This window comes from Psammomys obesus, unplaced genomic scaffold, assembly GCF_907164565.1.
Source record: "Psammomys obesus unplaced genomic scaffold, mPsaObe1.curated_primary_1811, whole genome shotgun sequence".
Lineage (NCBI taxonomy): Eukaryota > Metazoa > Chordata > Mammalia > Rodentia > Muridae > Psammomys > Psammomys obesus.
The window spans coordinates 8,958,312-9,078,258 of record NW_026590062.1 but is presented as its reverse complement, the minus strand read 5'-3'; the positions used below and the strand labels follow the sequence as shown (position 1 = coordinate 9,078,258).

The window sequence follows — 119,947 nt, the reverse complement described above, 5'->3', positions numbered from 1 at the left end:
AACAACAACAAACAAACAAAAAATCACCAAGGGGTACAGCTCCTATGGAATGACCTCTGACCTCTGACATTTATGGGAAGTTTCTCATTACTTTCATCTGGGTAGAACTCCTCCCAAAAGAACCAATGGAAGCCCATATGGGGCTGGTAACCACTAAGCTCCCATCCTAGCAGGCTTCTAGCTCAGCTCTCACACCAGGATAAGAATTTCACACTTTATCCCAGACCCCAATTAACGCATGCACGCACACATGCACTCACACACAAAATCCTGGATGGAAATTAGCTTTTCTTTGAAAGGTGGCTGTTTGATTTAATGGCTGCATGAAGCAGGCAGGATTACCTTGATTGATTAGTAATGCCTGCTCTGGCACAGGCACAGCATTTGCATGTGTGCTGTAGTCTCCTCTGTTGCTCTAGGTACTGTTTTGACAGATCCTTAAAGGTTTAAAGCCCGTTCTTGACCCATCTCTTAAAAGTTGCCCCAAACTGACTGGCTAGGCAAGGACAGCCCCACCAGGAAAAAAAAAAATTCTTAAGGAACAAAGTTTTGGGTAAGGGCCCAGAGGTGAAGAGGAGACAGCAGGGAGAAGCATCAGAATTTGAGACGTCACAGAGGACATCCAGGGCTGGCCTGAGGATCTGATTCTACAGCAGAGGCAGGTGAGCCGGCCCCCCACAGCTCAGGTCTAGATGTGTCTTCTTCACACTTGGTGGTGCACACTGCAGGGTCTGCTGGAGCCTGCAGCTTGTTTCCAGTCGACCAACCACGGAGCTCTGACTAACTCCAAACCACGCTCGATCTGTGCCTTCTACGGAGGGGCTCCAGAAGCTGGGCTTAGTCACTGCCCTGTCCTCCAGAGACACTTTCCCAAATCCACCCAGTAGCTCTGGTAAATGGGACAAGCCATGAGCACACACCTGTAATTCCAGTACTCAGGGAGGCAGAGGCAGCCGGATCTCCGTGAGTTCGAGACCAGCCTGGTCTACAAATCCAGTCCAGGACAGCTGGGGATACACAAAGAACCCCTGTCTCGAAAAAAAAAAAAAAAAGTCAAAAGCCATTCTGTGCAGCTAGGGAAACTGAGGCTAATGGAGGGACACTGACTTCTCCAGCTCAGAACCTGGGGGTGGAGCTCAGACTCAAGCAGGCTGTGCCTGACTCTGAATTCAGACTTTTGTCCCCTGCCTCTCCACCGCTGCTTGGAGCATTTGTGAACTTTCATATACATAAGAAATTGAGGCTCGTGAGAACCCTCCCAGTGTTGGTTTGGTGGGGTTGTGGTGGAGTGAGGATTTGGTTGGCCCCCTGCTGTTTTGTGATTTCTTTGGTGTGTGCATGTGTGGACATTTGTGTGCATGAATGTGGGCTCACCACGCCCCAGTGTGCTTGGAGGAAAGGACAGCCTTGGTGTCAGTTCCCCGTTTCCACTTTGTCTAAGGCTGGCCATTTGTCCTCTGCTGCACACGCTGGGCAAGGGAGCCCAGGAGCACGGGGATTGTTCTGCCTTCCTTCCCCTAAGAATGATAAGCATCCGTTTACAGGTGGGTTCTAGGAATGTGGGCTCTTCAGGTCCCTCGTTTTACTCACTGAGCCATGTGTCTGGCCCCATGAATTTTGATAGTGTGTGTGGGGTATACAGGCATAGCGCTTTTGTGCGTGCGCACAAGATCGGGGGACAACTTGGGGGTCTCTCATTGGCCTGGAGCTTCATCATGTAGGCCAGGCATGCTGGCCCACGACTTCCAGGGATCCGCCTGCCTTCTGCCATTCACCCTCCGAAAGACATCAGGCTCGGGCCACCTGCTCAGCTTCTTTCATGTGGGTTCTGGGGATCTGAATTCAAGTCCTCACACTTGCCAGGCAGGTGCCTTATGGACTGAGTGATCAGCCTGATTTCTGGTGTTTGTCATTTTGCCGTTGAGCAGGAACAACATTGCCAAACACACACTGAACCTGTGAGCTGGGTGGCACTGACAGCTCTATGCTCAGATGTGAGCCTGAGATCCAGCCAAGCTGTGACGTTCTTACGTTCCTGGGGGTGGCACTAGGATCTGACCCTGGCTCCTGCAGGGCCCAAGGCTGCAGGCTTCATCTGTCTGGTGGTTACTCAAGCAGGGCCCTCCCATGCTAGGCAGCCCTACAACAGGAGGGCTCAGGCGGCAAGGGAGCCCATTTCCTCATAAGGGAAACTGAGGCCGGCTGGGAAAATGAGTCAGGACTCACAGGGGACTGGGTCCTGCCTTGAATTGCTTCTTCGCAGCCTCCCTCTGCTCCTCCTCTCCCTCTGAGGCTTCACCCCCACCCCCACCCTGGGGAGACACGAGGAGGACAGTGATGGATTCGGGCTGGGCCTCATTTTCTTTCTCCCTCCCCACTTCCCCTGCAGACGGATGACAAGCGAGAACGCCTGTGACCCGAAGAAATTATCTCCCTTTTCCTTTGCCGCATCATTTTCTGCCCTCGCGTCTGGACAAGCCTGGGTGATTTTTAGCTACAAAAAAAGAGGGAGAAATTATCATTCAGGGGAAAAAAAAAAAATAGAAGTAGGCTCCGAGCTCTCTTCTAGACAGGCTGTCTCGGGGCGAAAATGAGAATCTCCCATCGTGTGAACTCAGGGGGATGCGTGGGGAGGGCACACTTGCAGATGGTGCCGAGCACCCTGGGGGGCCAGGCCTGTGCCTACAGCAGGTTCCAGTGCTTAGAGACACCTGCAGATTTTTCTGGGGACACCACATGTGGGGACACACCTGGCAGGCTTGGGGAGAGGCAACAGACCCGAACCACCAGCCATACCCCAGGATGATTGAGCTCTCCATCCCGCTACACCCCCCAGATTTCTGCCCTGAATCTGGGAACTTTCTGGAAAATTCTCTTCCTTCTCTACACACTGTGCCATATCACAGGGCCCATGCTGCATGTCAGCAGGCAAAATGGTGCTCCCTTGATATATAGCGCAGGCTGGTCTTGAACTCAGGATCCCCCTGCTCCAGTCCTCCGAGCGCTGGAATGACGGGCATTTATCACCCCATCCGGTGCAAGCACTGTGGTTTTAAAAATGCCTCTGTGTACACAGACACAAGAGAGTGCACGCACATGCACACACCCTCGGTTCCTCCTCAGCCTGCCACTTACTGTCTGTCCTTAGGCACGTTTGAGAGTGATGCTCGTGACATTTTAGAATTGATGGCTTAACAGGGAGAATGAGTGGCAGGAAGGGAGATTACCCCGCAGAGAGGTGAGTGGAGAAGTACATAAAGGCTTTGTGAGGGAGGGAGAGGCAGCCAAGAGTCCGGGGAAGGGCTTCCTGGCTGGATGAAAAGATAGTGGGAACCCTTCACACTACGGAGACCAGCCACCTCTGTTCTTCCATGTATTCCATTCCAGCCGGGACTGCTTAGCCTTTCATTCTTCTCAAGCATTTGATTTAAAGCATAGTGTGGTGGTTTGAATAAGAATGCCTCCCCCCCCCCCCCCCCCCATAGGCTCGTGTATTGGAAAGCTTTGTCATCTGGGTGTGGCACCATTTGAGAAGGATTAGGAAGTGTGACCTTGGAGAAAGTATGTGGGGGGGGGTTAAAAGGGAGGTGACTCTAGATTTTAGAAGCCCGAGCCAGCCCCAGTGACTCTCTCTCTTCCTGCTTCCTGCAGATCTAGATGTAGAACTCCCTGCTACTTCTCCAGCAGGGCGTCTGCTTGCGTGTAGCCATGATGAGAATGAGCTAAACCTCTGAAGCTCTAAGCCAGCCCCAGTTATAAATATTTCTTTTATAAGAGTTGCCATGGCCTTGTCATCTCTTCACGGCAACAGAACCTTGACTGAGACACCAGCCTTCAGCACTAAGCCTTTTTTTTCCCTGACATGAGGTCTTTGCTCAGCCACCTCTTTCTTGAGGATTCTTGGAGGTAGAAGTGACCCTAACATTTAATTATTTCTGAGATCTTGTTCCTCCCCCTAGGGAGAGAGAGGAGGCTTATTTAAGAGGAGCAGTCTCGGGGCCCAGGACAGTTTGGGAACCGAGGGCTCCTTAAAGAGCTGTGGGCCAGCTCATCCAAGCAGAGATTCTGGGGTACATGTAGTAGCACACGACCAGCCCTCAGGACACAAAGGAAGAAGGGCTGTGAGTTCAAGGCCAGCCTGGGTTACACAGTGAGACCCTGTCTCAAAACAGAAAAATAAAACACTAAAACCAAGCAAATAAGTGTCCATTCTCTATCCTGGTCACCGCATGAATGTTCATGAGGAGATCACATGTCACTAGCATCCAGCTTGTGGGCTTCTCAGTCTCAAGGGTGAAGCTGAGCTGAGGGTTTGGAAGAGACCCTCCAGATGATGCCCCAAGCACAAGGGGAATCAGTGCCTGCCTGGAGCCAAAGCTATCTACGGAAGCCAAAGCCAAAGCTAAAGCTATCTAGTAAAGACAAAGGTATCTACGGAAGCCAAAATCAATTAGTGAACCAAGGCTATCTACGGAAGCCAAAGTCAAAGCTATCTAGTGGAGACAAAGGTAGTTACTGAAGCCAAAGCCAAGTAGAGAGCAAAGGTCATTTAGTGGAGACCTAAAGCTATGTAGTGAAAGAGTTATCTAGACCCTAAATCATGGGTGATAGATTGTGAGGACGTCCTTTGTTAGAGCATCTGTAAGATATCTTAAGAGAACATCCTTATGGTATCTTGCAGGTACAATAGTTAACCCATGAAAGCACTTTTCCTATTTCCTGCAGCAGTAGATTAACCTTCCCCCTTTTTCTGCCTTCTCCCTATATAAGTTGGGTAAAAATTTCTAATAAACGGAAGCCTTGATCAGACAAACAGACTTGGCTTTCATTCCTGCGTCTCTTGTCCCTACCTCCCCCCATTCCTTCCATTCTCCTACTTTAGGAACCCCGTTGAAGCCCTGAGGGCCAGGGCAAGTGCCTGCTTCTAAGCTGGGCTGCACATCCAGATGCCATCTGTGTCCATCTTGGTTTTGAAACTGAACACAAATTATATAATGTGCATTTCTTTTATTTGTTTGTTTGATGGTTTCTTAGTCAGGATTTTTGTTGATGTGATGAAACACCATGACCAAAAAGCAAGTTGGGGAGGGAAGGGTTTATTGGGCTTACACTTCCACATTCCTGTTCATCACCAAAGGAAGGCAGGACAGGAAGTCAAACAGGGCAGGGACCTGGAGGCAGGAGCTGATGCAGAGGCCATGGAAGGCCCTGCTGCTCACTGGCTTGCTCCCCATGGTTTGCTCAGCCTGCTTTCTTATAGAACCCAGGACCGCCAGCCCTGGGATGGCCCTGCCCACAATGAATTGAACCCTCCCCCATTGATCACTAATTGAGAAGATGCCTTACAGCTGGATCTCATAGAGGCATTCATTTCCTTAACTGAGACTCCTTCCTCTCTGATGACTCCAGCTTGTGTCAAGTTGGCATAAAACCAGCCAGTGCAGTCTTTCTGTGTATCCCATGCTGGCCTAATCCTGCCTCAGTTTCCAAAGGGCTAGGAGCACAAGTGTGTGCAGTGCCTATTCTTTATGATGATATGCCCACCCCCAGCCTGCCTGTGACCCCGGGGATTAGAGCCTGCCGGATGGATCACCACGGTGCTGGAATCTTTTAACTGGAGATGTACATAGCAGAAAGACAGAATTGACTTCTGCAGTTCGTCCTCTGATCTAAGCATGGCTGGGGCGCATAATAAATAAATATAATATTTATATTCAATTTAAAAGAGAGAGCCAGACTTTCAATGACTATAGCAGCTCCCTTATTAGGAGCAGGAGGTGTATGCTTGGATATGGGCATAAAAGGACACACACACACACACACACACACACACACACACACACACACACATGTGTAAAATATGTGCACATTACACTATAAAATAGGTTTGATAGGGGAGGAATCTGGAAATACTGACAAATGGGAAATGAATGAAGATGCTCTCATACCTCAACAGCATCTTTCCTGATTTGATCTCCCATCCTGGGGACATAAAGCTCACAACAATTTGCTAGCCACTGGCTGTCTCCTGTGTGGGCTCTTCTTTCTTCTCATCTTCCTGGCAAGCACCTCTCCCCTGGGTGGATTTAATTCCCCCGGGGGCCACTCGAAGCTCCTTCAAGCACAGGGTCGGTGGCTCTGTCCCTCCATTCAGAGCCTGGGGTATCCTGGCTCTCAGGTGCCTGGCTACCCCTGCCCGGTGGACCTGCAGCATGACCACCTTCTGTTCTTGGTAAGGGTAGTGAGAAAACACCGGGGAGGCAGGTCCAGCTCCCTACTCCACAAGCCTTCTTGTGTTCCATACTCTATGCTATAATATCCTGGTTTGGAGCCATGACAGAAGTGAGTGGGCAGAGACAGAAGTGAGGCCAGGCATCCTCTAGGAAGATGCAATATTAAACTCCCTCCAAGGCCTCCCGGGTCAAACCCATCGCCCTCCTGCATCTCCCTTCTCCATGGTCCACCTTGGGCCATGAGTCTTGTGTGATGACCCTACTGTGTCCATAGCCACGACTGCTTCTGTGCAGTCTGCTTGGCCTTTGGGACCCAGAAAAGGCAACTCATGCCTGGGCCCCAACCAAAGGTCTGCTGGTCACCCAGCTCTATAGAAGCACAGGCCCCAAATCAGCAGGGCTCCCCAGGGAAGCCCATGGAGGGGGCCAGAACAGATCTGAATAGCATCTTCCACTCCGGTACAAGAGGGGACCCTTCAGCCTGGTGGAGCCAGTCAGAAGAGAGAAGTCAGGCCTGCGCTCTCCATCAACGCTGTTATCAAAGAAGGAATTTGAATAGGGAGTAGCAGTCCCCCACCTCCACCCCACGGTTTCCAGGCGACATGATGTCTGTTGCGGTTCGCTGTCATACAAACCCTTTCCCCGTAAGACAGCAGGTCCCACGGGGACAAGGGGCGAGGTGGAATATTTTATCAGCCGTGTACACGTGTAAGAAAAAACAGGCCTGAAAAGCCAAGCCTCGTCGTTCCTGAAAAGGTTGAAGGTGGGAGGGGGTGGTGGGGATGGAAGGGATTTATTTCCACACAAGGTACTGGCTCCCACACTACAAAGTGTCACCAGGGAAGATAGTCACTTGGAGACTGTCTGGGAAGAAAAGGCATTTTGGGGAATATATGCATATATATATATATATATAAATATATATATATATATAAATATATATATATATATATTTATATGTATAAATCAGGTGAAAAGGGAAAAAGAACATTTTGAAGCTGAGGCTAGGTGTGGTGATACATTTCTGCAGCACCAGCAACTCGGGAGGCTGATGCAGGAGAATTGCCACAGGTTCAAGGCCAGCCTGATCCTCATAGGGAGTTCTAGGCTAGTCAGGAATGTAAAGTGAGAACTGAGAGAAGGGGTGGGCAGACTTAAAAGAAAAGAAAAAGCAGATGGAGGGAGAGAGGAAGAAGAAAGACTTGAAAATCACACAATGTTGGGAGACTCTTCTGAGACCTAGGCCATTTTCTCACTCACAGATCGTTTATACCGTTTTTTTGTGTTTGTCTGGTGTGGATGGAGCCTGACCTTGTAGGCCTGGATGTCTTTGAACTAGGAGTTTTCTTGCCTCAGCCTCTGAAGGGATGATGGCCCTGCACCACTTTCCCCCATCTTTCCTGGAAGACTTCCAGGTATTTGGGCTCCTGGATGAGGGAGTATAAGTGGGAGGTGGCTTTCCGCTGGATGGCAGATTTGAGCCCACCCTGCAAACCAGGTTCTGGTGATACTTGTTCTGAGGAAGCAGGGTCAAGCCACTGCAAAAGTACAAGTTTGTAGGCCCAGCTTCAGTTCTGGGCCACCCGACTGGCTAGGCACTATTTTCCGAGGGCCTAAAGGACTCGGGGGACTGGTCACCTTGAGAAATGCTTGCTTTGCCAGCACGTCCTGTGAAGGTGACCACCCTGCACGTGGCCAAGCAGAGCCGCCATTCACACACTCACACCCCATGTCCCCAAGGAGCCTGGCCCATCACCACCCTGCTCGTTAGGTTGGCTGGGCTACGTAGGAGGAGACAGGAGCCCACAGCATGGTTACAGATCAAATCTGGGAGGCTGGAGCGACACCGCACACCCCTCGCCGCTCTGGCATTCTTGGGGTGAGCCCCCTGCTCATCTAGAAGTTGGTGAGGTTTAAAGGAAAATAAGTGAAGCCAGGAGGGTAGGAGGAGAGGAGAGGGGAGGAGTGTGGAGCCCATCTGGGCCAGGCTGCACGTTGAAATTGCCCCGCATTAAAAATTCAGCGGCCAGAGAAGTTTCCAGGGATTTGTAGTAATTAGATGACAGAATGCTGGCGAACCTCAGGCTTGCCAAAGATGTTACACAGGGGTCAAAGACTCCACACTTTCGGCGGGGTAATTTGTAAGTGTCAATCACTTGCAGCCATCAGAGAGAAGCTGATCTGAGGGCTGCATTCTAACGAAGCTACTGCAGCCAGACCCAGGCCTGTGACACTAGCTCAGCGCCCACTGTGGCTGACTCTGCTGGAACTCAGCCCCAGGCCTCCAACTTTTCTGTCTTGAGTTTCCCTCCTTTGTGGAGAGATTCCTGTCAAGCTGGTACCACCCAAGGGTGTGACACAGGCTCTCTGTCTGCATCTGTAATAGGGCGGACACTCGGTGTCAAGGAGGTATGGTTCTGCGCCTGTGATCTGTGTGACAGTCTTCAGGCCTCAACATTGCCATCTCTGAAGTGGGGACAAGAGGAGGGCAATGAAGAATTATCCTCTGCAGACATGCCCATTCAGTCCCCATCTGTGCACCTGCACTGGGCACCACGGTGTCCTTAGTGACCAAGAATGCAGACCCTGTCCTTATGGAGCACAAGAGATGAGGAAGAATCGACAGTAAAGTCTAGCGTGTGTGAGGTTGGTAGGTGCTAGGAGACAATGACCCAGCCAAGGTGATGGGGCATGGGGACCTTGCTTCCTATTCGTGCAGGGAGGACTCCCTTGGAGGGATATTGGAGTGAGGGGCCTTTGACAGAGAGCAGAGAGGCTAAGCCCATGCTGTGTGGGGGACATCGAGATGGCCCAATGGCTAGAACAGAGTGGAGAAACAGGCTGGGATGGGGCTTGGTGGCAAAGCACAGGTCTGGAAGTCATGAGGCCCGGGGTCCTATCCTCAGCATGGCGGCTGTCATGAGCTGGATGATGAGCATCAGCGCTGGCAGAGCCACCGCGGGCCTAGCATCATTGAGAATGTGCGACTCCAAGAAACAGGACCCGGTGAAGCCTGGCATGGATGCCCTGAGCCAAAACAATGAGCCCTGAGCAGAGCAGCGTAGGGGCTGACAGTGCCTGGACTCACCCCACTGTGATCTGTTTGGTCAGCAGATGTGATCCAGCAGAGGCAGGAATGCTCTCTGGCCACACGGACCACACCACAGAGAGCTACATACAAAAAGGCCAGGAGTCCGCATGAAAGTTTGTGACATTGTGGCCTCTTCTCTCCCTCACTTCTCACACCTGACAGAGTTATCTTCTAGGAAAAGCACTGGATGTGGAGTGCAACAGACCCAGGACCCAAAGCCAGACTCTGCCTTTTCTAAGCTGTGTGACCCTTGGCAAAACCATACAGCTCTCTATATGACCCCGTAGGACCCCCACAAAGGAGTCGCAGGCAGGTGCGAGATAGGCTGTGGGCATCAAGTCCTCTAGTGCCAGCCTCTGCCAATGAAAGAAGGATCAGCCTCAGAGGGTTGCCTGAGTGTCCCAAACAGTGAGCTTCTTCTCGACAGTGTCCCTCCCAAAGAGAATCTCGAGACCCAACTTGAGTTTAGGAGAATGAACCAAAATGCTGTGGAAAGAGAAAGGACCAGCGCCCATCTTTTCAGCTGTGTGTAATCATGCAGCATGGCTGTTCCCCAGCAAGCTCCATTTCTGCCCTGCTAAGGGGTTCAGTGGCTTCATCCTGCCTCTGGGGACAGGTCACGGTGAGCCCCTGTAAATTCCTCTCCCAGAACCCTCCCTGACTGTTCAGCCATTTGTCCTGAGGGAGGGGCAAGGCAGAGAGAGGTGGTTTGATCATCCCCTCCCCAGGCCTCAGTCTCCATCCCAGCCGCCTCTGCTTTGGGTCCAGCCAGGCCAAGAAACCACTCAAGGGGAAAATGAGAAACTCCGGGTTTTCACGGGTGGTGGCGGCTGGGCCTGCCGAGCAAGGGCTACCCAGCTGCTAGCCTCAGTGGATGGACAGACAGACATGGTGGTGGGAGGGGAACGCTGTCCCCACCGCATTCCCAAGGCATTGAGGCCACAGTCTCACTGCAGGTGCAGATCAAAGAAAGCCGTGGTGGTCAGCTGGGCCCTGTGGTTGCCTTTATTGAGCACCTGCTGTATTCCTGTGGGCTCCTGATAAACTTTATCTTCAGCTGTCCTCACAGAACCCAGTAAGGTCAGTGTCGCCACGGTCCCATAGCGGTGAGGCCATCACACACAGCCCTGTGGGAAGAAGCCCTGCCATGCAGTGCCTTCCCCTTGCTCCGACCTCCAGTGTGACTCCCAGCCTGACACAATAGTTTCACTTTTAGAAAATCCACCTCCCGCTGGAAGATGCGGGGACTCAGCTCCCTGTCTCCTCTATACTGCATCTCAGAGCTGAGGGGCTTTCAGCACATGTGGTTCACATCAATACCCCCCCCCCCCACACACACACACCTCATTTTGAAGCTTGCTTTGGTTCCCCCACCCTCTGTGAGGAGCACGGGTGGGGCACATGAGCTGTTGCTGGACACAGCCCTCCTCTCAGCAACGAGGCCCAGGGACACCCTTGTAGACCGCACCAGACAGATGAAAGACTTGCTCATCGCTTTCTGCCCAGCATCGCCACACCCTTCCCTATCTGCACAGGCAAGGAAGGTCCCAGCTCCCACAGCCTCGCCACCACTTTCTCAAATAGGCAGGGTGGCATGCCTGGGCCTGAGGGATGCTAGGCAGAGGCTGTCCAGGGTAGGGAAGGGAAGACACAGTGGAAAATTCCACCGCTCAACCTGCCTCCAACCTGGGCTCACGTGTGAGCTGTGCGGTCTTGAGTAGGTCTCCTAGCCTCCCTGGTTTTTCTGAATTCCTCTGGAGCTGGGGATAAAACAATGTGTGGTACCTGCCTTCGGGGGTGTTGCTTATGAAATGAGTTGACCTGTACGTAGGCAGTGAGTGATGTCACTTAAGGATGTGGATGAGCCTTGTCTACAGTGGAAGAGGTAGAGGGAGGTAATATTGTCCAGGGCTCATGATGTGCTGGGGACACACACATCTGTGTGTCGAGCCTGCCCTGCACATGGGGACGAGGCTCAGAGAGGTCTGGCATCTTGCGTGAGACACATAATTTGGTGGCTAACCCCATTCAGGCTCACTGGATGGGTCCCAGGGAAGGTGTTTCTGACCCCCATTTACAGAAAAAAACAGAGGCATGAGATGACCTGGTAACTTTCCTGGGGTCAGAGCTTTGTAAGGAATGGGGCTCAGCCCCTGGGGAATCAGATCCCTGAGTCTCCTGGAGTCCTGGCTATGGTGGGAACTTGGACCTCTGGAGTCACAGGAAGTGCTCGAGTAGAGATGGCTAACCCTCAGTCCTCAGGGACCTGGGCTCTGAAGGCAGCCTCCTAGGGCCTTGCCCTCCTCCCTTGGTGAAGGTCCTGCCCTCGGAAGAGCCTGCCCAGACAAGCCACCTCTTTCTCAGGGACACAAGTGGCTGTCATAACTGTGGCCAGGGGCCTTAGACAAAGTGTTCCTGGCTCTCTGTTAGGGCACAGGTGACCTGAGGGGTCTCCCCATGACTGATGCTAGCTGGCTGCTGAGGGTGTGGATTCTATGCGTCCTGAAATGCCACAGTCTCCCTCCCCCTTGGCCTAGACCTAGTTCTTCGAATCTCTAGCTACAAATGGTCTAGGCTGGGGCTTCAAGCCTGCTGCCTGTGAGGGACCCTCCCCCCCACTCCTCAGGCTGCATGGTGAGCCCCCAACCTCACCGACTACAGCTCTGCTTTCTGGCTTTCCAATTCCGGTCACATCATGCCCACACCTGCCCGCTGCTGTAGCTCTGCTTCCCCAGGCCTGGTTCGGGGTGAAAGCATTGCTTATTAGCCAATCTGGACCCCTCTTTCTGTGAATTACCCGGCCTGATTGATATTCATGAGCCGACACATCTGAGGCCTCAGCCAGCTGCCACGTGACTGCTCCCAGCCTCAGGGATGACAGGGGATGTGTGCAGCCCTGAAACACTGCCACGGCCCTCAGATGGGGACAGTGGTGTCTTGGGAGCAGCCCCTGGCTGACGGCGTACAGTCTGCCGTGGCAAGGACCTGGAGGCCACAGCAGGGCTTCCAGCCAGAATGACCAAGAGGGTTGGGCAGCCATGGCCTCTCATCATTGGCCTCTCTTTCTCTGCTTTAGAGGTGTCACATCCTTCTCGCCCTATACAGGTCTTCCATCATTCTTTTTCTTTTCCTGGAGATCTGGGCAGGAATTCAGAATCACGATCTACCACTGAGCTGTCCTCCCCATTACTCATGCATGCCACACTATCCTGGCATGTGTCACATAGGTATCATTTGTCACTTAGTCCCTTGGTCTCTGGGGATGAGGGCATGGGGACCTGGACTTCTTCCCTTGGCTTACTGTCCACTGCCTAGTACTGGCCAGCGATCAACAAAACTCTGTAGAATGGATGGCTGCCACATTTCCTTTGGACCTGATACTTGGTTCTGGCTTGCTAAACATCCTCTGGGTCTCGGAACCATCTGGAAGGAGTGGCCTTCTCCCAGGTCTGAAGTGAGGAAGCAGAAGCAGATTTGGGGACCTTCTGAGCAGGCCTCGCATACGAGGTTTCCAGCCTGTGCTTCTGGGTCAAAAGGTGGCATTTGACTCCTCACCCTGAGGATGGGGATTCTTGAGTGCCGTCTCATCTTGGGAGAGAGGATGACTTTTGCTCCAGAGGCTGAGGCGCTCGGGGCAGAATCAAAGAAAACGCTGGACAGAATGGCGGGGCGGAGGCAGAAGTCTATGCCAACTGCCTCTGCCATAGCATCCACTACCCTCCAAATGCTGCGGGAGCCAGCAGATACAGGGCAGAGGACGGCAGATGGCTCACCTAGCAGGACAGGAGATGGCCGAGTTGAGGCTGCTCTTCAGACTCGACCTGCTTGGGAGCACCAGGGAGATGCTGGCTCCTCCAAAGGTCCCCAAGAAACGAGGCCACAGCATCGGGGAGAGGCAAAGTGGGGCCTGTGTCTCTGATTCGGGCTCCAGAGTGAGGGCGGCCAGGCCTGGGGAATTGCAAAGAAAACCAGAACGCAGAGAAATGAGGCCACATCCCTGATGAAACTTTCTAAATTCAAAGCTTATCCTGGGGGAATTCAGGTCTGAAAGGACAAGTCTGGGGGAAATAAAATGAACTGGATCTGGCTGGTGGGGTCCCTGAGTACCTTCTTAACCAGGGATGGGCACCGTTTGCAATCCCTCAGCTTCCCCAGGGAGGCAAGAACATGGGAGCCACCTGCATTTGCTGGCCACCCTGGCAGGGATAGTGGCTCCCCTCCCCAACTTCTGAGGGAAGACAGAACACAGGCCCTCCCAGTGTCGAGAATTAGCTCTAACGTCTACCCTTAGGGCTTGAGGAGCACCACTGGGGCCCTAACAGTGCTCCTGGGCCTACAGTTGAGAGCAAGCCCCTTGCCTGGGCTGGGCAAGCCTCGGACTGGTAAGAAAGGACTCTGCCTGGGTGCAAGGAGAATGAAGGGGCCCCTCCTGACCTAGCAGGGGGTGGGCAAGAAGACAGCATCTTTGTCCTAAAAGGGCTCGCAGCCAGGTGATGGAATCCCCCGAGCCCCAGTGAGGGGTCCGGTGGGGTCTAGGGGCCAAGTCTTTGGTGGCCTGTGATGACTGCTCTGAGGAAGTGGCATCTAGATGTGAAAGACGAACTGACAGACAACTGGGGAAGGGGTGTGTGTGGGGAGGATAGGAGAGCCATAGAGTGGGTCTGGTTCTAGGGCACTAGCCAGAAAGGGACATGGGTGAAAGATGCCATTAAAACTGGGTGGGAGACTGGGTGCACTTGTTACCCCAATGTCCACATTTTCCTCCCCATATGGACACAGCCCCTTTCACTGACTCTGAATTTTCTTTTAAAAATCTTTTCTTTTCTTTTTAAGCAATGCCGGGGACCGAACCCAGCCTTGTGCATTGGAGGCAAGCACTCTGCCACTGTGTTCTGCCCCGGTTCCCCCCCTGCTGACTTTGAGTCTTCCTGTGGAACTTATGGGCAACAGCAAACGTAACCCAAGAGGCTTTAAAGCAACTGCCACTCTGCCTTCCCCATTAGGAGATGCCCCAGCTGGCCTGCTGGATGGCAGGGGTCACATGAGTCAGCTCAGACAAGCAATGAGCCCTGACCTGGGGTGGGGAAGAGGCCAGCCAAGATCTGCAGAGCTGGCCGAGGAAGCTGCAGCTGAAGGCCAAGGTGCCGTAGACCATGCAGAGATAAGAACAGGCCACCTGCAGCACTTGACTAAGTGCAGTGTCCCCAGCCACCAGGCTCCGCGATCTCTCTGCAATTTCGTGGCAGTGGATAAGTGGCCCAGGAACGGGCTTAGAGCTGATGTCAAGGATTCATAGGGGACTAGACTTCTCTAGACAAAGCTTTTGCTATTCATCTCCAAGGTCAGCTTGCAGGATTTGGACTCTCATAGGAGACACATGTTTGGGTAAATCTCGGAAGGTGTTTCCTCCAGTGTTTGACTCAGATGGGAAGGCCCGCCCCTGAATGTGGAGGGCACCACTCCATGGGCTTCGGGCCTGGACTGAATAAAAAGGGAAAAAGGAGAAAGTGAGTTGAGTACTAACACCCATCTCTCTACTTCCTGACTGTGGATGCCACGTGGTCAGCTGCTTCTTCTTCCCCGACACCATGCTTTCTCCACTTCAATGGACTGTCCCCTCAAAACATGAGCCCCAAACAAACAAACAGACGAGAAAATATGCTCTCAAACAATGAAAAAAAAACAATCCATTCCTGTAGTTGCTTGTGCGTCAGGCATTTAAAAAAAAAAAAAAAACCAAACAAACAGTAATGAGAAAAGCAACCTATCAACTCAAGACTTCCTCTCAACCTTGTTAATACACATTTATCTGGTCCAGTTAATATTATAATCAGAATTTAGAATGCCATCCCCTTGCCAGATTCCACAGGGATACTGACAGCTCTTTGAGTGACAGCACTCTTTAACTTTTATGTCTGCTCAGCTGTGGGCAGAGAAAGAGAAGCTGCGGTCTCCTGTCCCATCCTGCTAACAGCCACTGACCCTGGCCAAGGCTCTCTACCTGTCTGAGCCTTGGTTTCCTTATCTATCAGGTGGGGACCACAGCCTCATCTCTTCCTGTTGCTGTGAAGGCCACTTGGCTTGGAAGGCTTCACCCTGAAGGTGGTCTTGCCATTAGCTGAACAGCCCAACACCTACAGGGAACCCACCTTCCTTCCACTGGGGCCACTGGTTTGATGGGAAAGGTCTTCCAGCATTTGAACATGTAGTTCCAGGAAGTGGTCCTGTTTTGGGAAGCTGGGAAACATTTGGGATATTCGGACTATCTGGAGAAAGTAGGCTTTGAATGTGATAGCCTGGTCACATGACATGACTAGCAGTCTCCTGCTGCCAGGCTGGGCTAAAATCTCTTAAGTGGTCATAACTATGAGGAAAGTAACTAATACTGGCTTGTGGGGGGCTTCCCAGGCCACCTAGGGGGACATCAGAGGGTGGCTTTCTAGGAGATGGTGGGCACATTCTTTCTGAGAGATGGCTGAGCACCCCACAGGGCATAAGAAGGGAACCAAGAGAGGTGCCATGGTAGTTCCTGCCCCTGGAGTGTGTGGTGCGAGTCACGTCCCTGGGTGTTAGAGTTGGGCTGGGATTGGTCTGTAGGCACACTGACTACACGTGGGGCTTCCTGCTATCCTTGGGTTTCCACCCTTGATCTGATGGGCTCATGTGTTTGAACACCTCCTTCCCCTTCAGGTGTTACTGTTTGGGGAGGTAGTAGAACCTTGGGGTGGCATCACGTTCCCACATCCGTTGCCACACCTGCCAGCCATTACCTAAAATGGTGGCCTTCTCCCTCCAACCATGAACCAAAATGAAACCGTCTTCTCCTAAGTTGTTCTTGTCAGGTGTTTCCCAGGATCCCTTGCAGCTAGGTTACCATATCCTGGCCAAAGGAACATGGCAGGGGCCACATGAGGACTCCAGGCTGTGTGCCTGAGGGGCAGGAGTTCTTCCTCCACCAAGCTGATGGAGTGGGCATCCTCTGGACTGTATGAGCACACATAGATCCCTGTGGGCAGCACCTGTTAGACCAGGCACGCTCACCTTTCCACAGCCACTCTGGAGACTTGTCTCTGTTGTATTGAAAGCCCCCATGGCCAGGGCTCGTCACAATAGCCAGAATACAACTTCAGCTGTGCATAGTCTCTCAGAAACCAGTGCAGCTGGAGGCCCCTGACTCTGCAAGATTCTCTTTTACTGAGCACTGAGTTATGTGGGTAGCTTGCATTTGAGGTTCTGCAAACCAAACCAAACCAAACCAAACCAAACCAAACCAAACCAAACCAAAAACAAAACAAAACAAAAAAAACCCCACCTCACAGTGAATCATTACCAAAAGAAGCTCATACTGGGAGCTGCAGCGCTTGGGGGTCTGGATCCCATCTCTCTAGACCCATATACCCAGCACCTCTGGAGAGTGCAGTTTAAGACCACATAACTGAAACAGGTGTTTTCTCTCTGCTATTTGTGATGGTCCCGTGCTCATTAAGATTTCTTTCCTCCCACAAGGCAAAGGGGAAAGAGAGGCCCGGTCTTTAGTCAACCATGAGGTGGGACCTGAGGAGGACAGGGTCCCCCTCCTTCCCTTCACCTTCCTGGAATATTCCTCATGAGCGGCTTGGCTCATTTCTCCAGCCTCAGTTTCCCCTTGTGTGATAATCCCAGCCTGATGCTAGTGAGTCATTCTGAACTGCAGGTGTCCAGGGTAGTGGTGAAGGGAGGGCCCTCAGCTGCTTCCAGGAGGAGGCAGGAGCTGCTGCCCACGGATCTGCACAGATGGATGTGTTTGGTGTTGGCTCCTGCCCAGGGCAGGGGCACCACGGCCCCTGTGGATCACTGTCAGGAAGGCTGCAATTAAGGGGAAGTGGGGTCTATTAGAGAAGCTGGAGGTGGGGGCATCCTGGGTGCCTGGCAATGCTAGAATGAACCTGAAGGTCCATTTTTATTTTGTCACTCACAGAGACAACCCCAGCCCAGGGCTGGTGCTGGAATATGCTGGCCTCCAGGGCAGCTGCTGGTGGGGGAGGGGAGGAGGACAGGAAGCCTGCCAGGTGTGGAGGATAAGAACACTGTCCTTGCATGGGGATGGGATAACAACAGAAGGGGGTTTATACTGTATGTGTTGGGGGTCTTTCCCAACTCTCGGCATGTCCCGACTTAAGCATCTGTGCTGGGTAATTTTATGTCATCATGACACAAGCTAGAGTCATCTGAAGGGAGGGGGCCTCAATTGAAGAAATGTCTCCATAAGATCAGGTTGCAGGCAAGCCTGTAGGATATTTTCTTAGTGATTGAGGGCCCAGCCCACTGTGGGTGGCGCCAACTCTGGGCTGGTGGTCCTGGATTTTTATAAGAGAGCACACTGAGCAAGCCAGGGGGAACAAGCCAGCAAGCAGCCCCACCTCCATGGCCTCTGTATCAGCTCCTGCCTCCAGGTTCCTGCCCCGACTTCCTCCAGTGATGGACAATGGTATGAAAGTGTAAGCCAACTGGATCCTTTCCTCCTTTGGTCATGGGGTTTAATGGAAGCAACCGAAACTATTAACTAAGATGGCTTCCTACCAATCTGTGTGTCTGTCATTGCCTTGAAGGACACTGATGCACAGGGAAACCAAAGAGCCAGTGCCATGTCCTACAATCCGTATTCAATGGAGCTGAGACTCAGCCCGGATTGTCTGTGCCGGAGACTAGGCAAGAGTGGCCATGAAATCTGTGGTGATGACTCAGCTCTAGCAAGCACCGTAGCAATCTGTGGTGAAGATACGTGATCTCAGCTGGTGCAGTAGGGTTTGGATAGGACTTTGAACAGTGTCTGGCCCTGGCCCTTGGCTTGTTGTTGTTTTAATATGCTGAATTAGAACTTCCACATTTATTCTGTGTATGTGGGTTAGGGGACAGCGTGTGGGGGCTTGTTCTCTCCTTCTACCATGGGAGTCTCAGGGGTCCAACTTGGGCTGTCGGCCTTCTCAGCAAGCCCCTTTAGCCAAGGAGCTGTCTTGCTAACCCCTCCTTAGTATGCTGGAGAGCCTTGAAAAAAAAACCTGTGGATCTTTTTGTGGCAACCCCCTGAGAATGAATTCATGAGGTAAGTGTGGACTCCTGATGTCCTCCCCTTGCCTGGGGCCCACGTTTCTTGTTTCTGAGCTGGCTGGCTGGTGGTCCCGAAGCCACCAGCTTAAGCATCCTGCTTGTCTGCACTGCCAAGATGGAGTTGGTGGGTACCAACCCTCTGTGCAGCCTTGTTTCCTGGAGGATGCCATCTACCTCTAGGAGGCCCTGAGAAAGAAACCAGGGGTGGGGGGGGCTCTCTTCTCCATTTCAAATACTATGTCCCCAGGACCTTCCAGGCCAGAGGGACACTGTCCTGCTGGGACTCACAGTCAGGATGGGGCTGACCCCACATAACCCACTGCAACATGAACAAAGAGTGTGGCACAGGGCCTTGTGCTTGGAGGCTGGGGTCACTTGAGCCCAGGAGTGCGGGACCAGCCTGGGCAGTGTAGCCAGATCTAGAACCAGTAGGAACAAGGAGGGACACAGGACACAAAAAGCTCTGATGGGGCTGATGTCTCCCGAAGGGGGTAGAGTATGTAGGATAGATGGAGACGCTCATGTCAACAAGCTCCAGCAGCAGGGGTAAGCACATTACCGGGAAGCAAGGGGAGCCCACCAAGCTTTAAAAAGCGATTCTGCAAGGTGAAAAAAAAAAAAAAAGTCTAGCTATTCCTGGGGAGGCAGAGCCCTGGAGGCTTCATTCCCAGGACCTGAGCACGGGTTCCATTTCCTCCAGGCCTTACCGAAGGGTTAAAGTCATTTTCATTAAAATTTAAATTCCAGCAGACGCTCTCTCCCTCCTTCCCCGTCCTTTGAACGTTTTGACTGGCAACCATTTCATATTTCAATCTCAGCAGAACAAATTGAATTAGATGTTGAGCCTGAGCTCGGCTCTGTTCGGCAAAGCCTGAGTGCGTGCATGCGCAGCCCCAGCCATCCTGAGTGGAGGCTGAGGCTGCAGACAGTGGGGAGGGGAGATCGCCTGCATCAGGGCAGGACAGTGGCAGAGGTGAGGGGGACACACGAGGCAAGGGGACTGTCTTGCACCTGATATGAGCATCTTTAAAAAATATTTTTATTGACATGTGTGTCTGTGTGTGCCATATGGATGCAATTGCCTGTGGAAGCCAGAAGAGGGCGCTGGATCCTCTGGTGCTGAGAGTTCTGGCAGTTATGGAGCTGCTGGGAACCTAACTTGGGTTCTCTGGAAGAGAGGTACACTCTCTTAAAGGCTGAATCACTTCTCCAGCACACCATGTGTGCATCTCAAGGCCTGGGACAGCCTCTGGAGTCCATTCAGCAAGGAATGCCATATCTCAAGGAAGACACACACAGAGGCACCTGGGTTTGTCCTCAGGTCCAGGTTCAGCATGGGTTTGGCACATGAACTCGTGAATGAGGGTCAGGTCTTGCTGACTCTATGTCCAACACCTGGCATTTCCTCCAGCAATAGAATGGCTATTCTGAATATACCTGCCTCTTTCTGGAGTGTGACAGGATGCTGGTACCGTTCCAGTCAGGGAACCTGAGTTCAGGGTTCATGGCCCTTGCTGTAGGGCAGTGGCCAGCAGGAAAAGGCATGCTCCATCTCAGACCTCCATGCTGGCTCAGACTCCACTCCACTCCCTTGATTTCCCTTCCTGGCTGGCCCAGAGTCCCAGCTGGGCTCTCAGAAAAACTCAAAGGCCCAGGGACAGAGCAACATGAGGACATTCACTCCCCAACCACAGCCTGCCCGTGCCAGGAACCACAGGGAGGGTGATGATGAGTCCAGCCTCCTGCCCCTGGCTGCTGGCCAGAAACTATCTCCTCCAGGCCCTTGCTGGACCCACAGGCTCCTGTCTAGTGAGGCTCAGTGAGGTCCTAGGCCTGTTCTACTCACCGCTTCTAGGCTCCTGAGCTGTGTTGTGCACTGGCTACTGACAAACTCCTATTTATGTGTGTGTATGTGGCGGGAAGGGCACATGTGGAAGCCAGAGCTTCACTGTGTCCTCAGCTGCTCTCCACCATTTTTTTTTTTTTTTTTTTTTGACCCAGGTCTCTTGCTCAACCTGGAGCTCACTGATTGGCTATGCTGACTAGCCCTGGGAACCTGTCTGTCTCCACGTCATAAAATCTGGGATTCCAGATAAACTCCACGTTGCCTGGCTTTCGAGTGGTTGCTGGAGACCTAAACCCAGGAGGCCAGAGGACTCAGAAAATGCCATTGCTGAGCTCTAGGGCTTAGAGAGTCACTGGGGGCCAGGCTGGCTGAGCACAGGTCCCCAGGTCCCATGCAAGTGGGTCCCACACCAGGCAGCACAGGTGCTGACCCTGCTCTGGGGAGCTTCTAGCTGCTCCTGTGTCACGCTGGGGAGTTTGCGCTGGTGACAGACTGCAGCTTTCTGCCCTAGGCCATCCTGGCTATGGTGCTGTGACATGTGGGTGGGTGCACCGTGAACGGACGGGCGGGACAGGGAAGATTCCCATTCTGCCTAAGGACTCATAGCAGCATGGCCCTTGGTTCCTGATGGTTCAGCCTGGGTGTGGCAGGCATCACTGTGAACCCTCTGGGCAGCGCCATGGTAGAGGGTGGTGACAGGTGATGTCTGAGGTGTGTGAGGTTGAGGGAGGGAGCCATTCTAGGTTCTGCCATTCTAGGTTTATTGCTTAATTCTCAGCACCCTTGGACTGGAACAAAATGCCTGTCCCACCACAGGGTGAGCTCCCAGCTTTGGTAGCTTGGCCTGGGGTCCAGGCCACTCTGAAAAACAGGACCTCATCTCTACAAAACTGCACGGGCCGAGCTCCTCACACAGAGTCGGAAGGCCTGGAGCTCAGAGTCCTGTCCAGTGCACCTCCAGCCTGTGGTGACAACAGCTCAGAAGTGCGAGTAGGTCTCAGGTCTTCCTGCTTGGATGGTTGAAGTTGGTGTGGCTGGCTGAGGCAGCCATGCCAGTCACTGGCACTGAACGGATACTCCCTGAACTCCAAATGATGTGGGTCTTAAGCCACACGCTTGGAGTGGTGCTGCTGGGGCTGGGCAGTGGTGGAAGGGCTGTGGCCCCTGCTCCCTGCTTGACATCATGTCCTCCTCGGGCTGTTGGTGCACCGGCATTCATGAAGAGGCTGTGCTAGGGTACCCAGCCACAGATGAGCTTTTGAGGCCGCTGGCCCAGGGCGTGGGACTCCCAGTGCCTCCATCTTGAGCTGCAGGCCTGGTGGAGGTAGCAAAGTTCAGCCTGTGAACCTGGCATCAGGGCTTGGAATGCATGCTTCAGGAGGACTGTGAAGGGCCCTGGGTGATGAGGTAGAGTACCCAGCTCCCTCCTTTGACCAGCAGTTCTGTAGAGGGGGAGACAGGGCTGTAGGAGGCTGGCTGAGTGGGGGCCCCGGCGGCTGGTGAACAGGGCTGAGCTGTGGGTCCCACGAAGACAGCAGCTCATTTCTGCCACTGGCCCTACACTGGCTGCGCACACTGCCACCTATCGCAGAGTCTGAGGCCCCATAAGGAGGCACTTCACATGCGTTATCCAGTGCAGGTGCTCAGTCAGCAGTTGCTGAACACGTCACCCACCTACTCGGTGGGGAGCCTGCAGAAAACATGTTCTCACATCCAGGTACTTGCCACAAACTTTTGTGTCCTCTGGCCCTGACCTATGCAGAGCTCCTGTCACGCCCTGCTGGCCCCAGGGCCCCAGAGCCCCAGAGCCACACACCTTGGTGGTGCCAGCTCACAGCTGAAGAGCTTGTTCACTGTCGTCATCGTCCCTGTCTTCCAGCTGCTCCAGGATCCCATCCAACACTGCAGACCGCTTTTTCTTCGGGGGCTCTGTGGCAGATGGCAGAGAGGAGAAAGGACCCGGAGAGGGTTAAACAGCGAGTGCGGGGGGTGGGGGGTTGGAGGGGAGGGGGGAAGGTGTGTGAGGCAGGCACAAGGAGAGTGAGTGAGTTGGGGATGAGCCAGGGAGGGATGAGAGAAGGAAGAGAACAAACATGGTTAGTCCAGCCTCCTGGTTAGTCCAGGTGTGTCTCCTGACTCCCACTGCTGCCAGCCACCCTTGTGTCCTTTCCTACCCTCCCACAGAGCAAAGGACCCACTTTAGGGAGCCAGGAACCCACCTGAGGGCTGCCTCCTCCCCACCAGCCAGAGGACTAGCCAGCTCTGTTTCTATGCCACCATAGACTCAATGTCAGGTGCACAGCTGCAGTGTCCAAGGAATCCAGAGAGGTGTGGGGGCCACAGCACTGAGGACAGCTTTGGAGGAGAGGAGTTATTGGATTTGGGCTTTCATGGGTGCAGAGGAGTTTTCCATGAGGAAGGGACAAAGGGACATTTGGACACACAGCTGCTCTGAATGCCACTGACTATCTACTGTTTGCTATGGCACTAGTGACCTCAATAATCCCACAGACAAGGAACCAGGGAGGCTGGCTCTGGGCCACCTGCCCCACCAGTCCCCCTGCTAGTCTAACCATCCACTTACCACCAGTGAAGGGCAAATTTATAAAGACGCTGCCCACCCAAATCCCTGCCTTCAGGACACTCTAACTCCTTCTGGGTAGCCCTCTGGGTGCACAGTCACCCACCCTTTACCTCACACTTCTACATGACAGATATGTTGGCTCCTTCCTGGGGGGGAGGGGTTGGGGAGGAGGAGTGTGTCCTGAAATCCCTTCCCTTATCTAATTCCTCCCATGCTCACCCCTTCCATGGCAGTTCCCAACCCAGCCACCCTTGACCCCTCCCTATCAACTTTGTCCTTCCAAACTGGTTCTCCCATACACGAGCCCACAGGCATGTGGGCTCTAGCTGCCATGCTGCTTTTTGAATCACCCCCAGGCCTGCAAAAACATCCTGTCTCCCTTGCCCTAGCTCCCCATGTTCTGTGGACAAACAGCCTGTGCCTCCCCTGTCCCACCATGCAACAGGTCCTTCTCTTACGGTCACTCTCCCCAGCTGTATGAGACACCCAAGTGGGAAATACACAGACAGAGGTACAGGGCTGCCACAGAGGTTGCCTGGAGAGGACAAGGGTGGTTGTGGGGGGGTGGGGGCACTGGCTGGGAGCCGAGGTCTGGTAGTTATGCCTATCATGGCCAAAAAGGAGAGGAAGCAGCCTGGCTCCCCGAAGTGTCCTCTCCTCACTCTGCGCCTAATGCCTGCTGTACAATGGCCTCAGGAAATTGGATCCTGGGCAGGTAATAGGGCTGGAAATAGACAACAACAAAGCGGGTTCCCAGCCTGTGTCTGAGGCCCCTCCTCCTGCTACTTGGGTGGGGAACCGGGACAGGCTGGCTGGGAAAAGCGGCAGCTGGCAGGTTTCCCTTAGGTATTCCTGTTCTGTTTCAGAGGAGACACCAACCTCTAGCACAGCCCCCTCTGCCACCATGATGGTCCTCCCAGCATCTCCACCTTGGGGGCAACCAGAGGGACCCCGTCAAACCAACACTAGAACCCATCTACCTCTCTGCAACACCTCTGCAGTGCCCTGTCCCTGGGGAAAGCCAAAGCTATAATATTGTTGGCAACTAGTGCACAGGAGCTGGGCATTTCCTAATCCCGGCACCCACTCCTCTCATCCTATGGCCTTTGCACTGCCATTTCCTGTCTAGAAGGCTCTATTGGGCCACTCAGGGGCTTCATATCTGTGGCCAAGCTTCCCTGGTTCCCCCTCAGCACTTGCATGACCTTTTGACTTCACTGTTTATCTCTTTAGCTGGAAGGCAGGTATGTCTGTCATGTCTATCATTCTGTCCCAATGCCCACAACTGTCAGCCCTGGCAGCCCTCAGATATCTGCTCACTGACTGACTGGAGATGGCCAGGGAACAGCAGGGGTTAAAGGGCTCCAGCTATGGCAGGAGGGGCAGAGAGAACAATGTGGGAGGCCTTGGGGACAAGCTTCATGGGATCCATTGCCCTTAGCCTGGGCTCATGGCACTAGACAGGCTGGGTCTCTAGTCAGAGTAGAGTGTTCTCTAGTCCACATCTTTGTCCACTTTCCAAATGCTGCTTTCTGGAGTGCCCAGATGCAGGGAACATGGCCTCGCTTGTGGTTATTCCCTTAGCCATCGGTCTCCTGCCTGGCAGTGGATGCTCCATGCTCTGCCTCTAGGGGGTGCTAGCTGTCTCTTGAGACATGTGGCCCCCTACCCCAACATCTCCTGGAGCCCATGGGTACAGACTATGCTCTAACTGGGTGCTCCTCTCGCTCCCTCACTGATACCAACCACACTTGGGGAACCCCTGTGCCCGAACCACTCCGCTCACACTCAGACTCCTGTAGGAGGAGGAGGAGGAAGAGGTGGAGGCGGCAGTGTGCGAGGACCCCGCAACAGGGAACCAGCTCTCTCCAAGGCCTGGGCTCCCTGAGGCTGTGGCTGTGACTTCTACTTCTGCCGACTCTGCTTGGCTCAGTGTGACCGTACGCCACCTGCAGAGCCAATAAGAGCAGCCCAGGGCTTGGGGACCAACTAGCCACTCCTTCAATTTTAAGAATTTTGTCCAGGGAGGTGCTGGAGGCCTGAGACACAGGGTCCAGGCAATGACACAACTCCAGGATCCTAGATCAACAGACTCTGCCATCACCAGATGAACCACCCTGAGCAGGTCACTCTTGCTCTCTGCCACCTCCTGGGGTTGGCTATAAGGACAAGAGTCAAAGGATGGGAGAGGGGGTCCACCTTGCTGGTGGGTCTGGCTCAAGTCCACAGCCAGGGATCGGGTGGGAACCCCTATTTTGCCCTGTAGGACATGCTGGGCCCTGTGTCTTCACTACTGGCACTCAGCTCCCCCCACCCCCCAGCTGGCCTGCCCCCCACATGGAGTGCTGGCTCGCCTGGCAGGAACAGCTGTGGAAACCCCGCTTCCCCATGTTGGAGGCCTCCGTGGGCCTTCACCAAACAAACACAAAGCAGAACCCGGGGAAGGTGTGAAATAAATAAACGGAACAAGCCGTGCATTTTCCTTCCACGGCGCAGCTGCTCCTGAAGATAAACAACAAGTGACTGTCACCAAACATCAATACCGAGAAATGAACTTGACAAAAAGCTAGGCCGGCCCCCAACAGCCCCCCAGTCCTGCCCCCTCCCCCCAACCTCCAAACACCACTTCTGCATTTCTCCAGTTCCCACCTAATGGTTTTATTTTTCAATTAATTCCTTGACAGAATGCCAGCCCGCATCTCTCCCTTCCCTGGCTGGCAATGCCGCCTGCGTGGAAGGCGCGGGCGGGGGCCTGTGGGAGGACAAGAGAAAGCGCTTCATGGGAGGAGAGGCAGGCTGGGGATGAGAGCATGGCTGACAGGAAGAAAAGAGGCTGGAAGGGGCCCCTGAAGAGGCAGGCGAGACAGAGGCAGCCCAGGAGAAGCCAGCAGGTCAGGATCAGACTCAGTCTGGGCTCAGTTCCTGAATGAAGCACGAGCTGTGTGCTGGCCATGCCTGCAACCCCAGCACTGGAGGGGCTGGCACAGGAAGAGGGCCTGGGCCTGGTGCGGAGAGCCTGGACAGTGGAGAGATCCCATTTCAGAAAGTGAGAAGTGACTACCCACCAGGTCTTCAAGACTGGCTAGCAGAAGGGTGAACACTCAGCTGCTGAAGGCATGTTTCAAGACAGGCAAGAATTGTTAAAGGAACCATTAAGCATCTCTGATGGCCAGCACCTGGGAAACAAGGGCGTGGACTAGCATGGTAAAGCTGGAACACCCGTAGGTGTTCTCTGGGCACCTGTGGGCTTGCTGCAGCAGGCAGAGTGTGGACTTTTCTTCTGGGAATCTCACAACTTAGGTACACGATCTCCGGCAGAAAGCCTCTCCACATGGGCTGAGCTCATGCTGGAGTCTTTTCCTCATACCTTAGCCACACCCAAGGTTCCATGGTCACTGGCCCTGCTGTGGGAAGTGCCAGCACCACCCTCTGAGGGTCTCAGCAAGAGAAATGGGGGCAGAGTGAGTCACGGGGCAGGATTCACGTCCCAAAGCCCTCCCTCAAAGGGCAGGAACTCGGGCCCCACTCTAGTGGGTTGTATTCAAATGGCCCACATGGGCAGTGGGGCTTATTTCTCACAGCCACATTCCCCACTGTTCTGAGCCCAGAGGGAGGGACCTAGGTGCTGGGAGGTTATGGTTTGGCCACAGGCTAACTTCTCTCCAGGTGCCCATCCTGAGCATCTTCCTGGGTGTAGGTCCAGATAACTGGACTGGCCCTGCACATGGGGAGCTCTGACCTGGGCCAGGCTAGGCTTATCCCAAGGTAAGGAAGGGGTACACATTGGCCTAGGGTCTTCTGTGCTTGGTCGGTATGAGTGTGGGCTACAGGGGCTGGGAACCCTGTGCAGCCTGGGAAGACCAGCAAGTGTTGAGGCGAAGGAGACTTGCTGAAAAGAGAGCAAGCATAGGATGAGGGGAGGCTGGCAGGAGGCTCCTGCAGCCCTGCTTAGCCTGGGAGGCTCGGTTTCCATTATCTTCCTCCTCCTCTTCTTCCATCTTCTATCTTCATCTCTTCTTCTTGGGTCCAAGCAGAGATGACAAGGAGGAATGTGCCATTGTAAGGGCCAGCTGGAGTCATCACAGAGTCACAGTGCAGGGAGGACCATGTGCCGTGGACTGGGCAGCAGGGAGCCCAAATGTCACAAATGCACAGTGGCTCTACAGGCCTAGCCATGGGAGATGGGACTAGGGTGCCCAGACCCGATTTCCTAGGAGTGGCTTGAAACTGATTTCCAGGTCAGATCTTCCAGTGGCCAAACAATGATGAATCCAATACTGTTTTGTGTTCACATGTCACAGGCAAGGCACCGATGTCTCAGCTGGTGGCCTCTGGTCTACGTGCTTCTTGCTGCCTATCTCGGGCACTTGAGGCAGCCTCTGAAGCTGTCTCCCTGGCTTCCTCTGGTTGGGCCAGGCAGTATGTCAGGTACACTGGCCGGCCTGTACCCTCTGGTCTTTGGGCCCTTGGCCCCGCCCAGGATGGTGGCCAGGCCCTGCCCCTCCCACACTGCCCTGCGGTACTCCTGTCAGTTTAATTCTGTGATCGATGAGAAGGAGCAGGCGAGATGGCCCAGCACAGCTGGCTTCCCCGTTAGCCCTAGCAGGGATTCGTGGGCTTGCCGGCGACGGCTGAGTGAAATGTTTGCAGAACGCACAGAACACAAGTCAATAACAATTTAGTGGGATTGGGAGCAGGGCCCTTCCTCGCACGGACAGCAGCTCCCAGGGGAGGGCGGCAGAGTGTGCAGGATATTGTCAAGTCGCTTGGAGTAGGAAGCTGGGCTGTGTGTGTGTGTGTGGGGGGGGGGGGGGGGGGTTGGAGGCAGGGGGTGTGGCTAGGCCACACCTGCCCCAGTGGCCTGAGGACCTGCAGGCTCCCAGGAAACCTTCACTGGGAGACCCTTCCACATGCCCCATCCATCTGTACCCTGGGCAGGAGCTGCCTGGAACCAAATGGTTTCACTTTGTGAGCCTTGGTCTTGATTTTCTTTACCAGCTGAGGCAACCAGAGGTGAGTGAGAAAGTGTCTTGGTGGCTTCTAACCTCACCTGGCATGAGCCATTCACAGAACCAGGAACCAGGATGAGAGCCCTCTTGTGTAACCGCCCATTCCCTCCTGGGTCCCAGAGTGACAGTCTGGGGTGTTGAGAGGAATGGCTGACACAACCAGGTCCTGGGAAGAGTGAGAGGGGCCTGGATGAAGGGCTGAAATGTGAGGCTTACACAAAACCCCCATTCCCAGGGAGCTGGGAGGAAGCATGACCAGGGGATATTTTGAATAATAAATTCTGTGACTTCACATACTTGCTTGAACTTTCTGCCTATGATTTTGAAAGCCTGATGATTATGTGTTCACGGCAAAGATCAAGGAGGCCAATTTGCAGGGGCTGATGGGGGGATAACAAGCTCTCATGGTCCCTGGTCTTTTGAAAGTGTGCCATCCTGCCGACGATGGAGGTGTGGGATGGGGGTGTGTGGGAACGCCGGCAGGCTTTAAATATCATCTGTATGCTGATAACTTCAAATTTAGATCTCGGCTCAGCCTTCGCCCCTGAGCTCTGAACTCATCCATCTATCTGCTGGTATCCCTCAGGGCAGCCTGGCTGATGTCTCAAACATGGCTTGGTCAGGCAAACCCCCTCCCGATTCTGCACCTATTCTTAGCTCCCCAGGCTAGCTCACCACCCGGGGGCCACCTTTTACTCCTTCCATGTCTTTTCTATGCATACCTGGCCAGCACTCCCTTCTCCCCAAGAAATCAGTCTCCTGGCCGCTTTCCACCCTGCAGCCTTTGGCTGTGACCTTGGCCACCATCTCTGGATGGCCACAGTGTAATCCCCAGCCCTGGTTCTAGCAGTACCCACTGTAATCCCAGCAGTGATGTAGGCTGGTGAGGATGGTCTGATGCTGGCTTTCTCCTCTAGTCTTCTAGGGCTTCCCATGGCAACATGAGTGGAAGCTGAGCTAACCAGACCCTGCTGGCTTCCCCTGTCTGTTTTCCACTCTCTATCCTGGAGCTCCAGCATTGAACGCTTCTGCCCCAGGGCCTTTGCACCTGTGGGTCCCTGGGCTTGGACTGTTTCTCCCGTAGGTCTTTGGTGGCTGGTCCCTTACAATCAACAGAAATGCTGACTCCATGGGAAGGCTTTTTTTAGCTGCCACATTAGACGCTTCTCCCTTGGGATATGTTGTACCACCCATTCTAATATTCCTCAGAAAACCTGCTACTGCCAGAACTGCGATCTTCATATTTTTTGATAACCACAAGTACCATCTCCATGCAGGAATGAAGGATGGAGAGACAAAGCCACATGCCTTCCTCCAGGAGAGCTTACTCCGAGGCTACCATCTAGGATATACACACATGCCACGTGGGACTCAGGAACTGTGGGGAACGTAGGGTGCAGGAGGGCACAGGGATATCTGTTCTACACAAGTCCAGAGCTGTGTGTTCTTACGAAAGTCAACAGCCCTCTCTGGGCTTGTCTGTACCTGAACATGGGAACTGTCTCTAAGGGTGCTAGGCTAAAGTGCCACCAGGGTTTTAAATTGCTACTGCACAAAGGCTCTCAACAGCTTGGCTCTCCTTGGCTTCCCTGGGGCTGATCTCATCTTTAGTAAGACTTCATAGGGCTGCGGAGGAACAGGGTGAGGCTATCAGGCTCCAAACAGGGCCTATTTGCAGGTTTCAAGTCTAAAGAACTTTGTGCTGGGCTCACACCCAGCTGTGCTGAGCCTTGGTGCCTAAACCTAATGTGAAGGTGACTGCAATTGGCGCCATGCAGGGCCCAGAATGTGCTAGATGCTCAGTGAACATCAGCCACAACCGTGACTGGTTCTTACGGAGCTCATTCATTACTCTGTGCACAGTTATGAAGACAGCTTTATGCCTGATGCAAGGAAAAGTGAGAGCGTTGGGAGAAGGCTGTGTCCCTTGGAGGGTTAAGCTAATAGGGAAAAAAGACGGTCTTGCACACACACGCATGCACGCGCTTGTTGATGTGTACATGTACGTGTGTGTGCGTGCTTCCGTGCATGCCTGCATTCGTGCATACGTTCGTGTGTGTTCATGTGCATGTGGTCAGGGCACTGGGAGAAAAATGCAGTATGGAAAAGAATGATGCAAGAGGGCTGGAGGTGAGGTGGTAGGCTGATGGGACAGGGGTCTGGCTGGGGCTCCGTCCCTGCCCTGTGGGCTAGGAGGGTGGCTCAGAGTGCCAGGCCAGTGGCTGACTGACCAAGGCTACCCCAACTTATGCCAGAGGGCTCTTACTGCGTGTGCTTTCTGTCTACATTCTGCTCTGGCTGGTGTCACCAGGCCCAGCGGGCAGGGGATAAGGCGGGTGGCGGGTGGAGGGACTGCATCACTGCAGCCACTTGCAATGCTGCTCATGCCTGCACGCCTACTCTGGAGGTGAAAGTTGCAGCCGCTAACCACAGCCCATCAGGCCTCCCCAGCTGGAATAAGACAACAGAGGGAAGCCGAGCCACGCTCCCGGCTAAATAAAAGCCCGTGCGCTGGGCCTCCCTGGCTGTGAGCTCTTAAGATGGGGCTGGGCAGCGGATTGCTTCCAGGCCATTTTATTCTGTCGCCTGTGCTTGTGGTGACTGTGGCCTGCCAGGCCCTGAAAGCTTCAAGATGCTGTGACCCTGCTGGTTTGTAACACGCTCAGGAAGAAAGGGACACAGCTAGAGACAGACTTTCTTCTTTCTTCCCCTCCTGTGCCTTCTTTTCACATCCCACACGCCAGGCAGAGAAGAATACCACTTCACCTACTACAGGGCCAGGGGCTGGAGACCAAATATCTGATTCCTCACCATGGAGGGGGCGGGAGGCGACAGCAAGGGGAGGGCGGGAGTTGGAGGGATGGAAGTCAGGAGAAGATCAGATTGGAATAGTCCGGGGGTGTGTTTTGGGTTGGGGGTGGGATGGTGAGAGGACAGGAGAGAAAAGAATAGAAGCAGGGAACCAAAAGAGAGAACAGCAGTCCCCCCCTTCCAAAGGCACCTGTCTGGCACTGGGGTGTCTGCTGACTCTGACTTTTCCCAGAGGCCTGGCCTGTACTGTGGGCTTGCCAGGTGCCTCCCAAGCACGAGCTAGCAAGGGACACTGTGGTACGCTCCCATCACCCAGGAACTGCGGACAGCACGAGGGATGCCCCATGGAACAGGCAAGGGAGTGGAGGTTAGAGCAAAGCTCCTTTGGACACCAGTAAGTGGAAAGCCTGCAGTGGGCTGAGCCGGGGGCACCTCCTCCTATGTGCCAGGCCCTGTGCCCTGGCTGGAGACTCAAGAGCACCAGGCTCTCCCTCTTCTTTGTCCAATTACAGCCTCTTCAGTCCACTAGCCTGAGCCCAGGAGAGTGGCCAGATGTTATCTCCTCAGTGCCACGGGCCTCTAGGGCGACAGCACCCTATGTCCACTGTACAGAGGGCAAAGCCGAGGCTGCGTCTCATCAGGGCCACAAAGTGGCTAGTAGGAGAGACACACACACATACACATAATGAATCAGACATAAGGGTGCTGACCAGATCAGCCGATGCAAAGGCTTGGTCAGGGGCGTGACTAAAAGCTTAGGCTTGCGTTCCAGCTCTGTCATGGGTCCAGCTGGGCACCCCTCAGTAAGTTACTTGCCTTCTCTGAGCCTCAGTTTTCTGATCTGCTAATTGGGTCAATGAAAGTATCAACCTCCTTGAGTCTTGTAGGATTAAGAACACAACAGTCAGTAGCTCTGCCTGGGTCTTGGCAAGGCCTGACAGGAGAAGAGTGGCACAGTGGTGACAACAGAAGCTATGACCATTAGTTTGAGCTATAGTTAAGCTGTCTACTTTGACCTAGGAATCTCCTGTCTCCAGCATCCCTCCCATATCAGGAGTGGGGCTGTGAGAGAAGCAGAACCCAGGGCAGGAGCAGTGACGCTCCCCTGGCTGTACTGGCTATCACAAGCCTTTGGCCAGCGCTAAAACTCCAGCAAGCTTGTGGCTGGGGCCTAAGTTTGACGGCATGGCCTGCAGCTCTCAGGGAGCCTTTATGCTTCCACCTGAGGTCTGAGTACCTTCCTGGCAGAAGTCAGGGCCCAGGCTGGAGTTGGGCACAAGTCCCATTTGCCTTTGGGCTCTGCCAGGGCCCTGGAGGTTCAGAACAATGCGGACTTGGACACAAATGAGCCAGTGCTTTTCACAGTGGGGAAAAGGGCAGAGGAAAAAGGAGGCCCAGGAAGGCTGCGGGGTCCACAGCCCTGCTCTGAGGACTTCAGCTGCTGTGCACACGTGCAGCACAGGGTGAAGGGGGGGGGCACTGTTCCTGGGGCACCTGCACACCTGGCAACCTTGCACCTGCCCTGGGGCCTGCAGGGCAATGCCTGGCAGGTGTCATAGCCATGCATGGTTAGTACTGGTGGCCATTTTGGGGCTTTCGGGTATCTGAAACTGATAGAGAGGCACTGAGTATCTGCCTAGTGGGGCCCTGTGGCTGTGAGCGGCCATGGAGACAGCCTATACCTATAAAGGCCTGGCGTCTGCTGCATCCTTTTGCCTGGGAGATGATGCAGCCTTTGGAGCTCAATTTATTGAAAGGGCCTCTGTCCACACAACGCAGAAGTGCTGAGCCCACACTCTTGCAGGCCTGGGCTGGTTAGTGGGGTGACCACAGGGGAGGCGGGGGCCCCCCGCCTCGATCCCGGGAGAGCACCTTCCACAAACATTTGCCGACGGGTGCATTTGGGTCTGTCGATGCCTGTCGATGAAGACAGGTTCTGTCTGCCCATCAGGACTTGGGAGCTTATTGAGTTGTGAGTCCGACACCAAGGGTGCCGCAATCTCCTGCTTCTTCCGCTTTTCGCATCTGTTTGGGCTGGAATGCTCCCAGCCCTGGATGGAAAGCCTGGTACTACTTAGGGACTGAGCTAAACAGGGGCATCAGATAGGAACTGACCACTCTAGATACAAGCGCACAGTACACCATGGTTGCCACAAATGGGGGTCGGGGCTGGGCCTGGCCAGAATAACAAGTCATAAGAAGGTTTAAAACAAACAAACAAACAAACAAACAAAAAAAAAAACAAAAAACAACAACCAAACAACCCCCCCAAACCAAACAACAACAACCAAAACCAAAACCAAACAATAACAACAATAACAACAAAGCAAAAAAGTGCAGGGACAGAAGCCCAGAGAAGACAAGTGATGACTGACGTCTGGAGCGCAGGGCAGGGCAGGGCAGGAACGGCTGCATGGAAGCAGCATGGGCACTTTGAACAGTGCGTCCAAGCCACTCAGTACAAGCAGAAACAGAAAGGAAGGTGCTGCATCGATACAGAACAGCATGTGTGAGGGTACAGGGCCCTCTTTAGGCTTGGGGGACAATGAACTCTGTAGGAAGTATGGTAGACAGGAGGCATGGCTCTGGGCAGGCCGGTGGAGGAGCAGGGTCTGGCCATGTTTCACGGCTTTGGCCTGCTGGCTGTGGTCAGCGGCACCATCTGCCTCTGTGTGAGGGGCAGTTTTGCTGGACTGCTCATAACCCTCCAGGACAAGCAATGTACCCTTGTGGTCCTCCCGCTGTCCCTGGCTCCTGATCCCAGCTCTGTAGATAGCTCATGATAAACACCTTCAGGGGACAACAGTGACCCCTCAGAGCTCAGAGCTGGGAGGACACCAGAGGGCCCTGATGCAAGGATGACCAGGTAAGAAAAAACTGCCTACCTCTTAGATCACAGCAGCAGTGGCTGCATACAGAAATGTCCCAGCCCAGCCCAGAACCTGTTTGCTGGCAAGGTGGAGGGGACCTGTTCCCAGCCGGCAACTCTCACGCAACCAATGGACCTAAAGCCAATAGACAATGTAGCTGCTGCATTCTGCTTCCTGGGGTCCATCATGGAGGTACTTTTAAGGAAGCCAGATTCAAGATCAAGCCTTGACCTCCTAGTGAGAGGTCACACTGACTCACAGACCTTTCCAGCTCTCCCTGACATCCTCTATCCATCAGCACTAGGCATAAGGCCCATAAATGTGGGCCTTTTGTTTCTCAGTTTTTGGGGATCCTTGGCCTAGGCTACCCATGAAGGGAAGTGGCTACCCTGTTTACCTGTGTCCATGACCCTGCTTAGTCACTATGGTGTTCCAAGTATGAGGACAGCAAGCTTCAGGAGGAACATAACAGATGATGAGTCAGCTCTGTGAGTACAGAGCTCCAGCAGGAAGTACAGAGCCCTCAAGAAAGGCACATTGACAGTGGTTCCTAGGGCCAGCTGCCAGGACCCATTGGTGGCATTCCTGGGCTTGAGGCAGGTTTTTTGGGAACCTGAATCGAAGACTATAATATAGACAGAAAAGGCCACTGCCTTTCCCTTCTTGCTCGCCTGGCTCCATTGCCCTACCTGCCCGCAAAGCCGACAAGATGAGACCCTGTGCCTGTGGCTGTCCCAGTACAAGGTGGCTTAATGTAGCAGGAGGCCTCGGGGCTGCACCCAAAAGTGAGGGCAGCTATCCAGGTGGTCTCTGTCTCAGCTCCCAATCCCAGAAGCCTCAAATCAACCAGGCCACTCCTACCTTGGAAATGCCTGGCTGTCTTCCTCCGTAGGGACTGCAGGGTCACCTCCGAGTCTGCCCATTCCAGAACCAGCCTCCGTCCATACAAGTGCGTGCTGTGACACAGAGCATTGAAGGCTTTCTGGAAGAGGGAGCAAGAAAGAGCAGGGCGTGAGCTGTGTGGGTGTTCCACACTGCCTCTCTTGCCCCTGTGATTTTGGGTATCTGGCGAGGCTCCGGGGTGCTGCTGGCATAATTAGTGAGTTATATTTCAGGTGAGGGAGCAGCAAGGTGACCGAGCAGTCAAGGCACTGCCTAGGCCGGGCTGGTCACCTGGTTCCCACGTGGCATCTAACCTGTTATCTGTGGAGGGCACCCTCACTGACAGGCTCTCCTCTCACCCAGCTGCACGGTCACAGAGGACAGGTGCATTGTCCCTCATGGTTACCTGGTGCCACTCTCCTTCCCTGGCCCTGTGCCTCATCCGTCCTGGCTCTTTCTGCTGCCTCCTTCCTGGTCCCTGTCCTTTCCACTATGGGCCCCGGTGCCCAGTTCAGCAGCCTGGGCCTCAAACACGCTCTTCCTCCTTACTCTGACTAGCTTCCCACCCCCTTCCTTTTCAACGCTAAACTGAGATATAATTTATACACAGTCAGTGTGTTTAATATGCAACCATCAACATATGGATCCACCTCAAAAGAAAGATGCACTTCAGCTATCACCCCTAAAATTCCCCAATTCTTCTCCTTCTCCCAGCTCAGAAAGACTACAAACCCACTTCCTGCTTTTATGGATGTGCAGGCCTGAGCAGTCATATGATCATTAGATAGCACTGACCAAAGCCCTCTGTAAACATGGCTGGCTTCTAGGCCTTGTGCAGGGACTCTTCCTCCAACTCTTCTGGAAACACCCCATGTCACTAATACAGGACTTTGGTGGCCAAGAAGCCTCTCAACTCTAGAGTCACCATATCTAGGGCATGGCAGACCCTGTGCTTCCATTTTTCAAGACCTTAGGCAGGTTAAGTAAATGGCCTGGGCTCAGCATCCTGAAGTGGAAGGGTAAATACACCCAAATCTGGGACCCGGAAAAGGATAGCTCGCCCATCTCCTGGGTTCTCAAATTCCCTTTGCAGCTCTCTTCTTTCTGCAAAGCTCTATGGCAAGGAGGATGCTCTGAGGGCTCCTGAGCACCCAGGCTGACAGCTGGAGGACAGTGCACTGGACCTGGAGAGAAGCTGGGAGCCAGCTCCTCTCATTGTACCGACACTTAGAAGCACTCCTTAATCAGTACAGTGAGGACTGGAAGCAGCCACCGTCCCTGGCCCATGATGGCTGGAACAGGGGGTGCCGTGGTTGGAATGTGACCCCTAGGAGATACTTTGGGTCCTGACCTTGGGAGGTGACTATGCCTGAAAACAGTGGTCTAAGTACCCAGGTCACACTGGAGTGAGGTGGCCCTAGCTCAAAAGGACCTAGTGTCAGATAGGGCAGCATTGTGTGGGGATGGAGCCAGAGTCCGGCCTGGGCAGTGAGTCTGCAGACCATACATGGGAGGCACTGGCCACACTCTATGCCATGCTCACCTGGTTCTGGGCCACCAAACTGCCGGGTGGTGCACCTCTGCTGTGTAAGCTGCCGGATGAACGTGGGAAGCAGGGCCAGGACCTTGGGCTAGTCACTGTCCCAGGTGGGTCATGCCCCGTCGTGGAGAGGCTTCAGGACTTACGGTAAGCAAGGAAGGCGGCACCCAGTGTCTGCTCTAGACAAACAGAATCTGGAAGGACGGGAGTGCTTGGGGATGGAGGGGTGAGGTGGGAGGGGAGTGTGAAACGGATGCATGGCCAATGGAGGGAAGGTTTCCCTGCTTTGTTCTCTGCTCTGCCTGAGAAGGGCCAGGTGCAGCTCCCCCCACCACTGTTTTTTTTAAGTTTCATTTAGAAGCCTCTCTTGACTGCCGGCAGAGCCCCTACCATTTTTTTTTTTCCAGGCAGATATAAAAATGCATCTGGCCCCCAAGCCGAAATGGCTCATTCTGAGCTCCGACGCGGGAGCGCTCAGCTGTCGAGGCAGAGAGATGGCGGGACTGGGAGAGCTGGGCGTCTTGAGACCGAGAGAGGAACTGGTGGGGAGTCTGGTGAGGGTCCCCGAGGAGTTGCATCCTGGGGACATGGCAGTCTGGGACAGCCAAGGCTGCATCTGGTGGCTGTTCTACCCACACTCACAAAGCAGAGAGCGATCTTGGCAGGGAGGCCCAGGCGAGCAGCCGCAACTCCAGCCTGCCTTTCTTTCTCAGTTTTTGCAATTTTTCTCCTTTCTGCTGCCTCAGAAGACCTGGGTCACTGCAGGAGCTAATCGCCTCTCCTTGGTTCTCCCTCTCTCTCCACCCCTTTGGTACTTTATTAGTCCCTCATCAAAAGGGCTTTCCACGCTCAGAGGTGTGGGGGCTGTGGCTCTGCAGCCACACTACCCCAGTTCAGGTCCTGTTCTATCACTACCAAGCTATGTGATGCTGGCCAAGCTGCTTAATGTCTCTGAACCTAGGCTTCATCACACCTAGAAGTAGCAGCAAAGATGGGGGTGGAGAGACTCAGGGAGCCATTTAGTCCCAGCTCACAGTGCTGCCCTGCGGTAATGCTGTCTGGCACACCGTGTGACACTCCTCAGTCTGCAGGAGCCGCGAGAGAAACAGTGGCAGCTCCTCACGCAAATGCTCTTGGTTTTTTCTAGAACATAATATGGGGTTCTCCAGAAATAGCAGAGCCCTTCCCAGCTCTGACTGCTGAGGGCTGAGGCCATGCTCTCTGTGCCTATTTTCTGAGCTGGAGTGTGGTGTCCTCAAACTTTTCCCCTACGGGGTAGTACAGTGACTAGAGGCTAAAGTCAGCTTTGGGGAATGCAGAGCACACACTTCAAAGAGGTGATAGGCACCTGTCTTCCTGAGGGATGGAGGGAGGAGGGAGGGAAGGCCCACTTCTGAGAGTCTTTTGGGCTGGGGCAAGGGCATACTTGAGGTGCGTGAAGGTTCTAGGTGCCTTAGTGGGAAGAATGCAGGCTGCCAGCAGCTCTTCCCTATGCCAGCCTCACAGAAACCATTCCACCATCTTCCCAGATGAGGCTCAGCTCAGGGAACTTGCTTTGCCAAAAACAGCCTGGGTGTTCGTTTCCTCTGGGGTGTACCATCCTGTGGCTGTTCTCTGTCATCCCTGTGGCTAACAATCTTTTTGGTGTGGCCCAGGGGGGCTCCCAGTTCCATGGGTCTCCAACCCCGTGACCCTAGCCTGCGTGTTCTACTGAAGGGTCACTGGTCTCCCACTTCAACACACTGAGTGTGTTCCAACTCCTTGTGCAGTGAAATTGTGACCTTGTGTGCAAAGGCTCTGCCACCTTGTGCCTGACCCACATGGTCTCAGTACCAGCACCCATTGCCCACCTATTGTCTCCTTGGCTAAACCCCAAATTCTAGAGGAAAGGCGCTTCATCCCTTCCTGAGCAGGCACACTACTCTCAGTAACAACTCAGTAAAGCAATCTCCTTCACTGAAAGTCTTGAGGACAGGTCTCCAAACATGGTGGATGGTCAGTGTGGCTCTGCTTTAAACACCCGTCACAGCTTTTAAAGCTTTCATTTCTGAACACAAAGACACAGTGAGCACAGCTGGGGTCACTACAGATCCAAAGATGACCTGGACTAGGTCACAGCCGGGGTCACTACACACCCGATGGTGACCTGGACCTGGTCTGCCTCTGTACTTAGCACCCATGGCTTTGGGTCCCTGATAAATGGACTGCTGTGTCCATTTGTGGCACAGGAGACACACGTCAACCTTCACGCTGCCCTGCTGGGAAGCCTATGGCCCAGACTACAAATCGAGGGACTCAGAGCTGACACAGAGGATGAGGAAGAAGAGCCAGACCCTGCCACCTCCTGGTAGCCATCGCTAGCCATGCTCAGCTCCATCCTCTGCACTCCAGGAGCCTCCTCCCAAGGCCACAGCCAGCACTGTCTTCCTGTCTCTGCAGAGGGGGTATAGACAGGAGGCTTTGTGGGGGATAAGGGGAGGAGGGGGGAACTCCCTCCCATCCCAACCTCTAGAGGACAGCTTGGGCCTCACCTTTCTTCCTAAGACTCTATCCTGAGGGTGCTGACATTCCCCTACCAGCTGATCCATAGCTGTTCATGGTGAGTCCCCCAGTTTCTGGGGTGTAAATCTCTCTACCTGAAACACTGTGGGTGGACCTGCCCCTGAGGGACCCCAACTCCTGTTGGTGGGGGTCCGTCTCAGGTGGCTCCCTGGGGGATCATCTACCCCAGGTCCAGGGTACTACCATCCATGTCTCCGGCTCAGCTTCCCCGTGACTGATGCCTCAGCCCTCAGGTCCAAGGTCATGGCCTCTAGCCTCCTTGTCCTAATCTCACCTGGAAGCCAGTCTACCAGTGGGGAATCAATACAGAGTACAATGATGCTGGACCTGGTGGCCATCTTGCAGGCCATGGAAGGTCTGGAATGCTGCCAGTGCAGCGCTGGGTCCGACCTTTATGCAGTTTTCCTGAAGACAAAAATTCTCCCAGAAACCAGAACCATTTTGTGTCCTTGGCAGGACTCCAATCCCATGTGGTTACAGAGGACTAGCTGTTCCACGGCTGTGGGCAGAGCCAAGAACGGACCTGACTTTAGAAGCCAGCAGCATCCTGGCTCTGTCAAAGAGCATCCTGCTCTTTGAATCCCCCTGGCACAGCCAGAGGGTTATAGATCCTAGAAGCATCTAACCACTGACAGCATCAACCTGCTGTAAACATCTGTGCCCCAAACCTGAAGGAGAAGGTGATGGGGTGGCTAAGAATGGCTATGTGTGTACAGGTGCCCAGCCACTGAGCACGGAGGACAGAGGAGCCAAGTCCTGCCAGGCTTGGAAGAAACACTGGGTGGTGCCTTCCGAGGCAGGGTCTACCTCAGGTCAGCACACTCTGCCAGTGGCTTCTGGCCTGCCCAGAAGCTGCCACTTAGGTAGGACTGTGTCCTAGCTCTTTGGATAAACAAGGAGTGACTTCCAAAGTGAATGGATGGCACCAGGGTCCATTCTGAGAATTGATACTGTCTTAGTCACTGAACAGTGAAGAGACACTATGACCAAGGCAACTCTTGTAAAAGAAAGCACTGAATTGAGGGCTGGTTTATAGTTTCAGAGGATACACACACACACACACACACACACACACACACACACACACACACACACGCAGGCTGGCAAGAGCTTCTGAAAACTTAAAGTCCACCCCCAGTGACACACTTCCTCCAACAAGGCCACACTTCCTAATCCTTCTAATTCTTTCAAACAGTTTCACTCCCTGGTGACTAATCATTCAAATATATGAGCCTGTGGTGTCCATTCTTATTCAAACCACAACAGACACTGAGGAGCAGAGGGGACCTTCAAGATGAACAGCCACAGGCCTGTTTGTAGACTGACCCCTGACTCTTTGAGACAGACATGCATCCCCAGGAACCCCATCAGCTCAATCCAGTCAAATTAACCTCCAAGGATGGGGGTTGGGGTGGAGTGTGTATGTGTGTGTGTGTGTGTGTGTCCTAGGGAGAGGCTTCACTCCTGCCTCAGCAGGTCTGAAGCATCTCAGAGGGCAGATGTCATGGAAAGAAGTGACAGGCTGCAAGGCCTGAGGCAACTCAGGCTGACACGGTTGAACCCTGCACTTTGCAGTGACCTGTCAGAAGTTTCTCTAAGTTTCACTTTCTCAATTCAGTCTGAGGACCCGAGACCCAGTCAAAGCAGGGGCTGCTCCTTCCCCGGTGCATGTTTCAGAGCTGGGTTTCTGCCTTCCTCTGATTCCCATTTGTACCTGACATATCTGAAAGCCAAGCCTTTGCTCTGGTCTACAATGGCACAATGTAATCCTACTCATGTCTTGGTGGGGAACTGGGCAGCACCTGATCCTCGGTTTTTAGACCACATGTGCTGGCTGAGCCTCAATCCCTGCCTTGAAGTACAAGCTTGGCTAGAATTTGTACTTCAGGGCAGTGGTGACAGAAGCCTGGTAAAGTAGCACCATTCAAAAGCCGGTGTGATCTTGCACATGGTGTGAACGCACACCCAAAGGGAAAGGTGGAGATGGAATCTCAACTCCAGAGCAGGCAGCATTCTGGCAGACACACAACTGATCGATGCAGGTCTCAAGTCGGGTGCCCGAACCTTCAGGGCCGGAAGGACTCAGCTGCCTCCCTGCCCCCAGTACACACACCATGCCATCTGTTCTCTCGAGCTCTGCCACTCCCCAAGGGCAGTGTCACCTGTTGTGGGGCAGGGTCACCTGGGCTCAGGGACACATATTTGGAAAAGAAGGCAGCTCCGACATCATGGGCCACTCTGCCCCCACTTGGCATTGCCTAATTGGAACAGGGGTGTTTCCGTGGCGGGGGGGGGGCATCCTTTGCACACTATACTGACACCTCACGCTTTCCCCTTGCACGCCACCATGCAGATGTGTGGTAAGGACATGTTACCTATCGTCCGATAGATCACGTGCTGCCAGCCACCATTCATCACTGAGCAGGGGTGTTTCGAACTAGCAAGGGAGGTAGGAGGCCCGAGAAGCTCTGTGCTGCCCCTCATCACCAATTTCACAACCCCAGATCTCACTGACATGCCCTCTGCACCTCATGGCATCTCCAGACACCGTGAGCTCAGGCCATGCACCCCATTGCTCCCTGCGTGTCCGCCCACCGTGGTGGGGATGTGGGAAAGAGGAAGGGGATGCATAGGACCCTACAATTAAAGCTGTGGTTGTTTATCACGGCAGACCTCTGCCTGCCAACGCCAGCCGCCATCACATATCCGGCTGCCGGCTCCCCCCAAGTGTTTATTTAAGCCAACACATTGCTCTGCTAATTGGATAACATTCTATGTGAAAATAGGCCTTTTAAAACAACAGTGGCGGTGGCTAAAACAGCTGCAACCGCAAAAGTACAAAGGAGCATGGTTCGGGAGGGAGAATTAAAGGCGCCTCGTGTGGAGAACAATTAAAATTTTGGTTTCCCGGTTTCTGTCTGCTCCTCCCCTCCTTCCCATTATGGGTGGCCCTTTCCTCCTTCCTCTGGGGCCAGCCTGGGCTAGGTAGGGAGAGGAAGGCTGGGCCTGAGTGGAAACCCAGTGCCTATTGGTGGCTACTTAGGGGACCAAATACACCTTGCCCAGGTCCCCCCACTGCCTATTTAGGTGAGAGGGCCCCATGAGCTGGGGTGAGCTGCTGGGAGCTCAGCAGTGTAGAAAGCAGCTGTTCTTCTGGGGCTCAGGGGACCCTCCCAAAAGATGTCCTTGTGGGACCTCTAGGCCTCTCTGTATGAGCCCTTTACCAGGGTGAGGTGCTGAAGCTGGGTAGCAGGAATGGGTACGAGGGGTGGGGTAGCAGGAGAGTCAGCACTTTGGTACGCCAATGCCTGATAGGAGGGAGGAGCCTGGCTTTATTACACTGAGCCAAGTCTAGTCTTTGAGCCATTTCTCCACCTGTTAAGCAGCTTACCACCAACACCCAGGGGTATTCAAAATATGGGCAACCGAAGTCCACAGGCTTTGTCGATTCAGAGATACCCCAGAGAAGGGTGTGGTAGTGATGACAAGACAGGGGCTGGGGCACACAGGTAGGCAGGATGTGTGCTAGCCTGCCTTCCTGCCATGCTACAGTCTCCTACTCAATGCTAGCTTCCCTCTTCTGTGTAGGGCTAGGTTCCCTGAGAACTGTGGAGGCTGAGCTAGCATGGGCACTGTCGGCAGTACTGGTATTTACTGCCTAGAACACTAGGGGCTAATCAAATGTCCTAGATGGGGAAGATTCACCTGCATTTCCTGTGGGCAGGCAGGGCTCAGGTCACTAGTGCCTGTGACTGGGCAAGGAGACCAGTCCCACCTCCCATCTGCTTGAGCAAGTCAGTGTCAACCACAGGTGGGGCCCTGGGGCTGTGCAGATACACAAGGTCAGGAGAGGAAAGTTCCTGTGTTAATCTCCACTGACTCTATGGTGTTGCCCTCAGGGGCCCCTGCCTAACATTGTTGGGTGCCTGGTTCCTCTGGGTTCTGGCATGTGACCTTCATGGAGCCCCTGGCTGGGTCTGCTCTCCTGCATCATTGTGTACTTGATTCGGAGGATGTGTGAGGTACAAGGTGAGGCCCAGAGAGAGAAGCAAATCCTTCATTCCAGGACGAGGAGTGGGCACTTGCCAGGGTTCAGTGGGCCTGTGTGGAAGGGTACACTGTATGCCGAGGGGCCTGGGCTCAGGAGCTAAGGTGCAGTGGGGAGGGCTGAAGTGGGGGCTGGTTGCCCGCCCCTCCAGGCATGAGTCTCAATGGGCTTCTGGTCTCATAGTCTTCCACTAGGCAATGCAACCCTCCCCTTCTATGTCTAAGGATGGTTTGGGGAAGCCTGAGCGTACAAGGTTGCAGGAGCCCAGTGATTAGCTGCTGCTTTGCATGGAGAGGGGACAAAGTAGGAAAAGACATCCAAGAGGGTCAGGGACCATTGAGTGACCCGGATGTTTCTAAAGGTGCCTCTCTTTTCAAAAACATTGGGTGTGAAAAGGAGGCTTGGGAGAACATGTTCTAGGAGGTGGGGTTCCGAGAGCCCTTTCCAGCTTGGTTGGGTTCCACTCTCCCAGCCTCAGGCCATATCTAGTGAGTGACACCACATTCAGGGTGAGCCCACACTGTCTGCAGGGTGCATGTATCTATGGCAGGTGAAAAGTTACCCACAGGGCCACTCAGCAGACAACCAGGTCTGCAGACAGACCAAGGGGCTCAGAGAAGAGAGATGCAGCCGCCCCAAGAAACAAGAAGAGCAAGGGATCATTGTGGGAGGTGGATCACAGCTTACGCCCACTTCCATTAAGATGAGCTTACTGGCACAGTAGGCAGAAAGGGTGTGGGTGTTGGCATGGTAGGCAGGGCAGGGGGACTGCTGCAGGGCTGGGGAGGCCCGAAATAGCACCTGGTGAGGGGAGGGCACAGCCATTCTCCAGGACTGTGGGCTGAGCCCTCGCTGTCCTTAGCTGCCCTTTCTCTTCCGGGAGCCAAGAATGGAAAGGGGTGGAGGGGAGAAGCCGCCAACTCCATTAAGTCACTGCTGAGGGGACTGATGAGGGATTAGGAGCAACACTGCATCTGGCCAACTGGGTGTAGGGTGCCCTGTGCCCCAGGACTCAGGACTGCTCTGCAGCACAGAAGGAAGCCCCATAAGACCTGAGAGGTGCATGGAGGGTGCACTGAGGACAAGAAGCCACACTGGCTTCACAGATGGTGAGCTCAAGCCTGGGGTTGGCTTTGATGAAAAGACCTTTCTTTAGGGGCAGAGAGTTAGGGCCTCCTTTACTTCTCTCCAAAATACAGCCTTGCCTGGGAGTCTGGCTAGGAAACGGACTGTGGTGGTCTCGCTACCGCCACTCCACTGTCCTGTGTTGGGGAACCCCACAGCTCAAGATGCAGTGCACACACTGTCTTGTATTGGTACTCTGCTGACAGGAGGTCACCAGGTGGCTCAGAGGGTCCCTGGGTTATATCAATGAGAAAAATCAGGTAATGCTGAGCATCTGCCATGGGCCAGGAAGCTGGCCTCATAGGTTCATCTGTCACAAATCTGGAATGGGGACACTACTGTCAATTCACTTCACAGATAAGGAAACCGAGGCATAGGGCAAGGCTAGAGGAGGCCAAGCTGCCTTCGGTGACAGTGCTTCTCTGGTTGGGAAGTGCTTGCAGTGTCTTGTCCCTTCTGTCACTGATGGAGGTGACAAGGGAAGGGCTGCCAGCTGGAAGTGGGGACACAGAGATGTAGGTGGCTGCCATGCCGTGGGACTAGTAACTTGTGCCTGTGGGATGCCCAGTCTAGGCAGTGGTGTGTCCCTAAGATGTCTCTTCTGCTCCATGCTGCTCCCCACCCATGGGGCCACTTGCAACACCACAGTTGGCTCTCAGAGCCTCTCTGCTCTTCAGCAGGATTCCCCTTGGGGTGGAGGAGCCCTAGTCATTTGGGAATCATCCTGGATACTGCTTTCCAGGGAGGAGAGTGGAGGCAATGGTGGGCCAAGGCTGATGGGCAGTGCTAGAAAGGGGGTATGGGATGGCCCAGCAGCCCTGGCCTTTGAAGCTTGGGGCTGTGAGAGAGGTTCCTAAACTCAGCTGATGAGGACTCAACTCTGGCAGGATGAGAGCCTGGTCTGCTGTCTTGGGCCTGAAGTCAGAGCAGCGGCCTTGCTTCAAAGCCCAACGGGGGCGGGAGAGGGCATAATGGGGTATGGAAAGTTGGTTCAGTGGGTAAGGCCGCTTGCCTGGTGACTTGAGTTCAATCCCCACTAGCTATGGGTAGGAGAGAGTTACACATTCATGCACACATACCAAATACATATACAATAAATAAGCAAAAATAACCACCCCCCGAAAGGGTGTTCTGCCCTGCATAGCTCGAGAAATATCTGCTTACGTGCATGTCCACTGCAAGGGTGGTCCTTGGTGCCACTAGCATAGAATGGAACTGGCCACAAGTGGAGGCATGAGGAGGGAGCCAGATCCTACTCCATGCACTGTTTTCTGACACCCTTTCCATTCCCACCCAAGCTGTTTCAAACAGCACCCAGCCCCACAGCCTCTTGGATGCGGGTCTTTACAGAGCAGCCTGAGAAATAGGTCCACCTAGTCTCTTGCACAGGTATTATGGACATGTGCATATACCAACACACAGTACCTGGTCCTCCAAATCCCATACCCAGTGTTCTTCCTCCAAGCATACTGGGTAAATTAGCAGTGTCAAGGAAAGAGCCGACGGCACGAGGAAGCAGCGCTCTTTCCTGGCTCAGAGGCCCTGTGCTTCTCTTGGGTAGCACTCACCTTTGCATCCTGCTTGGTGACGAAGTCCACAAAACCGAAGCCCCTGTGTGCGCCTGTCCCCGCCATCTTCTTTGGCAGACGCACAGTCTTCAGTTCCCCAAAGGTGCTAGAGACAAAAGGCCGACATCAGAGATTAAGGACTGAGGCCTGTGAGGGACGTAGGGGTTCTGGCTAGAGAGACCCAGGAGCTGACCCTGCAGGTTACCGGAGATTGCTGGCTGCAGGAACACCCACCGCCCAGGCATGTTCATGTGGCTTCCTACTTCCCCACAGCCAGCCCTCGCTCCTCTGCAGGCGTGGCTTCCTTCTCCCTGCTGGCCACCAAGCAAGGGAGGGAGGGCACCATCAGGCTGGAGGTACTGATGGGAAATTTTCGGTGCCTCTCCTGCCACCTGGGGGACACCTGGACACCTGTCCTTTCCCCACGGGATGTGTCTTGCACACACTGTGCCAGGTCAGGAAGGCACCAGCCAGGGCAAGAAGCTGCTTGGAGAGCCAAGGCTCTGGAGGCGTGGCTGGTGGGGGACCCCACTTTTCCCAGGCAGATTTCACATCTGGGGCCAGGTATATGCTGAGCCTCAGCTGACTCACCCCAATCCACAAAATTTTTTCTGTCAAGCTAGGAGTCTGGAGGTGCCTGAGGGCTCAGGGCCCTGAAGACATACAGCTCCTTCCTCTGAGCCTCATAACCCCCACAGGCTTCCCTTTCGATATCTGCTAAGCCAGTCAAGCAGTGTTCTGGAGCAGAAATCCTGATCAGGGAACTGCCGCCTAGATCACCCTTGGGGTCACCCCTCTCCCCTCCACCAAGGTAACCTTTGAAAGACTCTAGGACAAAAGGAATGAGCTTCCTTGGGGTCCCCTGGCCTCATGCCCCAATCCCAATCCCTTTGTAATGTCCATTTATCAAATGTGTACGTGCACGATGCCACTGATAAATATTTAATGCGCTCGGCATCTGAAGAGAGGTGTTATTTTTATTTGAAAATCTATACTCTCTGGCGGCCTTGGGGTCCACACATCCGCACACGGTGGTCTGGGATGCTTTGGGCCAAGGACCGATTGCGTAAAGAACACGGCGCAGGCCGTAAGCGCTCGCAAAATGATATAAGTTAAATCTGAGGCGTTAACCTGCAGACCTGCCAGCATGAGCAGGCATCTGCTGGCCCCATTTCTGAAGGCAGGACGGTGTGTAAATGCAGCATTATGAAGCTTCAAAATGAATCGGCACGTCCAGCTCTCCCCAGCAGCCACCCCCACCCCCATGCCCTCGCAGGCCACTGGGACTGGAGCTGGTGACAAGGCTGGGAAGGGAAGGAGGCAGAGGGGAGCCTGGCCAGCTTCTCTTAGCTGAATTTGGGGGAGGGGGGTGTCAGATGAGAAGCCTGGAGAGCTGACAGTCATGCAGCCGGCAAACCCTGCTTTATTCTGCCACCTAAAGGCCCGCACATCCCACGACACATGGCCTTTGGTCTTCCTAAGCATTCCCCATGTGTCTGTGGTGTTGCCTGGGAGAGGAACGGCTGGGCATGCACAGGCTTGCTTCCAGGCTGGTCCACAGAAATGGCTCATCGGTCACCTGTTCTCTAGGTCACTGCTGCTGGCGAGGACACCTGTGTGGCCACTGAGAGCCCCAGTCCGAGGGCTTTACACCTTTGTAAGAAGGCTAGAAGGTGTGGGCGTAGACAACAGGGTGTTGTTTCTGCAGAGGAGGCCAACACCTGGCTCTCCAGGCCCACCCACCTCATCTCCAGTACACTTGTCAGTCACCTTCACAACGCCACCAGCCACTGTCTCCCAACAGGTCTCTGGGTGTTTTGTGTGTGTATGCATTTATCTCAACAGCGGAAGAAACCAGACTGATCTCACTTGTGGCTGTGACTGTACCCGGAGGCCAGTGCCAACAGCCTGGGGCCCAGTGCCAAACTTGCACAGGTGTTGATGGAGCCACTTCCGGAATAAACAAACAACAGGAGATGGCTGGAAGAGGGTGACTATGAGGAAGGGAGGGGCTATGAAGTTTATCACTTCCAAGTCTTTCCACCCTATTTCACCAACAACCTGAGTCCAGGGGAAGCAGTGCCAATCTGGGTGGGAAACAGCAGGGGGTAAGGTCCCTTGCTCCCACACGATAGTTCAAGCCTGTCCTGCCCCCTATAGGGTCCCAGTCACTTCCAGAAGTGGGGCTTCTTTCTTCCCCAAACATGGCCAAATCAAGGGTGAAGCAGGAGTATGTGTGTGTGTGTGTGTGTGTGTGTGTGTGTGTGTGTGTGTGTGTAAGACAGAGAGAGAGAGAGAAAGAGAGAGAGAGAGAGTATGTGCATGCAGTGACTGGCCCTGCACACAATCCAGGATCCTAGCAATCCACACAGGATCATGGGGACAAGGGAGGGAAGAGCATGTGCACCTCCTTTCTGCCTGACTCTGTGATGAGGTTGGGGCTGGGGGGTGGGGAAGGGAGACAGAGGAGAGGGAGAAGAGGGCAGGGTAGGGGAAGGCTGTTGGGTTAATTCCTCCCCTCCACAGCATGCTTCGAGCCGTGGATGCTTGGTGCATGGTAAGCAGCTGAGGGGCCGGAGGAAGCGAGGAAAATAATTAAAAGGTGGAGAAAGAAGCTGGTGAGGCGGTGGAAGGGGGTGAGCTGCTGTGGTCTGTGGACGTGCATCTGAGAGTGTGGTGAGTGAGCCGTGACGATTTGGAACCACCATGGAATGGGGGTGGGGATGGGAGCTGGGGGCCTTCAAGGGAACCTGCAACCCTGGCTTGGGGCTTCTAGTCTGCCAATTGGATGGCCAAAGAAACACATGCCTCAAGGCTCCAGGAGCCTCAGGGAAATGGCTCCAGTGAAAAGCAGCTTCTAAGGACAGGGCAAAGAGTCAGGCTGGAAAGGACCTGAAGGCTTAGATCTTAGGAAGAACTTCCCAGTATCTGTGGACACTTGCAGAAATGTTCAGTGAAGGTTTTAGAACAGTCATTGCTGCTGTCACCCCAGCTATAAAGGAGGGCCTGCCAGGTCTCTGACACCCCATTCCCAGATGTAACAATGCTGGGATCAACACAGTCACCACCTCTGGTTGACAGATGAGAAAACCAAGGGGCAGAGGGCAAAGGTGACTCAGGTCTGAGGTGAACTCCTATCCTTGGTGATCATGGACAGGGCTGGCCAGAGACTAGCCCTGGGTGCTTGTGTAATATGGGATCATGGGCGGCCAACACCAAGGATTGCCGAGAGATAGCTGAAGAGAATTAAAATGAAAAAAGAAGGTTGGGGGAGGCAAAAAAAAAAAAAAAAAAAATCAATGTAGTACCTTTCGCTCCAAAGAGATAAGCAACATATAAATACCAGCCATTATGAAGGTTCTTATCTGCTGGCCTGGTCTGCGAGGCCAGTATTTAAAAGAGGCCTTTGAAGGGAGTGCCACGAGAACCCTGCCTCCTGGGAGCCAAGGCCACGGTCATTGGGGCGAGGTTGGGTAGGGCCACCAGGGACCAGGGAGGGAGGGAGGGAAACTGCAGCACCTAGGGATTCATCCCCAGCCCAGCACGCTGGGGGACGGAGCTGTGCACGCTCCCCACTGTGTAGATAATAGAAACCACAAAATAGCAATTACTGTATCCGAAGCTGTGAATAAAGAGGCCAGAGCGGGCTTTTAAACACAGCCCTCCTACCCACCCCCACACGCTCACACTTCCCTAACAAACTCACACCTCACTTTTCCAATTATTTCATTCACCCTGGGTTCACCAATTACTCCTCCCGCACCACGGCCCCACCCCCTCCACCATGCTGCCACCACCAGGATTGGTGGCAGGTCTGCAGGTTTTGGACGACAACTGGAGTTTGTTTTGGGTAGTTCTGATTTCTGCAGGTGTGTGGGTAGGAGGGAGCACCTATGGGCCAATTATATCTGCTCTGAGGTGTGTTTGCCTACACAGGTGAAGGTGTGGGTCCCCTCCCTATACAGGCTGCACCCTGCATTCCCTGTTCAGACTCAACTTACACAAGCCTGGCCAAGAAGGTGGGCTCAGGAAGAGGGGAAGGTGAGAAGAGAGGACCCTGTAAAGATGCTGAACTGAGTGACACAGTTGCTCTGGACCTGGTCCTGGGCCTTGTGGGGAGGCTCACTGTGTGCATGCTGCCACCAAGGGGTGGTTGGGGTGCACCCTGATTCCAACTGTTACCACGGTTGAAGTCCTCACTGCTCACCCCACACACATGAAGAAATCAGAACCATCTACAACCAACTGCAGCTATCCTCGAGAGCCCACAGATTTCCCAAGAGTGTGGAGTCATGTGGAAAATCCACTGGCAGGTCCTTTCCCCACCTGCGCTTAAGGCATTGTTGAGGAGTGGGCCACCACCCAAGGGACCCAGAGAGCAGCCCTGCTATATGAGCAAAATGAAGGGTGGCTTTGTGACAGGGGTAAACTGCAGGCATCTTCTTGCTGTAAAACAGTGCTTCAAATTCGGCCCCAGCTCTAACTTCATGTTACGCGCGTACACACACACACACACACACACACACACACACACACACACACACACCCCACCGAAAGCAGTGACCAGTACATTCAGTCCTGTGTCCCTTGCAGCATGCAGGGCAGCCTGGGCTATGAACTCACATGGCCCTCGAGAGCAGGGCATTGGCATTTCTGCTTTAAAGAGGGAGGAGAGTCAGGCTGGTCACCTGGGAGGCCTTGGTCCTCCTAAGTGACAAAGAACAGAGCTGGACTCATGATGGATGTCTGGTCCCCAGGCCTGCAGCTTGGCTAACAGTGTCTGTGCCTCAACCTGTCTACCAGGGCCAGCAGCCAGAAGCCAGTGGACCCATGCCCTGCTGGGAGAAGCGGCTATTCTTTCTCATTCTACAGACCAGGGCCCAGTGCCCAAAAGGTCTGATCTTTGCTACTCCATCCCCTGATGCCATTGTAAGGGAGGGTGCTGAGTGAGTGATACATGACACGTGTGAGGCCAGCAGCTGCCCTGTTAGGTTTCCTGTCCCTTAGAGTCCTCTTGTGGCTGACAGTCCCACTGGGCAGCCAGAGAGCCAGGCCCACTGTCACCTGGCAGCAAGCCTGATCTCTAGCCTTGCAAACAAGCTAAAGGCCAAGCCTACCCCACAGTGGCTTCAGGAGACACATCTGCCCTGGATCCCGTGTCTGTGTGCCAGACCCACACCCTCAATGCTGATGGGTCTCCGCCTCCCTTGTTGTCCAATCAGTAGGTTCCCTAGCCCCTCTCTCCTGTTAGGGGCCTACAGTGGCTTTCTTTCGAGTCGGCACCAACCCCAGGGCCTTTGCACCAGCTGGTCCGTTACTTAAAAAGAAAAACAAACAAACAAACAAACAAACAAACAAACCCTGACCTGGATGTCTCCTCATTCAACTGTATATCTCTATTACCATCTGAATTCAAATTCTGCCCCTTCCCCTAACACCCCTTCTTCCCTGAGCTACTATGAAGATGGATATCATCTGAATGGCTTATCTGTCTTTCCTTCCCTCAGCCAGAAACAGACAAGGCAGGTTCAGGCCGCTCAGCTGAGTCCAATGAGTTGTGCCCAGCACCCACTCTTCCTAGGTGTGGAGTCAACATGACTTGTGGAGTCAACATGTTCTCTCTGAGTGTAGAGCACAACCCACCCGCTGTCCTCTTTGGCAGTCACAAGTGAGGGCAGAACATTCTTCGGATGATGCCCTTGAGGTAAGGTGGCCCATGAGTTAATGCAAGGACTCACCTCTACTCTCTGAATCTGGTGACAAAGTCACAGCAGGAAGAGAGGGGTCTGTCCCCTACTTGTTGATAGAACTGTCCACCGGATCAGGACCTTCTTAACTATTTCCTGCTTAGCAGGAAAAAGAGGCAGTCCCTCCAAAGATGACCCTGACCAGGCGTGACACTCAGTGGGATTCAGCCACTCCCACAGAACTGTGGACAAGCATGTGTGCGAATGTGGATGGCAGTGCTGGGCCTGCTCCGCAGAAGTGATGGCCCAGGGTTGGTTAATGGCGTCTCTCCCTCTTTGTCCTCGCTGGCTCTTTAAAGAGGGCCTTTTACACTGAGCCCTTCCAATTACTCGGCGCTTCGGCCTGGTGAGAGCCGATGTAAAAGGTTACCCAGTCGCCATCAGCCAACACTTCCTTTCATTTTTGTCTCTTGAAGGCTGAAAAATGGCCTGGTTTCTGAGCAAGCGAGAGGAGCGGAGGGCAGCGTTTAGCGTCTCTCAATAGCCTTTCTCGGGGCCCTTGCCAGGCAGGCTCGGCCTCTGTATTTTCTAGATGAGAGATCTAGGGCTGAGTGGTTAAACGGAGCGTCTGAATCTAAGCTGGGGCTGAGTTCCAGGTGGGGCTCAGGGCCTCTTGTGAGCCGCTCCACAGAGGGGAGACTGGAAGCCGGTCCCTGGCCTCCCTGTACATCCAGGGGGAACTGTGGGCAACTCATTGCCTGGCTGTGCTGATGGACAGAATCAGTGGAAGGCTGGCCATGCCCAAACTCATGACTCCCAGGCCAGGCAGATGGCAGAGTGGGACAAGTTTACTAGGGACCCTGAGGGAGAAGCAGCTGGTGGCCAATGCTCCACTCCACAGGCAGCCTCCGAGTTCCTTGTGAGGCCGTCAAAGACGGGTCCTTCACCACCTTTCTGAACCACCCATGCTGACTGAATGGGAGCCTACACATGTCAAAGGCCATTCCACCAGGCCAGAAAGGGTCCACACAGCCCAGCCTTGGCCTCTAGGTGGACCCATTTCCTTCTAGAAAAGGAAGGTGGTGATCCAGCATCTGAGAGACTTATAGGATACCTGTCAATCAAGCCAAACCCACCATTCACAGAGCATCACTAGATACCTAAGATGCCAGAGCTGCCTCCAAGTTTGAGTTCCAACTTGATTTGGTACAAAGAATCCTTAAAGGCTAGCTCACACCCGGAAGACAGTGGTTCCCACCCCTCCTCATGACCTGGGCCTCGAAGTAGTTCAAGTTCTTGCAAGAGGGATACTTGAGAACTCCACAAGGACACATAGTGTCTGCCTGGCCGCAAGTCCACCTGTAGCCAATCCACTCTTCAAGGCCTCACCACCCTTCAGGCTTCACAGCTGTGTCACTCTGGGGGAATCCTACAGAGCCCTGGGGTTTCCAGTCTGTAGGCCATACAAGCACCTGGTCAACAACCCCCTGTGCCCTCTGGCCAGGCTAGGCTCTGCTTGGACGGCCACCAGGAGCTGGTGGTTAAGTTTGGGATTTGCAGTCTTAGCTCTTCTGGGCAAAAAGGACTTGAATTTGGATCCCAGAACCCAAATAACAGCTGGCATGGAGCTATAATCCCATCCCAGTAGGGAGGCGATCCCTGGACTCCCTGACCAGCCTCCTTGGAGACCCATGTAAAAAGGACAGACCATGTCTAAAAACATAAGGTGGAAAGAGACTGAGGAGGACTGTGGAGGTTAAGCTCTGACCACCACCACCACCACACACACCCCTAAACAGAAACAGATTCTCCTTTGCTGACTATAGCAACAGGTATAGTTTGAGCCACAGAGGCCACAGAGTGGACCCTGGGTACTGCCCTACACAGTCCTTGGAGGCAGGATGTGGGGCCTTCTAAGCTATTTAAAGGACCTGCCAAAACACACACAGCTATTGGATGGTGAGGCAGGGCTCACATGGAGGCCCTGCATGGACTCACTTGCTGTGCACATATAATAGAAAGGGTTTGAAAGTGAGGTGTGCCCCTTTAAACCAGAGCCATTCATAACCATCCCACAGGGACAGAGTAAAAATTCTGCATAAAAGGCTAAGTCAGGAGCTCTCTGTCTAAGCAGAGTGTGGCCAGTGTCTCTGCTACAGGCGCTGGCAGTGCCTTAACACATGAAGGGGACATGAAGGGTATGTCTAGAGGGTGAACGGATGTGGTGCTTCTCAAACTCATTAGACTACCAAGACCTATTTTTTTTTTTTTTCCTTTGCCTGAATCAAAAAGCTCATGAGATATGGTAGCACATCCCTGCAATCCCAGCAGGAAGTGGAAGCAGGAGGAGAACTCCAAGCTAGCCTGGGCAACAAGACAGTCTAAGGCCAGCCTGCACTACTGAGTAAGTCTAAGGCCAGCTGGTGTAGGATGGTGAGACTATGTGTGAGAAGAAGTGGTAAGAAGGCCAGGCACACAGCAGCTGTATATCTGCCTAGGATTCTTGAGGCCTTGGCTTCCAACCCCTGGTACTTTGAGGAGAACACCAGGAGCATCTCTCAGGACACAGGTGCCGCAGACACAGGCTGCTGTGGCAGATGAGAGAGGAGCATCAGCATCATCAGCTCAGGCACAGATGAGACTGGGGAGGGCTTGGTCTTACTCAGGTGACAACTCTGCATCACCAGGAACTACAGTGGGTCACTCTGTGGAGGTCCCGTTCCAATGTGAGAAGTGCCTACACTTTAGGGGGAGAGCTGGAGTCATGACCCAGCCCTGCACCTGCCACCATATTTCTGAGGCTCCATATCTCACAGGGCTGTTGAATCCATGGCTACATCAGAAACTGGGCAAGTGAGAGCTGTGGCTACCTCCACCCACATCCCCTGAAGTCTCTGTGCTGGCACCCAGCAAGAGAGGTCTCCCTGGGGACCAGGCATGCCCAGCAGAGCCAAGACAGCAAAGGGGCTTTGTCAGCGCTGACACTCTGAAACAGGCAGGCCTCCATCTTGGCACATGTCCCACCAAACGTTAAAAGACACTGTGAACAAGTGTCACCATGAAGGTGGCCCAGCACCTCTGCTTCCCATGGGCCACATGAGCCCATCTGGATCACAGGTCCCTCTTCTAGTGAGTGGGATGGAAAGGAAACCTCTGGAGCCCAGGGTGCATACTTAGCCAGTCCCGCCCTCCACCCGGTGCAGTAAAGGAACACATGGGTCCTCTCCCTCTCTGGTCTTCAACTGCCTGGAGAACAGCTAATCCCATTATGAGAAAATAAAGTGGATAATTTAGGTTAATGAAATCGTTACAAGCATGCAGCAGCCAGAGGTGGACGCCCAGAGCCAGTTCAACACCCTCATTGTCATTATCCACAAGACAGGAACGGACAGAAGGGGAGGACAGACATTTAAAGAGACAGTGGTGGTGGTGGTGGGGAGACCAGGCCTTTCTTGCAGCCTGAAACTAGCAAGAGTTTTTCTTTTGTTTGTTTTAGTTTTGTTGTTGTTTCTATCCCAACTCGAGAAGCCTCAGAGATCCAGGCATTCCAGATGTGTTTATAGCCACATGGGACCTGCTCTACAGTGCTCTGCCATCTCTCATCCTGCTCCTTTAGAATGAGCCCAGGACACACCATTGCTGAGCTGGAACTAAACTGTCCCGGGGTCTTTAATAGGAACAGGGGCTGGGAGCCATGGTGGGAAGAGGAGGTGAGTAGCGGCTGGGACCCACAAGGCAAACCCAGGGCACTGAGCAGGAAGATAATCCTGTCCCTGGCCCACAGCTGCGCAGGCCTGCTCCCCACAGCTGGGGTGTGGCTGTCACACTTGCTGGCACCTGGCAAGACTGTCCATGTACCGTCCAATCTGTTCATACCTGCCTGGACCAGGTCACAGTGGGTTTTAGTGGGTCACTCCACCTGAGTGCCTGCCCCTCCATCACTTCTCCACTTGTCTCCCTGTCCCTCTCTCATACAAACAGCTCGTCCAGGCCCTGTCAAACATTTTGAGGATCTGATCCGACACCAAAACATAATGATGGTTGCATGCTGGCAAGCACACCATCATGAAGTTGCTTCACACAGGCCCTACCCTGGTCTCCAGAACGAGAGACTCTCTATCCTAATGTCCTAAGTTTTTTGTTTGTTTTGTTTTTTGAGACAGGGTTTCTCTGTGTAGCCTTGGCTGTCCTGGACTCGCTTTGTAGACCTAATGTTCCAAGTTAAGGGCAAAGGGCCTTCTAGCAGCTGGATCCTGACCAGGGATGGAGGCCAGGAGGATGGGAAGGGGAAAGGTGAGAGGCAGGTCTTCCTGGGAGGTGGAAGATGCCCCACTGACAGTGCTAGATAATCATATCACCTCCATCACCAACACCTGACAGTGATGAAGGAACCAAGGCATGGCAGGAGCATGTACCTACTTGGTGCTGCCTTCCTGCAGGGGCAAAAAGTGATGTACCCCAAGACTCAGAAAGGCCTCTATGGCTCTCAGACATTGTCTCTAGCAAACGGACTCTTGTGGTGGTGGTGGGGACTCCTCCCCACCCCCCTCACCATGTGATGCAGGGAAGAAGAACCTCTGGGGAATGAAATGATTCTGAGTCAGGCCAAGAGAGACTGTGCCAAGGGCAGACTGAAGGACAGTCATGTGATGTCACTGTGGCTTTCCACAGGTGCACAGGGTGGCAGCCTTCCTTCATCTAGAACCCTGAGACTCTACAAGACAGATGCCCAGTTGGACCCTCCCTCCCCTCCTTCCTTTTCCCAGAGTGGCTGACAAGGGCACAGAGTTAACAGTGGCAGATTCCGAAAGGCTTTAGGACGTGACAGCTGGCAGCCACTGTTACAGTGAGGCGCACACACACTTTGTATAAAGGCCAGATGGTAACTGGCTTTGGCGGTGTGAGCGCAAGGCTCTCCCTGTACCTGGAGAGCAGCCAGTGGACAGACATGGCTGGCTGCTGATAAAACTTTATTAAAATACTGGAAAAACCGGCAGCGAGGGGCTCTGTGGTATATAGGTCGTGGTTCCACTGTGCTGTACAGCCCAGGTGTTCTAGGGACATTTGGGAAAGGGTAGAGGGTAGAGTACAGGACAGTCTCTCCCAAAGGCTATTTTCAGACTCTCAGATAGAAGGGACTTCTGAGGAAACCTCTCCTCCCTGAGAGCCTTGAGGGACAAACTGGGATAGGCATGTTATAGGAGTGCTGGTCCCGGGAGCCCTTGTCTAGACAGCTTGCCAACCACCTGGAGATTTTCTGAGCAAACACATGACCTTTAGCCCCAATTGCTGGGCAGCTAAGGCAGTGGAGTGCAGGGTGGGCTACCACCTCAGGGTGGCGTCTGTGAGCATATGCAAGGGGCTGGCACCTGTTGGTCACCTTGCTCAGTTCTCTGACTATACTCTAGGATACTTCCCTTCTATTCATTCATGTTCTGTCTCCCTGTTGAATCCCAGGATGGCTGACGCCTGGACAGTGCCAACTGCACCTAGTACCTTCTGCAGAAAGCATATGCTGACTGCTGAGTAAGTCACACGTTAGCTTACAGTTAGCCTTTCCTCGCTTCTCTGTTTTGTGTCACACCCCTTCCAATCATGACCAGGCCCCTAAAAGGGGAGTTGGCCTGTCCCTCCAGGGCCAGAGTGACCCTCTGGGGTAGCCATGGTGACTCTGCCTGAGGTTTCGATACTTTGCATCAATAAGCTCCTCCCCCACCCCCCACACAGTTGTGACATTCTGACTTTGAATTGCTCCGAGTATCTGAATTGGGCAACAGACCCTGGGGGGCTTCCAGGCAAAGGAGGAAGTGGAGTGAAGAGCTCTGGAGGACAGTGTTTGAGGAGCTCTGGCCTTCTGGATACTTTTTCTAACAACTGACACAGGAGAAATGGACCAGAACCCTACCCCACGTCATGGGAAGTGCTCTAGAACCCCCACCCCACGGCACTGGAAGACTCTAGAACCCCCACCCCCATAATTGGAAGGATCCAGAACTTCTGCTATGTGTCACTGGAATGCTCTAGAACTCAAACTCCATGGCACTGGAATGCTCCCCACACCCACCTAGCCTTGCTTAGGATTGTGAGAAAGCCTTGGTAGGAAGTTCCAGGCATGCCAGGTTGGGAGGCAATGGCTGGGAGGCAGCCACTTTTCCAGACCAATAGGGCACAGCCTGTAGTGTGCTCCTTCAGCATCCAAGAAAGCACCTAGCGACAGCCAAGCCCCTGCAGGAGTGGTGAGGCCAGGAGTGGTGCTGCCCCTGCAGACAGAGGCAATGTCTAGATAGCAGGCTGGGGGGAAGGCCTTGGAAGTTTCAGATGGCGGGCGAGGGAGCAGCAGTGATTCATACCACCGTGCCTGCCAGCTCGCAGGGGAGGGCAACTCGCCTAGGCTGGGATAACTGTTATTTTTAAAAGTCCGGGAAAGAAAACAATAATAAACAACCGTGTACATGATGGCTAGTGAGTTCTGAGAGAAGGGGAGAGCAGAAGATGAATCTGTGAGCTGCACCATTTATTTGGGGCCAAACAACCAACACAGAGAGCTCCATCCAGTTCCACAGGGGAAGCAGCGGTGGGGGCAACTGTGTGGTCCAGCAGTGGCTGAGAGCCAAGGAGTCTGGGGTAGAGTCAGGCCCACAGAGGACCATCTGCCATCAGGTTGGTCCAAGGAGCTAGAGGAGGCAATTATTTTTTTTATTTTTTATTTTTTTTAAATCCAACTAGGGCCAGGTAGGATTTCAAGTGTGGAAAAACTCAGAGGAGTCAGCAGTGGGGTGGGGTGGGGTGGGGGTCGTGGCCACCAGTGTTCACCTCATCGGTGGGTTAGCAGCACTTTTCTCTCAGCCATGGCTGTGGAGAAGCTGGGCTGGGCTCCCTGCACAGGAGCAGGCTGGGCTAGGGGTGCCTGCCTCCCCCACTATCCATCTGTAAGAAGGGAAGAAAGTGTAGGCACAGCTGGGGACTAGGTCTGTAGTGACACGTGCCTTGTGGAGGGGGTCGGAGGTGTGGTCAGAGGGATATAATTAAAGCTTTCCACACCCTTATGGGGCACAACGGAAGATAATTAAAACCAGACTTGGTTTCTCGGCCTGGATTGGAGCCCCCCGAAGAAGCAGAAGTTTTGTTTGGACCAGATGTGGTGCTGGTGGCTCCTGCAGGGAGTGGCTACTTCAAGAACAGCTTCCAATTCAGGCTCAGACGGTCTGGCCAAACTGGGAGGCGATAGGGTAGGGGGCTAGAGGGCGGGGGCTCCTGCCTCTACACAAGGGTCCCCCAACATGTTAACTATTAAATGCAATCATCTGTCTGATGTAGGTGGCCCACAGTGAGCAGACGGTGACGTAGATGAGTGTGAAAGAATAAATGAATGAATGGTTGCACTAGCTCTCCCTAGCTGGGAAGGGTGGCCTGTGCCTATAATCCTAGCATGTGGGAGGCTGAGGCAGGATTGCTGAGTCCAGGGCAAATCTGGGGTACTCAGTGAGGCCATCTCAAAAAACAAACCAACCCACAAAGGCTGTGTTCTCTGATTCAGGGACAGGTACTGAGGTAATGGGTGAACACCAGAAACCTACTCTGCAACGGAAGGAAGGGGGAGGCACTTGTCCCACCTGACTACATGGTGAAACTGGGACACAGACCACAGCAACACTTCAGGTGACCCCGCCAGCCTCACCTCTTCACTCAGGGCATGGAGGCTGGGGCTGTGGGGCTGAGGAGAGGGCTCAGAGGTGAAGGGGCTTGCTGTGCGGCCTGACAAGCTGAGGTCAGGCCTAGAACCCAGGTGAAGGAGAGAACTGACTCCTAAGGGAAGGTCTCCGACATCCAAACTGTGGCGTGTGCGCACCTGCACACACATGTATGAATGTGTTCCCGCACACACATACACATGAGCGAATGTGCTCGCTCACACATGCATATGCATGTATAAATGCACTTACATACATATCTGCTCACATGAGCATGCTTGCATATACATGTATGCACACACACACAGGAATGCAGATGTACTGTGCTCTCTGGTTCACTAAAGATCAGACCTGTTCTTCCTGTGCTTCAAGTCCTCCCAACCCTGATGAAGAAGTCAATTGAGCCATGAGACCAGGCTTGACATATGATGTATGCATGAGCATGAGCCTGACTAGAGACCCAGGGTGCTCCCTTCAAGGCTGGGGCAAAACCCAAGGCTTTGAAGTTCTGTGTGGGCAAGGGCCTCAGGAGGCACAGGAAGGCAGAGCAGAAGCAGCCATCCTTCTGCCTAGACAGGGGCTCTCATTGTAAATGATTGGGAAAGGGGGAGAACTGGCTGGTTCTTTCACACAGGGCCCACCGGCCAGATCTGACACAGTTGTGCCATCTGGGGATCACGTGCTCCACAACACCAAAACTTTCCTCTGGATCCTCACAGAGAGCCTGGCACCCCTTCTCCTCCCGGAGGCTTCGCTTGGACACAGTCTCCTTGAAGCCCTGGTGTCTCTGTCTCTTTCCTGATGTCATTTGTTTTCCTTAATCAGGTACTTATGAGCCCTGATGAGAGGCCAGGGAAGACCCAGTCAACCTGTAATTAGGGAGGTTTGCAGCAAGGCTCATTAGGCCTCCCAACCTTGCCTCGCAGCTTCACCTGAGGGGCCTTAATGAGGTTGTTTCCCTGGTGTGCTGCTGAGAGGGCTGAAGGAGCATGTCCCCAGAAGACCCAGCTGTACTGTACAGTGACCAGAAGGGGAGGAGGCTCCCTTCTCCCCAAACGTACACAGAGCACTGGGATGGAAGGCAGGCACAATGCTAGCGAACCACTCCCCATGGACCATTGCTGAATTGTGCAGTTATGTGAAAAAAAAAAAAAAGGCAAAAAAACCAAACAACATTAACAAACAAACAAACAAACAAATAAACAAACAGGTGTCAGAGTTAAAACAAACCCAAACCACAAAATTGAGGGGATCTGGAGGTGTGGCTCAGTGGTAGAGCCCTTGTCGAGAACCCCCCAGTGAAGGGCTGTGTGGCACTCAGCAGTCTGGGTCCAGCCCCAGCACCACCAAGATCAAGAGTTATTTGTTTATGAAAAGAAGCAGCATGAACACTGCCATAGTGAAGAACCTTACAGACTGATGGCTCATTTTCTGGCCCCAGTCATATTTAGGGCCATGGGGAACATCTTTCGGGTAGCTCCAGGTTCCCTGGTTTACAGGATCAGGGACAGAACCACTGTCCCAGGGCATCTAGTATCCTGTCGGCCTGGTCTTTGCAGGTATAAGGCCAAGGGCACCAATGAGTCTGAAGGCCCCACTCCTTTGCCCAACTTATCTCACACACACACACACACACACACACACACACACACACACACACACACACGCAAGGCTTGTCCAGACAGGGTGCTGATCTAATGAGTTTATGGGGGTAGGAGGGGCTGGAAGCTCTTGTCCTCTGCATCCCCACCCTCTGCCTTCCCCCTCCCCCAGATGATGACTTCTCTTCAGCAAGTTTCTTGCGGCTGTGGCTGCAGAGACAAGGGGCAGAAGCTGAGATGGGGACAGTTGCCATGATACACACTGTGGTAATTTAGCCTCAGAGCTTTCGCTCCTGTGGAATAATTTAACGATCTGGTGGGGAGGGAGGAGGACAGCGGCCATGCGGCTTCACATCCCTACCTCCAAAAAATAATCTAAGTTCCCAGAGCCAGTGGAGGTGCACGGCTGCGGGGAAGGAGGAGAAGAATGAGAATGCTTTCCACCAGGACCCTGAAAGGTGGGGAGTGCCTTCCCCATCATTTTCGTGGGCGGAAAACAACAGGTGAGCTAGAGAAACTGTGGGGACTCCATCTTCCTTGCCCTGGGTTCGTTCCTTCCCATTGAGAGCCTGAGCCTAAAAAGGGACAGTTTGCGGGAGCCTTTGGCCCTATGGTGGTCATCTTCATTGTCAAATGGACAGGATTGTCTCCTGGGAGACGCTTTTGAATGTGTCTGTGAGTGTATTTCCAGAGAAGTCTGACTGAGGTAGGAAGACCCACCCTAAATGTGAGAGGCACCATCCCACATTTAAAAGGAAAAAGTGAGCTGGGTCCTGGATTTACTTTGTCTCTGTCTAGAAGCTCCAGCCTGTGAGCACACAGCCCCGTCCTCCCGTCACCCCACTGGCCACTAAACTAGACTGCAACCTCTCATGGGCAAACAGGTCTCAGCTCCAAGGAAAGCTGGTTGATTCAATGGGAAAGACAGGCCACAGTCCCTGGAGGACGCCGGCCCAGGGGACCCCATGTTACCAAAGTGAGCTCACAGAAGCAGAATGTGGCCAGGAGGCAGGTGGGGTCCTGAGCATTACAGGCCTAGGGGTAGGGGTGGTTGGGAAGGGTGGGAGGGCGAGGGAGGGGTCCTGCCCAACAGGCAGGGAGGGCCAGGATCAGCCAGCTGAGCTGCTGAGGTGCAGGAAACAGCGTCCTCAGCCTGCCTGCCTTCACTAGTCTCCATCCACACAGTCTGACACATGCTCGGTGCTGCCCAGAGCCACGCGGGTAACCATCCACCATGATGCTCATTCCAGAGTGAGGAAACTGAAGCTTGGTGGCACATACCCACCCACGGTCAAAACTGCAGTGAGGGACAGAGCTGGTATCCGAGCAGCCTGATCCTGTCCTCAGGCCTTCAGCCACACACAAATCTCAGACTTTGCCAAACAGAGACTGCGCTGGCCCAGGCTGCCAGAGGCTGCGGAGGGATTTGAACCTGGTTCAAGGAGACATCCACGGAACAAGTGGCTGGTGTGTGTCATAACTGCCTGAGCCGTGCGTGAAAAGCAAGGGAGGAAGTGTCTGTCTTCCTAATCTACAGCCACCCCAGGCTGAGATGAGCAGTGGCATGGGTTCCGCTGGGTCAGGAGATATGAGTCCCTCAGCTGGCAGCTTTTACATTTAGGTTACAGCGCAGGCACAAAGCTATGTCGGAATGGCCTGATTTTGATAACTGTACAAAATAAGGTCATTAAAAACATCTTGTTATTAGAAAGCTCTCTTAAGTAGCTTCGGCGGGGAAAGCAGCGATGCAGTTCACCCTCAAATATCAGAACTTTGGCCTTAGCTGGTCAGAAAAACTAGGATATACATGTATGAACAGAGAATAGACCAAACATGAATTTTTATGGTTTTCTTGTAACTTTTCTATTTCTGAACCAAAACCAAAACCAAAACAAAGCAACCAAAAAACCATGCCTCACACAGCCTCTCAAACCTTCAGCTTTATCATTTGATCCAGGGATAGACCCAGGCTCTAAGATCAACTCTCCTTAAAATATATTAAAAAAACAAACAAACAAAATACTCAAAAAAAAAAAAAAAAAAAACCAACCAACCAACCAACCAAACAAAAAAACCAAAAAACAAACAAATAAAAAAAAAAAAAAAAACAAACACTAAGACTCTTGGCTGCCTGCGACTGGGTCTTTCTCCTGTGCTAGCAGACACGGACAGGCTCTGCATGGCGGTGTAGCATGAAGGACTGGGAGGAAGTGTGGTCTTCCTGAGCTTTGTCAGTGATCATCCCTTGTCCTTGATAAAGGACAGATACCTCTCTCCCTGGTGGGCATGTGACAGGGCACTGCCAAGGGGTTTCAGGGATCTGACTTTCATACCAGTGACTCAATGGTAATGATAAGACGAAGGGGCAGTGGGACCCCACTGTACCCATCTTCTCCTTGCTGTTTGTTTTTCCTTAAGCAAGCATTTCCTGGGTGCCTAAGAGGCAGCCCTGTGATGGGGCAAGCACTGGCGTAGAACTGAGGGCATGGACGCCCATATAGGGGAGGGGGCAAGGGTGGCTGGGCCACACCAGTCAGCCAAGGAAGGCTTCTCTGAGGGGAGGGCCCAGTGTCGCAGATCATGAAGGGCACAAAGAGAAACACAGGTATGTAGAGAAGATGGCTCCAAGCACAGGGAGGCGTGAGCCTGGCACTGGGTGGTGAGGAGGTCACAGTTGGTGACATGGGCAGAGAGGGGATGAATACATGCAGGATGCCCAAGAACAGCCATCCTCTGACATGAAAACACAAGATTCAGAGAAGCTGCCTGTGTCCTTACTGTTCACCTAGACTAGGGGTGGCAGAGACAGCCATAGTGAGCCTAATGCCTGTTTCCACACAGCCCCAGAAAGAACAGTGTTTATACTGGGGGAGGTTTGGGAGGGAAATCTCCCAAAAACATTGTGTGCCATAGGAAAAAGACTTCCCATGCCCTCACCACAGCAAAAGCAGCCACTTCCCATCCCTCCCAGTTCTCCGTGCTTTTGAGCTGTGGCTGTTGCTACCATCTGCCCTTTACAGAGAAAGCCAGCCAGGCGCTGCTCTGGACAAACCCTGGTTAATGCTGGCTTTGCCTGGGAGTTACTGAGTGGAGAGGGTTGGGAGTCAGCACGCTGGTCCTTAGGGAGTGGGGTCGGATGGTGAATATATCTATATGATATATAGAGGAAGATGTGGGCTGGGGATGCAGGGAGAGTCGCTGCCCATGCGTCGGCCGAAGAAAGGGACTTTACTAGGTTGAATGCTGTTGCTATTTGTAAAAACTCAAAAGACTCCGTGACGACGCGGCGGGACCCATCTGTCTAATGGCGGAACGCAGTTCCCAAGAAGCTATAGCCCATCAAAGAGTATTTGATTCTGCTTTGCCAGAGTTCGTATTTTCAGCCCTAATCTAGTCTGGTTTTTCAATCCTGACTGTTTTTAGGAGTGTCCGGGTGGGCCTGGAGCCTCACAGGAGTGCTCTATACTGAACTACACCACAGCCTTTTACATTCGGAGGCACTGTCTCTTAGGCTTTGCAGGTAGGCTTTGAACTTGGGATCCTCCTGCCTCAGCCTTTCAAGTAGCAGGCACAACTGGCTTCTTGCTTTTGTTTGAGACAAGATCTTGTGGCTTCAGCCTGGTTTTAGGTCGCCTCTCTATTGTCTCTGACTGAGCCTAAGGTACAAGGCCTCAAGTAGGCTTATCACTGTCCCAGGATTTGGGCTGTTCCCAAAATGGCTTCCTTCCCCCTTAGTGCATCTTTTGATAGACTCCTTTCCACCCTCCCTGCTGTCCCTCCCCCTTTCCCTCGGTGAAGGCTGACTGGCCCTGGTTTTAGCTGCAGGCTTGGGATATCATCTTGTGCTTTTTATCTTGCCATCTGTGAAGCTGAGGTAAGCTCAGGACTAGCAACAGAGAGAAAGTACCTAAAAGATGGAGGTTTCAATGGGTGGTGTTTTTTTCAGAGGGCCTGTGGACACCTGTGGGGCTGATCTGGGTTGTCACAAAGACTATCAAGACTATCAGCAAGTTGTGCAGAATAACCCCCGGCACAGGGCAAGTTGTCCCTCTGCGCCAATCCCACCTCTATTAGTGTACTGTTGTTGGGTGAGAGGAGGTCAAACCACACCACCGGCCTCCAACCTCCTGTGTCCTCCAACCTCCTATGTCCCACACCCTAGAGGACGCACACAGTACTCTGGCTTCTACTCATTAGTACAAGTAAGTACCTTCCGAGGCATGACAACACCAATGGCTCTGGGCACTGCTAAAGGTCACTCTGAGACCACAGCTCTCAACTCTGTGGTGTTGGCAGTCAAGGAGAAGCTAGCACCAGGCCCCACTGCAGAAGGTGAACCCCGGGGGAAGGGAGGCTTGGCCCCCATGGGGGAAGTCTGAGTGAGGCTGGGGATTTGGGGAAGGAGAAAGGACGTCTGGCTCGCTGAGATTACATTCTTTTGCAGCGCTCTGCCTGGAGCACGGCCCCCACGGGTCTCAATGCAAGGCGGAGCATGCCTGCCTCCCCATCACCACACATCTGCCTTCTGGTGCTGCTGACTTTTTTTTTTTAAGCCTATAAACAAAAACAAACGCAACGACCAAACAAACAGGGAATTTCCAACTGCTTGGGTAAAAGGCAGCGAATGAGAAGCATTATTTATTCCCCTGCCTGGGTGCACAGGGCTTGGAGAGAAACATGCACGGTGCAATTCCCTACCATAGAAGGAGAAAAGCCTGTGAGAGCTGGGAAAGGGCACACATTCTACCGAGCTTCAATTAAGCAGAAGGGGAAGATGAGCAGGCTGTCTGGTGGACCGGCAGGCCTCCCTCTCCAAGGGCACCTCCTTCCCAGGCTTCCTGGTTCCCAGATGCAGGGCTTCTGGTCACCCTCGGGTTGACCGGCTTACAGCCCTGGCAGCTGGAAGCCAGGAGCGGAAACCTCGCTAATTCAATCAATGAGCTCTGACAAGCCTAAATGGTTGTTTGGAAGGAGCCTCTCTCATCCACCTCCCTCGTTGCCCCAAACCTCAAATACAATAAATTAAATAAAACATGAGATACAATCGGGGCCTTTTTGGCCGCTGTTTCTAGTGGGAGTCAGAAACATGTTAATGAAGCCTGCGTTCTCCCTCCTCCTCTGATGTTTGCTCTTCCTCCTCCCTGCCTCTCCTGGTGGGGAGACTGGAGGGGGCTGGGGGCATAATTCAGCGCACTGCCATAGGTGTCTTCAGCCAATCGCAGGCGATGGCAGCCGCTTGCACCTTGCTGACAGCTGCTGTCAAAATACTCTCTCAACCAGCAGCTCGATAATAACTCGAAAATGAGATACAAATGAGTGATTCCTTGCGTGTGACTGTGCTGACGATCCTGAAGCCCACTAGCCCTTGGTGTGGCCGGGAGGACTGCAGGGCAGCTCTGGCCTCTGCAGGGAGGCTGGCAGAAAACAAAACAAAACCAAAAAAACAAAAAACAAAAACAAACAAACAAACAAAAAAACCCAAAAAAACAAAAAACCACAGAAGCCAAATGTCTAGCCCTGGATGAATGTCTGGGGAGGATGCTCAGATCCTTAAAAGGGTCTTGAGAACTGGTCCAAGATCCTCCCAACCATGGGGTGCTGCCTACCCCTTCCCACACCCAGGTATACCTGATGTGTGGCCAGAATCTTCCAGTGCAAGCAACCCATGAGGTACTCTCTGACCACTATGTGGGGAACCGTGTCTGAAACCCCAGGAAGAAAGAGGACTACAGGACTGCAACCCAGGATGAGTATCACCCACCTGCCTCCTCTGTCACCCACAGCCAGGCTGGCCCATTTCTCCCTCAACAATGCTTGCCTCTCACGCCTTGGTAAGAAAGGTACAGGGGAGCCCCTGGGAGGACCAAGTGAGTATGCAGTCAGTCCTTTTCCATGGTTCCCCGGGATGGGCGGAGCTCCCAGCTGTAGGCAGCAGGACCCTGGGGGCCGGGCGGACAACTCTCCCCCAAAGCCAGCGCTGGCTGCTGCTGGAGGCTCTCTGCTTGTCATGAATAGGGATGGAGGGGGCTACAAGGCACCTCTGAAAATGGTCCAGCACCCAGCTCAGGCCTTTAAAAAACCCCGATGCATCGATGATGCTCCTCTCCTATTTAATAAGCTGCTTGATGCTGATGGGGCTGTCTGTCTAGCTAGGAGTTAGGGTGCCTGCCAGGCTGGGCTGGAAAAAAAAAGGTTCTTAGAGAGGCCCTTACTTAAATTTAAAGCAGTAGAGTGCCATGGTCCCAGGGAGGGGCACCTATGAGGCCTGCACTAAGATCTCCTCAGCTTGTTTTCTCCTCCCTCAACAAGCGTTTATTCCCAGCCTGTGCTAGGAAAACACTGAGCTTCTTACCCAGTGTGTGGCTGTGTTCTCCGTCAGCTGCCTGTGTCACCCATCTACTTTACGACGGAGAAGGCGGGATCAGCCTGTGGAGCCTGCGGTGCCAGCGGAGCCACTGTAGGAGGCTTTTAAGCGTACACTCGGAAGGACAAGAGGCTCTCAGCACACATGAGCAGGGGAGATGCTGGTATGGGGGTTACGTCCATCAAACTCGACTACAGAGCCAGGGGAGTGCAGACTGGAACCTGGGCCCCAGGGGCCTTGGTTCTGCCACTTGACGGCTCTGAGACCTCAGGCGAGTCACTTAACCTCTCTGCCTTGCCGTCTCCTCATCTGTGAAGTGAGGATATTAATGCCGATCCCATGACAGAGGTGTGTGGGACAAGCATGGGGCAGTACCATGATATGCTGCAGACGCTTGCAAATGGCTGCTTTGGTGGCTTTTGCTCACTTTCCCACGCTCTTTGGAATGAGACTCACTTAAGAATGGGGAGAAAGCCTTTAAGACCAAAGCTTCGATTTCGTTAGCAGGTAATGATCCTGAAGGTGTTTTAAGTTTTGACAGTGTGTGAAGGGCCGGGAAGAAACCGCAGTGGCCAGTACTGTCCTATCTACATTTATAGCAAGGAAATTCAAACAAGGGGCTGAATTCAAACAAATCAAAGTGGAAGATATGAGAGGACAGAGCCACTGGAAGGAGAACTGGCCATAGGTTTGACCAAAGTCATCTGTGCAAGGCTCTCGAGGTCCTCATCAGCAGCTCTGCCATAGGGAGATGGTCTGAGAGGAAGTGCTCTCCCCTCTGACTCTAAGCATCATAGCAGCAGCACAGGAAGGGAGTCCAGGCCACCTTAAGTGGACCAGCACTGGTTGTTGCTGGGCATGCTTTCTCCTGATCTTTACTCTGCACGTAAGCGAGCACCACGCATGCCTTGGGTGTTTGCTCAGTGGCCCCTTCCACACATACTTCCTTCCCATTCACCACTGGGAAAGCCTTTCCCCACCTAGCACTGCTGAGGTCTCCCTGGCATCCCTCCCTGCTGTCCTTAGCCCCTTTTCATAGAGATGGGCAGAGGGAAAGCCAGCAAGGAGCCGTGTGCACACTGCCACCCCACCCTGGCACCTGAGCAGTCTCCTGATGTCCTACTCCATGGTCTGGAGGGTTAAGCTCTGGGTCCAAGGCTAGTTCCCTGGAGGAGCCACACTCCACCTACATCTGGGGCTGGTCCTTGCTGGGAACAGACAGGCAGGAGCATTCTTTTCTAGGAGAAATACCTTTGGGTCCCCCAAAACTGGGCTCAGAAAACAAGTGTTCTGGAATTTATCTAAAAAAGAGGTGAGCAGAGGGGAGGCAGGGGCAGTGGGGAGGCAGGAGGCACACCAGACACCAAGGAAACTTACAAAGGCAGCGGTGGGAAGGATCTAGGAAGCGACATGCCCTCTGGCACCAGGCATTGCTGTGTACTCCAGGCACGGTTCCTGGACTCCTTTGCTACACAGCACCCCACATGCCCTCAGAACGCCAGTGAGTTCTAATGGAATCCCTCAGACCTTCCCCCTAGTCTGCAGCAGCACTGTACCCCATCACAGCTGACCTAGGCTCCTTCCCAACACTGAGCACCCACAGAGCAGACACAGGCTCACTGTGGCACTCAAGGTTCCTGGGTCCAGTTTGAGAACTGTGGTACCAGTACCAGGGTACCACAGTACTTAGACTGTCATGCTGAGTGCTGGTGAGGACTGGCTGTTGTCCCACAGGGGTGAACCTCTGGGAGGCAGAGACCCATATGACTTCTCTGAAGGAGATTAGCTGCAGAGCCAAGACTCAGCAACCCTGCTCCAGTGCACCCCAGGACAGCCCTGGATGGTTGTGTGGGTTGAACACTACCCAGTTCTTGAGGTGGCCACTCCCACAGCACTGTGCTCATGGCCCCACAGTGCCAGCTTTAATGGATGCTGCCCCTCTCTGAGCCACCTGTCCTCTGACTTCTGCACTGAGGCTCTTGGAGCTCCCCACAAACGGCACCCCCCCCACCATACTCCACTGCCAGCCACCGGACTGATAATGACATGCCATGAAGTGCCCGAGGCACCATCGGCCAGTGACCGGTGTTAACTGGGAAACTGCGCCAAAATTAGAGGCTACACAACCACCAATGAGGCTCACAGAAAAAAGATCTGCAGGCTTAAGTGGGCCCAAGTACGTGGTACTGAACATTGGGACTAAGGTTAAGGGCCGGCCTTCTGCAATGATTCTTTAATCAAAGCTGCTGCCTAGAAAGACCATAGCTAAACAAAAGGCCAGCCAGGACAGTCCTTGTCCCTCTGGGAGCTGACTACCCTGAGATGTACTGGTGAGGGCCTGCCTGCCACCCCCCCATACAGAGGCCAGCAGAGTCCTGTTCACTTGAAAGCTCTGTGACATGGGCGGGGTCTGAAGACACTCTGGAGACATCTCCCAAGCTCGTTGGCTCCCACTGCCTTCTGTACCCAGGATGCTAGGAGATAGACACGTAGAGCCCTGCACTGGTCCCAACAATCAAGCTGCAAGCAGGACCAAACAGAGTGCAGGCTTGTGTGCAGACAGAAAAGCCAGTAGGCCAACTGTCCCCTGAGGACAGGGCGCCCCACTTCAGTCTGGGTTCTTTGTCTTCCCTGCATATAGCGAAAGGCTGCCTGCAGCAGTAAGGAGGACGCATGCCAGTGCTGGCTTTATGAGGAGGGAAAGCAGGCTTCCCCAAAAGCAAGAGACTGTGCTCTGTCATGGAGGCAGGCGGACACACCTTGTAGCAGAGGAACACCACATTGCCACTGCAAACTGTGGCTGCTCATGTGTCAATGCTGCTGTTCCTGCAGTCACAGCAGACATTACTAATCAATTGCAATGCCACGTTCTGCAAAGCCCAAGCAGCCTCCCCACCCCCAATTACAGAATGCTAGGCAGGCACAACCAGTAGGTTTTGCTGCCTTGGAGAGCATAAACTCTGCCATGCCTGAAACAACTGCCTGTGCAGTGCAGGCCCAGAGAGGTCAAGCAGCGGCTGAGTTCAGCCTTCTCATTAGCTCCAGCCAAGCTCATAGCCAACTTCTGATGTCTGAGAAAAGACACACCAGATTGCCCCCAGACTCTCCTCTTAGCAAGGAGCTGGGCCTGGTGGAGCAGCAAGAGGAACCAGGAGCTTACCAGGAGAGGCCCATTTATAACTATGGTTATGCACCTACACTTCAGACCCAATCCTATGTTGGAGGAGGGTCTAGGCTCCCCTCCCCCACCACAGTGCTTGTTCCTTCATACCACAGATAAGGAGGCTTGGTACTTCCAACATTCCAGGGTGCCAGGTTCATATCAACTGTCTTAGATTTAAGTACTAAAGATTACGCAGCATATAGAAATCGGGGTGACTTCTCTCTCCCTGCTTGTCTCCCACTGGTTGTTGATGGATGAAGCAGATTTACTCCTGATCAAAGACCAGAGTGGCAGTGACTGACTGGGGCTTGGTCCTTCTTGGGTCACAGATGGCTGCTGCATGACTCAGTAGCTTCTCAGGTCTTCCTAACAGCTGCCGTAGATGCCACCTGCTTACTCCTGCGACCAGCAGCTCACTACTGCCATCTGTCACGGTATGGGGTATTGATCTTCCAGTTGAAATCTGAAGTCATTTACAGATTTACATGTGGCTAGCCTTGAACATTTTATGCAAGGATGTACCCTGTTCTGCTGTGGGGCTTTCAGACTGCAAGCCTCAGTTACCCAGGGAGGTAGAGAAATGAAGGGGACCCCAGGTACAGACTGCTTCAGGCACAGTAGGGACAGTGGTCAAGAGGCCCTGTCCATTGTACCCTATCCCACGGCGATAGGGATCATGATCATAACAAATGTTAACCTCACGGCTAATGCCCACGGATCCACCAGGAGCACCCACCAGGATCCCAAACCTATGCCAATACTGGATAGAATAATCAAACAGCACAGCTCTGGACTGCGGCCCTGGCCGAGGTTCTCTTTGATGCATATGGAAGCCAGGGTGTGTGTGTGGAGAGACTGAGGGGCACTGCCAACCTAATGGGCTCCACTCCAGGTGCAACACACCATCCTGCTGGCCGCACGGTGCCTCAGTTACTGTCCTAGTTTCCCCCTGTCCTGACCCTCACCAAAGCCATGTGTATGCCCTAAAGTGGCCGGCAATTCCCATCCAGAGCTGATAGCTGCTTCAAGCCACAGGAAACTGAGATATAGGGGGTACAAAAGCTCCTTGTAGCCTCCTTTGGGGAGGCTGTGCTCCCCCCGAAAGGGCCTTAAACAACCTTAGCCAATAAGATCCAGAGACCCGATGAAGAGCAGAGAGCTCCATAGTCTAATGTGTGGTAACCATCACTCCAGACATTTTGGAAGGTCTGCATGGATGGGCCAGGCTAGAGGGGCAGCTGGCAGAGTAGCACCATCAGCCAGGCAGGCTAACTCAACAGTGAGGACGAGGAGAAAGCCTCTACCTCAGCCAGGCACAGCAATGGGTTCCAGAGGGACTGTGCCCCACACAGGAAGTTTCACAGGAGGACAGGGGGAGGAGACAGAGACCCCAGGGAAGGAGGCGACTGAGTGGCAGCTAGGCGTGGGTGCCCCAGGGAAGGAGGCGACCAAGCGACAGCTAGGTGTGAGTGAGCCGCCACAGGACCGGAGAGATGTTGTGGTCCTGTTACCTGGGATGTGGTTCCAGAGTACACAGAATGACAAAGCCAATTAGAAAGTTAATAAGAGAAGTTAGTTTAAAGATCAGACAGCTGGGGCTGGGGGGACATTCAGTTGCTAAGAGAGCTTGCTGCTCTTCCAGAGGATGGGGTTCAGTTCCCAGCACCCACATGGCAGCTCATAACCATCTATAACTCCAGCTCCAGGAGACACAGCAGCTTTTCTGTCTTTGTGGGCAAATGCCCCCCCTCAAGACACATATGCATGCATGTGTCAGACAACTAATCAGACAACTACAATAGAAAACCATAGGGAAACTGAGCAAGAGTCCACAAATGAGATCAGGTAGAAAAGGTGGGCAAGTCATGTGTGCGCTGGCTAGAGATGGGGTATGTGTTGGGGGTGCAAACGCTCACACACTGGCATTGAGTACACACTGGAGAGAGCTACTCTGGAGCCTGTTTAGTGGTGGCACCCAAAAAAGCCAGGAAACAATGTGCCCCGTGAGCAATACGCACAACAGCCAAGACCTACAAGAGGCTAGACTGCCCTGCAGTGAGGTGTACCACAGCACTGCCGCATGCCCCACAGCACTGCCCCATGCACAGCTGCTCCGCCCTGCAGTGAGACCCAGAACAGCACTGTCTCCTGACAGAGTAAGACACAGCATCGAACAAGCAAGCAAGCGATGGCTCACCTAGCCAGCATGGGAACCTCACCGGATGCACACAGCATGCTGTCAAGGGCAGTGGGGGGGGGGGGGGGGGGCTCTCGCTGGGTGGTGGCAGGACCAGGAACCATGTGGAGCTGGCTGTGTCTTGTGTGGGGCACTGGCTAAGGTATAGGCATGAAAGCTTGTGATCCACATACACCTCTGAACCTGGTCACTTCTGTCAATCTTCAGCAGGTCGCTGGATCACATGGTTTCTGCCTTCAGAAACCTTTGCTGACCACCCTGAGATCTAAACATGTTCACCCAGAACCCACGATCCTATTCTGATATGGGATCTCTACAGATCTGAGACAAACAGATGGAGCCATGGGGCCGGCGGCGGGGGGCCCATGTCAGGAGGAGCATACAGACACACACTATGAGGTGCAGATGGGTGCAGGAGAGTCTGGCTGTGAGGCAGGGAACACCACTAGTCCAGGGTGGTATCTTTCCAGACAGCCAGGGGAACCTGAAACCCCCTCTCCTCATCACACCGGCTCTGTGCAGAGCAGATGATGCTTCTAGAAAATACTGCCAGGAACCAGGAGCTGACACAGCAGAAACCCCATCCTGGGCAGGGGAGGGAGGCCACTGGCTGCCCTCTTCCTTCCCTCTACCATCACGGTGCCTATGAGAAGAAATGAGCCGACAGGGACAGACTGAGCTGTCCACTAAGTCAACACAACAGGTGTGCCGGGCACAGGAGACCCAGGCGTGTAATTAAGGGCTCTGGACACCTGTTGTGAATTGCCCATTCACACCCTAGCAGGTGGCTCACACCTTTGAGAAGGAAATGGCGGGGGGGGGGGGGGGGGGGGGGGGAGGGGAAATTAGCTGTGTTCTATCTGGAGCCAGACTCTGGCCAATCTGAGAGGCAGTGGACATCCCTGTCCTTCAGGGACAGTCCCAGGAAGACGGTGGGCTCTAGAGTGAGAGCTAACTACACTGCAGAGCTGTGTTACCCTAGGCAAACTGCTAACCCTCTCTGTGCCTCCCAAGCTTCGTCTTCATCAGCATTCTAGAGTAAGGGTGTGCCCAGTAGGGCTGTGCACAGTAGGGCTGCACACTCTGTGAGCATTTTCTAAGTACCCACCAGGACACTAGGCTCCCGTGCACACTGTATGACTACAATGACATCTGACCTTACAGTCTAGATGGGGTTTTGTTTGATAACAACTACTCGCCAGGGCAGAGGTCAAAGGGGAGCTGCAGGCAGGTTGGGAGAAAGTGGGAGAAGTGAACAAACCAGGTGGAAGGGATCCAGTGAAGGGTGAGCGAGCTGAAGGGCTCAACCTACACAGCCGTAACCGCAGAGATCTGGCACTGGGCACTCTGGATTTCCAATTCCCTGATGAGACTAGGGTACACAGAGGGTGGATAGCATGTCCCAGGTCACACAGCTAGGGATGGTGGCACTGAGCTAGAAGCCCTTTATCTTACTGCCTTGAAGACTGTGACATCATGTTTGACGATTCTAAGATTCACTGTGTGTGTAGCCACACTCAGAGAAGAAGCTGGGAGGAAGAGATGGAAGAAGGAGGGGGAGCCAGGGCGGGCTGTAGGGTCTCAAATCTGGCAGAAGCGCAACCCATGCCTGTGGGTGGGGGTGAGGTGAGCAAGGGGCTGGCCAGAGAGCTTCTCTGGTGAGTGCCATGTAAACCAAGTGGCAGTTGGAAGAGTTGTGTGGGGCCTATAGTTTATCAATGGTACCTTAGCAATAGCCAGGTTTTAGGAAGGACCACAGGCCTCAGGAGCTCAAGGAACACAGACCCTGCCTGTGTGTGTGCGTGTGTGTGTGTGTGTGTGTGGCGGGGGCTCTGTGTCAAAACCGAGGGCAGAGGGACTTGTCTGGGGCTGATAGGGAGTCAACAGCACAGCATTCCTATAGAACAGCCATCCACCTGGGCTCTGCAGTGACTGGCTGGTGCCTAGGAAAAAGCCCTCAGGCCCTCAGGCCGTCCAGGCTTGAGCTCCATATCTTTAAGATGTCCCATTAGTCCCAGTCTTAGCATCAGTGTGCTGTCTTTGAAGATACCTGATCCTTTTTAGGAAGGAGGCACATAGCTTGCAGGCCCAGGGACAGCTCCAGTGAACACCTCTCAGGGCACAAGCATGGGGAGAAGCTTAAGTATGTTCTCACACAGATGGGCACCTGTGCCCATGACTAGGAGGGCAACGGGCAGAGAGTGGAAGCGGAGGAAGCAAACCCAGACTGGACAGGAAAAGGATGGCTTTCATCCTCTTGGAGAAGAGGATGGACACTTCTGAGCAGAAACTGCCTAGGGAATATGTGGAGGCCCAGCAGAGGCTGTGCATTCTCCCTGCCCTCCGCCCAGGCCTTCTCTTCTGCCTTAGACCCCTGATACTAGTCTTCCTAAGTTTCAGGCCAAACAGGGCTTTCTGAAGTCCAATGCGGCCCAAGGGGAGTCTCAGGTTCCACTCTCAGGTCTGTAACCCTGTCGGGCATGCTGCTATCTCCACCCTGAAGTGAGGAAGGCTGGGGCCTTAAGACGCTGCAATCACTTAGGAGAAAGGAACCGTTGGGAAGTGTAATCTGCCCACCAGACTGAGAATGACACTGGTTTCCCTCCTGTCTTTCTGTTCATCCTCCCCCAGGCCATGCCCTTTGCTGCCAGAGTAGGGAGGGAGCAGGAGCCAAGTTGTGGTTCTTCTCCTATGAATGAGGAAACTGAGGCTGGCTGACCGTCAAAACTTCTCTGGCTCCAAACACCCTTATCTTCCTGCCACACACCCGGGAGGTCCCTGAGCCCTGTGAAAACCACACACCAGGTTTCACAATGGGCACCAAACCAGGTGTGGAGCCTTGTGTGACTCTCCAGACCATGTGCCCATGGGGCCAGCCCGGCAAAACCTCCTTCCTGGGAAGAGAGACTCTTGCTTTCCTGAAACCAGGGACTCTAGGCAAGGCTGCCCAAGGAAGACAATGGGGCACTTGGAGCTTTTGCCTGTCATTGCAGTTGTGAGGCCTGAGCTGCACTGTGCACACACGGGCTGGAGCATCCTTGCTGGTCCTACAGGGCAGAGGGACCTGGGCAGGTGAGTCCTTCAGGCATCCTTGTGGGCTGATGAGGCAGGGGGAATAGCAGTGTGGAAGGCACATACCCAGGGAAGGGAAGAGACAACGAGAAAAGTTACAGACCTTCAGGATTCTGCACCTCAGGTAAGGACCCAGCTCTGCCTAGAGCCAGATCCTGGGTTCAGATCTTGCTCCTACTGTCCTCGGGTGATACTGAACCACAGTCACCGCCCCCCCTCCCAACTGTGACTGCTGCCTCTGGGCAACCTCAAGGAACCTGAGAGCCCCTGGGAAAGCCACTTGGAGGAGGGAAGGGCATGACAGCCAGAGGCACTGAACCAGCGAGTGGTTTAGATCTGGGCTGGGGAGTAGTTTCTTCCTGAAAGATGGAGGCTTTTAGAACAATGGCAGACTGAAGCAATGGGATCCTGGGAACTTGAATTGTTCAGCCCCAGTGCCTGGTGCCCCACAACACTGAGTATCATTCCATGTCATGACACAGCACAGCTATTAGATGCACATGACGGGCGTCAGCATAGTTATATGACAGGACACTGAGGCCCACAGCAGGTACACCAGAGAGAGCTATCACTGTCCCTACTGTTGGCTCAAATCACTACTGATGAGGCTCCTACAGGCACAGAGCCCCACAGTGCCTCCTGTGAAGGTACTGAGAACCAGTGGAATCAAGGGGGCAGTGGGACCTCCAGAAAAGGGTCAGTAAATGCTGTCCTGCCCCAGCAGGTGGTGTTAAGACCTGTCACACAGGCCCAGTGTTCTCACGTGCCTCTTCCCTGGCCTCTGCAAGCAGTGGCAGAACAGCAGAGGCTCCTGACACAGCTGCATCTAGCACAGTACCTCATATAAACCACACAATCACCACAGTGTCCCCACCAGGACAACCTGGGGTGACAAGTGCTTCTAAAACTGGGAGGGCAACAGACTGGCATGATTTAACTTGGGTCAGAGCCCTGAAAGCCACATGCCCGCTCAGATGTGCAGTCTTGGGTAGGCTGTGCCCCCAGTTCCCTTTGGGTAGAGCAGAAGCCCTCCCGTGCCTAGGACTGCAAGCTCCAAGCAGATCCAGCATGGCCGCCACCAGGCACAGAGACCAGCACACAGGGACATACACACCTGGAATGTGGGTTGTGAGTTTGGTCAGATCTACCAGGAAAAGCTCCCCAATCCTGCCTGACATAGTAGGTCAACCAGTTCTCCGAAACCCTGAAACCTTCCCTTAGTCAGTGACCTTTTGCTGGCCTGTGGGTGGCTTTGTCTAGAATCAGGCCTGAGGCCCTGGCCTGGGAAGGCTCACAGTGACCCCTGCCGTCCACCACTGCAATCAGCCTCATTTCTCCATCCGCTGGGAGGCTAACAAAAGCAAGGCAGCGCCTGCCTGTCCGGGAGGAGAGGTTCCAGCTTCAGGGTTTCTGACCGCTTAGTCAGAACAATGGCGGAGGGGAAGAGACACCACATGTAAGCACATTCAGCAGACACTAATTCCCTGTCTACTAAAAAGAATATAATACACAGATCAAACAAAGCACCTTCTCTTGCCTTGCAGTCTTTTGTTTCCCCGGATAAATGTCATCCCCAATACGCTGTGGAACCAAGTGACACTGTCATCTTCCAGGGATGTGGTTCCCGATCAACACGCACGGTTCTTAGCAACTCCTTTTGATGTGGCAGCTGTGAGATTGGACTCTTTTTTTTTTTTTAAGAAGCAGAGCCACAGAAGGCAAGCACGGAGCCGGCACTCTCACTCGCCTTTTGGCTGATGCGCCGGATGTGGATACGTGAAAAATGTCCCCTTGCCCCCGACTGTGACCCATCTCACCAGGCACCACAGCTTAGGCATCAACAGGGGATGATATGTGGCGTCAACTGGGCTGATGGTGCCTGTGAATGCCCCCACCCCAGGGAATGGGGAAGAACATGGAGAGAGGGAAGGGTTTTGAAGCTGATTCCCCCAAACAGCGTCCTGCCTCTTAACCTCACAGCGAGAGTAAAGACACAAGTCTCATGAAGATAATTCCCTCTCCAACTTAGCACTCATCACGTAGCCATTGTCTGTCTTGCAAGACACCGTTGGGTCACTACCAGAGACATCACCTGAGAAAGTGACAAGCAGCCGGGTGCTGCTGACGGAGCTCTTCCCTGGGCCTCTCTCTGTAGGCAGTGGCAGAGGAGAGGGGGGGACTCAAGCCCTGGAGTACTCTAAGACTCCAGCTGAGCCTCTGCAATTGGCATGGAGGGGTGAGCTCACACACTGGCTGTGAGAGCACATGCCTTGGGGTGCCTTCAAACCCAGCACCCTCTTCTCATGGGATCACAGAAATGTCTCCTTCAACTTGGGGCTTTGGGTAGAGCCATCTATGCAGCTCTCCAAACCAAAACCCCTCTGTTGTGAAGGTACGTGGCAGCCAGCCTGTGTGGTTAGCTTTTAAAGAGTCCACAAGTCCTTCTGGGATCCCCTATAAGAGTTCAGCTTGATGGGGGGGGAGGGTGATGGAAAGATGGCTCAGTGGGTAAGAGCACTGACAGTTCTTCAAGAGAACCTGGGTTCATTCCTAGCAGCTCTCAAGCATCTGAAATCTCCAGTTCCAGGGGATTTCACACCCTCCTCTGGCCTCTGAGGGCACTGAATGCACACAATATACAAGTGGAAGTAAAACTCTCATACGCATAAAATGAAAACATTGGAAAAAAAAGAACTCCATTTGACGGATCTTTCAAACCATGAGCAGAGTGAGCCTGACTAAATCTAGGCTCCAGCACATCATCATGGCCTGCAGCAATGCCTCTGTCCCTGCCAGTCTGTCTTTGACCATTACCTGCCTGGCCCCCAAGCTGAGGTTGACTCCTGTGCTAACAGACCACGGCCTGTGTTCTGTATGTAGGACATTCACTGTCCTCCCCAAATGGCTTTTCAAAGAGGGCAGCTGACATCAGCAGTCTTAATCCTATGAGGACATTAGGATCCTCTGGGGAGCTGAGGTGAAGGTCCCAGTGTCTGGGCCCCACCCTGAAGGGATGACCCTCCTAGAGCACACACAGTAAATGCCACAGGGGAACCACAGGCTGTAGCCACCAGAACTGCTGTCCCTCCTGATACGTGGTGACAGCCTTGGGGTACCGGCACACACACCCAGCTGTCCTCCTGCCTGAGAGGAACGGCCAGGGCACTCCTGCACTACAGTCCCTGAGATTAAAGGAGACAGACCAAGGGCAGTTTGAAAATCCCCATTGTGAGCTGCAGTGCCATGGTCAGGACCTGGGTGGCCTCTCAGCCTCCAAGGGGCACTGTGCCCACTGCCCAGTGCAGGGACCCACCTGAAAAGCTCCCGGATCTCCCTCTGGTTGGCCTGGAAGGGGATATTCCGCACCAAGATCTTGGAGGTCGTCTGCTTCTTGGGTGCTTGTTTTTTCCGAGTGGGTGTCAAGGCAGGCCTGGGGTGGGGTTGATGAAACAGCAGGTTATTTGAGGTGTCAACTGTTTGTGCCTAGACCACTCCTGTCACCTTCCCACACAAAACATCTCCCTGTCATTTCAAGTAGCCTGCAGAAGGGGCTGTGATGAAAACAGAGGATGTCAGCCTGTCCTCCACTCAGGGTGACAGGGACTGGAGTTACCTTCTCCCCTGAACTGCTGTGGCTCCCTGATCAATGCAGCCCACTGCTGCTGCCTTGTAACAAGGACCACGAGAAGGAACTTTACGAGGGAGGGCCTCCTGCATTTTGGGCCAGCACTTTGCCCCTGAGCTACACTCCCAGGCCCATCTGCTCCTTTTATTATAAAGACATGTCTAAGCTCTGTACCCAGAGGATGGACAAGGGCTGGTCTGATTGGGCAGAGAAGTTTGTATCAAAGTTGGCAAGTGTAACCTTAATTGGGAAGAACCCCAAATGGGTGAGGAATTGGCATTTAAGAACGAGACTCCAGAACAATCAGCACCAAGGTCAGATGGAGAGCTGCCACCCATTCAAGGCCAGAGGAGCCACCTGGGGACTCACTTAGTGGCTCGTTCGGAGATCCGCACTTCCAGTTTATGGCCGTCGATGACGTGACCCTAGAACACAAAATAACCGGGCCTGGTCACTAACCTATCCCTGCCCTTCTCCAGCACCTCGTCCCTGGTTTAAGGACACAAACGGCCTGTCCCAGGCAGAGGGGTTGGTGGGAGCCAAGGACAGAAATGGCTTTAACACAAAACAGTTCCCTGAGCCAAGCAGCAGGTGGCCAGAGAGAGCCAGTCTCCCATGTCCTCCTGACCTCCTGTCCACCCAGAGAGCCATTTCTACCATTAGCAGCATTCTCAGGGAAAGAAGCCTGCAGATCTAGCTTGCAGACAGCTCACTCTAGCTTGCAGGCCCTTTATGGACTGTTCTAGCTCACTGGAAACACGTGTGAGCTAGGCTCTAACTGCAGTCCCCAGTTGCAAAGCTGGTGCATTAGCAAAATGACCCCTGGAAATCCCTCAGATATCCCAGGAAATACAGCACATGGGGATTTGGATGCGCGATCCCTGGCAGTGATGTGTACACACGTTCGCGCATAAAACAGCACATGGCACGCATGCAAATGCTGGGCTAACAACTCTTGAGAAATATAGATCAGCGTTTGCAGACTTGAATTTGAGTCAAATGAAGGCACGGGGGTCCAGGAACGAAGCAGGATTTCTAGTAAACAAAGGACAAAAACCTTACAGGGCACATGCTGAGCTATGCCCTCTGCCCTGCCTGGCCTGAGATGATTGTTGATGTGCAGAGCTCTAGCTATCTTTATTGTTTTTGAGACAGGCTCTACTGTATAGCTCAGGCTAGCCTACAGCCTGCTAATGTAGACTGGTCTGGTCTGGAACTTAGAGGTCCTCCTGAGTGCTAGGATCAAAGGTGTGTACCACCACTCCTGGCCTTGTGGTTGTCTTCTTAAGCAAGATTCAGGTCCCTTGAGGGCTGCCACTGGCTCAGTCCCACTGTTGAGGAGCACAATCTGCCTCTTTGCCTAGACACTTCTCAGCTCCTCTCCCAACTTTCTTATTGGTCCAAGCTAAGGTGATGTCTTGTGAGGGGCACAGGGGTTCCCCATTTATCTCCAGACTATCCATGGTCCTCATAGCAGCTCTGGAAAGTGTCCTAAAGCTCAAGCCAGAGCCACAGTCTTTTACCGAGTTAAAGCCCAATGCTCATTCTCTAAAGGACCCATAAGAAGGTCTCTGCTTCTACACATCTCTCCTCACCTCCTTCCCAGAACCTTACCCCAATCATGCCCACCACACTGGTCTCTCTCTGCTTCCCAAATGTACAAAGTTCACTCCTGCCTCATCCCTGCCACTGGCCTCTGCATTTGCCATCCCACCTCCCAGAACTCTGAGAAGATTTCTCTGTCATGGCAGGTACTGGCTTACCTGCCACCTCCTGAAGAAGGCTTTTTGTGTTTTCTGAAGTATCCTCCCCACCCCTCCAGGGGAGGCATTATTGTCATGGAGCACCTGTGGCTGTGTGCCCTTGCACATCTGTGCAGGTCTGCAGCTGGTCTTTCCCAGCAGAGAGAGGAGTGAGTCTAGTTCACAGTCATGGTCCGATAGACTATCCGATAGACAGACGCATCTCCACGTGCTGTATTTCCTGGGATATCTGAGGATTTCCAGGGGTCATTTTGCTAATGCTCCAGCTTTGCGTCTAGAGCCTAGCTTACTCGTGGCTCGGGTGGTTAGAGTGGTTCATAAAGAGCCTGCGAGCTAGAGCAAACATGTTTGGAATCATGGTAAAAAAATGAATAAACAAAGTTACCACAGACGGGTGAGAAAGGCCCTTAATCTGTCTTGGGCCATGGCCTCACCATGATGGCCCAGAACCCCAGCTTACCTGGAGCTGCTTGAGGGCTTTCTGGGCCTGCTCCGGCTTCTTGTATTCCACAAACCCAAACCCCATTGAAAGTAGCACTCCTGAGAGAAAGAGGGAGGGGGGGTGGAGCTTAGACCAGTCCACGTGTGAAGACTCCATGGATGGATGCCCACTTAATTTCTCTTCCCTTCTCACACTGCTCTTCCTTCAAAACAAGACCCCAGCTCATGCTCAGAGACATAGGACCAGGCATTAAGGTAAATCACCAATGGGGCTACAGGGCTGCTACCTGGGGCCTCTAGGTTATTAACTAGCAGATAACTGACACTATGATCAACCTAATCAGATTCTGCTTTTCAAAGGGAGTGGGTAGTAACAGGGGTGACGACGGCTGCCACAAGTAGGATCTTGGGACCCGCCTGAGGAACAACAAGTAGAACATCATGGCTATCCATTACTACTCAGCAGCATGTTGGGCCAGGCCATGTAGTGTCCCCACCAATCCTGCCTAACCAGAGGAACTCCGAATGGGGATGGCCTGGCCCTGCCCACCCCTTGTGAAGCCAGGAGGAATAGCTAGGACTCTGGACAATCCCTGGGCCCAAAGAAAGACATGAGGCATATGTGCCCACTGGCCAGGGAGACGCAAGATTAATGAATCGGTAGAATGTTCTAGAACTTGTTCCTCTGGGTATTTCCCTTGGAAGACAGGAGGGAAAGCCTATTTCTTGGCATGCCTGGGAAAGTTCCAGAACATGGGGGTAATGGGAGAAAACAGGTTTCTGCTCCACACTGCTGCCCCTGTGGAACTGTTTCAAAGCTGCTCACTGTTAGGGAAAGTTCAAGAGAGAGAAGAGCCCAGTGTGTCAGCTGGGTAGGCCAAGGAGTAGGAGGCCTGAGGCAGGCCAGGTACCAGTTTAGGCAGGAGGTGGTGACACTTGACCTTGGTGAGGATCCTGTCTCCCTCCCTCACACCTTCAAGAAACGCTCCTGCTGAGCCACAGGAATAAATACCTGCTTTATTCTTCTTCTTGGAGATCATGCAGCTCTTTACAGCTCCCACTCTGGAAAACACCTGCAAAAGACAGGTGCCTGTCACTGGGCTGCTTTTTGAACAGAAGTCCGAAGCTACTCCCTTACCTGAGGACCCATCCCTAAGTGTATGAGGAGGCCCAAGAGTTACAGGTAGGGCAGATGCGATGCTATCATCAGGCCACAGCCTGAGGGGTCCCTTCCCTGTCTCCAGTCTCACTCACTTCCTTCAGTGTCTCCTCTGTGGTGCTGAAGTTGAGGTTCTTAATAAACAAAGTACATCCTGGGACACTTTCTTCTTCCTCCTCCTCCTCTTCCTCTTCCTCCTCTTCCATCTTGCCCGTGGAGGCTTCTGTTCCTTCCTCAGAAGCCTTTTCACCTTCTGGGTCAGGTGCTGGCCCTGTCAACAAACAAACCAGTGTGTTACATGAAGTCACTGCAAAGCCCAGTGCACAAAACCTACTAGATTAAAAGGCTCCTGCAGGCACTGGGGGTCTTTAGCAGAGAGAGGTGAGGAGAGGGGAAGGGAGAAAGGAAGGAAGAGACAGGGAAGAAGTAGAGAGAGAGGGAGGAAGAAAGGGAGAGAGTGGGAGAGAAGGAGACAGACAGAGAGGGAAAGAGAGGTGTAAGAAAGGCAGGCAGACACAGATGACCTGCTGTTGGTCCCATTTGAGAGAGGGTAGAATATTGAACACAGATCAAAACTATGAGTGTTAAACAGGCCCAGGCTGCACTAACTTAACTTTAAATTACTACATGAATTATTCTCTTTAATCATGAACCTAAGCAAAATGTTATTTTTCCTCAAAAACAAAACAACCAAACAAACAAATGCAGGGTATTTGACGAACTTCAACTAAAATCCAATTTGAAATTTCTCAAAATTGGTGGTGGTGAAACAGCTCATTCTCAATACCCTGGACCCAAGGGGTTGGGCTTGGTATGCACTGCTGTCAAGAGATTCCAGCAAGGGAAATGGTTGCCCTGGTGGACAGAAACCAGAAAGGTCCTCCGATAGGCCCAGATGACACCTGCTGTTTCTTGGGTCTGGCTTCTCTGTGTGAGTGGGAAGCCAGGTTCCATCTCCCCAACCTTCTGAAAGCCTCAAACTAGTTATAACTGAGTGCCAACCCCATAATTCCACCCCATTAGCTCAATGGAAATGCCGCAGTGACATCAGTGACTTGGTCACCTCTCTGACACAACAAGAAATATAGCTGTGCCCTCAGCTCTTTGGGGCCTAGCCCAGAATCCACACTCACCTGGGAGACAAACAAGTATGTCTCACAGCAATGCTACCCCAGCACAACTGTTGGTACTTAGGGATTAAAATGGAGGAAAATGTGACTCATGACAGGGAGCAGAAACGTCAGGTCCTGGGGAAGATTCAGAAGCAGCATGGCCTTCCACAGGATGATAGTCCCAGCCACTAGCTCACCTTGGCCTCAGACAAGGAGGCTGGTGACATCTTTGACACATGTGACCTTGATGAGGTGCCACACCACAAACCATGAGAGCCCACAGAACATTCTGGAGGCTTCTGCATCTGTTCTGAACTCTAAATCTCAGGCTGCCTGACGTTGGTGCAAGGGTTTGTCAGAGCCGGAAAAGACCTTTTCACAGAGAAGAGGGTGAGAGGGAAGATGGTGGCTCAGCGGGTGTGTGGTCTGCTAGCGAGGGTGTCCCTTCTCAAAATTGGCTGATCTCTGACACTTGGAGGGATCACTTCAGTGTGGTCAGAAAAGTGGAGTTTTCAAGAAGAGGAAAATGTAGCTGTTTTTAAAAGTTGGTTTATCAATTCTTACAACTTAAGTTAGTAGCACTTGGCTTTCATCCTCAGCTGGGGCCAGTGAAGAAACCATTTTGCTCGCCTCACACACTATGCCCTGGCCTATGCAACACTGCTGACCCTGCCCTCCTCCTGTCCCCAGTCTGGACTCTGACAGCCCCTGGCATGTGCATTTGGGACTCTGCCCTGCCCCGGGCCGCACAGAGCATGTTCAGATGGTAGCAGGGAGGTAGGTGCCTCTCAGCTTTAGCAAAGGACTGAGCTAAGAGAGGTTGTGGTCAGTGTCTAAGATGGGCAGGTTTCTCCCTAGCAGGCCAGCTGCTCCTAGTCCCAGCCTCAGGAGGTAGGGGACTTTTAAGAATGGCTGGCACCTATTCCTTGGTGTGAAGCTGGTCTGGCCAGAACAGTCCCAGTGGCCTCCCCAACTTCCAATGAGTTAACCTACACCATCCCTCAACATCAGGAAGAACACCACACCCACTAAAGGTGCAAGACAAGCTTTGGTGAGGCAAGCCTTCCTCCCACAGCCCGGCTACCAGCCTCCCTACACTCATCTTGGCACTGTGGATCCAAAGGAGGAGGGAAAACTGCAGGCACAGAGCTATGACACTCGTGCAGGCCACACTGGTTCTGCTGCAAACTGGCTGTGCCAGGGCCACTGGCTGACCCCTTCCTTCTGCAGTATGGGTATGGTGGTTTGAGAGAAAATGGATTCCATAGGCCCATAAGGAGGGGCACTATTAGGAGGTGCAGCCTTGTTGGGGTAGGTGTGGCCTTGCTGGAAGAAGTGTGTCCCTGTTGGGGCGGGCTTTGAGGTCTCCTATGCTCAGCAAGGCCGTGTGACACACGGTCTTCTGCTGCTGCCTGCAGATCAAGATGCAGAACTCTCAGCTCCTTCTCCAGCTGCCTGCACACCGCCATGTTTCCTGCCATGATGATAATGGACAAAACTCTGAAACTGTAAGCCAGCCGCAACGAAATGTTTTCCTTTTTAAGAGTCTTCACAGCAATAAAACCCCAATGAAGACAACGGCGTTTAATGAGACCAAGCGTGGTGTGCAGGCATGTTACACACACACATACATACACACCCACTCTGTTCATCTCAGAATCTCCACCAGGTCACAGCACTAGCATTTTCCCTGAGGGTTCTTCTTGCCTGCTGTGTTACAAAGGACTCAACTAGTCTCTATTACTTTCCTCTAATTTCCTCTTTTCAGATCCCTGGCCTCACTGTGAAATCACCTTCCCTCCTGGCTCTTGTCTGTGTGTCTCAAATAAGAGGGGAGCTTACCAGGCGTGAACTGCCCTGGGATAGTGACAATTTCCTCATCCATAGCCTCACCCCTCCTGTGCACACTGCCTGGTGGGCCCTTCTGGAGCTGCTGAAGGAAGACCTGTGAATCCCTAACCCTAGAGGTGAGACAGTACAAGGCAGGGAGTGCAGGCCCCAGCCCCTCTCCTTGGGGTTCTGGGAAGGCCTGCCTGCACCATATATCCGGGAGACCTCATCCCAGCCACCTTATATACCTAATCACTAGCTCTGCTGGGGCCTTCATCTGGGTCCAAGGGAGGGCTGGAGGTGGCTAAGTGCCACGGAGACAAAGACAAGGTCTTTTCTTACAAAGTGTTTCTGCTTTAGCCCCAACTGGGGAGACAAAAGAGAGACTAGAAACTGGGTACCATAAAGTCCAAATGGATGACAAGAAAAGCAAGAACCACCAGGGAGAAGGGAAGGAGTTAGAAAGGTGGAGGGCTGGGCAAGGGCCAGGGCTGAGGTGAGGAGCTGGATGCCAGGTGGGCCACAGGGACCGGGAGGAGCACGGAAAAACCACTTCTGCCCCAGTCAGTACAATGACAGCCAGTCACAGATGTCCACAGGGGGCGTCATTATAATCAGGCTGTAGGATTCCCCTGCCCCTCCCCACTCCAGGCTCCTGTGAGGCCTACAGCGACAGCCTGTTATCAGCAGCAGGCAGCTTTGTGGGACCTCCCCTGACTCACAGCCCTTTATCTGGAGGTGAGGGTCTTGGTTGTGGGGAGATAAAACACGCTGTTCCTGTCCCTGGGGACCCATGCAGGGAACAGAAGCTCACTGTAGAAAAGCCTGCCCATCCCCCTCCTTGCCTGTGAAATCCTAGTCTGCGTCCCCAGCGCTCTAGGTCCTCATCCTACAGGAAGGGGAGAGCTGTTGGTACCTCAGGAATAATATGCAGTGGGCAGGAGATGAGGCGGCACAGGATGAAACTCAGAGGAGTGGGAACTATGTAGTCAAAGAGGGACGAAAGAGCCATAGGAGGCCAAGATAGCTCTGGAAAATGGCAGTTAAGGATGATGCCACTTGGCTACCAGCCTGTGGGTGACAACAGTAGCCTTGGGCACCCTGGTGGCTATCACCCATGTTAAAGACAGAAAAACAAAGCTTAGAGAAGAGAGGTGCTCCCCCAAGTCATGACAAGGAGCAGAAGGCTGCTGTGTGCTGGAGAGTGTAAATTTCCCCCCACCCTGGCACAGCACCACTGCTGTAAGTGTAAGTCAAGTTTCCACTGACCACAACACAGGCTCGTGCCATGACCACCTAAAGTCACCATCACACTTCACAGCGTCACCGACCACTCATTGGCTGGGGCCACCAAACCCTGAAGCCACTCTCAAACCTCATGTGTACCAGAGCCTTGGGACACAAGCACCACCAGCCCTCTCTGGAGAGGGATGGTGTCACATCCTCCCCCATGGTCTTTCACGGCCTCGGCATCTGTCTATGCAGCTGTCCTGCCCTGTGCTTAGGGCTGCGTGGGGTGCTGGGCACCTGGGCTGCAGTGACAGCCTGGTCAAGGCAGAAATGAAAAGGAAGAAACAGAGAGTATAAACCTCAGTGTCTACCAGGATCAGAAGGACAGGTGGACAGAGCCACACAAGGTCTTTGTGGATGGCCCAGTGCCTCACAGACACCGATACTGCTGCCCAGCCAGGAGATGGGCCTCCCAGAGTGTGTCTTCAGGAACCCTGGCCCTGGCTAATTTTCATGCCTGACAATGAGTACTTGCTTTTATGCCAAAACATACCTCCCAGGTTCAAGTGTGGTCAACAGCCAAGAAGCAAGGCAGCTGGAGGCCTGGGGTGACATGGGGTAAGAGAAAGGCCCAGTAGAGGTGGGCAGCTCAATGGACAGGTATTGGCAGGACATCTACAGCCTAAGGTACCAACTCCCAATGGTAATGAAAAAACAAATGTGGTACCACAAGAAGAAATGTCTCCTGAGAAGATCATGAGGGGTTGAGGGGTCCTCTGGTCTGACAGACAACCATGTCGCCTCCTAACAGAAGGTAGCGGGGTACCTAGAAAGTCTCATCAGCTACATGAACCTGACGAGCAGAATGTGTGTCAGGGTCACACGCTTGAGACTACCCTGGGCTACGTGACAAAGTCAAAACAAAACAAAGACCAATAAATTCCACACAACACCTTGACCTCCACAATCCTCACACTTGCTGTCTCCACTGCCCAGAGTACACCTGGGATGTTACCCAGATGTTTCAGGTTCTCAAAGTGACAGGTACTCCTGAGTATCAGGAATGGATGATGGAGAGCTGTCCTGCTCTAACATCAGTGATGCATCTGTCCCCTCCCCACAGTGAGGCACCAGCAAAGAGGACCAATGCCTTTTGCTTTCCTGACCACCAGGGGGCACTGTGACACTCAAGCTGCTACAGAGGGTCCATCTCTTCCAGCAGCAACCACCTTGATGCTGGAGACAGGTTCCCACAGCCTCTTTCAAATCCTTGTCAATAGACTAAAGTCCCAGACAATATACTCAGTGAATCCATTCTTGTAACCTTTGGCCAAGAAACTAAAAATTGACCATCTCATGTGACAAGATCCATTGGTCCACTTTTTAAAGGGTGCCTGACACTCCTACACAAATCTATTTGCAGGAAGACCCAAGGGCATCTGCCCAGTGGTCTAATGACAGGCTTGGCTGTCCCCCATCCCGCCCTCCTCCCAACCCTGCCCCCAGCACGGTGACTCCAGATTCTGCACTCACCAGTGTCTTGCTCCTCTTCGGCTTTCTTTGCAGATTGCTCAGGTTGGGAATCTTTCTTCTGGGGAGCTGCGCTGAAGACATCAATTGGAGCCCACTCTAGGTACAGCGGGACATGGTGGAACTGCAGAGACAGGGGTGCCAAGGCTAGGTATGGGTCCCCCCATCAAAGACCTGGCTCCCTCAGTGCCACCTGACTGAAGAGCCAGAAATGACAGAGGCAGGAGAAGCTGGACACAGAGCCCTTCCTGGGTCAGCCGGGCCCAGGGCCTCTCATACAGCCAGGTACCCCGGTACAGGCAGATGTGGTACTGAGGCCATGAAGCATAAAACTCCCAGGACAGACAGACAGACAGACAGACAGACAGACAGACAGACAGAAATTCCTTGTACTGGGCTGAATGGTGGCTCCCCAAGACACGGTCAAGGTCAAGTCTTGACCTTGAGCCCCAGCCTGTAACTGTGACCTTGGCAATAGGAGGCAGATCCTGGGGTGAGACTGTCCTGTGCTATCTGGATGGGTGCTAAGTTGAACAAAGTCCAGGGGGAGGAACAGGACGAGCACAGGTGAAGGTGAGCCTAGGGCCACTGGGACTATCAGAAGCAAGAACGTCAGAAACAGACTCTGCCTTCCGCTGGCAGAGGGAAAGAACCCATTGCTAGGTGGTTTGGGCGTCTAGCTGGCAGCTTTAGAGAAACCAGATGCCACTGTCTTATGCCACCATGCTGGTGGCCACTTGGTATAGCAGACCAGGAAGCTCATGCCTGCTATTTTCTTTTCTTTAGTCAAAAAGTCAGAAGTCAGCCCTGGGGACAGCAGTAATGTCTACCACAGGGCAGCAAGCTCCAAGAGAGAAGGCAGATTTGAAGGGAGTTTCTCTGGGCACTCACCAAGATCGGCGGTCATACCTTAGAATAGGCCAGGTGCCTGAAGGCCTTTCGGGCCTCCAGCGGCTCCAGGAACTCTACGATGGCAGTGATGCCGCCTTCAGGCAGCAGTACGCGACCCAAGCTGCCAAAGCGGCCGAAGATCTCCTGTAGCTCCGCTGCTAGCGTACCGGCGGGGAGGTTCTTAGCCAAGATCACAGTCTTACTTCTCTCTGCTGCGGCCTGAGGATAAGATGAACGTGTGTGGGACAATAGCAGGGTAACCTCAGCATGGCTTCAGCACTGACCATTGCTGGTAGCTCCAGGAGAGAGGTCCCATGAGGGCCCTTGGTGGTCAGGCATGGAAAGCAGAGCTTGGGGGGAAGGGGTAGGCATTCGCTGGCAGTTTCTTGCTTAGTCCTTGTCCCACAGACAGCTCTGCAGAAGGACTGGGGCTCAGAGCTCCAGACCATACTTTCCTCAAATCACCACAAGCCACAGGGCCCAACAGCCCCCAAACACAACCCAGATTGGAGCACCCAGGGTGGCCCCATGGGCTTCCAAAGAACAAGAACCACATCTCAGCGCCCAGGCTCCTTCCTGGCAGTGCAGACCTGCTGACTAGATGCGGAAGGCAGGAAGACGTGGGGACTTTTGTCCCTGGATGCACCCTTCTCCTCTGCAGGAGATGTTCTGAGGAGGCCAGTCCTGCATGATTCCTCTTGCCTCAGGCTCCCATCACCCATAGGATCTATCTTTCCAGCCTTCCTTCCAGGAAACTCTGTCCTGGCTCTGCCCGACCACAGACTTACTGTGTGCAGTAAGGACTCACCTGGCTGAAAGAGTCCAGGCTGACGCCATTGTTGATAAGGAAGCTTCGGACCTCCTGGACCAGCTGGGTCTCCCCGAGAGCCACACGCACAGCCACACTGCCCTTGGTCTCCTGTAGGAGGAAGGGAAGAGGCCCAAGTGCTATCAGGGGGTTCAGCGGGAAATGCGTGTGGCCACACCAGTCATTCTCCAGTCTGGAGGCTCCTGGGACTCAGACTCCTCTGGACTTGCACAGTAAACCTGGGATCCCTTGGTCCCTTTCCAGCTTTGCCTTGATCCATGGCTCAGGATGCCCTTCCCTGTCTTTCCTCAGGTAGATGGCCCTGATGTTCTTCCTTCAGGTCACTGCCTGTAGGGCCTTTGGACTCACACACCTCAGCCTCCAGTGTCACACCTGTCACCCTGCTGAGCAGCCCAGTGTAGCTATGACCTTTCATTTGTGTGTCCCTCCAATACAGGGCACCAGAAAAGCAGGTTCCCTTCTGTCCTGGGCATGGCTAACATCCTAGCCACAGCAACTGTCCCCTTAACTTAGGTCAGGTTGTGGCCTTTGCTTCTCTGAAATAATTATCTCATATGAGGTGTGCTCAGTGTCCAGGGACAGTGCTGACCCTGTGTCTGGGGAAAAAGGTAAATGACAAGGGAGGGTGGAGCTGTGAACAAAAGTCAACAGGTGCCCTCTGCCAACCAGGTGACAAGCATGCTTCCACCCAGGTTTGGCCTAAGATAACTCAGCAGTTGACCAGTGAAAGAGCGGACATGAAGTAAACCACACAGAGGCCCTTCACTCACATGGTCAAACACTTGGCTCTTGGTGGCATTGTACTTCTGGGCGATGGCATCAGCCACAGCATTCGGTCCCATAAACAGCGTGTTCCAGTTGTGAGAGCTGAGGAGGGCAGAACAGAGGTCACACGGTGGCCAAGCAGGTCGATTTCTTTTCAAAAGCCAGCCTGGGCTCCTCCCTCCACGCCCCTGTCATGAGCCAAGTGCACGAGGCCCATGACTCTAGAGACCAGCAAACTGAAGAACCCATGTCATAGCCCCTAGCTCTGGGCTGGGACTCAGTGCTCCACACACACTCTCTCCTGAGATCTACGCTGTGATGTTTTTGCTCTCCACGCAATGTTATTGCTCTCCCCATCCTGCAAGTGGGAAAACTGAGGCCCTTGAAAAGTCATGGACGAGGAGCACCAGGAAGAGTGAAAGATGGGTTCAAGGGCAGCAGACCCTGGGACAGGGATTCAGTGGCCACGGTGGGTGGACAAGAACCTGGAGCTGTTGGCTTTGTCCATGGCTTCCTTCTTCTTCTTGTAAGAGGATCCTGGGGCGTCAGCCTCCTGGGTGGCTTCTTTCTTGATGGTGGAAGGTAGGACGTGGAGCATCCTGCCCTGGAGGGGATGGAAGGATATAACACAGGCTCTACCCTCAAGGATGCCACCTCAGGTCATAAGTGCTCAAGTTCTGTTATCTGACTGGAGGGCGCGGCAGAGGGACCACGTGATTTGTGGTAGAGTGAGTGAGAATGGACCCTCATAGGTTCATGTATTTGAATGTCTAGTCCCCAGTTTGAGGAACTATTTTGGTCTTGGAGGAGTTGCGTCACTGGAGCTGGTTTCAAAAGCCTATTCATTTCCAGTTAGTTCTCTCTGCCTTATGCTTATCAATGGAGATGTAAGCTCTCACCAGGTCTAATGCCATCCCTGTCTGCCTGTTACCATGTTCTCTATCCTCATGGTCATGGCCTCACCCTATGAAACTCTTAAGCTCCCATAAACTACAAATTTAAAACATAGTGTCCATCCATGTGACACAGGGACCTGTCATTGTGGTGAGGCCAGCTGACACAACTGCATGTTGAAAATTTTATTCACATTTTTAAGAAGACTGAATTTTATATATGTGCATGTGTGTATGCCTGAGCCTGAGAATGTGTGTGTATCGTGTGTGTGGTGACTTTGGAGGCCAGAAGAGGGTGCTAGAGTCCCTGGAACTGGAGTGTGTAGAGTTACACATGCTCATATCAGGTCCAACATGGCTTCTGAGAATTGAACTTTGGTCCTCTGGAAGAGCAGTAAATGTTGATTTTTCTTTTCTCTTTTTGTCTTTTGAGACAAGGTCTCACTTCTCCCTATATAACTCTGACTGGCCTGGAATTCCATATGTAGACCAAGCTGGCCTTGAACTCAGAGATCCAGCTGCTTCTGCCTCTTGAGTGCTGTGGGCCCAGGAAGTGCTCCTAAACGCTGAGCCATCTCTCCAGCTCTGGAAACTTCACTCTACAAAGCACAGTTGTAGCTCCCACAGCCCCACAAACCTGCATCCTGTCCTTTTCTGTCCCTATGGTGAGAACATGAGGTCTACAGAAGAGAAGTGCAGGCTGACCTGATAACAGTGACATCCATAAACCACAAACAAATAAATAAGCCAAACTGGCAGTTGTGCTGTACACACTGACGCATAAGCAAGCAACCTGAGGTGCTCGGGCACACCATGGCCACCACACCTCCTGTGTCATCCTCTGCCAAGGAACGGTTTCAGAAGGCAAAGAGCGGCCTTTAGAGATGACACCCTCTAAAAGCTCACAGCAGGCCACCGTGGGATCGAAGGCCTGAAATGCACATGCTCATGCAGACACACACACACACGCACGCACTCCTGCTTCCTCGAGCCCAGCAGCCAGCAGAACTAGCACTGAGCTAACTCACCTGGAATACCTGCCCATCTACCTCCGCATAGGCCTTCACTGCGTGCTCAGGGAACATGAAGGTGACGAAGGCAAAGCCCTTGGGCTTCTTGGTCAGGCTGTCGATGGGGTAGTGGAGTTCTGACAAGGGACCTGGAGATGGGATGAGAAGGTCAGTCTGCTGTGGGCCAGCGCACTGGCTAACAGGAGTCCTGGGACCTCGCCAGGCAATGGGCTGGATTAGTAAAACCAACAAATGGCTGTTCTCGACCAGCCCAGGCTGCTGAGTCCCACAGGAAAGCATAGCAAGTACCAGCAAGCTTACCAGCCCAGGGTTAAAGGCATTCTGTGTGTCCATCCTCAGGAGAGGTGTGGACTTTATATGTGGCTTCATCACTTAACATGCATAAGCTTGTTTCCTCACCTATAAAAAAAACACAAGACCCTTCCTTGGGTCATAGGACAGGTATGGGGTAAGCTGTGCTAACACATGAGGAGTGCAGCCAACAGTGTCCCCTACAGGTGGTGTCATGTAAATGTCATGACAAACTAGGCAATGCTTCCTACTCTGAACAGGGAGCATCATCATGTCCCTACCATGAGCCCCTGTCTTTCTAAATGGACACCCACAGTCTAGACAAACCCTCTCCTTCAAGCCTGGCCACATCAGGCAGCAGGCAGGAAGGTCTCGCTGGCAGGACGCTATGGGCATCCTGGGAGATTTCATCATCTTGCCTTCTCTCAGGTCTCCCTGGAGCCTCCTTCCCCCTCCCAACTCTGAGCCTCCACTCCCACGCTGTCCTTGGAAGAGACACAGAAGTTATTGTAGGCTTCTTGCAAGTGTCAGGACCTCAGCCCCATTATTACGAAGCTTCCCTTTGTGTAAAAATCCCGACCCCATTGACAAACACAGCCCCAAGACCAGGAAACTACAGGCTGGTGAGTTTTCAGTCTAAGAAACTACAACAGCAGCAACACTAAGAATAGTTTCTCTGGGCTGGGGTGTGGCTTGGTGGGTGACCCCGTGCTTGCCTGGCTCATGCGAGGCCCTGGGTCCATCCCCAACACTGCTAGGAGGAAAGTTAGCTCATCAAAAGACCAGCCTTAGGCTGGGCATGGTAGTTCAATGCCTTTAATCCCATCACCTGGAGGCAGGTGGATCTGAGTTCAAAGGTAACCTGGTCTAAAGGGCTAGTTTCAGGACTGCCAGCGCTACACAGAGAAACTGTGTCTGGACTGGGAGGGGGCCAGAGGGCAACAAGACCAGGCTCGTGGTCAGCTGATTGGTTGTCTAGCCTGGACAGAGGACTTTGGATGGTTGGCTGGGCATGGTAGTACATGCATGCAGGAGGCTGAGTTAGGAAATTTTCTGTAAGTTCAAGGCCAGCCAGGGCTATCAAGCAAGATCTTGTTCCTTAAACACAAATAAGAGACTTTTGACAGCCAAGTGCCTCAGTGTCTACTACGGACAGGACAGGCTGAGGCAGATGCTACACTCTCTCCACATTATGAGAGTGAAGAGAGGCCCATGCACAGCGCAGAGGTGCAAAGGACTGTCAGTAGTCAGGGTACGCAGAGTGGCCTCTAGCTGATGGACACAGATGGCACCCAGGACCAAGTGGAGGCAGCACCCACCATAGGCAGAGAAAAGCTTCTCCAGGTCCTCCTCAGAGCTGGTGTAGGACAGGTTCCGCACAAAGAGCCTCCCTGAGTCGGCCAGGTCCTCCTCCTCCTCATGTTCCCCAAGCGTGCGGCCCTGCCAGGGTGCGCTGCTGCTCTTTGGGGGACCGTGCGCTGTAGGTGCCTGCTTCTCCCTGAACACCTCGATATAGCGTCCACCTGCATGAAGACAGGGGTCAGGGCTGTGGGGTGCCTGAGGTTGCCAGAGCCGCCTGAGGTCCCCACAGCCTCCGCTCTGCTGCCATCTAGAGCCTGCCGTCTCTACCTATGACCGTGTCTGCAGCAGACTGTTCCTCAGGCTGGAGCTGGACTTCTGGGACCTCACCCACCTTGGAAGTACAGTCAAAGCCCTGAGGAGCTTTCAGGGCCATCCCAGACAGGGTTCTGGGGCCTCCCTCCTTCCCACTATAGCTGGTCTTTGCTACTTTGTGGGTTCTTTTTTTTTTTTTTTCATTATTTATTTACTTAATGTGAGTTCTTTTTCCCACCCTTTCACCCCCCCACCCCAGTTTCACCCTCTATCACTAGATAGGAAAGGATAAAGCAGAGAAAGAGAGAGAGAGTGGGGGGAGGCTTGAGTCTAATTTCTTCCTTGTTTCTTATTTGAGCACAACTACCAACAAACCACAACCAATCCCTGTGAACAACCAACAACCACTAACCCCACCTATGGGGCTCTAGCATTTATACACCCTCTGAAATAGTCCCAGAATTCCCAATGTCACAATCACAGAAACTATCTGCAGCTGGCAAAACCACACCTCTGCTAGAGCAGGGGGCAAATCACAGCCAACTGCTGCATAGCAGCCCCATGTCCCACCCATGGGATTAAAATGAAAATGTATAATCTTATAATATTTCTGTGTCTTTTAAACACAGAAATTCTGGACACCAAAATTTCAGAATTCTCACTATAACCATGACTGGCTGATCTGCCTTGAGGAGCCTGCACATGACAACTGGACCTGGGACATTGAGCAAGTGAATCACTGAACCACCTCTCACCCCAGTTACCTGTCCCACTGCAGCCAGCACCCATCCTCCCCATCCACTCTGCACTCAGTCAGAGCCCACCAACTGTCCTGCTCACAGGGTTCCCATGCTCACTCAGGGAGATGCCTCACACTTGCATCTGAGCCACTTGTCCATGCCAGGGATAAGTGAGGATGCATCTTCCCCGGGCAGCCAGTGTCATAGGCTGTTCTCCAGACCCAACAAGCGGCTCCAGGGAGCCAGAGCCCAGGTCAACACAGCCTGCCCCACTCCACACACTGCTCAGATGAATGGCATCACCTGCCCACTTTCCCCATGACTTTCCTGTGTTCACTCTGTGGGTGTTCCAGGGGGAGGGACTGTGGACTCCCTGCTGGATCCCCAGGCCTAAGGTATGACGTCAACACAGGGACAACCCTCCCTGATGTCCGACATGCCCTTACCCATGTATTCTCGGTTGCACTTCAGAGCTTTCTTCACTTCTTCTTCACTACTGAGATCCACGAAGACATATCCTGAGAGGACAGTGACAAGGAGTCACAGGCAGAGTTGGGGAAACCTGTCTGTCAATCTCTAGCGCGAGCACGCACACACGCGCGCGCGCGCGCGCACACACACACACACACACCACCCCAATAGCTTCAGATCAGGGGGCCAGCTGTGTGAATGGAGATGTGAGTGAGCAACAGGGCTTTCCTGCCCATGCTAGCCTCACCCTGTTCCTGAACACTGTCTAGAGAACTGTGTTGGTGGAGGCCACGCTGTGACCCAGTTCAGGATGGTCTGGGCCATTGCCATGACCACTGTCCCTGGAGCTCAGATCCAGGTCAGGAATCCTTCCTGAGGGGAGCCTAACCCTATGAGGCAGCACAGCAGGGCCACCCCTTTTTAAGAATAGTTAAGTCACATGTTCCTGGTCACATGGCTATCTGATGGCAACGCTATAACTTGACCCCATGTCCACAGGTTTCCACAAGCAACAGGAAGCTATTCTTTCTGCCTAGCACTCTCTTCTGTCTTCTGTAGGGACATTACCTCCTCACAAATGTACTTCAGCCCCTTCCTCCTCCATGAGTCTCCCAGGGGCACAGCTCTAGGCCTCGCCATTCTCAATTTGTTATATCCTCCCAGGCCCAATCCCCACAAACCTGCACTGAGGCTGGAAAGTGCGCTGACTGACGTGTGGCTGAGTCCCCCTGTTCCAGCCCTTTCACAGCCCTGCTTGCTGCCACAGCTGGCTCTCTTGGCTTTGAGAACTCAGACACACTCTCTCCTGCTCCCTGCCCAGTCTCTAAAGTGTTGTAAATCAGAAGCACCATCCTTAGTCGCAGACTGACACCACCACAGTTCTCACAGAGCAGGCAGCCCTTAGTGTGAGCTCCTTACTCCTGGGTGACAGGCCCACCCCACTGTGTAGTTACTAAGGCTGACCCTGTCTGTGTGTGAGGTCACAGGGCTCCTAAAAGCAGCTAAGCTGGGATGGAGACCCTCTACTCTACACTGCCCTCTTCAGGATTAAAGGTGAAGAGAACTTGGTACAAGATGTGGTAGAGTCAAGATGGGGCGCTGGGAAAGAGACACAGGTGCTTTCTTCCCCAGGTGCTCTACCCCAGCAGCCTCTTCCTGACAAGGACCCTCACAGCCTGCAGGCTGGGATTCCCTGAGCGATGGTGTCTTAGGGTGGCTCTGTGAGATGCAGCTACGCTCTGGCCGCATCTCCCACAGACTCCTGGCCTGGTCAGCAGGTAGGAGGCCCGCAGTCCTCCGCCTCTCCCAGCCCCAACTCATCACCAGACTCTGCCTTTTGACAGCCAAAGCCAGTGCTCTGAGTCCAGGGGACCCTGGCTGACCAGAGTTGAATCCTGCAGAGGCATGGCCCGAGGCTATGCCACACACACATTCAACAAGCTAGAGCTGTCCTTCGTCAGTAGACATGCCCAAGGACAGTGCAGCAAGCTCAGGACCCACTGGCATCTACCAACAGAGGGTGTGAGCCTGTCTGTGCAGAGAAGGTGGGGAGGGAGGGGAGACCTTTGCAGATGAACTATGCTGAACTGAGGGCAACAGATGGCAAGAAAGAAATCAGTGTCAAGGAGGCCCGTGGTTCCTCCTCAGTGCTGCGGTGCAGGGTGTTCTCTCTGCCTCACCTGTTTTGTTCCCGTGAGCATTTCTCACTATTCGAATCGCCACTGGCTTCAGGGGTGCCAGGAATTCCATGACGTTTTTCTGAGAGGAGAAGAAAGGTGTTTTCCCTTCTATCTTTTTTTTTTTTTTTAAAGCTTAATATTTATTGGACCTGTTAACAATTTTCTAGCATTTTCCCTTAGACTTTAAAGCATCTGACAACTGAGCCAGGGATATGGTTCAGTGGTTGAGTTCTTGCCCCCAGTTCCTCAAAAAAGAGAAAGATGTGCCTGCCAACTGGTCTCATGATGTCTGTTAGGTTAGCATTAACAGCATGCATATAGCTCTGTTTTCCTTTCCCTGGGGATTGAACTCAGGCCCTTGGGCTTGCACAGCAAGGGTTCTAGCCACCAAGCTTCCTCTCCAGCCCCATGTCCCCTCCTCTTCTAACAGAGAACCCGCCCATCCTGGCACCATAACCAGTCTTCACACTGCCACCCCTCTGCTTCCCATGGCAGCAGCCACCATGTCCCGCTCCTTCTAGCTCATGAGCTCTTCTGACCCTGGCATCCCCACCCTCTCTGCATCCTGTATTTTCTGAACGCATTACCTCAGTGACATTGAATGGGGCTCCCCGGAGCTTCACGGTGTAAGGGGTGGTGGGTTCCTTCTGGCTGGCTGGCTTCTCTACCTGAGTGATCACGGAGAAAAAACGATTGTGGTGAGTAGCTGACAGCCACGTGGCAGGTGGTAGCTGGCACACCCTGTAGCTGGAAGGGGCACCAACTGCTGGGGAAGATGGTGAACTGCATGAGAATCCTGCTTGCTGTGAGCCGAGCCTGGATGGAAGTGGAGCTGGCAGCTGGAGCATCGTTACTACACCTGAGATGAGGGCTGCCCGCAGAGCCTGGCAAGCCACCAGTACACCAAGAGACCCTGGCCCCAGGAAGGAAGTAGAGGTACCACCGAGCCAGGGCTTGCCTGGTGTCCAGCGTACAATGCCACAGGGATGCTGAGGTCAGGTTCCACAGTTCCGGGGTGCCAATAATTCCTAAGAGCCTCTGCTCTAGGTTTCTCCTTTGAAGCCCAAACCTGCCCTGACTGGAACTCTTTCCCTGTCAAAGTCTGTCTTGGGCTGCTGTGTACCCCCCGACTTCTTTCATCACACGAACCCCAAGGGCTGCCCTGGCTTCGGCTGCAGGATGCATGCTCAATGACTATCATGGTCGCCCTCATGAATCTGAATGACCAAATCCTGCACTGCAGGGACACGTGTCGTGACTAGAGGCCTGTGGGGTGGATGCTTCTCACCCAGGGGTGACAGGTACTGAGGGTCAGTACTGGCATGTGACTTCCATGCTGCCACACATCTTGGACAGGGCATGTTGGTTTGCGGTGGCAGCAAACGAGGAACGGAGGCCTCTCGGCCTCTCACTGTGAAGCAAAGAGCAGGGCAGGAGATGGGATGCTCCCAGGGAGAGGATGCGGTCCCACCAGAGTGTCTAAGTGCCCTGTCTCTGCAGCAGAGAGGATCTACTGCTGAGAGGCTAGGAGCCATCCTCAAGGTCTCAGCTTCAAGTCCTGGCCCCACCATCTCCTAGCCATCACCATGGGTGAGCCACTGTCCCATCCAAGACCTGCTTCTTCACCTGTGCAGAGGACTGTAATGAGAATCACTGATTTGCCAGGGATGTTACCCAGCATGCAGTGAGCCCTCAGTGACCTCATCTATCTGTACCTAGTTTCCTCACATCTGTCCATCTTGCTGCAGGAGCCACCCACTGATATGCCACAACTCTAGCTTCCCGAGGCTCATACAGGGTCCTAAGCTGTGAGGACACCCTGTGAACAGCTGGCCTTCCCTCCTAGTCAGTCCCCTAGGGAAAAGGCTGCAGGCACCCTGGGTGACCCATGCTCATCCTCATCCTCAAAGACACAGACAGATAGACAGACTGACCACACATACCTTGCCAGCAGCTTCCTGAGGCCTCTGGCTTGAAGACAGAGTTCCCCGGCTCACACTTTCCTGCTGGGCTGGGGAGGCAGGCAGGCCCTCCTCTTCCTCAGCCTCGCTGCCTTCCTCACAGTTCACCGCCTCGTCTTCACTGTCCTCTTCGTCCTCGTCCTCAGAGGACACCTCTGCCCGCACCATCTTGGATTTCAGGTACTCCATGTCGGACAGCTCCTTCTGCACGGCTGTCTTTGGCTGCAGGCCTTGTTCCTCTGGGGACACAGAGGTTGGCGGCCTTTGTGAGCAGAGACAATGGGCCCACCAGGGCCAAGGCCCTCACACACATGCAACTCCAGCCAGTTCTCTGATGAGCAACACTTGGTGGTGAACCGGGCCACACTTTGCTTGTCTCTCCACCCAGCCCATGGCACATGGAGATCTGTCACTCCCTTTCACCATCCTGGCCCCTTCCAGCCCTCCCTTCCCTATGAGATTTGATTATGTGTATGTGTCTCTGTGTGTATGTGTGAACATGAGTGCAGTGCCTAAGGCCAGATGAGGGCCCTGGATCCCCTAGGGCTGGAATTATAAGCAACTGTGAGCCACCATGTGGGTGCTAGGCACTGAACTCAGATCACTTGGCAGAGGGGGAAGTGCATTTAATGGCTGAGTCAACCTCCCCAGCACCTCAAGATCCCCTTTTAGGCTCAACTTTATTGAATCTTTAAAGCGTACACACAGCTAGGTGCAGTAGCGAACGCTTGTAATCCCAGCACTCGGGCAGGTAGAGGCAGAAGCAAAGGCAGGTGGATTGCTAGGAGTTTGAGGCCAACCTGGTCTACAAAGTGAGTGTAGGATAGCCAGTGATACACAGAGAAACCCTGTCTCAAAAACAAAACAAAAACAAACAAGAAAGAAAACAAAGAAAAAAGTACACATAACACACTACTCCTTTTGCTTACGGCAGAGGTGCTGTGCTTTACCCATTCAGCAAAAATCCACATGCATGCCGACTACAGTCCTGGCAGGATACTAGGCTTCTAGAGGCGACTGTGCTGAACACCTGCCACCCTATGTCCTTTATTCTTGGTGTCCCTGATGAATTGTATAGTTTGTGCCAAAGTACAAAGGACACGTGGTGTGACAATGACAAGGGTTGGGGGAGAGGAAGCTGGCAAGGGGAGGGGTGTGAGTTTCCAGGGAGGCCTGGCTGGGCAGAAGAGGCATGGCCATTCCTTACACTGCAGCCTGAGTGACCCTCGGAGCACACGGTGGGGCTGTGGCTCTATTCAGCACCCTCCAGGGGTTTCCAGTGCTCAGAGGAAGGGAGGCTGAACTCTCCTCACCCAGCTCCATTTGCTGTGAGTCCTGAGACTAGGCCACGCTTCTTCAGCTACTGTGCTGTCCTTTCTTTGGGCCTCTCCAGTGCTGTTCCCCACTTCTTTGGCCTCTCCACCCTTAGTCCCACAGTCCTCGGCTCGGCAGACTTTACCAGGCTAAGCTGAACTAGTCCCACACCTCACTGTAAACCAGAACACCCGTCACTGTGGACCCCACACAGTCAACGTTCTGCGCTTGGATTGGCCACTTACCAGCACAGGCCCATGAGGGCACGGCCCCACCAGGAAGCTTCAGCCCTTCCAGGAAGCTTTGCCATGCCCCGTCCTGCCTCCTTGGTATACCTGTCAATAAACATGCTCCACCGGGGAACATGGGAACCTGCCTCTGTCCTCTGCTCTCACCAGGATGCCCATTTATAGGTACAGGGATTTTGGGGGTCTTTTCTCACTACTGTGTCTTCAGTCCCCAAAGCTGTGCCTGGCATACTGCCCATACTCAGTGAATACTGGCTGAGTCAGGTGACCAGCTCTGCCTGGGGGAGACATACCAGTGAGTGGGCTGCTCATCTGCCTTGTAGCTGTAGGGCAGCACCTGGCTGGCTCTTTCCTACAGCCCTTGTCACCAGAGAGTGTCACACAAGGTGTCCTTTGTAGGTCTGTGCCAAGTATATTGTACTTGTGCCCATGTACTTGTGCCCATCAGGCCAAGGCCAGGCAAAGGTTCACACAGTCCTAGGAGTGCAAGCTCACCTTCAGGTTCCTCTTGGGCCATCTCCTCCTCACTCTCCTGCCCTGAGTCGGAGTCAGAGTCGAAGTTCAGATAGTCACTTGCCGGCTTGGTCTTCGCTTTCGGGAGCTGGGAGTCCAAAGCATCATTTGCCCACGTGGCCACTTGGGTCCTCTTCTGATGAATCGACAGGAACTCCTGGAACTCGGCATCTTGCTTCAACTGCAGCAGTGCAGCCAGGCAGGAGGTTAGGGGAGGAGGGAGAGGAGGCAGCAGAGGTTTAGGAGGCTCAGTTCTCCAGTCCTCCACCCTCTCAAAGCTCGCAGCCCTCCCCCTTTACCCACAGAACATTCACCTTCTCCAGGTCACTGGGCACCTTTTTCTTCTTCTTGTCCTGAAAGTACAAGGCAGACACGGTCACACTGATGTTGTGGAAGGGAAGACGGAAGTGCACTGCCCCGGGCACACCCACCTTCCAAAACCATCCAATAGATACTCTCAACTCCTCCCCAGCCAGAGCCCACCCTGGCACTGGGCACAGGGCTGGTGATACCACCTACATACTTTTTTAGTGTCTGATGGAACGGAGTCTTGCAATGGCTGCTTGGGCTGGTTTGGCTTCTGAGCATGCTTGCTCCAAGCTCGGGGCTTCGTTGGGTCTCCAAAGGACTTGCAGAATTCTACCTGCATGGGAAGGAGAGCTGGTTTTCACAGCTGCTGAGGCACCCAGGCACGTGTATGTCCCTTCAGCACCGGGAGCATAGGTTTCCCAGAGTGCAGTAGCCACTGACTTGCTAAGTGCTTTAAAGTGAATCACTTTCATCCCCAAATGAAACATTATCCTCCAAAAAGCCATTCTGCTCACTGCCATTTACAGGGGACTAGTTCTGCCTCCTATGCTCACCAGTAGAATGTGACAGGAAATGCTACTGTCCCCTGTGCTCTGACCAAAAAGTTCAAGTGAGATTGGGTGGCCCTGGAAGCAGGTGATGGGGCAGAGACAAGACTCGGGCACATGAGGACTGGGAGCTCACATTCACCTCATAGGCCAACTAAGGATGCCTGGGAAGCAGCACCTGCCAGGGGCAGAGCAACAGGGAGTGATGGCTATCAGTCACATGACTGTTTACCATGAGGCAAGCTCAGTCACAGCAAAAAACAAGCCCAGGGTAACAGGAACAGCAGGGAGACCACAGGAGTGTAGAAGAGCGCCAGGGACCGTGCTTGAACTGATGTATCCCTCAGCCCTGGCACCTCCAACACACTCTGAGAGGCGGCCTCTGGGAAGACACTCCCACAAGCCACATCCAGACATTCCATGATATTATTGGTCAGCAAACCACTTTATCCCGGTGATGTCCCTTTAGAAGTAACTGTGTTCAGGGTTTAAAGGTCAAACAACAGAAAAAGAGTATGATGAAAGTTAAACATATTTTAATTCAATCAGAAACCCTGGAGAGGGTCCAGGGAACAGTTGTCAGACTCTCAGGCAACAACGCTTGGGCACCTTGTGTAGTCCTGAAGAAAGGCGAACTCACTGTGGTGGGCAGGAACTCAGACTCACCGTGATCCGGGATGTGTCAATGAAGCTCCTGTGGAAATGGCTCAGCGCTGCCTGGGCCTCCTCCTCTGACTTGAAACCTATGAAGCCGAACTTGCGGAACTTGCCATCTTTGGTGAACTTGAGGCTGCAGTCAGTCAGTGTGCCGAAGGCGGCAAATAGCTGCCGGAATCGCTCCTCCTTCATCTAGAGCAGAAGGGACATAGTGAGAGAGAAGCTGGGCTCCCAGGAGCAAAGGGACAGACAAGCTGGAAGCCTAGAGGTCCTGGAGGGCAACCCGAGATGAGTGGGTGGCATCATCTACTTTTTTTTTTTTAGGGTGGCTAGGTGCTGGCTCAGAGCCTGACCAGCTGAGCACCCCCAAGCATGAGGAAATGAGCACCTCAAATGGTCTCTTTCTTATTCTGTCCCCTATAAGGAAAGAACCAATTAGAGCTTCCACTTTGTGGCTCCAATACAACGGATACCCAATGGACAAAGGAAGCTATGCAAATGTTTGCTAACCATGTAATGGAGCTGATTAAAGATGGCCACACCCCAATCCTCAGCACCTGGGATTGCACTATAGTACACTGCAAAGGGAGAGTATGGAACCCTGGCTGGCCTCAAACTAGAGATCTGCCTGCTTCCCTTACCAGTCCCAACAGGGGTGCTCCATCACTTCCACAAAAAAAAAATTTTTTTTTTGGTGTGTTTGAAAACCTGGTGATGAAGCCAGGCATGGTGACACACCCCTTTAATCCTAGCAGTCTGGAGACTGTGGCACACAGATTTCATTAGAGTCTGAGGTCAGCCTGGTCTACATGGCAAGTTCCAGGCCAGCCAGGGCTACGAATGAGATCCTGTCTCAGAGAAAAAAAGAACCCTGAAATGAACCTGGGTATGGCAGGGAGACAGAGGCAGGAGGATGTCAAGTTCAGGGTCAGCCTGGGTCATAAACTAAGAGTCTGTTTGTTTGTTTAAAACTCACTCAAACCAACAAACAAAATCCCAATGGAGAAAAGCATCCTGGATCTTCTGGGTACTTCAGCACCATCAATGAAGTAGAAGGCTCTGAGTCTGAGGAGGACTAGATGGAGGAAGAGGATGGGGAGGGAATCAGAAAGCCAGGTGTTCTTAATTCTGAAGGCCGGGGGTGACAGGGTCATGAGTCAGAGAGGGCAATGACCAGCAGATCCTAAAGAAGCCTAAGATGATCTGCTGGCAGCCATGTCTGACCTGCAGCATGAAAACCATGGTGCTATCATGTTAAAGGGTTAGACACTCCAGGCAGCTGCCAGTGTCTGACAATACCTTGATATTAGACTTGCTGACCTCCAAAATGGTAAAAATAAAAACAAACAAAATACCGGTATTGTTTTGACCACTTTACCAAGAAAGTAACAGGAAATTCACATGCTAGCTATTACCATAATGTGGTTAAAAAGTCCCACAGTGTGAGACAGCTGGCTCCTACCGGCCTTACACCAGCCAGGTTTCTGTGTGTGGCTCTAGGGCAGTGGTTCTCAACTTGTGGGTCGCAACCCCCTTTGAGGCCACATAGCAGCTATCCTGCATATCAGATATTTACATTACATTCATAAGAGCGAAATCACAGTTACGCAGTATCAACAAAATAATTTTATGGTTGTGGGGAGGGGTGACCACAACATGAAAAACTATGTTAAAGGGGTGCAGCATTAGGAAGGTTGAGAACCACTGCTCTAGAGGAACATGGCCCCACCAACAGCCAAACTAAATTTGATTTGTGTGGCGGGGGGCTATGTAACCAGGCTGGCCTTGAACTTGCCATCCTCTGCCTGGGTGTAGTGAAAGCTGACAACAGGTGCTCACTACCACACTTGGCTTTGAAGTCTGTGGCTGAGCTCACCCTGTGATAGTGAAGCAGTAAGTGCTCTTCTAGTCTGCTTCCTGTTGTGACACGGCAAGACCAAAAGCAACCTGGGGAGTAAAACTGTTTACTTGGCTTGCACATGTCAATCACTGCCCACCATCCAGGAAAGCCAAGGCAGGAACTGAAGCAGGGACCACGGAGGAACTCTGAATACCTACTTGCTCAGCTAGCATTTTTATACAGCCCAGGAGCACTGGCCCAGGGGTGACAGCGCCCACAGAGGGCTGGACCCTCCCACATCAGTCACTCATCAATGGGGCACAGACTTGTCCACGGGCCAGTCATAGGTAGCTATTCATCAACTGGGGTTCCCTCTTCCTAAGTTTCTCTGGTTTGTGTCAGGTTGACCAAAATTACCCAACACAACAAGGAGGGGTACTCAGTGTGCTCTGTATCCAGCCGCCTATCACCACATGCAAGCGTTGGTTTCGTCTTTTACCCGGCACGGCACGCAGGTCCCGAATGCCTGCCGGGTGCCAGGTTCTGTGATCACGCCAAGGTGGCCCCCCCTCCACTCAAGAAAAAAAGACCACTGAACGCCGTTTCCATCACTCAGGTCCTCGGGGGCACCGCTCCACCTGTTTCCCCCGACAGTCCCGGAAGTGGGAGAGTGAACAGCGTGGAGCCATAGGGTCCACAACTGCATCGAAAGGACCCGGGTCCGAGGCACAAGGTGCGGCTGGCATCTGCCGGAGTAGGGCTATCCGGTTTGGAGCCAGGCACCCATGAGATGGCAATAACCGATGAAGGTAATTGTAACAATCGTAGCCACTTTTCCCGCTTCTGGAGTCGACAGAACAGGGTCCAGCCCCATTGGCTTCCAGACCTCATCCCTCCATCCTTCAGCCTCCTTCCCCAGACCCCCACGACCACTTCCGGGCCCCCATCCCTGGCTCTTGCTCACCCCATTCGGGAGGTTCTTCACGATCAGTCGCGACATGGCTCCCAAGTCCCCCTCGCTTCTGATTCACGCACCCCGAAACGGCGACTTCCCACAACTTTCACGCCGCCTCTCTGGGCGCCGCCATTTTTAGTGAGTCACGTGGCCTCCTCCCGGAAGTGGGTGTGGCCTCACTGGAGCCTCTCCAGGGAACTCACACCCTCAAAGGGAGGGGAAAGCCTGAAAGCCAGCATTCTACGCAGGCGCAGTTTCTCCGCCAGGTCTTGGAGCGGCCATGCCCGGCAAGGCCAGCAGGGGGCACCAATGCCCAATTCTCGAAGGATGACAGACCTCTGGGGAAAAGCAGATTCTTGCTTCCTTAATTTTTTTTTTTTAAGGCAGAGGCAGTAGAATCTCCTTGTTCTAGGCCAGCCTGATCTATAGAGTGAGTTCCAGGACATCCAGGGATACACAGAAAAATCATGTTTCAAAAAATTTTTTTTAAAGATTCATTTAGGGCCAGGCGTGGTGGTGCATGCCTTTAATCCCAGCCCTCCGGAGGCAGAGGCAGGCGGATCTCTGTGATTAGGAGGCCAGCCTGGTCTACAAAGTGAGTCCAGGACAGCTAGGGCTCTGTTACACAGAAAAACCCTGTCTCGAAAAAACAAAACAAAAAAGATTCATTTATTTATTGTGTCTACGTAATATATACGAATATATAAATGTATATATACACACATACTTGCATACATACATACACACACGTGCACACGTATGGGCACATGTGCCAGCGAGCACATATGAAGGTCAGAGAACAACATGCTGGAGTACCCTCCTTCACCTGATGGGGCTCGGGATCAACCTTAGATAGTTAGAGCTGACTCCTTAAGCCCCTGAACCAGCCCCCTTGCTTCCTCTTTAGGACAGGGAAGCTGAGGCTTAGAGAAACTGCCAGGCACGGACTCAGTGACTGAGCATGCCACATAGATATCACTGTCGGGTGTGAGTATTGGAGGTAACAGCCCTTAATTTGCAGACAGGTGAACTGAGGCCCCGAGGAGTGGAGCCGCTCCATTCAAGTCATGTAGGTTCTTGGTGAAGGCTGAAATTAGAACCCAGAGCCCCACAGTGAGTACTGACTGCTTCTACTGATAGCAACCTTGCAGGCATCCCATGGGTCTCTGAGGGACTTTTATCACCTCAGCTGCCAGCCTGATGCCTGAGTTCTTGGCCAGACTTGCCCCCGAGGGCTTTGCACCGCTGCAATCAGCCAGGGTAGTTCTTCTAAGGCTCAAGGTTTTAGAGCCTTCTCAGGACCTGCTCTTAGATAGGGAGGTTTTAGATGGAGACCCCCATTTTCTCTCCAGAAAGGCCATAGTCTGTTATGATTTCCCATCATGTCTCAGCTGCACCCCATGTCTTCCTCCAAAGCTTTTGCGATCTTCTTCTAAAAGACATTTCATGCTGTCTCCCCATACTCTTTCCTATCACTATTGGCAGCTCTTTCGAGAAAGAGTTCACAATTTGCCACTTAAAGTGTGTGCTTCTGGTTGGCAAGATGGCTTGTCAGGTGAAGGTACTTGTGGCCAAACCTGACAACTGGAATTTTTACCCCTTGGTCCCTTGTAGTGGGAGGAGAGAACCAATCTTAGAACATTTTTTTTAAATTATTTTTTGTTTGGGCATTGGTGGTGCACACCTTTGATCCCAGCACTTGGGAGGCAGAGGCAGGTGGACCTCCGTAAGATTAAGGCCAGCCTGGTCTACAGAGCAAGCTTCAGGATAGCCAGGGCTATACAGGAAAACCCCGTCTCAAAAATTAAAAAAAAAATAGCAAAATAAAAAAATTTAAAAAATTTTTAGATATATTTTGACCATGGTTTCTCCTCCCCTCACTTCTCCCAGATTTTCCCACTTCCCCACTAACCCAACTCCCAGCCCCTTCTTTCTCTCTCTCTTCAGAAAGCAAACAAAATTAAACAAAACAAAGTTAAAAAGGAGAGCAAACACAACAAACACATACACACACGCACACAAAACCCACATACACACAAAATCAGAAAGCATTGTATAGAAGCAAAACACCATCCATCATTTTTGTCGTCTGGGAACCTTGACTCTACCTGGCATCTCTATGGACATGCTCCCTTCCTGGCTGACTTTCCCTTGACATCTTGTCTTCAAGGTTCATTCGGGTCCTACATATGGTTCTCCATTTTCCTCACTAGTGTTAAATGTCTGACCCCAGTATGTTTGTGTATCAGCCTATGGGATCTGAGTGGATCCAGTTCATGGATATTGTGACTAACGTTGCTGAGAACATCTGTGTGTAAGTCTTCATGTGGATACGTGTCTCCGTTTCTCGTGAGCACAGTCCTAGAGGTGGGATTCCTAGGTCATATGTAGCTCTCTTTAGAAACTCCTGAACAAATATCTTTCCAAACTGTCTGCATCATTGCATCTTCCTGAGGATAGCGTGTGAAAATTTTCATTTCCTGTTCTACCATTTTTTTAAATTATACCTGCCCTACTTGGCTGTTACTGCAGTTTGGCTTCTCTGTTGGCTGGTGTGGGTGGCTGTCTTTGTCTCTGAACCCACTCCGACCCCTGTGCGTCAAGGCTGGCTCAGGCATGATGCCCCCGCTGAACCAACATCGCCTTCGCTGTGCCTCAGATGCAAAGAGCCTGTGTGTCCATCAGGAGTCATTGCCGGGGCTGGGAAGAAGGCTCAGCCGGGAACATGCTTGCCTTGACAGGGTGAGGACCCAGGTTAACACCCAGGACCCATGGACAGAGGCCAGCTGTGGTAGCTCGTGCTTGGAACCCCAGTGCTGCGGAGGCAGGAGGCAGAGAAAGGTGGATCTCTGGGGCTCACTGGTCTGCCAGTCTAGACTAAGGAACAAGTGAGTTCCAGGACAGAAGAGACCCTGTCTCAAAGGAGATGGACCAAATTCCTGAGGATGACGCCTTGAGTTGTCTTCTGGCTTCTACCTGCACATGCATGAATGCACCCCACTCCACCCACCCACACATACATGTGCACACACACATACATGTGTATACACACAACACACACATATACACCAATTGAGATTTTTAATCAGCTGATTTCTAAACTGCAGACAGGCAGCCTGCTCTTTCCACGTTTTATTTCCAAAGAGCCTCATCAGGCCCATCTTCCCGAAAGCTCCCTGGCGGGAGCCAGGTGGAGTCAGCAGCAGCTGTTTATTGGATGCTGATTGCCAGCAGAGCGCTGCGGGTTTCAGGCATCTAGCCGGTTTGTGAGCAGAGCCAGGTGGCCATGTATGGCCTCTGAGGGAATGAAGTAAGCGGGAGGCAGATGTGGCACTCTACAGGATTCAACAGAAGACAGTCTGAAGAGTTGTTAGCTAGAATGTGGGTGGTGGGGTGGCTAAGGATGGCCCCTCCTGAAAGGTGCCCTGGGACCTCGTGAAAAGGGGTCCTTGGCTATGTCACAAAGGATTGAAAAGTGAGATCGTCTTGGAGGACCTGGGTGGCCCTAGATCTATTTACTGACAAGTGTCCTTCGGCGGGAAGATGGAAGACAGAGATGGGAGTGGATATCACCTAAAACAGGCAAGGTGGCCACAGATGATGGGCCCCAAGGACAGCTTACTCTCCAGCTTGTCACTGTAGACCTGAGAGAAAAATGCCTCTTTTGTGGGCTCATTTGTTATTCTAGCACAGAGAGAAATATAGGTGGGTCTGGCATGTGGCTATGTCTTTAATCCCAGCACTTGGGAGGCAGAGGTAAAAGCATCTCTGTGAGCTGGGGGCCAGCCTGGTCTACATAGTAAGTTCCAGGCCAGCCAGGGGTAAACAGTGAAACCCTATTTTAAACACACACACACACACACACACACACACACACACACACACACACACACAGAGAGAGAGAGAGAGAGAGAGAGAGAGACAGAGAGAGAGGCAGACAGACAGACAGGTGGGGTAAGGGATACCTCAAGAAAGTTGAGACAAGGGCTGGAGAGGTGGTTCAGTGGTTAGAGCACTCTTGCAAAGGACACAAACTCTGTTATCAGCACCCACAGTGCTGGCTCACAACAGCCTGTAACTCTAGCTCCAGGGAATCCAACAATCTCTTCTGCCCTTCACCAGCACTGAACTCACATGGAAAAATGTACACGCAGGTACACATAACTTAATATAAGAGCTAAATATTTTTAAAAGCAGGTATAACAGCAAAGCCCACAGCACAGGGGCCAGCAGTCCCCTCCCCTACGGCCCAGGCTCTAGAGGGGAGTGGAAAGGGCAGGAGCCATGGAAGATGGAGCAGGCCCCTGTGGTGGTTGAGACAGAGCATCACCACAGAGCTGCAGAATGGTGCGTGGCTGGTTTAAATGTGATGCCGAGTCTGCATGCTCGCCTTTATTTCTCACTGCAGCCTCACACTGGGTAACCCAACCAGGGTTTGGGGGCTTGATGACTGTCTTAGTCACTGTTCTGTTGCTGTGAAGAGACACCACTACCAAGGCAACTGATAAAGAGAAAGCCTTGCTCACAGTTTCAAAGCTTGGCCATGACCATCATGACTGTCTTAGTCACTGTTGTATTGCTGTGAAGAGACACCACTACCAAGGCAACTCTGATAAAGAGAAAGCCTTGCTCACAGTTTCAAGGCTTAGCCATGACCATCATGGCAGGGAGCATGGAGGCACACGGGCAGGCATGGTGATGGAGAAGTAGCCGAGAGCTACATCCTGATCCATAGGCAGAGGGGGCAGGAAGGGAGGAGAGAGAGAGAGAGAGAGAGAGAGAGAGAGAGAGAGAGAGAGAGAGAAAAGAGGAGAAGCAGAGGAGAGGGAAGGAGGAGTAGGGTGAGACTGGGGCTGTTCTTGGCTTTTGAAACCTCAAAGCCTGCTCCCAAAGACGCACCTTCTCCAAGGCCATACCTCCTAATCTTTCCAAATATTTCACCAGCTGGGGACTCTGCGTGCAAATATGTGAATCTTTGGGGGCCAGTCTCATTCAAACCACCAGGAGCAGGAGCAGGGGTGTGCAGTTGGGGCCCAGGGCCCACGGCCCAGTGAAGGAGCAGGGATGCTTGGCTAGGGACCAGATACTAGAGTTTCACCAGGAAACTCCAAGATACACCAGAAGACAGAAGCAAACCAAGTCCTGTCATATACAGTGTCTCCCAAGTGTTGGGGTGATGGCGTGGAAACAGGGCATGCACTCTTGTTGGCCACAGCAGCCATCACTTAAGACACCTACTGTGTCCTGGTTCTCCCCTCCTCTTTACAGGATGCTGCCCAGATATGTGTCTGGTATTCCTCAGCTCTCATTTCCGTCCCTTTATCCTCTTTGCATTCTCCTTGTACACACTGCAAGACCCCGCCTTGTCCTTTCTCCAAAGGAACTAATGATTTCATTTTAACACCATCACCTCCAAAAGAGACCCTGTCTCCAAATAAGGGTCCCCTATGTAGCACTCAATGTTAGAGTTAATAGGACCTCAATTTCTAAGTGTGTTGCAATCTTTTTGTTTTCCTGTTGTTTTTGAGACAGGATCTCTCTATCCATTACTGTCCTAGAACTCAATCTGTAGACCAGGCTGGCCTCAAACTCACAGAGATCTTGCCTGCCTCTGTGTTCCCTAGCACTGGGATTAAAGGTGTGAGTCACAATGCCTTACTTATATTCAACCTTTAATAATTACATTAGACAATGGGTGTGGTGGCACATACATTTAAATCCCAGCAGTTGGGAGGCAGAAGCAGGCAGATCTCAGAGTTTGAGGCCAGCCTGGTCTACAGGCCAAGTTTGAGAACAGCTAGAGCCTACACAAAGAAACCCTGTCACAAACAAACAAACAAACAAACAAACAAACAAACAAACAGAAAACAATAAGCAAAAAGCCCAATCACATAGGCCAAGATGATCTCACAGGCCTATGAGGAGGTGACAGTAATTGCTGCTTCAGGGAAGGGGGGCAGAGAAAGTGGTGTCCAGGTGGAAGACATCTTTTAAAAATTATTTATTTATATTTATTATTTGTGTGTGTGCGTGCGCGCGCGCGCGTGCTAGCACATGGGTGCGGTGTCCCCAGTGGCCAGTTGTGAGTCACCAGAGGTCCTCCGCAACAGCAGCAAACGCTCCGAACCACTGAGTATTGCTCCAGCCCCAAGAGAACATCTCATATTGAGTAGTGATTTGTCATTTTGATTTTTTTTTAACACCGAAGCAACTACCAGCTGTTTTAAGTTAAGGACAGTGTTAACTACATGTGGATATTATCTATACTGAAATTATCTCAGAATCAAAGTCAGCAATGATGATTATGGAGGCTGCCGCCAAGGCATGGGAGGGACAAAAGGAAAAGTTCGTCAACTTGGCTGGATTTAGAATCACCTGGGGTGTATCTACAACTTAATTGTCCAAGAATGAAATGAGGATGGAAGGCTTACCCTCGGTGTGGCTAGCGTCATCCCAGGGGCTGAGGTCCCAGCATCCATCTCTTTCTGCTTCCTGACCTCGGATGCAATGAGACCAGCCACCTCTCCCTCCCTTCGCCATTCCTTCCCAACATGACGGACTGTGCACCCTGAGACTGTGGCTGTGTACCCTAAGACTGTGAGCCAACCCCAAGTTCCTGCTTGCCTGCCTTAAGTTGGGTCCATCAGGTCTTTTGTTACACAACGAGAAAATGAACTAATACATTGATTGATTGATTGATTGACTTTTCCTTAGAGAGCAGAGAGTAAATATTTCAGGTTTGGTGAGCTACACAGTGTCTGAGAAGCAACCAGAAGCAGCGGGTGTAGACACGTGAATTTACCCTGGTGCGATTAGAACACGCTGCATGGGTGTCTTGAAGGCATGTTGAATCTTAACCACCAGACCACCAGAAAGTGTGGCTTCCACATACATCAATTAGAATGTTAACACTGTATAAATAAATACAACGATGGGGCTGGAGGACTGCTTCTTGCTTGGGAAGCTTGAGGGCCTGAGTTCGAATCCTCTGATCCCAGTTGCCAATAATCCCAGGGAGGCAGACAGGAGAGGATTCCTGGAAGGGAAGAAACTAACAACAGAGGGACCTTGTCTCCCACAAGGTGGAAGGTGGCGACAAATACTGGGGTTGTCCTCTGAGCCCTACCACACATGCCATGGCATGTGCACACCCACACGATTACACGTTACAATTACATGTTAATTATTATTATTATTATTCTAAATTTAAAACATACCTTCAGTTCTGGGGACAACTCAGGGTCACCGTGTTCCAAGGTCATTCATTGACTCTGCCCCGCATTTTAATGTACTGAAACGTCCTTAATGAATGACATGGGGGATGGGACCACACCCCAATCCCCTCTCAGAATAGTCTGGGGGTGACTCTGAGGGCTTAGCCTTTAAGCCAAGAGCAGGTACAGGCGGCTCCCCAGGCCCCAGACTCATAGACTTTGATTTTATTATTTTTCATGAACTGCTGTTATTAAAACACACAACTAAATATAGCCTCCCCTGGGGACGGCTGCAACTCAAAAAGGTGTTTTAAAGGCATTAAAAGAAAATGGAATGCTCTTTACGAATCCCACATCCCCACGCTGGCCCGGGAAATATGGTTGCCACATGTGTGGCAGGCTGCCGTGCCCACGGCCTTCTCTCCCCGGGCATCAATAAGCTTGCTCACCTCAGCTTTACCATGCCCCCTTCTTGTCCTCCTGCCTTCCTGTGTTGCCCCCTAACTCTTGCCCCCTTTTCTCTCTCCTCCCAGCATTTGGATTTTGGGGGCACCTGGAACCCTCAGGTTGATTTTCGCTGACAAGGCCTCGGGAATTAAAAATAAGAAAAACAACGCAGGGTGGTCCCGGCGGCTCCAGGGGGTTAGAAATGCATTCGGGACCCCGAGGAAAGGCAAGCAGTAAGGAGAGAGTCTGGAAGGCTCTAGGATAGTTGCTCTTAACCTGTGGGTCGAGACCTCAGGGAACCCTTTCACAGGGGCGGCCAAAAAACATCGGAGAACACAAGCATTGACATTACAATTCACAACAGTAGCAAAATTACAGGTATGAGGTAGCAACAAAAATAACTTTATGCTTGAGGGTCACCGGGACATGAGCGACTGTGCGAAAAGGCTGCAGCGTTAGGAAAATTGGGAGCCACTGCTCTAGAAAATGGAGAGGCCAATTTCAAACGAGCTCTTGGTTTCCTGTGTTAATTGCTGTTTGCCCCAAATGCCTGGGACCACCCGGAACCCTGGCAGTACTGCCAAGACCCCGCGTGTTAACGTTATTAGTTATTTATCGTGCGTCTCTCTGTGTGTGAGCACGCACAAGGGCACACCTCTGTAGAGGCTAGACGTTGATGTCTGCGTTTTCCCAGACCTTACCTTGTTTTGGAGGCAGCGTCTCTCATTGGACACAGTCTCCAGTTCAGCAAGGCTGTCTGGCCAGGCGGTTCCAGGCTTTTCTCCTGGGTTCAGGTCCTCCTGTTGGCGTAGCCATCACTTTACCATCTAAGCAGTCTTCCTTCTCAGTTGCAGCTTTTGTCTCTCCCTGTCGGATACAGGTGTCACTCAAATATGTCACTCAATGAGGGGGGTGTGTGTGTGCACGTGAGGGCTAGAGAGACTATGCGATCACCATTACTACAGCGCCAACAGCAGTGACAAGAAAACTATGTTTTGATGCGTTGGCCGTGGAGACTATCTCTCCCCAACCTCACAATAATCCAGGGGTAGCCCTGCAATTATGGAGGACAAAGTGGGAGCACAGAGAGGCGACTGGAGCTTGCCTAGCCAGGAGCATACGTTGGTCAGGGCTGTAGCACCCGAGTCCCACCCGCCATGCCATGGGTAGTTAGTTGCTCATGGTTCGACCCCAGCAGCCCCCTGTCGCACCGGCTGGGTCTGGAATTCTGTCTCCTTTGTTAACTGCCACCCCACAACATTTAGGATTTCTCCTGGGTCCTCGCGAGGCTTAGGAAAGCTGCCTGCAATTCCACACTGCTGGCAGCAGGGGGAGCGAGTGGACCGTGGATCCGCGCTAAGAACTCTTGTTTTTTTTTTTTTTTTGCCCCTTAGATCCTCGCTGAAACCATTCGGACCAACCAACACAGGAGGGCATGCTTGGATACAGTTGGCTGGTAAATATGTCTGCAAACACGAATAGATTTGAATACCGGGTAACTGAAGGAAGGCAGAGAGCCACTCGGCTGGGGCTGGCAGGATTTGTCAGGGTCCTGGGTAGGGAGGTCCGCAGAAGTGTGGGCATGGCAGAGGAACAGCCGGAGAGGCTTGGGAACCTGGACCTGCGCGGTCCGCAGCAGGCTGAGAAGTTCCCGTCCGGGCAAGCAGATCTAATGAAGTATGGGCCTTAAGATGGGAACATTTTTGGAGATTGCCCTTGCTCGTGTCCTAAGAGGGAGAAGACAGGGGAGTGACAAGGACAGGGCCTCTGAAGGTTCCCGCTGGCACCAAGAACCTGGCCAGTCCTAGTGGAGAATACAGATGAAGAGCAGGTTCCGCATACAAGACCTGGATCCCCTGGGCACCGGAAAGAATCTATGGAGAAACACTGAGGAAGGAGTTGGAGCTGTGGTCTCAACGCAGCAGAAAGTGGCAGCCTGTTACGCACAGAAGGAAGTGCAAGGGACTGGTGATCACTCACGAGCAGAGAAAACTCCACCAAGACAGCGAGGGTATGCTTGGGACAAGACTGCTGGACCCAGGGAAAAGGACAGTGCACGTCCCTGTCAGGCAGGAGCTGGGACGACCCCTGACCTTCCTGACCTGTCTGGGTCCTAAATCCACGTGGAGCCGGCCTCAGGGGGATGATAGCGGAAGCAGAGTGGAAGCTGGGTAGGCGACGACATGAGACTGTACAACATCCTCTGCTCTCGGGGGGGCTCAGCCGGGCCCTGGGGGCTCTGAGCTATCTCTAGGGTCGAGTCCCAGACTCTTAGGTCAAGGAGGGACAAACTGTTGGCGAGCTCTCATGCCTCTGGGCCCTGGCCTCCGGGCGAATGAGTGATCTGGGGACGGGGCACGCGGCACAACTTCTCGGGCTGTCTAACGGGGAGCCTGCCTCCAACCCCAGCCTGACCGACCCACCGTGTTCGGCGAGGCCCTGAGGGGGATGCTGGCTTTGGTGTTCAAAATCCACTGAGCTGTGTGGCCCTGGGGGAGTCAGCCCCTCCATCTTTCCGAGCCTCAGTTCGCTCATCTCATTTGGAAAGTGGAACACCGGCCCTATTTGTTGAACTGTGTTCTCCACCAAAGAAGCACTGGAGGGCAAATTCCCCCCGACATCTGTAATGTGACTTTATTTGGAAATAGTCGCTGTAGAAGGGGTCAAGTTAAGATGGGGTCAGATGGGGTGCGGGTGGGGCCTATGATCACGTGGTGTTTTTCTAAGAAGAGAGAGAGAGAGAGACGCAGAGAACACAGTGGTCCATCAGAGCACCGACAGCAAGGACTAACCAGTAAGACATGGGGCTCAGGGGCCAGGCTACCAGAGACCTCACACCAGGAAGGCGGGTTCCTCCCTGCGGCCGCCAGAGGGCGCACGACCAAGCGCTGGACAGTTCTTTCCTGTAGCCGCCAGAGGGCGCACGGCTCTAAGCATGGACGTTAGCTTCCAGGCCTAAATGCTCTGTCCCTTTAAGCCACGCGGACTTTGGTTGCCTGTGACAGAAGCCAAGGCAAGACAGACAACCTCAAACCAGAGCTCATTGCTCCTGTATGTGCATGGGAGAAAATTCGTACAGCACACGGTGCCTGGGCCTGTTCCCTACTTGGCTCAGATGTCCCTTTTTGTACAAACTCACCTGGACTCCCCCAGTCCACAGATGGGCTCCTCGGGGACCCCCCCCTTCCAGAATAGAAACTGATCCATGTGAGGCTGGGTACACCCAGAGACTCTGAGTAACTTGTCTAAGATCATATGGCTGGCAAGCAGCAGAGGCACGACTTGAACCTGGGACTCTCATGTCCAAACTTGGCCTTTTGTGCTCCGCTGTGCCTCCAAGTGCAGCATGCTGGGGTGAGCCTGAAGCCTGTGCAAAGGTGCCAAGCCCAGAGGGCATGAGAGAGACCAGTCCCGTTCACCTCCTTCCCATGCCGTCTCTGCCCCGGGGACTCTGGTTCCCTCCTCACACGTACACAGCTGCCAGGGATCAAAGCCTTCTCCAAGATGTATTTGCTGTGACTTCCAAACAGACGGGTGTTAGCATGTAGCTAAGAGAAACATCGGGAGGACACAGCGTACAAAAGCCGGAGGGCCTTTAAAGTCCCGGTGATTGATGGGCCCCGCTTTGGTCTCAGGCTATCTGGGGGCTGGGGTGGAGGAATGAGGAGCCTGAAGCTCTCAGAGCCCAGGATGGAGCTGGCCACTGCAGGGACACCTCCCGTGGCCTGATTCTGCTCTCCTGCTTCCGCCCGGAGAGGGAACCGTCCAGGCTCTGAGCCATAGACCAACATTGGCACAGAAAAAAAAACAAAACAACCCCCCTCTTGTCTATTGCCAGGCTGTGCCCATCCAGCGGGGCACTTCAGGTGTGTCTGGAGGCAGCGACTGAACTGAGAACCCAGAACTGGCTACCAGGGAGGCTGGGCCCTCCTCTGTACTCCTGGAATACTGACAGACCAAGACAGTTGAAATGCCAGTTGTGGCAGAACACACTTTTAATCCCAGCCCTGGGGAGGCTGAGGCAGGAGGATTATCTGTTTGGGCAAGCCTGGACTAAATAGTGAGAGCCTACACCCAGACTGGGAACTCTAACTTAGGCCCAGTAGCACCAGACCTTGACCTTGTTGAGAGCTTTGTGTCCCCAGGGCTGGGGGAGGGGAACAAGCAGAGGGCTTAGACCACCGAGGGCCTGTGAACACCTCCTCTGCCCTGGTTCTCCGGTTCCAACCACACCTAGCTCAGGCTGACTTCAGACTTGTTATGCAACTAAGAATATCCTTCTCCTCCTCCTCCTTTTTCTTTCAGGTTTTTTGAGACAGGGTTTCTCTGTGTAGCCTTGGCTGTCCTGGACTTGCTCTTGTAGGCCAGGCTGGCCTCAAACTCACAGAGATCTGCCTGCCTCTGCCTCCCTGAGTGCTGGGGTTATAGGTGCACACCACTGAGCCCGGCTGTCCTTGAACTTCTTGATTCTTTTTTCTCCACCACTGAGTGCTGCTATCGATTCCGGGCATGCCCAGTGGGACCAAATCTGGCTCTGTGAGGGCTAGATAGGAGCCATAGCAACTAAGCTACACTCTAGTCTTCTTTCCTTTAACTTTTCATTTCTTCTTCTATGGCCCCTCTCCCCACTCAGTGCAGGTCTGTGCCTCAACACTCACATAGAAGAAGTCAGCTAGTGACAGTCAGCCTGCTATTTAAAATCCAAAAGATTTATTTCAAATTGTGTGTGTTTGTGTGTGTGTGTGTGTGGGGGTATTTGCCCACAGTGGCCAGCAGAGGGCATCAGATCACTTGGAGCTAGAGTTACAGGCCATTATGAGCGGCCTTATGGGTGCTGGGAACTGAACTCAGGTCCTTGACAAGAGCAGCTGGTGATCTTAAACACTGCTGAGCCGTCCGTCTCTCCAGCCCTGGTTCTCTCCTCCCGCCATGTGGGTCCTGGGGAGCAAACTCAGGCCATCAGCTTCGTAGCAATTGCCTTTAATCACTGAGCTATCTTGCTGGTCCCTCTTTTCTTTTTATAAAAACAGGCTGACCTCACATCTCAATCCTCCTGCCTCAGCTTCCCAAGTGCTAGGACTATTAGAGGACCATCAGGCCCAGCAAGTTTCAAGCTAACAGCCAGAGACAAATTTTTCCTAGCCCTTCTCATGTGTCTTGGGGAATAGAATATGTGGAGACTGAAGACAGGCTGCTGCTAGCGAGAGACGAACTGGGGCCTTTGTGGGTTGTAGTTCTCTTTGCTTTTCCATTCCCAAGGCTCCTGGGTTCATGTGACACTGGGGCCTTAGCCAGAGAAATGGGAACAAAGCCAGAAGGTATTCTGAAGCTCCAGCATACATCCCGGCATCTGCTGGAGGGAGAGGAAGATGAAGAGAAAGAGGAAATTGCCTCTGAGTCTTCGAACAGCCTGGTTTACAAGAGTCATGAGCTGGGCATGGAGGCACAGACCTGTAATTCCAGCGCTCAGGAGGCTGAGGCAGGGCGATTATGAGTTATAGCCTAGTCCAGATTGTATAGCAACACCCCATCTGACAACATACGAGACTACAGATTCTGGGCTGGGCTCAGCTGGCAGAGGGCTCGCCTTATCGTGCACAAAGCCCTGGCTTCCACCCCTAGCTCCAGCCCAGAAGGCAAGAGACACTTCTCAGAAAACCACCTTCAATCCTAGGCCTCATGTTATACATTGAAAAACTCCCCCACCCCTGCATTCTCAACTCTCACTTTTTTTTTTTTTTTTTTTTTTTTTTTTTTTTTTAGACAGGGTTTCTCTGTGTAGCTGTCCTGAAACTCACTCAGGGCTGTCCTGAAACTCACTCTGTAGACCAGGCTGGTCTCAAACTCAGCCTCTACCTCTTGGATGCTGGAATTAAAGGCATGTGCCACCACGCATAGCTTTTCATTTGATTAAAACAACTAAACTGATTTGTGTCTAAATGTGTGTGTGTGTGTGTGTAGACGTGATGGCTTTGGGGTCTTCCTCTATGGCTGTCTATTCCTTTGAGATAGTGTCTCTCTCTGAACTTGGAAATTGCATTTTTTCCCCCAGCTAGACGGTAGGTCAGCAAGCCCCAGCTCTCCTCCTGTCTGTCCTGCTTGGGGCTGGGGTCATAGGCATGCACAGGACAGCTGCCTGGTTATGTGGGTGCTGAGATCCAGATCAGTCCCTCGAGACTAAGGAGCCAGCGTTCCTCACATCTGCACTGGCTCTCCAGAAGCCAGGTTCCTCCTGATGTGACGTGGGTTCCAGGGACTGAACTCCAGCCACTAGTCTTGGCAGAAAGTGGCTTTACCCACTGAGCCATCTCGAGGGCTTCTCGTTCATCTATGTGTCTGAAAGCCTGGGTGCTCGGTGGCTGAGGCAGGCTTGGGTAGGCAGTGTGGTGCCCTTGCTGTGGTTCAGGTGAAGGAAGGTGTTCCATAACTCATGTCCTGAACCGCCATGAACCTCGGTGGATCTCCGAGGGGGACAGTCCCTGACATACAGGGCTGGAGAGATGGCTCAGTGGTTAAGGATGCTTGCTGCTCCTACAGGGAACCCATTTCAGACCCCAGCACCCACATGGGAGCCTCACAGCTGCCTGTAACTCCAGCTCTTTGGGGATCTCACGCCCTCTTCTAGTCTCTGAGGGGCCCCCTGAAATAAAAAATTAATATGTTTTTAAAATTCCCAGTGTGTAACAATACTGCTGGGTATGGGAGATAGAGTCTCCTTACCTCAGGATGGCCTTGAACTCTCCGGATAGCTGAGGATGACCTGCAAGTCCTGATCCTCCTGCCTCCACCTGCCAGGTGCCACATGCCCGGTTTTTCATTTACTCTTTAATAATGCCCACGTTTGATAAATATCTCTTGAAATCCCTGGGTGCTTGGAATCATGGCATCGTGGCACAAAGCATCATGGCAGAGGGAGTGCGTGGAGAAGAAATTTTATGCTGGATAGGAAGCAGGGAGGGGGAGCTGAGGGGGATTCCTCCGTGTGTGTGTGTGTGTGTGTGTGTGTGTGTGTGTGT

General features: G+C 53.0%; 1 protein-coding gene across 1 annotated transcript; it reads right to left on the bottom strand.

The window, feature by feature from the left end:
- Positions 1 to 19,501: 19,501 nt before the first annotated feature.
- Rbm19 (RNA binding motif protein 19) lies at positions 19,502 to 105,390 on the bottom strand. The gene is made up of 24 exons (XM_055606331.1): positions 105,280 to 105,390; positions 102,485 to 102,667; positions 101,485 to 101,604; positions 101,276 to 101,314; positions 100,944 to 101,142; positions 98,869 to 99,125; positions 97,513 to 97,593; positions 96,926 to 97,004; positions 95,222 to 95,293; positions 93,741 to 93,944; positions 92,128 to 92,258; positions 90,692 to 90,810; positions 90,212 to 90,308; positions 89,421 to 89,531; positions 88,631 to 88,831; positions 87,725 to 87,845; positions 82,115 to 82,290; positions 81,873 to 81,933; positions 80,880 to 80,959; positions 79,026 to 79,081; positions 78,345 to 78,461; positions 45,257 to 45,362; positions 34,393 to 34,513; positions 19,502 to 22,186 (listed from the first exon to the last, which is right to left on the bottom strand). Exons 1-24 carry the CDS (start codon positions 105,313 to 105,315, stop codon positions 22,089 to 22,091), a joined length of 2,865 nt encoding a protein of 954 aa, XP_055462306.1. The 5' UTR covers positions 105,316 to 105,390; the 3' UTR covers positions 19,502 to 22,088.
- Positions 105,391 to 119,947: the final 14,557 nt, after the last annotated feature.

Excerpts from the sequence above, each read along its gene's own strand:
- Rbm19 (XM_055606331.1), bottom strand. The coding sequence starts at position 105,315 with ATGTCGCGACTGATCGTGAAGAACCTCCCGAATGGG. Across the intron at positions 101,605-102,484 it reads TTGACACATCCCGGATCACG|GTAGAATTCTGCAAGTCCTT; the intron begins GTGAGTCTGAGT and ends CTTCCCATGCAG. Across the intron at positions 101,143-101,275 it reads TGCCCAGTGACCTGGAGAAG|TTGAAGCAAGATGCCGAGTT; the intron begins GTGAATGTTCTG and ends GCACTGCTGCAG.